The sequence below is a fragment of the Macaca fascicularis genome, chromosome 16 (genome assembly GCF_037993035.2).
Source record: "Macaca fascicularis isolate 582-1 chromosome 16, T2T-MFA8v1.1".
NCBI classification, from domain to species: Eukaryota; Metazoa; Chordata; class Mammalia; order Primates; family Cercopithecidae; genus Macaca; species Macaca fascicularis.
Window position 1 is genome coordinate 15,948,089 of NC_088390.1, and position 123,147 is coordinate 16,071,235.

General features: G+C 43.1%; 2 protein-coding genes, 1 long non-coding RNA gene and 1 pseudogene across 9 annotated transcripts; 3 read left to right on the plus strand and 1 right to left on the minus strand.

The window, feature by feature from the left end:
- Nucleotides 1-24,869: 24,869 nt before the first annotated feature.
- LOC102115679 (coatomer subunit gamma-1 pseudogene) lies at nucleotides 24,870-27,500 on the plus strand (annotated as a pseudogene).
- Nucleotides 27,501-33,102: 5,602 nt separating this feature from the next.
- LOC102146965 (tumor necrosis factor receptor superfamily member 13B-like) lies at nucleotides 33,103-40,045 on the minus strand. 3 transcript variants are annotated; one of them, XR_010582299.2, is made up of 4 exons: nucleotides 39,945-40,045; nucleotides 34,633-34,744; nucleotides 34,133-34,318; nucleotides 33,103-33,596 (listed from the first exon to the last, which is right to left on the minus strand). XR_010582299.2 is itself a non-coding variant. In XM_065532814.2 (4 exons), exons 2-4 carry the CDS (start codon nucleotides 34,698-34,700, stop codon nucleotides 33,439-33,441), a joined length of 381 nt encoding a protein of 126 aa, XP_065388886.1. In that variant the 5' UTR covers nucleotides 34,701-34,744; nucleotides 39,945-40,045; the 3' UTR covers nucleotides 33,103-33,438. The 3 variants fall into 3 exon arrangements, 1 of the variants encoding a protein (XP_065388886.1); XM_065532814.2 differs by having other exon boundaries at nucleotides 34,664-34,744; XR_012425302.1 differs by lacking the exon at nucleotides 34,633-34,744.
- A 2,610-nt stretch (nucleotides 40,046-42,655) lies between these two features.
- On the plus strand, nucleotides 42,656-85,500 carry ZNF624 (zinc finger protein 624). 3 transcript variants are annotated; one of them, XM_065532815.1, is made up of 7 exons: nucleotides 42,656-42,743; nucleotides 46,789-46,877; nucleotides 49,154-49,219; nucleotides 50,671-50,769; nucleotides 70,168-70,294; nucleotides 71,296-71,391; nucleotides 81,742-85,500. In XM_065532815.1, exons 2-7 carry the CDS (start codon nucleotides 46,791-46,793, stop codon nucleotides 83,961-83,963), a joined length of 2,697 nt encoding a protein of 898 aa, XP_065388887.1. In that variant the 5' UTR covers nucleotides 42,656-42,743; nucleotides 46,789-46,790; the 3' UTR covers nucleotides 83,964-85,500. The 3 variants fall into 3 exon arrangements, with proteins under 3 accessions (XP_065388887.1, XP_065388888.1, XP_073874733.1); XM_074018632.1 differs by lacking the exon at nucleotides 42,656-42,743 and adding an exon at nucleotides 51,072-51,267 and having other exon boundaries at nucleotides 46,824-46,877; XM_065532816.1 differs by lacking the exon at nucleotides 50,671-50,769.
- Nucleotides 85,501-103,687: 18,187 nt separating this feature from the next.
- Nucleotides 103,688-113,106, plus strand: LOC135967954 (uncharacterized). Of its 3 annotated transcripts, none has more exons than XR_010582300.2 (3): nucleotides 103,688-104,027; nucleotides 105,107-105,228; nucleotides 107,930-113,106. It is a non-coding gene; the product is annotated as an uncharacterized lncRNA (long non-coding RNA). The 3 variants fall into 3 exon arrangements; XR_010582301.1 differs by lacking the exon at nucleotides 107,930-113,106 and adding an exon at nucleotides 107,161-107,327; XR_012425303.1 differs by lacking the exon at nucleotides 107,930-113,106 and having other exon boundaries at nucleotides 105,107-106,835.
- The last annotated feature ends 10,041 nt before the right edge of the window (nucleotides 113,107-123,147 follow it).

The following is a 123,147-nucleotide window of genomic DNA, read 5'->3' on the forward strand; positions in this document are numbered from 1 at the left end:
GAGAGCTGCTGTAACCAGTTACCACAAACTTGGCAGCTTAAAACAACACGGTTCTATTATCTCACAGATCTGGAAGTCAGAATTCTGAAGTGGGTCTCGCAAGGCTACAGTCAAGGTGTGCAGAGCTGCCCACCTTAGAGAGGCTCTCAAGAGAATTTGTTTCCTCACCTGTCCCAGCTTCTAGGAGTTAGTTGCCTGAATTCCATGGCTCATGGCCCCTTCCAGCAATCACATCACTCTGGCCTGTTTTTGTTCTTATCTTTCTCTCCCTGATCCTCCTGCCCCCGTCTTATAAGGACCTTTGTGATTCCAGTAGGCCCATGCAGATATTCTTGTACAATGTTCCCATCTCAAGATCCTTAATACAATCGTATCTGCAATGTCCCTCTTGCCATGTAGGGTAACATATTCAGCAGTTTGGGGGATACGGTTGTGAGTCTCCTTGGGGAGAGGGGCATTGTTCTGCCTACCATAGTTGTGCTTTTGCCTTTTTTCATGGGTCAGTATAAGAGGAGCCTCCTAACAGAAAATAAAAAGTGTTAGCCGGGATGTGGAGAAATTAGAACGCTTGTGCCCTGCTGGTGGGAATGTAGAATGGCGCGGCAGCTATGGAAAACAATATGGCAGTGCCTCAAAAAATTAAAGATAGGATTTCTATATGATCTGGCAATTCCACCTCTGGGTATACACCCAAATGAGACGGAAGCAGGGACTTAGTCAGATGACCTGTAACCCCATGTTCACAGCAGCGTTCTTCACAATAGCCGAAAGGAGGAATCAACCCAAGTGTCTATCAACAGATGATGGATAAACAAATGTGGAATACACAGACAGTGGAATGCTTGAAAAGAAGGAAATCCTGACAAATGCTACAACATGGCTAAACCTTGAGGACATTATGCTGAATGAAATAAGGCAGACACAAAAGAAGAGCTATTGTAAGATTCTACTTATATGAGATTCCTAGAGCAGTTAATTTCATAGAGACAGAAAGTAGAATGGTGGGCCTAGGGTAGTGGCTCGTGCCTATAATCTCAGCGCTTTGAGAGGCCAAGGGAAGAGGATTGCTTGAGGCTGAGAGTTTGAGGCCAGCCTGGGCAACATAGTGAGAACCTCTCTCTACAAAAAATAAATTAAATTTAAAAAAAAGAAGTAGAATGGTGGTTGCCAGAGGCTAGGATAAGAGGAGAATAATCCTCTCCTCTTATCTCTATTTAGATAATAGTCAAATCTCTAAAGTTACTGTTTAATGGGTAGAGTTTTTGTTTCCCAAGATGGAGGTAGAGTTCTGTAGATAGATGGAGAGTCTGGGTTTCCCAATATGGGGAGAATTCTGTAGATAGATGATGGTGATGGTTGCATAGTAATGTGAATGTGGCCAGGCGTGGTGGCTTATGTCTGTAATCCCAGCACTTTGGGAGGCCGAGGCAGGTGGATCACCTGAGGTCAAGGGTTTGAGACCAACATGGAGAAACCCCGTGTCTACAAAAAATACAAAAATTAGCCAGGCATGGTGGCACACGCCTGTAATCCCAGCTATTCAGGAGGCTGAGGCGGGAGAATCGCTTGAACCCAGGAGGCAGAGGTTACAGTGAGCCAAGATCACATCACTGCACTCCAGCCTGGGCGACAGAGTGAGACTCTGTCTCAAAAAAAAAAAAAAAAAGTGAATGTACTTAACGCTGCTGAACTGTACACTCAAAAGTGGTTGAGATAGTAAATTTTATGTTATGTATATTTTTTACCGCAATTAAAAAATGAAGAGTGACATATCAGCATTTGCATGTGCAGTATTGTTCATTTTTTTTGTTCGGTAAACTCTTTTTTAAAACAATTATTGATTTATTATCATTTTTTAAGAGCTGGGGTCTTGCTTGGTTGCCCAGGCTGCAGTGTGGTGGCATGATCATAGTTCACGCTAGTCTAAAACTCCTGGACTCAAGTGATTCTCCTGCCTCAACCTCTCAAGTAGCTAGGACTACAGGCGTGCCACCATGCCCAGCACATTTTTCCTTTTTCAGTAGAGACAGAGACTCATTATGTTGCCCAGGGTGGTCTGCAAACTCTGGGGCTGAAGCAATTGTCCCACCTCAGCCTCCCAGAGTGCTGAGACTACAGGCGTGAGCTGCCATACCTGGCCTCAATAAACTCTTATTAGTGAATAAACATTCTCCAGATCCTGTGTCAGGCACTGGGGCTCCCAAGAAGAATAAGACACTGTCCCTGTCCTCAGAGCTCATGGTTTCAGAGAGATGAGGCGCACAGCTAAGCAATGTGTGCAACAGAGTGCTCTAGAGTATTCTGGGTGATAAAAGCCTATAGGTGACCCGAGGAATACAGGGGAGGGAGTGGCTGGTTCTTCTAGCGGGCTACAGGGCAAGTCCGAAGCCTTTCTGGAAAGTGTAACATGTGACCTGATTTCTCAAGCCTGAACAAGTAGTCACCAAGCTTTGGGGGTTGGGGAGGGAGAAATTTGAGCAATGCAGGGGCCTGACATGTCGTGGTGTGTTCATGGCTCTGCACTTGGTTCTTTGGGGCTCGAGGTGACAGAGGAAGCCTGGGCCAGCAGCGGATAGTGTAGAGAAGGAAGCAGAGGCCAGACCACAGGCGTCTCTGGCTGGATGAGGTGCTGGACACTCCCTGTAGGCCATGGGAATGGCCTGTAGGACAGATTCTGAGCAGGAGGGTGACAGGATCGCCTTGAAGTTAGAACCATCAATCGGCAACGCAAGACTACTTATCCGATTTATTCATTCTTGCTTCTAGACTATGTAGAAACTAGCAGAAAGCCTAAAAGTCTAGTGTTTTCAGGCCTATTTGGAGAGAATGATGGACATGGGTTTGTGAAATATCAAATGCTTATTCTGACCCAAATTGCTCATAATCAGAAGGGGTACTTTTTTATTTGTTTATTTTTTGTTTTGCGATAGGGTCTTACTCTGTTGCCCAGGCTGAGGTGCAGTGGCATGATCATAGCTCACTGCAGCCTTGAACTCCTGGGTTCAAGGGATCCTCCCAACTCAGCCTACTGAGCAGCTGGGACTACACTGCATGCCACCACACTTGGCTAATTTTGTATTTTTTAGTAGAGAGAGAGTCTCGCTATGTTGCCCAGACTGGTCTTGAACTCCCTGCCCCAAAGGATCCTCCCACCTTGGCCTCCCAGTGTGTTAGGATTTATAGGCACAAGCCACTGCACTCAGTCAGAGGAGTATGAGTACTTAGATATTTGCACACAAATCTCAGTCTGACGTAAGTCTGTAACTCCAGCAGCAAAAAAAAAGTCTCATTCTCTTTTCTTAGCAGTGTTTCAAATTGAGCCTTATTGATTATGACCTTGTAGTTTATCTCTCACAAGTAGCTTTCTAATAAAAAATACTTATGTAACTGTCTTTACTTAATGTTCAAGAGTCTAGCATATTCTCCGTGAATCAGGAGACTAATATTTTATGCTGGCAGTGACGCAGAAACCTAGAGTTCATTGTCTGAGACTACAGCTTGTCCCAAAGATCTCCATGGAACACGAAGTAATCCCCATCAGCTACAACCAGAAAATCAGTTTCCTATGAAGTTAGAACAATACGGCTGGTTCCAGGAGGTAAAGCATCCTGCAGCTTTGCTGGATGGTATTATTTCTGGTTTTCATCAGGCTGTAATGAATTTTCACTTGTTATAATAGGGAAGTCCATTTCCTGCAAAGAAATATGTTTCCTAGGGATCTGTCTACTCTCTAGCTCACCACATTCAGAAAGAACAAGAACTTTACAAGTGTTTAGAAACATCGTCTTGTGTTAAGCAAGTATCAAAAAATCTTGTCTCTCACAGACATTTCGGGGAATGCACACAAATAACTCAGAAAGTCTGTTCATGCAGAAAAGCCAGTATGAGTTTGCCTTTTTTTTTTTTTTTTTGAAACAAGGTCTTGCTCTGTCACCCAGGCTGGAGCTGGAGTGCAATGGCGCGATCACGGCTCACTGCAGCCTCGAATTCCTGGGCTCAAGTGATTCTCCCTCCTCAGCCTCCTGAGTAGCTGAGACTACAGGGACATGCCACCACATCCAGGTAATTTTTTTTTTAATTTATTTTTATTTTTATTTTTTGAGACAGAGTCTCGCTCTATTGCCCAGGCTGGAGTTCAGTGGTGTGATCTCAGCCCACTGCAACCTTTGCCTCCTGGGTTCAAGCAATTCTCCTGCCTCAGCCTCTCGAGTAGCTGGGACTACAGGCGCATGCCACCTCGCCCAGCTAATCTTTGTACTTTTAGTAGAGACGAGGTTTCACCATGTTGGCCAGGCTGGTCTCGAACTCCTGACCTCAGGTGATCAACCTGCCTCGGCCTCCCAAAATGATGGGATTACAGGTGTGAGCCACCACGCCTGGCGAATACCCAGCTAATTTTTTAAAGTTTTTGTAGAGACCGGGTCTCACCACATTGCCCAGGCTAGTCTTGAACTCCTGCGCTCAAGCCATCCTCCTGTCTTGGCTTCTCAAAGTGTTGGGATTACAGGTATAAGCCACTGCACCTGACCTATTCTGACTTTTGTGTGGCAGGAAGTGAAAAAGCTTAACAGGGCATTTCCTTTAGTGCTGCTCTGGCTGTGATGAGCATTTGCAGAATCCCTGGGCATTATTCTCATGGCGTTACTCTCTCACTAAAGAGCCTGAGGGCTCGAAGTCATTATCACTCAGTTCTCCCTGAAACTTCAAGTCAGCATCTCAGCTATTCTGTCAATATTGTGAGCAAAAACTGGTAGCCACACTTTCCAAGTGACAGAGAGGAAGTGTGAGCATGCCACTTCATTACATTTCGTCTCCGGTTGACAGAAGATTCTGACCATTCCTCTTGTTGTCTAGAACACCGGAGGGTGATTTTGTGTCTAAGGGACATGTGGCAATGTTTGGAGACATTTTCCATTGTCATGACTGGGGTTGAGGGAGCTACTGGCATCAAGTGAGTAGAAGCCAGAGATGTTGCTAAACATCCTACAATGCCCGGACAGCCTCCTTTCTGCAACAAAAAATTTTCCAGTCTAAAATGCCAGTGGTGTGAAGATTAAGAAATCCTGGTCTAGAACTAGAATCCAAATGCCCCAGTGCCGGCCATTTAGTTCTCTCAGAAAGCAGACTTTTCTGTCCACCCCAATCGTGTTCTCCTTTGTAGTGATGGAAGTTACAACAAGATGCAAGACCAGACTACATTTTCCAGCCTTCTTTGCAGTTTAGTATGGCCATTTCACTAGTTGCCACCAGTGGAACAAGACCTAAAGTGATGTGCGACACTCTGGCCAAGGCTTCTGAAAATTCCCTTTCTCCTTCTGCTGGCAAGATGTAGATGACAACTAGGCTTTATAGGAGAGCCATGATGGGAGCCTGGATCCCTGCATCACCTTATGGCAGAGAGCTGCCCACCAGCTGAAAACACATACTGCAGTCTCTTATGTGAGTGAGAAGTAAACTCCCGTGTTTGAGCCAATATACATCTTTAGGTCTACTTGTCACAGCAGCTTAGCTCACCCTAGCCAGTAAACAGCCAATCCCCAAAAGCCTATTTTGATGCTAGGAGCCTCAGGAAGCAGAGAGAGCTCTGAATGAGGCAAACATGGCAGGAATCTTTGCCCCTGAGGTTAGCTTGGGTCCCCTCTGCTAACTGGTAGGAGTAGTGCAAGCTCAAGCCTGCCATCGAGGGGCTCTTGCTTTGTTGAGTACAGCCTTGACTGCAGGAGTAGGTGGTGATGTGATCCCCACTCTGTGTGATTTCAGCTACGTCATCACAATTAGACACTTAGGCTACTCTGATGGTCCATTTTATGTGTCAGCTCAACTGGGCCACTAAAGGCCCAGATATCTGGTCAAACATTATTCTGCTGTGTCTGTGAAGGTGTTTCTGGATGAGGTTAGAATTTGAATCTGTAGACTGAGTGAGGCCAATTGTTCTCTCTGATGAGGATGGGCTGCATCCCGTCAGTTGAAGGCCTGGGTAGTACATAAAGGCTGAGTAATAGGAAACCCCTTCCTGCCTGACTGTGGGGACCAGGACATTGGTCTTTTTCTGTCTTTGGTCTCAAACAGAAACATCTGCTCTTCTTGGGTTTTGAGCCTGTGGCTTTCAGACTGGAATGTACACTCCTGAGTCTTCAACTTGCTGACTGCAGATCTGGGGAAGTTTCAGCCTCCATAATTGCACAGGCGAATTCCTTATAATAAATCTCTCTCTGTCTCTGGCTCTTTCTTTCTCTGCACACACACACACACACACACACACACACACACGCACACGTACACGTACCCTGTTGGTTCTTTTCCTCTGGAGAACCCTAATATAGTTGCAAATTGCAGAAACTCACCTGAAAGCAGTTTAGGCAGAAAAGGAAGAGGCTCAGAGAACCAAAGCATAGGAAGTGATGGGGTGCAGCTGGCCACAGGGACAGCCGGACCAGCAGGGCACATTTTCTCCACCTCTTATCCCTACTGCTTTGGGTGTGTTGGCTTCATTCTCTCTTTCTGCAGTTAAGCCTCTTCACATAGCAGGGAAAAAGCATCGTCATCTCTGAGCTCGTATCCTCACAGCTGCTGGGTCAAAGAGGAAGCGTCCTCCCTGTCTCCCATTTGAAAATCCTGGGAGGGACTCGGGTTGAGCTTCCCTGCTGTGGTTGGAGCAGGCTGTGTTATCAGGAGAAATAAGGAATGGGCAAAAACAATGGCTGTACATTGTTTCTTGTGTGTGCTCTGTGACATTGGGATATGGTCACTGTCCCCTTCCACTTCTGCTGGCTCATCTTTGCCTCCCATCCCTGCTACTTTGACCCAGGGACTCAAAGTGTAGCCTCAGGGAGCAAATCGCAGAATTTTTTCCCAACAACCCCTCCCCCCACCACTCCTACAGTGGCAGTGGTGGCTGTCCAAAACGTGACAGGAGAAAATTCTAACTGCAAAATGTGACAGATCCTACAACACGATGATACATGAGATCTATCATTTAACTCAAGCTGGAAAATTTCAGAAGATAAACTGACTGCCATACATCTTAACTAGTCCCTGTCCAGTTTCTATTGGCTACTGCTAGTTTATTTCTTTTATGTTTTTGAGACAGAGTCTCACTCTGTCACCCAGGCTGGAGTGCAGTGGCACAATCTCAGCTCATTGCAACCCCCGCCTCATGGGTTCAAGGGGTCCTGCTCCCTCAGCCTCCTGAGTAGCTGGGATTACAAGTGTGTGCCACCATGTCCAGCTAATTTTTGTATATTTTTAGTAGAGACGGGGTTTCACCATGTTGGCCAGACTGGTCTTGAACTCCTGACCTCAGGTCATCCACCTGCCTCAGCCTCCCAAAGTGTTGGGATTACAGGCGTGAGCCACCGTGCCCGGCCCATACTAGTTTATTTCATTCATCATACTTATCATATTCTGTGATTCCCTGCTTGATGTGTTTACTTGTTTACTGTCCACCTCTCCTACCAGAATTAAGCTTCCTGAGGGCCAGGTTCCATCTGTCTTGGTTCTTGCAGTGTTTCCACACCTGGCACAGTGGTTGGCGTACCCCTACTTGTGATGTGTGCAACAGAATATGCCTTTTGCCAATGCTCGGGATGTTGCTGGGGTTTTGCTGTTTTCCACTTTTCTCTGCGCATGGTGACTTAAAGGTCTGCAGGCACTTCCTGGAATCTACTCTTACTTCCGCCATGCCTTGCAGAAGTTCCTTGAGGTGTCTGAGGCCTGAGCAGCTGTTTTCTTCTTATGTCTAGTGTAATCGTCCTCTACTTTCATACTCTTTTAGTCATTTCAGTGACAACTTGGAAGAGGGGATTCCTGGTACAATATCGGAAAGTCATAAAATGATACAGCAGTGATCGCTCTTTGGAGATGGTGCTCATAGTCTCAACTTCCAGGGATTTTTCATTCATTCTGCAAATATTTATTTATTGGCAGGGGCTCAGTTCACTCTCTTGAGCCACTGTCTTGGGCAAGTTCCAAGTCCTCATGTTGACCTGTCTACCGCATTTGCCATTGCGACTGCTCTTTCCTGTCTGGGGTTTTCTCCACCCTCTTGTTTCTCAATGCAGTAGGGGTCAAGACCCTGTTCCTTCCTAGTTTGCCTTCTTCCTCTTTGGCATCACCTCTCTGTCTTCCTCAGAGATTCCCCGCCTTCCTTCAGTATACCACATGGCACATTGGCCCACTGATCTGCCCTTGTCCAGCTTCTTGTCCCAAGTGGTCTCCTTCAAGGCCTTTGGTTCAGTTTCCTTCCTCAGGGGCTGGTTCTCAATTGCGCGTGTGGAGTCAGAGCACACCCCTGTGCTTTAGCAATCACACCTCAAACTCAACACGTGCAGAGTGGAGGTTGCTTCCTCCCCACACCCTTGCTCCTCTCGCTTCTCTTTTCCTCAGCATTTCCCTGCTCCTCATCCAACTTGCAGCCAACTCTTGTGGATTCTACATTCCCAGCATCACTGTGGGACCCTACCTCTCCATCCTGGCTACTCTTGCCTTAGTCTCAGTCAGAATCATGTTTTTTTTTTTTTTTTTTTTCCCAAGACAAAGTCTTGCTCTGTCACCCAGGCTGGAATGCAGTGGCGTGATCTTGGCTCACTACAACTTCCGCCTCCTGGGTTCAAGCGATTCTCCTGCCCCAGCCTCCCGAGTAGCTGGGATTACAGGCGCGTGCCACCATGCCTGGCTAATTTTTGTATTTTTAGTAGAGACAGGGTTTCATCATGTTGGCCAGGCTGGTCTTGAACTCCTGACCTCGTGATCCATCCACCTCGGCCTCCCATTAGTGTTGGGATTACGGGCATGAGCCACCGTGTCTGACCCATGTTTAATGTCTGTCAGTGTGACCCCTATCTTCTTGCCTCCAGTTCTTCTCTCCTTTTAGCTCCTCCTTGCCTCCTTTAAATGATCTCTCTATAATACAGCATTGTATTATATCTGCAATACAGCATTGTTTCTGACTTCATCCTTTATTTATTTATTATTTGAGATAGAGTCTTGCTTTTGTTGCCCAGGCTGGAATGCAATGGCATACTCTCGGCTCACTGCAACCTCTGCCTCCCGAGTTCAAGTGATTCACCTCCCTCAGTCTCCTGATGGCTGGGATTACAGGTGTCTGCCACCACCCCAGGCTAATTTTCATATTTTTAGTAGAGATGGTGTTTCGCCATGTTGGCCAGGCTGGTCTCGAACTCCTGACCTCGTGGCCTGCCTGCCTCGGCTTCCCAAAGTGCTGGGATTACAGGTATGAGCCGCTGCGCCCAGCCTGACTTCATTCTTTCAACACCTCAATACCTTGAACGCTGGATTAAGTTCCAAATCCTTGTCACCAGAGGCCCTTCATGCCGGGCTGCTGCCCGTCTCTCCAGCCTGCCCTCCATCCCTTGCACCCTATACTCCAAGTCTGCAGAACTGTTCGAATGTGCCCAGTGTGCACTACTCTACCCTACCACACTGTGCTGCTTCCTTTTCACAAACACCTCTGTATTCGTTTGCTAGAACTGTCATAACAAAGTACCACAGCCCGGGTGGTTTAAACAACAGAAAGTTGTTTCTTCCCAATTCCAGAGGCTAGAAGTTCAACATCAAGGTGTTGGCAGGGTTGGTTCCTTCAGAGGCCTCTCTCCTTGCTTGTGGATGGCATCTTCTCCCTGAGTCTTTTCATGGTCATCTTTTTGTGGGTGTCTCTGTGGGTGTCTGTGTCCTAATCGCGTCTTATAAGGACACCAGTCCTACTGGACTAGGGCCCACCCTAATGACCTCATTTTGACTTAGTTACTTCTTTAAAGACCTATCTCCAAATACGGTCCTATTCTGAGGTTGTGGGTATTAGATTTCAATGAATAATATTGGAGGGACCATAAGTCAGCCCATAACGCTTCTCCCTCTGGCTAAAAATGAATGTCATCCTCACATGCAAAATACACTCACCCCATCCCAACAGTATCCAAATCTTAACTCTTTGCAGCACCAACTTTTAAGTTCAAAATCTCATCTAAATCTCATCTTAACCCAGTATGGGTGAGACTCCAAGTATACTTCCTGAGGCAAAGTTTCTCTCCAGCTGTGAAACTGAAACCGGACAATAAGCTACGTACCTCCAAGACCTAGGGTTGGGGCCAGCATAGAAAGAAATTGGAAAGGAGAAAGGGGTCATATGTTAGGATACTTCAATGTATGCATTTTTGGGGTCAACTCAATGGAGAACAATCTCCCTTGAATGAACCTGGAAGACACCGCTCACCATTTAATGTCCACTTATCAGGCTGCCCATTTGGGAGCCTCCTTCTCCCCTGTGCTCCTCCATATGCCACCCAATATATCTCTCCATCTCAGTGCCATAACACTCACCGCATCCATTTGATGGCTGACTCTCTTCCCTGCCAGACTACACATCTCACGACTTTCGGTACACGCTCCACGAGTGACTATTACGCACATAAACCCCATGACAGGCGCTTTGTTGTTTTGTACATGCTGTGTCCTCAGAGTCTAAAACAAGTCTGATAGATGGCAGGTATTCAACAAATATTTGTTGAATCTGCGAGTGAATACAAATAAACACACACACCAAATGTGTATCATGCACACATTCTGGATTCTGATTTTCCAGGAGTCTGTGAATCTATGCAGTTTCTTCAAGGAGAGTCCAAGGGGACACCAACACACTCCTCCTTCCCCTCAATGGCCGGATACCAGCTGAGCAACCGTCAGATGTCTCCGGGTCTCCCGATGACTCACCGAGTGCTTTCTTTGGGAGGAGTGGGAGGAGAGGATGGCTGACAAAAATAACTGCGGGCACTTGAAGCGGCATCAAGCCTCTGTCGGCGGGGGAACAACGGGGGCGCATCTGAAGGTTTCTCCCAGGCAGGGCGGGCAGCTCTCTATTCTCCAGCACCAGAGGTTCTCCTATGTGTTTAGAGAATTAGACAAACGTAGAGTGAATGGAATAAAACAGGCATTGCTCCCAAGCAGTCAGCTGCTCGTGTCATATGTGAAATTCTGTACCAGCTGTGAAGGAAGCACACAGGAAGGGGGCTTAGTGAACACCGTTAAGGTGATCATTCTGTGTGTCTGTCTTTTTTGTTCTTTAAAAAGGGCTTTATGCTTTGTACTTTATCTCATCTAATGATTACATCAATCAGGTCAGAAGGGCACTTTCACAGAAGAAAAAGGCTCAGAGAGAATCACTGAAAAAGGCTCAGAGAGAATCACTGACTTGCTGGAGAGGATCATTACAGCATGGTTCTCAACATGTGGTCCAAGGACCAGCGTGTCACCACCACCTGTGAACTTGGTAGACATGCAAACTCTGGGCCCTTTCCAGGTTAGAAACTCTGGGGTGGGGCCCAGGAGCCCATTGTACAAGATCTCCAGGTGACTCAAATGCATACCTGAGTTTGAGAACCCCTGGCTTAGAGTCACACAGGCAGCAATTACAGATCCTGGGTGAGAACCCAAGGACATCCTTGGGTACTATCCTTCAGCAAGTGACTTGCATGTTAGTAGCTGACAATATCTCTCAGCACAATCTATTGCAATATTAATTTACATTTTGCTTTTGCTTCTACTTCAGTTTATGAAGCCCTGCACAATCCGGTGCTGGTTGCATCTCCAGTTTCCCTCTCGCTCACTGTGCTGGGGCCACACTGGCCTTCTCTCTGTTCTTTAGACACGGCATGCCCTTTTCTGTCAGGACCTTATCCTTGCTGGCTTGATTCTTCTCACTTTAAGTCTCAAGGCAGTCATCCCCTCTTCAGAGAGAACTTTAGGACATGCCTTAGTCGCATCATAGCACTCGACACCTCCCAAAGTTAACTTGTTTATTTTATTTTATTTTACTTTATTTTTGGAGACAGTCTCACTCTGTTGCCCAGGCTGGAGTGCAGTGGCTCAATCTCGGCTCACTGCAACCTCTGCCTCCCGAGTTCAAGCAGTTCTCCTGCCTCAGCCTGCCCAGTAGCTGAGACTACAGGCACACGCCTCTATGCCTGGCTAATTTTTTTTTTTTTTTTTTTTTTTGTATTTTAGTAGAGACAGGGTTTCACCGTGTTGCCCAGGCTGGTCTCAAACTCCTGAACTCAGGCAATCCGCTAGCCTCCCAAAGTCTTAGGATTACAGTCATGAGCCACCACGCCCGGCCACCTTGTTTGTTTATTAGAAAGTAAATTCCCCAAGAGCAGGGTCCTGCTGGTCCTATCCAATATTGTGTTTCCAAAGTCTACCACAGTGCTTGGCATATAGTAGACACTCAACAAATACTTCCTGAAAAAATAAACCATGAACTAGAGACAACTTGAAAGAAGGAAAAAGCCCTTTCCTCCATTCTTGAATCCTGTAAGAATGGCCAGTCTAGGCTAGCTCTCCTTCGGGGAAGGGGGCAGGAAGAAAAATTAACAGTTTCTTGGTTATCAGGGATGCCTAATGGAAGCTGCAGTTGCCACAGATGGCAAGGGAGGGAAGTTGGGCTTAGATGGGAAGAGTGTGGCTTCCTTAAGACTTGCAAATGGACAGCTCTCTCTCGGTTTTATTTGTTTGTTTGTTTGTTTGTTTGTTTTTTGGAGACGGAGTCTTGCTCTGTCACTCAGGCTAGAGTACAATGGCATGATCTCGGCTCACCACAACCTCTGCCTCCTGGGTTCAAGCGATTCTCCTGCCTCAGCCTCCCGAGTAGCTGGGATTACAGGCATGAGCCACCACACTTGGCTAATTTTGTATTTTTAGTAGAGACGGGGTTTCTCCATGTTGGTCAGGCTGGTCTTGAACTCCTGATCTCAGGTGATCCGCCCGCCTCGGCCTCCCAAAGTGCTAGGATTACAGGCGTGAGCCACCACACATGGCCTCGGTCTTTTTTTCATTGTGGTGAAAAACATGTAAGATAAAATCTACCCTCTTAACAAATTTGTAAGTGTAGAGTACAGGCTTGTTAACTTTAGAACTTTCTTATCTTGTGTGACTGAAACTCCACATGCATTGAGCAGCAGCTCCCCATCTCTCCTCCCCAAGCCCTGGTAACCGCCATTCACCTTTCAGCTTCTATGAGTTTTGTTTGTTTGTTTTGCTTTAGATACCTCATATAAATGGAATCATGCAGTATTTGTCCTTGTGTGACTGGCTTATTTGACAACATAATGTCTTCAAGGTCCATCCATGCTATAGTATGTGTCAGAATTTATTTCCTTTTTAAGGCTGAATTATAGTCCTTTGAATGCATGAACCACACTTTCTTTGCCCATTCATCTATTAATGGACACGTGGGTTGCTTCTGGCTTTTGTCTACTGTGAATGATCCTATTACGAATGTGGATATACAAATGTTTCATTGAGGCTTTGCTTTCTATTTTTTTGGGTATATACTCAGAAGTGGGAATGCTAGATCTTTTGGTAATTCTATTTTTAATTTTTTGAAGAACCTCTGCTTATTTATTTATGAGACAAGGTCTCACTCTGTTGCCCAATGACTTGATCATAGCTCAGTGTGGCCTTAAATTCCCAGGCTCAAGCCATCCTCCTACCTCAGATCCCCAAGTAGCTGGGACTACAGGTGTGTGCCACTACAACTGGCTAATTTTTTATTTTTTGTAAAGATAGGGTCTCACTGTGTTCTCCAAGCTGGTCCTGAACTCCTGGGCTCAAGCAATCCTCCCACTTCAGCCTCCCAAAGTGCTAGGATTATAGACTGAGCCACTGTGCCCAGTCCATACTGTTTTTATAGTGGCTAGGCCATATTGCCGTCTTTTTTTTTTTTTTTTTTTTTTTTTGAGACGGAGTCTCGCTCTGTCGCCCAGGCTGGAGTGCAGTGGCCGGATCTCAGCTCACTGCAAGCTCTGCCTCCCGGGTTCACACCATTCTCCTGCCTCAGCATCCCGAGTAACTGGGACTACAGGCGCCCACCACCTCGCCTGGCTAGATTTTTGTATTTTTTAGTAGAGACGGGGTTTCACCATATTACCCAGGATGGTCTTGATCTCCTGACCTTGTGATCCGCCCTTCTCGGCCTCCCAAAGTGCTGGGATTACAGGCTTGAGCCACCGCGCCCGGCCATTGCAGTCTTACCAATGGTGCACAAGGGCTTCGATTTCTCCACATCCTCATTAACACTCGTTTTATGATTTTTGTTTTGTTTTTCAATAATGGCTATCCTAAGAGGTATGAGGTGATTTCTCATTGTCGTCTTGATTTGCATTTCCCTGCTGATTAGTGATGTTGAGTATCTTTGGAGAAATGTCTGTTAAAGGTCTTTCCTCTTTTTTTTTTTTTTGAGATGAAATTTCACTCTTGTTGCCCAGGCTGGAGTGCAGTGGTGCGATCTCAGCTCACTGGAAGCCCCACCTCCTGGGTTCAAGCGATTCCTCTGCCTCAGTCTCCTGAGTAGCTGGGACTACAAGCACGTGCCACCATGCCTGGCTAATTTTTTTGCATTTTAGTGGAGACTGGGTTTCACCATGTTGGCCAGGATGGTCTTGATCTCCTGACCTCGTGATCTGCCCGCCTGGGCCTCCCAAAGTGCTGGGATTCTAGGCGTGAGCCACCACGCCCAGCCAGGTCTTTCCTCATTTTTAAGTTGGGTTGTTTGTTTTTGTGGCTATCTATTAAATTTTCTATCTGGCTTTCGATTCTGCCATTTACAGAGCACTGTACCTCAGGTATTATGGGAAGCCCTTAACACACACAATCTCATTTTATCCTTACAACAGCCTTGAAACATAGATACAATAAAAATTCACATTTTACAGATGAGGTATCAAAGCACAGATAGGTTAAACTACATGCCCAAGGTCACATGGCTAGTAAGTGTCCGAGAGGGTCCTCAGATCAGACCTATCTGATCCTAGGCGGGTCATAATGTAGAAACCGTGACCGCATCTCACCACTGTGCACATTGATAGGAAGGCTGGGGCAGGGCCCTGTGGCAAGCCACAAGAGTCTCTTCTCTACAATCCAGTGTGCTGGGAAGACAACAGGTTGGAGGGTAGGATCCTGGGATCTGCTGATCTCAGTGCTGCTCCAACTAGCTGGGGAGCTTCTGGCATAGTCGTCTCGTGGCGCGTGGCCTTAGTGACAGCATTGAGTCAAGGGATGAGAAGATGTTTTGAAAAATTAGTGTGTCAGAAAGGAAGTACTGCTAGGAGTCCCAAGGCTGGTGCATACATCATGCCTGCATCTTCCCCCATCTCAGAACCCAGAGCCTGTCTCCTGGCTGGGGGCTGACAGAGGGTCCTGGCTGGCCAAAGTCTTGCTTTCTGGTGTCTCAAACACCCACAGGGTTGGAGCAGAGAGGATGGGGAGCCCGGTGCTGGCCTCCTGGTTGGGACTGGCCTCTGCTGTTCAGGGGTCTTCAGGAGGCAGAGGGATGGGGTGGAGGGGTTATGTGGATATAGGGAGTTGATGCTTCCAGGCCCCACTTTGCCATGGTAACCCATGAGACCACAGGCAAGTTAAGCTCCAGGACATCTGATTAGCAGCAATTCTTTCCCTTCCCTGGATCCCTCTCCGCTTTGCCCCGTCTCACTCCACATGAGTGCAACCCTTATCGCACCTCAGGAGAACACCTGTCTGCCTTGGAGGAGGCTCAACCTGAATCTGAGCCTGTCTGCTCGCTGAGTCCAAACTCTGAGTCCAAACTAATGTTTAACCAGGAAGTACATTTCAGTTAGGAAGACTCTTTACTTCACTGAAGATGTGGACATCGAAGTTCAGGGAGGGGAGAGAGATTTGCCAGACTTGACTGTTCTGCCATCTAGTGGTAGGATAAGAGGATTAGCTAGTGTCCCTTTCAGCGGTGGCTGCCCTGGAGAGAACAGCAATTTTTTGGAGGATAAAAGAGGGAAGAGTGGTTTGGTAAATGCACCGTCATTATTTTAAGGCAGAACGCATGGCAGTACACTGTCAGTTGCTTGAAATATCTAACCAATTGTTGGACAAAAAGCAGTATAATGTTGGCACTTGTGAGAACGCTATAAGTTTTCTCTAAGGGGTCACCTTCAAATGCCATCAGAAGCGGGACTTTGGAAATGTTTGGAATTTCCAAACATTTGGAATTCATATCCTCATAAGTCACTGGTTCTTGCTAACTTATGTTGATGCATCACAGTAGAGGTGGATTCTAACAATTCACTCTAGGCCAGGCGTGGTAATTCACACCTGTAATCCTAGCAGTCTGGGAGGCCAAAGTGGGAGGATAACGTGACCCCGGGAGTTTGAGACCAGCCTGAGCAACATAGTGAGACCTCCTCTGTACTATTAAATAAAATTAGCTTGACATGGTGGCATGCACCTGTAGTCCCAGCTACTCAGAAACCTGGGTGCTTGAGCCCAGGAGTTCAAGGTTGTGGTGAGCTGTGATTGCGCCACTGCACTCCAGCTGGGGCGACAGTGAGGGACCATGTCTTAAAAAAAAATTAATTCTAGAGATGTGCTTTCTCTGATTTGATTTATTTGGGGGAAACGAGTAGCTCTGAAACTAAAAAACAGTTACAGTGAGGACTCTAGAAATTCCGAAAATGATTACCGAGATTGTCCTACTGTTTCCATTTATTGGGAGCTGTATTCCTGAAATGGATGCAATACGGAGATGTAGTGGAGAAGGGAAGCTGGGAGAGGGGGAAAGAGAAAGAGCTCAGGCTCCTCCAGAAATAATATTAATAATAATATTATCCTTCAGAGATGATAATAAAAACAGTAAGAATGACAGCTAACTATCAGTCAGGAGAGGTTAGGTTTTGTTATGACGCTATCCAAGATAAACGATGCTGACCGACACTGGTCAAAGTGGTGAGGACAGGTTTTATTCAGCAATACTATGGCAGCAAGGAATAGAGACCAGTGTGGATTGAACTCAACTTCTCCAAAACAAAAGGCTGGAAACTTTTAATCGTGGGGTGTGCTCAGGGAAAGCTACTAAAGGTGTGAATGGGGTTAGGCCATGTCAGGCTACCTGGGTTTGTTGGCTGCTGTCTATCTGAAGGACACACACACTTCTCATGTCTTCGTGACCGGGGCAGTGGTGCAGGTTGAAGTGAGGTACCCACAATTAGGCCCTCAGCCTCCCCTAGAGACTACGAGAGACAGAATTATCCCCCTGAAGCCTCGCATTTTAAAGAGAAGACTCTCAGGTCCTGGAGGAAACAGTTTTGGGTGGTAGTTTTACATCCCAAAGAGCAGAGAAAGGCTTTATAATTGCAAGCTTTCTAGAGTGACGGCTCTACAGGCAGTTGAGGGGTGGTGGTGTAGAGCTCTTGTTGCCTATTTCTTGGTACTGGCTAGATCAAACAGTCAATTCTCCTGGCAGCCTTGAGCTTTCTCAGGAAGGCCTTTCTTTTAATTAAAAAAAATTTTGTTTGAGACAAGGTCTCACTCTGTTACCCAGCCTGAAGTGCAGTGGCATGATCATAGCTCACTGAAACCTTGACCTCCTGGGCTCAAGTGATCCTCCCTCCTCAGTCTCCCAAGTAGCTGAGACTAAAGGTGTGCATCACCACATCCGTCTAATTAAATATTTTTGGGTAGAGATAGGCTCTCCCTAGGTTGCCCAGGCTGGTCTTGAACTCCTGGGCTCAATGGCTCCTCCCATCTCGGCCTCACAAAGTGCTGGAATTAGAGGTGTGAGCCACCATGCCCGGCCATAGGCAGGCCTTTAGCTGGGGTTAGGGTCATCCTAGAGACAGGGCCTTATGCTTCTAGAAGCCATGCTAGAGTTCAGTCGTCTATTAGGGCAGACGTTAGGATGGAGCCATTATATGCTGGGAGTTCCGCAGTTTTTGTTTGTTTCAGGGAAAACTTTTTAAAATTGTTACAAAATATACATGTCATAAAATTGATCATTTTAACCATTTTTAAACGCACAGTTCAGTGGCATTAAATGCATTCACATTGTTGGGCAACCAACACCATCCTCCACCTTCAGAATGTTTTCATCTTCTCCAACTGAAACTACCCCTCAAATAATAACTCCCCATTCCTCTCTCCTGCCAGCTCCTGGTAAACAACATTTTATTTTTTGTTTTTATGAATTTCATTCCTCTATCTACCTTGTCTAAGTGGAATTACACAATATTTATCCTTTTGCAACTGGTTTATTGAACTCAGAATAATGTCCTCAAGTTTCATCCTTGTAGCACTTTCTTCAGTAGGCTAAGATTCCGCTGTATGGGCTGGGCTCACGCCTGTAATCCCAGCACTTTGGGAGGCTGAGGTGGGCGAACTGCCTGTGGTCAGGAGTTTGAGACCAACCTGGCCAACATGGTGAAACCCCATCTCTATTAAAAATACAAAAATTAGCCAGATGTGGTGGCAGGTGCCTGTAGTCTCAGCTACTCAGGAGGCTGAGGCAGGAGAATTGCTTGAAACCGGAAGGTGGAGATTGTGCCACTGCAAGGAGATGTGACAGTTTCAGATTTGACCATGTTGGGATGATTCACCAAAGTGACTGGTTGTAGAGAACCAATCTCAAGACTGCAGGGGGCCGGGCGCGGTGGCTCAAGCCTGTAATCCCAGCACTTTGGGAGGCCGAGGCGGGCGGATCACGAGGTCAGGAGATCGAGACCATCCTGGCTAACACGGTGAAACCCCGTCTCTACTAAAAATACAAAAAAAAAAAACTAGCCGGGCGCGGTGGCGGGCGCCTGTAGTCCCAGCTACTCGGGAGGCTGAGGCAGGAGAATGGCGTAAACCCGGGAGGCGGAGCTTGCAGTGAGCTGAGATCCGGCCACTGCACTCCAGCCTGGGTGACAGAGCAAGACTCCGTCTCAAAAAAAAAAAAAAAAAAATTCTGCAGGGAACCCACACCGGAAGATTAGATGATAAAAATGGCCAACAAGGTAATGAGTAGAGGGACAGTGTTATAAGGAAATACAGACTAGGTAGAATAACAGAGTAGGAAAAGGTACAGAATTAGAGCAGAGAACAAACTCTCATCACTCTAAGCTTTGATTAGTGGGGTTAGGGTCATCCTAGAGACAGGGCCTTATGCTTCTAGAAGCCATGCTAGAGTTCAGTCGTCTATTAGTGTAGAAGTTAGGATGGAACCATTATATGCTAGGAGTTCTGCAGTTTTTGTTTGAAACCTTAATGAGCATCTTGCCTTTCAGTTGCTTTCCTGATTCATTTGTGCATTGCACACTGCTATAAAACTATTCTTTCTAGAGTACCAATTTCATTCCCAGGCACAGGGGATCATGCCTGTAATCCCAGCTACTTGGGAGGCCAAGGCAGGAGGATCGTTTGAGGCCAGGGATTAAAGACCAGTGTTGGTAACATAATGAGACTCTGTCTTAAAAAAAAAAAAGTGAAAAAAAAAGTTGCCATGTCTTTAGCTAAAACTTAAAGATTTTTAGGATAAAGAGTACTATATGTTGCACAAAGAAACAGTCATGGCTGGGCGCAGTGGCTCATGCCTGTAATGCCAGCATTTTGGGAGGCTAAGGCGAGTGGATCACCTGAGGTTAGGAGTTTGAGACCATCCTGGCCAACATGGTGAAACCCTGTCTCTACTAAAAAATACAAAAATTAGCCAGGCATGGTGGCACGCTCCTGTAGTCCCAGCTACTCGGGAGGCTGAGGCAGGAGAATCACTTGAATCCGAGAGGTGGGGTTTGCAGTGAGCCGAGATTGCACCACTGCATTCCAGCCTGGGCAACAGAGTGAGACTCCATCAAAAAAAAGAAAAAAGAAAGAAAGAAGGAGTCATAATACTTGAGTAGACATCTCTCCAAGGCATACAAATGGCCAAGAAACACATGAAAAGATGCCCAACATCATTAGTCATTAGAGAAAATGCAAATCAAAACCACAATGAGGAACCATTTCACACCCACAAGGATGGCTATAATAATTTTTTTTTAAACAGTGCGAAATAACAAGTGTTGGCAAGGTTGTTGAGAAATTGGAACCAAAAATGCATTGCTGGTGAGAATGTAAAATGGTGCAGCCACTGTGGAAATCGGTTTGGCATTTCCCCAGTAAGTTAAGCATAGTTATATGTCCCAGCAATTCTACTTGTAGGTATGTACCCAACAGAATTGAAAACACGTATCCAAACTAATTTTTTTTTTTTTTTAGGTAGAATCTCGCTCTGTCTACCAGGCTGGAGTACAGTGGCATGATCACTGTTCACTGCAGTCTTGAACTCCTAGTCTTCTTCTTTTTTTTTTTTTTGAGATGGGGTTTTGCTCTTGTTGCCCAGACTGGAGTGCAATGGCGCAATCTCAGCTCACTACAACCTCCGCCTCCTGGGTTCAAGCTATTCTCCTGCCTCAGCCCCCAAGTAGCCTGGGTTTACAGGCATGCACCACCACTCCCGGCTAATTTTGTATTTTTAGTAGAGATGGGGTTTCTCCATGTTGGTCAGGCTGGTCTCCAACTCCCGACCTCAGGTGATCTGCCCACCTTGGCCTCCCAAAGTGCTGGGATTACAGGTGGGACCTCCTAGTCTTAAGCTATCCTTCCATCTCAGTCTCCCAAGTACTTGGGACTACAGACAGATGCCACCCTGCCTGGACAATTAATTTTTTTTTTTTTTTTTTGTAGATACAAGATCTTGCTATATTGCCAGGACTGGTCTCAAACTCCTGGGCTCAAGCAATCCTCCTGCCTCAGCCTCCTAGAGTACTGAGATTACAGACATGAGCCACCATGCCCAGCCTGAACAAAAATTTGAATGTGAATTTTCATAGCAACGTTATTCATGATAGCCAAAAGGTGGAAAAACCCAAATGCTCACAAACTGATGGATAGATATAAGTAAAACATGGCATGTTCATACAATGGAATATTACTCAACAATAAAAAGGAATGAAGTGCTGATACATGTCACAACATGGATGAAGCTAAAAAATGTGCTAAGAGAATTAAGCTGGTCACAAAAAGCTACATATAATATGATTCCATTTATATGAGATTCCCAGAATAGGTAAATCCATAGCGACAGAAAGCAGATTAGTGGTTGCCAGGGTCTGGGGGAGGGGAGACTAGGTAGTGACTCTCTAGTGTGTATGAGGCTTCTTTATGGGGTAATGAAAATGCTGTGGAACTAGGTAGTGGCAATGGTTGTTCAATATTGTGACTACACCAAAAACCACTTCATGGTATACCATTAAAATGGTTAAAGTGGTGCATTTTATGGTAGATGTATATAAAAACACACACACACACACACACACACACACACAAAGAAACAGTCATAACAGGTTTTTTTGGGCAGTTGTCACCCGATAGATGATATCAGAAGAAATTAACATCACAGTATGATGGAAACTGGGACAGTTTCCTATTCTGGTTGATTGATTTCTGAGCACAGTTTTGATTACAAAACATTTCAAACATACAGAAACCTACAGAAAATAAGACACCCACACATCTGTCACATAGATGTAGCAGAGGTTAACACTCTGTCAGATTTGTTTTTGGTTAAAAAAATCGAACATTACAAATACAAGTTTAACCTGACACAGATACACACACATATAATAGATGCTAACAGCAGGATTATTTATCATAGTAAACTAAACAGTTGGCGACAAGCTAAGCAACCACTGGTAGGAGACGGGAATCTGTGATCCAAGTTGTTAAATAGGTTTCCTTAAGTGGGGGTGACAAGAAGCTGTGATGGTGAAATCACCGAGGGACTTTTATCTCTGGTTGGTTTGTTTGTTTGTTTGTTTTGAGACAGAGTCTTACTGTCACCCAGGCTGGAGTGCAGTGGCGTGATCTCGGCTCACTGCAACCTCTGCCTCTTGGTTTCAAGCTATTCTCCTGCCTCAGCCTCCTGAGTAGCTGGGATTACAGGTGCCCGCCACCACTCCTGGCTAATTTTTTGTATTTTTAGTAGAGATGGGGTTTCACCATGTTGTCCAGACTGTTCTCGAACTCCTGACCTTTGGTAATCTGCCTGCCTCAGCCTCCCAAAGTGCTGGGATTACAGGCGTGAGCCACCATGCCCGGCCTGTCACTGTTTTGCTTTAAAAATTTCAATGATCATCCTTGACTACAAACTCCCACTTGTGTTGGTTTTCTAGGGCTGCAGTAACAAAGTACCATAAACTGGGTGACTTAAAACAATAGAAATTTCTTCTCCCACCGTTTGGAAGCCAGAAGTCTGAAATCGAGGTATCAGCAGGGTTGGTTCTTCTGAAGGCTCCAAGGGAGAGGCTGCTTCATGCCTCCCTTCCAGCTTCTTGGGCTGCTAGCAACCCTTGGTGTGCCCAGGCTTGCTCCCCGGTCTTTGATCTCTGCTTCCATCCTTGCCTGGCCTTCTTTCTGCATGTCTTCATAGGGTGTTCTCATCTCTGTGCGTCTCTGTCCAAGTTCCCCTCATCTTACATGAACACTAGCCATTGGATTAGAGCCCACCCTAATTCAGCAAGACCTCATCTTAACTAGATTACGTCTCAAAGACCTGATTTCCAAGTAAGATCTGATTCACAGGTAAGGGGATCAGGACTGCAACATCATGTATCTTTTTGGGAGGACACAATTCAACCCACAGCAATCAGGTACAAACAGAAACAATAAAGATACTTCTGCGGATTAAATGTTAAAAAAGTCATTAGAAAATAGAGAGAAAAGAGAATGCAAGCAAAGCCAATTCAAAGAAAGAAATAAAAACGGAGAGGAGATGCAACGGGGAGATGTCGGTCACAGGGTGCAAACTGAGTCACAAAAGGAACCAGCTCTGGATCTCAGGTACAGCAAGGGCAGTGAGGGGTGTGTTCCTTAATTGGATTCTGGTAATCATGATACAATGTATATTGATCATCACATTGTACACTTTGAATATATACAATCTTCATTTGACAATGAAATATTTTAAAATTAAAAAATTAAAAAAAACAAGGCACATTCTGGACACTAAAATCCTGTTCCAGTAGGTACCATTCTTCCTGAATCCAGCTTCTTGATTATCCAGGAACGCCAGGATCACAAGGTAGATTTTCCCGCAAATTTCTGTTTTCTGTTAAACTGACATGTGCCGTTTAAAGTTTCTCAAACTAGTCCTTCCTTGCTGGAAAGTCTCTTGTGCTTAAAACACTGGGAGGAGAGGAGCTATGGGAAATGAGAAAGGGGAGGGGACAATATATTAATGGTGAGACAGTTCTCTCTACATTGGGTGGACTATCAAGTGACGTCATCCCCTAGGCAGGTGGGAAGGACGGGAGTAGAGCCTAGAAGAGGCCACAGGACAAACACTGGGAGCTGCCTGCAGAGAACTGAGGACCGAAGCAGCCGTAAACGCTGAGTTCTGCAAGGGAGCGACCACAGAGTGAAAAGCGCAGAGGGTGCACCACGAAATCCTCAGGAGAACCTCGGAAAGGGGAACAGGGAAGAACTGACGTGAAGATGCCATACAAGGGGTGGGGATCAGAACTGGGCAGGTCTCCAAAGTGAGTGAAGGCAGGAGTGTCAGGGGAAGGGAAGTCCACACCGCATCCTACACACACGATGTCAACAAAGTCAGAGGGGAGGTGAGGAGGCAAAAACCCTAAAATGCCACTGGCTTCATCGGGAAGTTGGTGTTGATTAGAAGAGAGTACTTGGGTGGACTGAAGGAATTAGTGTTGAAAAGTAGAAAGAACTCCTATAATTTGATAAAGACTCTCTGCTTGACCAAACTTTAGTCAGGCTCCTGAACCTTGTCCCGGGCTCATCTGTGTGCTTCCTTGTAAATCTAGTTTTAGCAAAGAACCCGGTCAAGTCAGTTTAGCCAGTGCTGCCGGCCTCTATGCTCTGATCACCTGGATGTCTGATCAGATTCCTCACTCTGCACCATCTCCCAGGTAATGTTGGGTCACCCTGGCCTGTCTTTGCAAGAGTCCCGTTAGGTGCGGTTAGCCAGAATTCTCATTACCTGTAATGTTTCCTTTTAGTAATTTTCCACCCACTGACTGCCACCGTGCTCCTTGGTTATAAACTCCCGCTTGCCCAGGCAGTATTCAGAGTTGAGCCCAATCTCTCTCTCTCACCCACTCCAAGACCCCATCGAGTAGTCCCTATGCTCATCCAGATGGTCCTGAATAAAGTCTTCCTTACTGTGCGTTAACAAGTGTCATTGAATTATTTTTCCTTAACAAATTCAATATGAAAAAGACGACTCAATAGAAAGATGGGCAAAGTATATAAAACAACACCTACAATAGACTGCTTTACAGAAGTTACAGTGAATAAACAGGAGCTATAGGAATCCACATGGATAAATCTGAAAAAGACAAGATAGGACAAATTGCAGAAAGAAATGTACAATCTGGTACTTAAAATGTTTTAATTTTCATTTTTTACTTAGGTGAAATTTCACATATTATATGTATATACATACACATGTAGTAAAAGTATAAATACATTTTTAAAAATGGTTATACATACAGTAGAAGACAAGGGAATGAGATTCAGGAGAGGTTCACAGGGGATTTTAATTGTATCTACCATGTTTCAAAAACATTTGACATTTTATTAAGGATATTAGACATCATAAAATAAGCCAGCCTGCTATTGTTGGTATCTAATGAAAATCTCTTTCTTGGTCAGGCACAATGGCTCATGCCTATAATCCCAGCACTTTGGGAGGCCGAGGGGGGCCGATCACTTGAGGCCAGGAGTTGGAGACCAGCCTGGCCAACATGACGAAACCCTGTCTCTACTAAAAATACAAAACTTAGCCAGGCAGCCGGGCATGGTGGTGCAGGCCTGTAAATCCCAGCTACTTGGAAGGCTGAGGGACAAGAATCGCTCGAACCTGGGAGGCAGACGTTGCGGTGAGCTGATATTGCACCACTGCACTTCAGCCTGGGCAGCAGAGAGAGACTCTGTCTCAAACAACAAACAAACAAACTAAAGAACTCTGTGCCGTGCCCCTTGAGCATTGCGTTGCTGCATTGCACCCCACCGACTCCACTATGTTGAAGAAATTCGACAAGAAGGACGAAGAGTCGGGTGGAGGCTCCAACCCATTCGAGCACCTTGAGAAGAGTGCCGTACTCCAGGAGGCCGGTGTATTTAATGAAACTCCCATCAACCCTTGGAAATGTGTCCACATCCTCACCAAGATTCTTTATCCTATAAACCAGGGGGAGCACCTGGGGACCACGGAAGCGACCGAGGCCTTCTTTGCCATGACCAAGCTCTTTCAGTCCAATGATCCCACACTCCATCGGATGTGCTACTTGACCATCAAGGAGATGTCTTGCATCACAGAGGATGTCATCATTGTCGCCAGCAGCCTAACAAAATACATGACTGGGAAAGAGGACAACGACCGGGGCCCCGCTGTGTGAGGCCTCTGCCAGATCACTGATAGCACCATGCTGCAGGCTATTGAGTGCTACATGAAACAAGCCATTGTGGACAAGGTGCCCAGTGTCTCCAGCTCTGCCCTCATGTCTTCCCTGCACCTGCTGAAGTGCAGCTTTGATGTGGTCAAGCACTGGGTGAATGAGGCTCAGGAGGCGGCATCCGGTGATAAGATCATGGTCCAGTACCACGCCCTAGGGCTCCTGTACCGTGTGCGTAAGAATGACCACCTGGCCATCAATAAGATGATCATCAAGGTCACCTGGCACGGCCTTAAGTCTCCCTTTGCCTACTGCATGATGATCTGGGTGGCCAGCAAGCAGCTGGAAGAGGAGGATGGCAGCCGTGACAGCCCACTGTTTGACTTCATCGACAGCTGCTTGAGAAACAAGCACAAGATGGTGGTGTACAAAGCCGCCTTGGTCACTGTCAATCTGCCAGGCTGCAGTGCCAAAGAGCTGCCCCTTGCTGTGTCAGTGCTCCAGTTTTTCTGCAGCTCACCCAAGGCTGCTCTCCACTATGCTGCTGTTCCCACCCTCAGTAAGGTTGCCATGAAGCATCTGTCAGCTGTGACAGCTTGTAATCTGGATCTGGAGAACCTGGTCACAGACTGAAACCGCAGCCGTGCCATGCTGGCCATCACCACCCTCCTTAAGGGGGCAGCGACAGCAGCATCGACCACCTCATGAAGCAGTTCTCCTCCTTCATGTCAGAGATCTTGGATGAATTCAAGGTGGTTGTTGTCCAGGCTATCAGTGCCCTGTGTCAGAAGTATCCTCACAAACATGCCATCCTCATGAACTTCCTGTTCACCATGCTGTGGGAAGAGGGTGGTTTTGAGTACAAGCACACCACCGTGGACTGCATCATCAGCATCATTGAGGAGAACTCAGACAGCAAGGAGACAGGGCTGTCACATCTGTGCGAGTTCATCGAGGACTGCGAGTTCATAGTGCTGGCCACCCGTATTCTACATCTCCTGGGCCAGGAGGGGTCCAAGACCACCAATCCCTCAAAGTACATCCACTTCATCTATAAGCGAGTGGTTTTGGAGCATGAGGAGGTCTGGGCAGGTGCTGTGAGGGCTCTGGCCAAGATTGGAGCCCAGAATGAAGAGATGTTACCCAGTATCTTGGTGTTGCTGAAGAGGTGTGTGATGGATGATGGCAATGAAGTAAGGGACCGAGCCACATTCTACCTAAATGTCCTGGAGCAGAAGTAGAAAGCCCTCAATGCAGGCTATATCCTAAATGGTCTGACTGTGTCCATCCTGGTCTGGAGAGGGCTCTGCAGCAGTACACTCTAGAACCATCAGAAAAACCTTTTGACCTCAAGTCTGTGCCCCTGGCCATGGCACCCACGGCAGAGCAGAGAACAGAAAGTACTCCCATCACAGATGTCAAACAGCCTGAGAAAGTGGCAGCTACCAGGCAGGAGATCTTTCAGGAGCAGTTGGTGGCGGTGCCAGAGTTCCAGGGACTTGGGCCCTTCTTCAAGTCCTCACCTGAGCCCGTGGCCCTCACTGAGTCAGAGACGGGGGTATGTCATCGGCTGCACCAAACAAACCTTCACCAACTACATGGTGTTTCAGTTTGACTGCACAAACACAGTCAATGACCAGACCTTGGAGAATGTCACAGTGCAGATGGAGCCCACTGAGGCCTATGAGGTGCTCTGTTACGTGCCTACCCAGAGCCTGCCCTACAACCAGCCTGGGACCTGCTACACACTGGTGGCACTGCCCAAAGAAGATGCCACAACCTGCACATTCAGCTGCATGATGAAGCTCACTGTCAAGGACTGTGATCCCACCACTGGGGAGACGGATGATGAAGGCTATGAGGATGAGTATGTGCTGGAAGATCTGGAAGTTACTGTAGCTGATCACATTCAAAAGTCAGGAAACTGAACTTTGAAGCAGCCTGGGATGAGGTAAGGGATGAATTTGAGAAGGAAGAAACATTCAGCTTGTCTACCATCAAGGCACTTGAAGAGGCTGTGGGTAATATTATGAAGTTCTTGGGAATGAACCCTTGTGAGGGGTCAAAGTGCCGGGTAACAAGAACACCCACATGTTGCTCCTGGCTGGTGTGTTCCGGGGTGGTCATGACATCCTAGTGCACTCTCGGCTGCCGCTTTTGGACACAGTGACAATGCAGTTGACACCCAGAAGTTTGGAGGAGCTGCCAGTAGACATCATCTTGGCATCTGTGGGCTAAGGAGCCAGCCTGCATAGGACCTTATACCCTTCCCCAACACTATCTGGAAGTTGTGCCTTCCTCATGAAACCAGCAGAAACCCTTTCCCAAGCTTCTGTATTCAAAAACAGTTAGGAATCATTGCATGCATATATATATATTTTATTCTGCATGCATCTATATATATTTTATTCTGCCCCCTACCCGGGACTACTTGGGGGTGACTTTTTTTTTAAAAAAAATAGGGGATAATTTTAGCTTGTCCTAAATCCTGCTATCCTCCCTTCCAGGAAAGTGACATCATGAATAAAACATTCTCAACTCCTCTTGAATTTATCCCCCAAGAAGCCATCTTATCCCTATAATAAATCAACATGTATTTATTGGAAAAAAAAAAAAAATTCCTGGCCAGGTGTGGTGGCTCACGCCTGTAATCCCAGCACTTTGGGAGGCCGAGGTGGGCGGATCACAAGGTCAGGAGATCGAGACCATCCTGGCTAACACGGTGAAACTGTCTCTACTAAAACTACAAAAAATCAGCCGGGCGTGGTGGCGGGCGCCTGTGGTCCCAGCTACTCGGGAGGCTGAAGCAGGAGAATGGTGTGAACTGCGGGGGGCAGCTCTTACAAGTTTAAATATCTGAAACATGAAAACCTGCAAATATCTACAGTAAGCCGAGATTGTGCCACTGCACTCCAGCCTGGGTGACAGAGCGTTTCTCCGTTTCAAGAAAAAAGAAAAAGAAAAAAAAAATCCCTTTCTTACAGGCATAAAACTGGTAAAGCAGGGCTGGTGAGAGGCTACCTCCCAGCCCTGCCAGGAAATCCAAATACTTGCAATCCCATTTCTTGGTGTTTCTTAGAGTCAGTCCAAGGTCATCACATGTACTTCACCACCCCACCCCCTGCCATATACATTGAAATTAACAAAAAAGTTTTCATTTTGTTAATAAAGCCATGATTTTGAGTTTAAAAGTGAAAATTAGGCCAGGTGCAGTGGCTCGCACCTGTAATCCTAGCACTTTGGGAGACCAAGGCAGGAGAATCGCTTGAGCCCAGGAGTTCGAGACCAGCTTGGGCAACATGGCAAGACCCGGTATCTACAAAAAATACCAAAATTAGCCAGGCATGGTCGTGTGTGTTTGTAGTCTCGGCTGCTTGGGAGGCTAAGGTGGGAGGATCACTTGAGCCTGGGGAGTTTGAGGCTGCAGTGAGCTGTGATTGTGTCACTGAACTCCAGCCTGGGCAAAAGAGCAAGACTCTGTCTCAAAAAAAAAAAAAAAAAAAAAAAAAAGTGAAAATTGTATTTTTTCTCTTCTTGGGCACCTTCAGCTATAACAGAAGAGAGAAGAGCTGACTTCTGGAATTAACTGAATGTGACAGGTCCAGGTTTAGATGCGTCTGGGCAGGTGTGGGGCTGTGCAGAGGCACACTGTGTTTAAATTTGTCTTGTTACATCTGGCTGACAGCCTGGCCAAAGCTACAACATTCTTGCTCACACAGGTCAAAAGTGACTGCATTACAGTCTCATTGCAATTTCTGCAGCCCTGAGGGCAGGCTGGAATATCCACCAGGGATGTTAGAGAAACTAGAAGGTGCTTTGTTCCTGGGGCTGGACTTTTCTACTGGCGTTAATATTCACAAACTCTGGAAATGAGACTGAATCAAATTTCCACATCCAAATCAAGTTAATTGTACTCCCTATTCTCTCTTACAATTTATCAGCAGCAAGCATTAGAGCTGTCAAATCTTTATCCACTTGATGGAAAAGACCAACAAAGCTGCTCTTTTTGAACATTGCTGATTTTTATTTGCTTTTACTTTTTCTAGTCATAACAAGACATTTTCTCAGAACGTCTTATACTTGATCAAAAGACTTGTACTGACTTACAGATGTGCTTTTCTCTTAGATGAAGTGAGATTGGATAAACAGTGTACTACTCCATTTTCTTTCAATTCTCCAGCATGAAGCCATTGAAAAATATGAAAATTGCATTTTTTTTTTTAAGATGGAGTCTTGCTCTGTTGCCCAGGCTGGAGTGCAGTGGTGCTATCTCGGCTCACTGCAAGCTCTGCCTCCCAGGTTCACGCCATTCTCCTGCCTCAGCCTCCCGAGTAGCTGGGACTACAAGCGCCCGCCACCACGCCTGGCTAGTTTTTTGTATTTTTAGTAGAGATGGGATTTCACCGTGTTAGCCAGGATGGTCTCGATCTCTTGACCTCGTGATCCGCCTGCCTTGGCCTCCCAAAGTGCTCGGATTAGAGGTGTGAGCCACTGCACCTGGCTGAAAATTGCATTTTGAACATTCCCTTAATTTTCTTACAAGATTAACTATCTGAAACATGAAAAGCTGCAAGTATCTACATTCATTGTACATCATAAATATTTTGTTACCCTTCAAGCTGCCATTTCTATGATGTTCATAAGAGGAATTCTCAGAGGATAGAAAATGATTAGAAAGTTTAAGCCAAGTTCAACATGAAAATGATTTGGCTTATTTTCCTTTAAACCTCGTGGCACCCAGGATACAGCTTCATGCTCACCTTGTTATTGTTCCTCACAAACCCACTGGTCACTCTGCTTCCCGCTCATTTTCTAGAGGCTTTTGTTCACAAACCCCAAGCCTTAGCTTCATGCTCCATGAAGTCAATGTCCACTGGATGATCAGTTCCACTTGCCCTGCTGTTCTTTGAATCTCTCATCTCCACCCCCCCGCCCCACCCCCTCCACACACTGGCATCCCCATGCCTCACCAGCACCAGAACCTCTACCTCTAGAACATTCACCCTAGACATCTCTCACCACCACCAGTATGTCAGCTATTTGCTGGAGAACTCAGAATGTTCAAATCCTTTTACCCCTGGGAGAGCTCTGTCCTGAGTGCACATGTTCCTGTTGCCAGAAAAAAGAGTCCCAATCCAGACCCCAAGAGCAGGTTCTTGGATTTCACGTAGAAAAGAATTCAGAGGGAGTCACAGAGCACGGTCGGTGAAAGAAGCAAGTTTATTGGAAACTACTTTGTTACAGAGTACGGCATCCTCAGAAAGCAGGAGAAGGAATGCATCGTCCTTTGTTAGTGCTTCTGCTTGTAAGAAACTTCAAGGAGGCCAGGTGCAGTGGCTCATGCCTGTAATCCCAGCACTTTGGGAGACCAACACGGGTGGATCACCTGAGGTCAGGAGTTCAAGACCAGGCTGGGCAACATGGTAAAATTCCGTCTCTACTAAAAATACAACAATTTAGCCGGGCATGGTGGCGTGCTCCTGTAGTCCCAGTTACTCCGGAGGCTGAGGCAGTTGAATCGCTTGAACCTGGGAGGCGGAGGTTGCAGTAAGCCAAGGTCACGCGCCACTGCACTCCAGCCTGGGTGACTGAGCGAGACTCTGTCTCAAGAAAGAAAGAAAGAACGAAAGAAAGAAAGGAAAGAAAGGAAAGAAAGGAAGAAAGAAAGAAAGAGAGAGAAAAGAAAGAAAGAAACTACAAGGAGCTATGACTAAACTTGGAACGTGCCTATGTACTCACTAAAGGTAGGGACTATAGGCATTATCAATTTTACATGACCACTATAATCCTTCAGCCTAAGCCTGTTCATTGGCATTATCTCCAAGTAAAGAGTGCTGCATTCTGGCCAGGCGGGTTGGCTCAGGCCTGTAATCCCAGCACTTTGGGAGGCCGAGTCAGGCAGATCACGAGGTCAGGAAGTCGAAACACGGTGAAACCCCGTCTCTACTAAAAGTACAAAAAATTAGCTGGGCGTGGTGGCGCACACCTGTAGTCCCAGCTACTGGGGAGGCTGAGGCAGGAGAATCGCTGGAATCCAGGAGACAGAGGTTGTAGTGAGCTGAGATCGCACCACTGCACTCCAGTCTGGGTGACAGAGAAAGACTCTGCCTCAAAAAACAAATAAAAAAAGAGTGCTGCATTCTGAGGACATCTGGCAAGCTTGTCCAACCCATTTGATTTTGTTGTTGTGTTGTTCTGTTTTGTTTAGTTTCAGGCTTTTAGCAGCCTGAAGCCATGGTTTTTAGTTTCTGTCTCTGGTGATAAGTGGAAAATAAGAATGAGGAAGGGGCTTTACCGGCCCAATCAGAAACAGAAACTAAGAACCCATGACTGGGCCGGGACTAATGGCTCACGCCTAAAATCCCAGCGCTTTGGGAGGCCAAGGCGGGCAGATCATGAGGTCAGGAGATCGAGACCAGCCTGGCCAATATGGTGAAACCCATCTCTACCAAAAATACAAAAATCAGTCCTGAGACGGGATGGGTGCTGCCCAGAGTGGGTGACCAAGCCCTGACTGACAGCAGTGCCTCGGGAGTGACCACATCACCCACCAGAGTCCAGGGAGCCTGGCCTGAGAGCTGCCCAGCGCCCTGAGGACGCATCTGGAGCCCATCCCAGCTGACACTCCCCATGGGCCTTGCAGGATGTGACCTCCTGCCTCTGCCTGTGCCCTGGCCGCTGACCCTGCCTGTTCCCTTCTTCCCTCATCCTGCCCGATCCAGAGACTGTGACCCTACCTCTGACCACCCTGGCCCTTCTCTGACCCTTTTCCTGTCAGAGCCGAATGAGACCTCCCTCCCTGATCCATCCATACCCCTGCCTTGGCCACTTTCTTACGGGGCTGCCCAATGCTGCTGGGGAGAAGCCTGGGGTGACAAGGATGACCAAGGGCCCTGCAGGCAGTGGGGATGGCTCTACCACCCCACCTCAAGCCTCAGCCAGCTCTCAGAGGAGTCGGCCTTCAGCCCTCAGCCTCCTCCCAGCCACTGCAAAAACCAGGACATGAGGTGCCTGACTGTCCTCCCCCACTGTCCTGCCTGCCCCAACTCCATCTCCGTCCTCCACCCTCTATGGTGCTGACTGAGCCAGCGGGAAGCAGAGTCTCTGGAGGGCCACGCAGAGCCTTGGGGACTGACCAAGGGCCCCCACTGAAGGGTCCCAGGTGGGCCACAGTTCCCTGCCCACCCCATCTCCCATGGGATACTTTAGTGGGTGTAGGTATGCAAGATATTGTTGGGGGGTGCAGGGTGAATAATTTCAATGTACATTATCATGTATTATCTTACTGTGTAAATGCTTCTAAGAATAGTTAAGTAACTTAAGGTTTGCATGCTACTCAAAATATAGCTTTAAATGCTAATAAAAAAAATGTAGGCAAACGAAAAGTCTCTTGCTGTGGTCCAGGGAATCTCGATCTTTCTTGCAGCTTTGAGCTGGAGCTGCCCTCTCCTTCCTGTCCACTGCACACCCCCACAACACACACACATATGCACGCACACACCTGCACACACACACACACACTGTGCGTCATGCCCTCACTAAGGAGGCATGGAAGGGAATGTGTGTCTGTAAGGAAATGAAGACGGCTCAAGCCCCTGGTTCCCTGGGTGTTTGCACAGGCGCCCTCCCTGCAGACCATTCTTTGGTCTCTTTCTCTCTCTTAGTGAGAGAGAAGCAGAGCCCCAGCAGGTACCCGGCTGCTTAGGGCCCAACCCAAGGTCACAAGCTTCCTTGGGAGCCTGGTGAGATGGCGGCACCACAGAGCCTCCCAAACCGAGGGGCAGCATTCGGTGGAGCCTTGAGCCCAGGAAGGTGATAGACAGGACGTCTCGGTTCATTAGACACAACCACAATGCAGTGAGGAAGGGCAGCCGCCTAAGGTTTTATTCTCCAGGAGGAGGGGCTCTCGGGGGCTGTGAGCAGGAGGCACGAGGACTTTATTGCACATGTGGTTAGGTGATGGCAACCTACAGCTGCACTGGGAACTGGGACCCAGAGTGCCACGACCTCCTGCTCTGTCTCTCTCTTCCTCTCTGCCTCCTCTGTCTTTCTCTTCATCTCTCTTTTTTTCCTCTCTCTCTCTCCATCTCTTTCCCTCCTCCTCTTCCTCCTTGCCCCTGTTCCGGCACTTAGGACCCTCTCTTGGGTGTGTCCGCACACAATGCCAAGGCTGCCATCTATCAGGGCACCCTCACAGGATGCCTCCACCTTCCATCACCCACAGGGTTGAGGGTCCCAGGTATGACCGCGCTCTCCTGGGTGGGCGTGCTGTGCTCAGGGAAGCAGAAGCTGCAGGTCTCCCCTGGCTCAGGAGACGTGCCCCAGGGCTGCTGGCTTTCATCTCGTGATCTGCAGAGGCGAGAGTGGAGGGTGTGGGCTAGGCCTGGCCCTGGACTGGGGTATGGGAGACGGTGTGAGCAGCCATACTCTACCCTGACCCAGGAACTAAGGGCAATCACCAGGCTAGGGTCATCAGGGGGACCCAGGCGGGTGTCAGTGTCCCTCACTTGCTGACCAGAACCTGCGCTGTGGCAGGGGTGGGCAGGCAAATCTTGGCTCTCACTTCTGCCCAGTCCCAAGCCTGCCATGCCCACCAAGGAGACACTTCCTCCAGGGCTTAGCTCTGATGGCCCCGCATCCTGAGAACCCCTGACCCAGGCAAGCCCGAAGGCTGGCACCCCACACCCACCCTTCCCAGGTGCCACTCTGCTAGGTATCTGCCTGCCAAGATGTCTTAATCTGATTTTATCAAGCCACAGCGAATAACAGGGATGAGCCCCGTGCCTCTCCACCTAGAAGCAGCGGCAGTGACAGGACCGAGGGATGGCACGAGTCTTGTCACCCAAGCAGCGAGAAGGGCAAGGACCCCAGTTTCATGCACTCACCATGGGAAGACTTGGCCAGACTTTGACAGGGACTTGAGTGGGACTGGCAGGAGCAGGGATCCCCCCTCTTCTTGAGGAAGCAGGCCACTGTCACCAGGAAGCGGCAAAGGACGGTGCACAGGCAGAGCCCCAGCGTGCTGTAGACCAGATCCAGCTGATCTGAACTCAACATCAGCCCTGGAAGAGCTGCAAGACAGCGTGAGACCCCTCCCTGCAGTGCCTTCTCCTCTTCCCCTCCTTAGGCTCAAGCAATCCACATCCCCCCAACCCACCCTGCTGCGGGCCCGTCTGGCTCCTGGAGAGGCTGGGCTCCTTCCTGACCCTGAGGCTGGCTGGGATGCTGTCTGGGTCCTAGAGGAAGTTGATCCCTCCCCCATCCTGGTGGCAACTTCCCAAGGCCTCGAAGCTGGACAACGTGAGCTGGTCCAGGATTAATAGGTCCAGGATTAATCTGTTACAAATCTGATGAATCTCTCACTGGCCCTGGGTTTTGAACTCACATTGCAAGCAGAAGGCTCACATTGCAGTTACCAGAGAGTGGGTTCGTTCCACGATGGGGGTCACCCATGCTTGCAGCAGATGCTTAAGATCTGAGCACTGGAGACACAGGCCCTAGAAAGACAGAGAGACTTCCTGCATGGAGCTTACTGTCTGGGGGAGCCGACCACCTGACCACCCCATGGGGAAACAGACCGTCACAGTGGGACAATAGCCTGCAGGAGGGGTGCACAGAACCCTGGCAGCTCATCCCGGGGAAGGTGCTCTAGTCTGGGAAAACACTTCTTAGAGAAAGGGGCCTGTTTTGTTTTTACTTTTTCATCATAGGAAGAGCACACAGTTTAAGTGTTCAACTTGATGAACTTTTACCCATGGGTGCACTCAGGCTCAGCCCCCAGACCAGGCTGGACAAGACCAAGTTCATGCCCAGACCCTAGGGGCCTCCCTTGTCCGCTCCCATCCAATACTTCCCCCGAGACGTAACCACTCTTCTCAGCCCTTTTACTATAGATTATTTCTGCTTCTTTTTGCCTTTTATAGAGGCACGCAGAAGGTGCTCTTTTGAGTCTGGTTTCTTCACTCAACAATGACATCTGTGAGATCCTCTCATATTGTTGCATGTGTTCGGAGGTCATTCTTTTTCATTGCTGAATACACTGTCATTTGTTGACATGTTCTGTTTATGAATATTTAGGTTGTGCTAGGCAGTGATAGTTTTGACTGAGTAGAAGTTACCTTGCTATGCAGAGGCAGAGAGGATAGGGAGGAACATTTGAGAAGGCAGGAACAACATGCACAAAGGCTTTTGGCAGGAGGGAGCCTGCCCAGGGCCCTGAGGGCTGGTGTGGCTTCCTGGTACCCCGCTTCTAGGCAGCTGTGTTCTGAGCACCTGCTGCCCTGGCCTAGTGTGTGGCCCTCCACACCCATTTATCGGGGGAAATTCAGCCCCTGATATTTAAACATTGGTTCTTTTCTATTTCCCTAAGTGTTGGCCTTAGGGCCAACTGAGAAATAAAGGGAAAGAGTACAAAAGAGAGAAATTTTAAGCTGAGTGTCTGGGGGAGACATCACATGTCGGCAGGTTCCCTGATGCCCCCTAAGCTGCAAAACGAGCAAGTTTTTATTAGTGATTTTCAAAGGGGAGGGAGTGTACGAACAGGATGTGGGTCACAGAGATCACATGCTTCACAAGGTAATAAAATATTACAAGGCAAATGGAGGCAGGGCGAGATCACAGGACCAGGGTGAAATTAAAATTGCTGATAAAGTTTTGGGCACGCATTGTCATTGATAACATCTCATCAGGAGACAAGGTTTGAGAGCAGACAACCAGTCTGACTAAAATTTACTAGGCGGGAATTTCCTCATCCTAATAGACTTGGGAGCACTACGGGAGACCAGGGCTTATTTCATCACTTATCTGAAACTGTAAAAGACAGACATTCCCAGAGCGATCATTTTAGAGACCTTCCCCTAGGAATGCATTCCCTTTCTCAGGGCTGTTCCTTGCTGAGAAAAAGAATTCAGTGATATTTCTCCTATTTGCTTTTGAAAGAAGAGAAATATGGTGCTGTTCCACCTGGCTCTCAGGCAGCCAGACCTAATGGTTATCTCCCTTGTTCCTTGAACATCACTGTTATGCTGTTCTTTTTTCAAGGTGCCCAGATTTCGTATTGTTTAAACACACATGCTTTACGAACAATTTGTGCAGTTAACGCAATCATCATGGGGTCCTGAGGCGAAATACATCCTCAATTTACGAAGATGATGGGATTAAGAGATTAAAGTAAAGACAGGCATAGGAAATCACAAGCGTAATGATTGGGGAAGTGACAGATGTCCATGAAACCTTCACAATTTATGTTCAGAGACTGCAGTAAAGACAGGTGTAAGAAATTATAAAAGTATTAATTTGGGGCCAGGTGCGGTGGCTCAAGCCTGTAATTCCAGCACTTTGGGAGGCCAAGATGGGCAGATCACGAGGTCAGGAGATCGAGACCATCCTGGCTAACACGGTGAAACCCCATCTCTGCTAAAAAATACAAAAAACTAGCCGGGCGAGGTGGCGGGCGCCTGTAGTCCCAGCTACTCGGGAGGCTGAGGCAGGAGAATGGCGTAAACCCAGGAGGCGGAGCTTGCAGTGAGCTGAGATCCAGCCATTGCACTCCAGCCTGGGCGACAGAGAGAGACACCGTCTCAAAAACAAAAACAAACAAACAAAAAAAAGTATTAATTTGGGGAACTAGTAAATGTCCATGAAATCTTCACAAATTATGTTATTCTGCCATGGCTTCAGCCGGTCCCTCCATTCAGGGTCCCTGACTTCCCACAACACCCATTCCCACCTCCTCCTCCTGTGCCTTCCTGTCCTGCAGGGGCTGGGAAACTGAAGGGGAGTGATGTGGCCACAGAAGAAACACAGGAAACCACCGGCAGCTGGAAGCAGTGAGAAATGGAATTCCCCCTAGGCCCTTTGTAGGAAGTGGGGCCCTGCCAACACCCTGATTGCAGATTTTTCACCTCTAGAACTGTGAGAAAATTAATTTCTATCGTTTTAAGCCACCAAGTTTTTGGTCATTTGTCACAGATCCACAGTAAACTCATATGTGTCTCACGCATTAGTAAGCAGCATGGTATTCTGGATCTACTGGAACGGTCTTGCAATGAGTTCATATAAGAATTACTAAAGGCAGCCGGGCGCGGTGGCTCAAGCCTGTAATCCCAGCACTTTGGGAGGCCGAGACGGGCGGATCATGAGGTCAGGAGATCGAGACCATCCTGGCTAACACGGTGAAACCCCGTCTCTACTAAAAATACAAGAAAATTAGCCAGGCGAGGTGGCGGGCGCCTGTAGTCCCAGCTACTCGGGAGGCTGAGGCAGGAGAATGGCGTGAACCCGGGGGAGCGGAGCTTGCAGTGAGCCGAGATTGCGCCACTGCACTCCAGCCTGGGGCACAGAGCAAGACTCCGCGTCAAAAAAAAAAAAAAAAAAAAAAAAAAAGAATTACTAAAGGCAATTGGTGAAATTAAACATCTTTCCAGCCTGCTGGCCACGGTGAGGAGAGACAGCTTTTTACTGGTGTTTGCCAGTCCTTGTTCAAATTTCTGCCCTTAACCTCTAAATTCACAGAGCACAGAGAAGCATTTGCTTGTCTATTTCACTCATGAAGCCAGCGTTCCAGCTTGAAGGCCTGTTAGACTGCAGACAGATTGGCACTGGGATACAAAAAGGAAACATCCACATTTCCGGTGGTAGACAGTTCAAAGCGTAGTTGGGATGTAGAGAATCAAAGCAGAGAGTACAATGCAGTGATAAAGAATATCAGCTGCGGTTGGGCGCGGTGGCTCAAGCCTGTAATCCCAGCACTTTGGGAGGCCGAGACGGGCGGATCACGAGGTCAGGAGATCAAGACCATCCTGCCTAACCTGGTGAAACCCTGTCTCTACTAAAAAATACAAAAAACTAGCCAGGCGAGGTGGCGGGTGCCTGTAGTCCCAGCTACTCGGGAGGCTGACGCAGGAGAATGGCATAAACCTGCGAGGCAGAGCTTGCACTGAGCTGAGATCCGGCCACCGCACTCCAGCCTGGGGGACAGAGCAAGACTCCGTCTCAAAAAAAAAAAAAAAAAAAAAAAGAATATCAGCCGGGCAGAGTGGCTCACACCTGTAATCCCAGGACTTCGGGAGGCTGAAGTGGGCAGAGGTCAGGAGTTCAAGACCAGCCTGGCCAACATGGCAAAACCCCATCTCTACTAAAAATACAAAAATTATCTGGGAGTGGTGGCAGGTGCCTGTAATCCCAGCTACTTGGAAGGCTGAGGCAGGAGAATCAGTTGAACCTGGGAGGCAGAGGTTGCAGTGAACTGAAAAGATCATGCCACTACACTTCAGCCTGGGTGACACAATGGGACTCCATTAAGAAAGAGAGAAAGAAAGAAAGAGAAAGAAGGAAGGAAGGAACGAAGGAAGGAAGGAAGGAATGAAGGAAGGAAGGAAGGAAGGGAGGAAATCATAGAGTTATGCCCAGAGTCTAGTCTAGTGCAAAGCAGAATATCTAGTATAATACAGGAGTAGTACAGGAGGTCTTCCTGGAAGAAGTGGCAGCTGAGCTGAGTTCTGAAGATTGAGTAGGCGTTTGCCAGGTCTATTGGCATGCTTTTAGCTGCTAGTAACAGACAATTACAATCACTCCCAATGTTCCCTCCAAATCATTGCCACTATTTTGGAGTTTTCTTCCAGATACATGTGTGTGTATGTGTATCTCATAAGTTTAAAAAGTTTTAGAATAGGCCGGGTGCAGTGGCTCACGCCTGTAATCCCAGTAATCTGGGAGGCCGTGGAGGTTGGATCACCTGAGGTCAGGAGTTCGAGACCAGCCTGACCAACATGGTGAAATCCTGTGTCTACTAAAAATGCAAAAATTAGCCAGGCATGGTGGCAGGTGCCTGTAATCTCAGCTACTCGGGAGGCTGAGGCAGGAGAATTGCTGGAACCTGGGAGGTTGCAGTGAGCCAAGATCACTCCATTGCACTACAAGCCCAGGTGACAACAGTTTGACACTCCATCTCAAAAAAAAAAAAATTAGAATAATCTTGTACATGTTATTAACTTTCATTTTACATTTAACTTTTTAAAAATGATTAAACTTTTCTCAGCATATTCTCATCATTAAATATTATTTAAAATATTATTTTAAGGTTAGATAGTATTTTATCATATAAATAATTCATATTTACTAGTCCCCTGTTGTTGAACATATATGTATTGTTGAACATTTATGTTCTTTCCAGTCTTTCAATATTGTAAATACTTTTTTTATCTCTCTCTTATTACTTATTTAGGAAAAATTCATAGATGTTGAATTACTGAGTCAGAGCATAAACATTTTAAAGACTTCTAATATATTCAGCCAGAATGCCCTTCAGAAATATTACACCAATTTGTTCCAGCAGTCATGAGAACATGCACTTGCATGAGCTCTTGCCAACACTTGATATTACACCGTTATTGCATTCCAATCTGTTAATCATTTCTTTTTCTTTCTTTTTACTCTTTTTGCTTGGAAATATCTTCCCTAGCCCAAGATCAAATAAACAATAACTTTTCTCATTTAAAAAAATAATTATTTAATCAGTCTAGAATTTTGGTTTTTGATATAAGAATCATGATGATTTTATGATATTCTGCCCGCCAACCAGAGCAGTGCTGGAGAGGTGCAGAGATGGCTTCCTGTTTCCTGTTTCCTGTTTCCTCCAAGTTCTGGGTCTGTGATTTAGGGATCTGCTGGTGAGAGAGGTTCAAAACATCTTCCTACCTTATTTCATGGACTGTCATTGTTTCAAGAAGCAAATTACACCATCAGCTCCAGGAAGATTTTTGTCCACTGCTTCATCTGTCTTAAGATCAGTCCATTGCAACCTGATTCTGCATTCTGCCATCCGATGGGCTTAGTGCTGGGTCATGTGAGAAGTTTCTATCTTTGTCTGTGTTCTAAATTTGCAGGTATTTTATTTAAAGTATGGAAGCAATTTGATTAGAAGTTACTAGCCAGGCTTTGCATTAGGTTTTAATATCTTGTAGAATAGGATTACTTTCTCTTTTTTTGCTTTAAAATTCCTCATTACTCTTTTGCATAATGTTTAATCTCCCTTGTGGCCCTTTTTGAAGTTCTTCCCCAGTCCCTCATCTGTCTCTCTGGTATTTTGATTGGCATTTGCATTATATGTATTAATGAGAGGTAATTTGGCATTTAAGAAATGTCTTATTTTTTCCTGATCATAAAATTATTTGTTCTTTATAGAAGATTTAGAATATACAGAAAAGTATAAAAAAGAAAAGTATTACCTTTAATCTCACCACTTAAAGGAAAAAAAGTGCAAACATTTTGCTGTATTTCCTTTCAGACTTTTTCTTAGTTTATACATGTTTGAGCATGCATAAAACTTGCATTGATATGATTATGATATTTCATCTTCCTATCCAGAAGAATAGAGTATGTCTTTCCACATTCCATTACAAAGAACCAGTTGGACACATTCATTTATTCCACTGTTAATCTGTTTTTATTAATTCTTGTATCCTACATTTTGTACATTTCTTTGATTTCTCACTAGTTTCTTGAGTAAAATTCTTTGTTCATTTCACTTTCTTGATTGATAATGAAAGCATTTAAAGATACGAATTTGACCTTTCTTGTAGCTTTGGCTAAATAGAGACAATAAAATCTAGAAACTTCTGAAATAAATTAAACCTAATTTAGAGAAAAAAGGAAAGTGCGCATTTTCTGTAGAGTACAAGGCACAACATATATATTTAAAATTAGGCTGTTATTAATATTATAAAATCAAGTTATTATTCATATATTCCATATCTTATTGCATGCTACCTAGAATGATCAAATATTAACAGCAGGACAAAAAAGTCCTCACTAGTAATTTTAGGTGAGAGTTTGAGGTAAAGATGAGGGCATGATATCACATAGGGTTTCTTTCATATCTATCAAGACCCTAGGTCTGTGATTTTGTGCTTCCTTATATGCACAGAGACTGATTTGTAATTGCACTGAATCTGTAACATACTGATATTCCTGCCCTTTTACATTACCATAGAAAAAGCAAAACCCAGACCTCCTAATCAAACTGATAGATTATTGTATCTCTACCTCAGAATATCGACGAATCCACCAGCAACCATGATGATATGCTTTGACTCTGTGTTCCCACCCAAATCTCATCTCAAATTGTAATCCCCATGTGTCAAAGGAGGAAACTGGTGGGAAGTGACTGCATCATGGGGGCAGTTTCGCCTATGCTGTTCTTGTGACAGTGAGCGACTTCTCACAAGATCTGTTGGTTTTACAAGTGGCAGTTTCCCCGGCTTTTCCCTCTCCTCACGCCTTGTGAAGAAGTTGCTGCTTCCCGATTGCCTTCCACCATGATTGTAAGTTTCCTGAGGCCTCCCCAGCCATGTGGAACTGTAAGTCAATTAAACCTCTTTTGTTTATAAATTACCCAGTCTCAGTTATTCTTTATAGCAGTGTGAAAATGGACCAATACAGGAAATTGGTACCAAGAGTTTGGGGCACTGCTATAAAGATACTGGAAAATGTGGAAGCAACTTTGGAACTGGGTAATGGGCAGAGGTTGGAACAGTTTGGAGGGCTCAGAAAAAGACAGGAAGATGTGGGAACATTTGGAGCTTCCTAGAGACTTGTTGAATGGTTTTGACCAAAATGCTGATAGTGATGTGGACAATTCCGTGTGCATTTTGTTGGGAGGTAGGGTCCTAAATTATTCATTCATTCTTCCTTCGTTTCATTCATTATGCGAGCAGTCTCCTAAGTAGGCACTCTGAGTAATAAACTCCATCAGACGTAGTTTCTATCATCAAAAAATATCGTCTTTGGTAGGGAAGAAAGTAAATAAACCTTAATATAGCTCTTGGACAAGCAGCCCTTGAATAAGTGGTCAAATAAATTTGTTGCAAATAAATACTTTCAGTCATTGTGTTTTAAGAATTATCATTTGTATGCATCGAGGAGAACTTCTACAGCTATTTGTGTTCAAAAAGATTTTTTCTTTGTATTTCGAATAATTTTGGCCTAAAATTTGTATTTTCAGGCATTCATATCCATTCTACTTAATTGGCATTGTTGTCATCAATTGCCGTCTCTTCCAACTCTGAGGAAATTGTCGTAAAGGGAATTGTTCAGAAATAGTGTTTCCGAGCACTTGTTCACATATTTGTCTGGATCACATCTATCTGTTCTCTCAATGGCTTTCTTTCGTCCCACCTAAATGTTCCAAGGCAAGGGTTGTGTCATTATTTGTATCTCTAGTGCTACTGCTTTTGACACATAGTCAAGGCTTCTCAACAGAAGTGTATCCAATTGGAATTTTTTCGCACCCCGAAAGAGCCAATTCCTTCACTAACGCAGACAAAAGGGGCGGGGGTGCTCAGGCGCTGAGGATTCTGGGCACTGTAGTTCCGACGCTCCGGCTGCGCAGGCGCAATGCCCTGCCTGGAGGCCGGCCCCGCCGAACCGCCGCCATTGCTGGAAGCGTTCCCGCCCTGCTCTGCGAGTGCCCTCAGTTGTCCTCAGTTCTGCCGCCAGGTACTCGTTGTCCCGGGCGCCTGGCCTCGGTTGCCCGCCGCCCCTCCCTTGGCGCTTGGCTCCCGGCGGCGTCTGGGGCGTGGCCGTTCCCTCTATAGCCCCAGACCCTGAGCGGACCCGCCCACCCCTGAGAGGCGATTGGGGCTGGGCCTCCTTCTCGAGTGTGGGTTCAGTCACCAGCCGGCCCCCTTCATAGGTCGGGCCCCGTGCCCTCTGAGGCCTGTTAACCCGGGTCCGAACCCGGGAACCTCCTCCCTGGCGGGCCTGGCGGCGCTGGGGTTAAAAAGAACCGGGTGCGGGGCGTGAGCTGGGATTCGAGTAGGACGGGCGGGCCCCTGACCCGACCTTTCCTGTCTTCCCAGCCCCGCGCCTTGCTGGCCCTGAGGAGGGCATACCCAGAGTGGGTAGAGGAGAGCAGTTAGAGAAAGAGGGCGAGGTTGGCAGGAGCATGTCCATGCCGGGTCTGGCTTCTGAACTGGCAGGGATGAAACTAGGTTTCACATCGGGGGACCAGCGCTACTCAGTAACCGAGGCAGCTTTTCCTGAAATGTAGCATTTCAAATACTGTAATCACCTTTTAATCACTTATCACTCCCTGTCATGACAATGGTGTTATTGCATTGATTGGGAAATGCTGGACTGGTGCATGGCACTGAGATTCTTAGCAAAAACATGGACCCTTCATTATTTCTAAATAACTACACTGGCCAAGGAAGCAAAACAAGTAAAGTTTCTCCTTCAGTCTCTGGATACTTTTGCAATAGCTGAAAAGACAGAGCTTGTAAATATCTAGGGAAATTATAACTGGGGAATATTGGCCTAGATATCTTCTGCATAGTGACAAAGGGGATAGTAGAAATATATAATGTGGTTACTCTCATGTACTAATAGCTGATTCATTGTGCTCAAGTGACTTGCCTGTAGTCACAGTTCTACAGTAGCCAAACCAGGGTTAGAACCTGGGGCTGTGACCAGCCGCTCTGGGATTTTATTCCTATTCCAGACTCCTATGTATATGTAGATACTTCTTCTTGTCTACTTGGAAAGTACAGAAAAGCAGAAAGAAGGGTAAACATCACAGCCCCAGGTGTCAGAGGTCTCAGTAGAGTTTTGGCTTACTCGCAGTCTTTTTTTCTATGCATTATATTTACACAATTGAGATCAAGCTGAATATATTAAATGTTAAATATTGTTCATTCTGATTATAAAATAAAACAAGGTGTTTATTGCAGTTTGGTTGTTAAACATATGTTACTAGCATAATTTATATGAAGTATTGTCACGGAGGTTATTAATATTTACAAGTATTTTTTAAATGACTCAGCTCACTCTTGATAAATGTTAAAGATGCAGAAAACTGTTACTCTAGACCTGAGGAATTGCAAATGCCTTATGTTGCTCTTCGTACGTCTGCTTTAGTGTTCGGGGGCTTGGGGGTGTGCAGTATTCTTGGCTCGTTTTTTTCTTTGCAACCTTGTAAAACTTGGAGGTCAGTGTATGGGCTGGTGAGGGAGGGTCAGTTTCCAAGCTCTCTGAAGTAATATGCAACATCATATATGCATGTGTATTATTCTGTGAACAAGGTCAGATTCTCAGATGGGTCCATACCCCCAAAAAAGTTAAGGTTTACTGGTATGCATAGACTGTGTAGTGGTGAGATCAGGGCTTTCAGGGTATCCATCCCCAGAATAATGTACATTATACCCATTAAGTAATTCCTTATTCTCCACCCACCTCCCACTCCTTCACCCTTCAGAATCCCTATTGTGTATCAGGACAGTATTTCTTAAAATACTACACTAAAACTAAAACATTATATAATTTAACATATTACATATTATATAATTAACATGTTAACATATTATATTAAACTAAATATTTCTTGAGGTGTACTTGTTCAAGTGATGTGTATTTCTGTGCCTCACATCTGGAGATCCTGATTTTGATCTTGGATGGAGCCAAATAATTTCTTTTTTAATAAGCATATCCAGTGAGTTTTTTGCATTCTCAGATTTGAGACCCCTCTAATTATACAGGGAGTGTTTTCATTAGAAAATGGGAGAGGAGTCATAATTTTCATTAGATTTGCAAAAGGCTCTATGACAGAAAAATCTAGAGAAACACTGGTATAAGGCAAAACCACTTACTGGTTTGTTACCTTGAGGCTTCAATACAGGAATCCCCTCAGACTATTCTTTCTTTACCTCTTTTATCTCCACACTGCACTGCTTTCCTCCCTCACCTTCTCATTGTTTCTCTTCCACCAAAACCTTTTCATTTTGCTTAAGAAAGCCCCAGTGTCATGAAAGAAACCACTCTACATTTTTAAGATACTCACTTTTTTTTTTTTTTTTTGAGACGGAGTCTCACTGTGTTGCCCAGGCTGGAGTACAGTGATGTAATCTCTGCTCACAGCAACCTCCATCCCAAGTTCAAGCAATTCTTGTGCCTCAGCCTCCCGAGTAGCTGGGACTACAGGTGTGCGCCACCACACCTGGCTGATTGTTTTGTATTTTTAGTAGGGACGGAGATTCACCATGTCAGCCAGGCTGGTCTCGAACTCCTGACCTCAGGTGCTCTGCCTGCCTCAACCTTCCAAAGTGCTGGGATGACAGGTGTGAACCACCATGCCCAGCCAAGATATTTACGTATTTTCTTGATTTAGCTAAACCCTAGTATCCTCCTTGAGTTAGTACATTAATCTGACAGTATAAGTTTTAGTATACCCATATCTATTTTATTATTTAATTTTTGTATCTCTAATATTCTTTGCATTCATGATAACCTTGCTTTATATATTAATATTGTTTTTCAAAGAATAATGGTTAAGTACTTCAAATACCTTTTTAGATGAGCTTCTGATTGTTAGACACTGTAAGGTTAGATTGAGTTCTGCTATGTTTATTGAGCAAAGCTACTGAACCTTATGAGAAGCAAGGTGCACATTCAGGGAAGGAGCAGATTCCACATGTTTAAGCATAACAAAGGCCCTAGCTGCAGGACCATATAATTGCTTATAACACTTTTTGCACAAGGTAGAGTTTCTCAAAAACTCAATACTTACTATGTCACTGCCCTTTTATTCATGAGGCTAATATTACCATCCTAGAAGAATTTATATTAACAATCTGTACTGTTTGATATCCTACATCAGGCACTCCTGGTTCATGAACCAAACTCAGCCTCAGCAAGGCCATACATACCATTAGCCAAAGGTAGAAAAGCAGTGCCCAAGCATCCCTGGAATAGATCTCTGTCACCCTGTTCCTCCATAGTATAAAACTTTTTTTAGGTATATACTTTTTTCAGCATAGAAAGACTACAGCTTAATGCTTTGTGCACTGAATTTCATGTCTCTTCTATTATTATTATTATTATACCTGCTTCCTTTTTATTTAAGTTTGCCTGATATAGAAAGGATAAAGATCTATTTGAATATCAGATTGGGAGGGGGTAAGTGAAGACTTCCAATATCATTTAAATTTTGAAGTTGTAGTGTTCTCTTTACACAAAACAGATCTCTGAAAATGTTAAGAAATTGACTCTTCGTGGGAAAGGCAAGAAAAGGAGATTCTTAGAATATGTAATTGTTAGATGAGTGAGTAATTATGGCAAAGAAAGATTGAAGTATTATTTTGTTGTACTTCACACAGCATGTTCATTCAGTGGAAAAGGTATGGGCTTTGGAATTAGATTGATTTGGAGTCATGTATTTGCATGGCCTTGGGTAGTTTAACTTTTCTAGACTCAGTTTCCTCATCTATGGAATGGGAATATTATTCCTATTAGGTTGATGTGAAAATAACATGAGAAAATATTTTAAAACCTCCTTGTACAATGGCTAGCCTGTTAGTTGTGACTATAGTTAACAGTGCTAAAATCTCGAACTCTACAGGAGCAAGGGTCTTTGTCCTTCACTGATCTTAAGGGTTACTCTTGTGCTTCCTTAGGGAGGCCATGCTCACTTCTATGTCAGGATTCCAACTTGGTAAGTCTGAAATTCCCCAGGCAGGATTGGTTTTCATGGCTTATTTCTCTTCCTTAGATATGTCTCTGCAAGACTCCACTCTTTCCAGAGAGGGGAAACCAGAGGCAGAGATTATGGCTGCTGTGTTTTTTTCAGTTGGACCTCTGGTAAGTTGGGATTCCCTGTTTTTGACCTACTCTCTTGGTTTGAGAGCATGTTTACTTTTCCCGAAGGCTTGTGACTTCTCTACTTCCCCGACACCGCTTCTGGGAACTCAACTAAATAGACCCATGAAAATTGAGTTCACAGTAAAGGCAGTAAACTATGGGAGGATTCACTATACTTACTTAACCAAATATCAGGACACATGATCTTTCAGAAAATATCTGAGCTGTCATTAGTTATGACAGGCATCTTTAATTTTGATATTAAATTTGTATTGTTCCCAGGAAACTTCAGTTATTTATGGGACAGCAGAATGGAATATTTTTCAATTGGAAAATTTTATTTAGGAAATTTTGGGGAAAATATATGTACACAAACACATACCCCAGCCCTGATTTATAGGAGCCATTGCCCTTGTGCCACGTCAGTGATCTCTTTTCTACCCATTAAGAAGTGATCAGATTTAATAGATTACATTGAGAGAATATGTTTAAGACAGTGCTTGGCTGTAGGGAATTTACAGTTTCATTGAGGTAAAATGTACAAAAGTAATAATTATATTATTTAGGTGAATAGTAGTTGCTTATCAGTATGATAAAGATGATAAGTACTATGAAAAGAAAGAAATGGGACGATAGTGTGGGCTAAACTGGTCATAGAAAGTTCATGAGGATAGTTAGATTTAAGCTGGTACTGAATTACAAATGGGATTTTAATTGTCATAAAGTATTTGTGAAGATAGTTCAGGTGAGAAAGGGGTTGAAGGGCAAGGCTTCAGAGGCAGAGAACAGGGGGTGAGCTTGTGATTCAAGTTGGAAAGTTGTGACAGATAGGGCTGGAAATTAGATAGTTGAGATGAATCTTTTAATGTTTCCCTGAAGGCATTGAAATGTGTGTGTGTGTTTGAGTGTCCTTGGGATTAGTATTAATGTGATAAAAGCTGTGCTTTAGCAGTGACTTTTTAAAATAGATTCCGAAGAAAGAGAATACCAACAAAAATAATTTGTTACAGTAATGATCTGTAATAACCTGTGATTCTGGTCTTTTATTCTTTGTAGCCAGAACATGTGACATGTAAATAGTCCTTAAAATATACCCTTGAAAAGATAAATAAAACCAAAATGTTGCCCTTGATCACTGGGTACAACCGTATTTGTCTAGTCATGTATGACTGGATCAACCCGTCTCTATCAGAGATTGAAGATTCACATCATCATTAATTTTCTGGAATCTGAATATTTGTGCATTTTTAGGCAAGAAGTTGTTGAGGGAGAGTTAGTCTGACATTTTTTCATAATGATCTTTAAATATGTAGTTTTATTATCCATAATTTTTTAAAATGGCACAAAATCTGAAATGGATAACTATTACTAGAAGATAAAGTAAAATATCATTTCATTTATAAAATCAGGCCCTCATGGGCTGGGTGTGGTGGCTCATGCCTGCAATCCTAGCACTTTGGGAGGCTGAGGTCGGCAGAGTGTCTGAGCCCAGGAGTTCAAGACCAGCCTGGGCAACATGGCGAAACTCTGTCTCTACAAAAAAGAGTACAAAAAATTAGCCTGCATGGTGGTGCATGCCTGTAGTCCCAGCTACTCAGGGGGCTGAGACAGGAGAATCACTTGAACCTGGGAGACAGAGGTTGCAGTGAGCCAAGATCGCCCCACTGCACTCCAGCCTAGGTAGTGACAGAGTGAGACTCTGTCTCAAAAATAAATAAATAAATAAATAAATAAATAAATAAATAAATAAATAAAATAAAATAAATTAGGCCCTCATGGAGATACAGTTTCTAAGTTTTGGAAGGAAACAATGTTATGAGAGGTTGCTGAAATATTTCCTGAGTGACTGCTGAGCCATATCCCCCCACCAAACACTATAATGATTTTTCAGTTGTAGAAAACAGATAGTAGGTTTTGAATATTATTCTTGAGCAAGATAAATACTTTCTGAGAAATAGATTTCATCCCAATATGAAAAAGCAGACTTACATAGTGTCTGAAGGCCCTTTATTGTAAGTTTATTTTTGTTTCGATAGGTTCTTTGTTAAAAGCAGTTATATCTTTGTCAATCTTACATGTGTTTGTCATTGTCCCAAACAAAGTGAAAGATTATGATTGCATGTTACAATGGGACTTTGATTTCAGCCCTAAGTTAAACAGCAGACGAGGTCATCCCATATACACTGCATCCACAGTGGATTGGTGGTGCTCGTTGAGGCTCTGCTGTGGGTCATAGGCAGCCTATCACTGAGTGATCTTATCCTGTATCCCATCAGAACCCTGAAGTTACCCAGCCAGATGAAGATCTTCACCTTCAGGCAGAAGAAACAAAATTGGTAAAGGTAATACCTACCGTTGTACATATAATGAATACAGAGAAAATGCCTATTTTACTGCCTCTGATTCTCAATGTTACCAGTTAATTGCGAGTTCACAATGATTATTTGATTGGTATGGTAGCCCCAGGGCTAGTGGCATCAATTTAACAGATTTCATTTCTCTCAGAGGTGACAGCCCTAATCTAGCCAGACAGTCACATCATGATTACTAATGGTAAAATATTCTATCACCACATAGTCTGATGCTTGTGCTGCATTGTAAGACCCAATGCTGTGCCAGTAAAAAATACCAAGAGTACATCAACATTGTGGAAATAGTGTTAAGATGAGTTTAAATTGGTTTAGATATTTTATTTCATTTTATTGATTAAGGCTTTCTTATTTGTGAATACTGAATCCACTTGATTTTTCCAGAAAAAGTAAAAATCAGAAATTTGTTGTGATGAGAAAAATATCCAAAACTTAGAAATAAATAAAAGATAAATGTAGGCCGTTTCAGAGTCATATTAGACCATTGTATTAACAAGCCTGTCTAAGGGTTATCTGACATAGCAGGGGAGGGTTATGTTGTTTGACTTACCATTTACTGTTAATTAATATTTAGATCCTAAAAGATACTAACTTGTACAAGATTGAAACGTTGCAATTATTTTTGCTAGGATAAAAGATAATCCCCAAAGTTATGGTATTACTGTCCTGTAGGACATTAATCGGGTTTGTATCTAATTTTGCAGTCTTATTCCAGCATTCTTTTTTCTATTATCTGTATATCGGTTTCTTGCATCTCCTTTAAACTTGTCTTGTCTAGCTGCTGATCCCTCATTAATGACTTAAGTAAATCTTTGACAAGTATTCACTATGCTTTTAGAAGAATTATGTTTTTAAATTTTTTAAGATTATCCTTTGAAGGTTGGTTTTATTCCAGAGATGTTTTATGTAAAATGTGGTTTTTACTTTTGCTTCTCTGAGAAAATACATTCTGAGATTCAGTTTTATACATAATATTTTTGAAATGATTTTTCAATTTTTTTAACATGATAACTTAGATTCTTAAAAACTTAAGGTAGAAATATTCATAGTTTTAGACTTTGAACCATGAACCTTAGGAAAATGCCATACTTTTTGGCATGGTGTACAATTCGTATGATTTATTTTTGTTCTGACAGGGCGTCCCTGGTAGAAGATTAATTCTGTCTGGCTCTTCCCTAAATTCTGCATCCTTTTTTTTTAATACATACTGAACATAGCTTAGTTTAATTTTACTTTGAATAGAACCAATGATTAGAACCAATGAATCAATAGAATCAATGAATCAATAGAATCAATAATTTTACTTTGAATAGAACCAATGAACTATCAATAAGTTATTAATTTAATTTAATTGGTTTTTTATTTGCTTGATTTTCTTATAACTATTGTTGACATTTTCTTTTTTTTTTTTTTTCCCCCTTGAGATGAAGTCTCGCTCTGTCACCCAGGCTGGAGTGCAGTGGTACAATCTCAGCTGGAGTGCAGTGGCACAATCTCAGCTCACTGCAACCTTTGCCTCCCAGGTACAAGCGATTCTCCTGCCTCAGCCTCCCAAGTAGCCGGGATTATAGGCACCTACTACCACGCCCAGCTAATTTTTTTATTTTCAGTAGAGATGGAGTTTCACCATGTTGGCCAGGCTGGTCTTGAACTCCTGACCTCAGGTGACCTGCCTGCCTCAGCCTCCCACAGTGCTGGGTTACAGACATGAGCCACCATGCCCGGCTGACATTTTCAATTAGTGTTTTTGTTTGTTTGTTTGTTTATTTGTAGCATGGTCCTTTAAAAGAAGAACTTTCAGTGCTAAATGTCTTTTATTTTACAGGTACATGTTTTTTAGTGCAAACGTCTAACAAAGAAACTATAGAAGATTGATGAAGAACTCTTATTGCATGATTATTATAATCAGACCCAAAAGGAACACATCAAGACAAAGAGTCTTGATATTTTCTGACATACGTAAGATTAAGACACTTACATGCTAGTGAAGTCACAAACTAAAACCAGTGAGGTCATGGACAGTGAGTATCATAGTGCCAGTGTGCATGTTGTAACTTTTGGTGAACAACTTAATTTCCCAACAACAAACAACTAGATAAGCATAACCTCAAGATGAACAGGAGATAATAAGAAGCCTTTAAAAACCTCCCAGTAGCTGGGACTAGGCACCCACCACCATGTCCGGCTAATTTTTGTATTTTTAGTATAGACAGGGTTTCACCATGTTGGCCAAGCTGGTCTTCCAACTCCTGACCTCAAGTGATCCACCCACCTCAGCCTCCCAAAGTGCTGGGATTACGGGCATGAGCCATGGCACCTGACTGGGTTATCATATAATCTTGATGAAGGAGGGAATTCTGATGAAATTTCAGTGAGATCAGGGATGTGATAGACTTAAAGCAAAACAGGCTCTGTATAAAAGAGTCAATGCCATGTCCAGACTGCATAATGGACCTGGGATCCTATTTCCTTGGAAAATACAAAGTTAAATGTAAAATTACATATTCAGAAACCGCTCATGTGAAAGTCTGCATCTGAGTTGCAGATAACTGCTTCTCAGCATCAAAGTCACTTTCGTTCTTTCTGATATGATTTCAGACTACACAATTTCTGACAGCCTATGACTTTAAAAGACGAGGTGTAATAATGAGTAAGAAAGCAGTAGTTGCTCAAAACGGGTAATTATGACATTTTACAGCTGCAGAATGACCTTAGAAGAAATATTGTTTGCTGTTAACTTTTCAATGGGTTTTATCTGTGTCTATTCTAGCTTGAGGTGTGGAAGGGCAGAATTTTGCTTTCTCAGTATAAGCTAATTTTTACTTTCTCGAGCTCCATCAAAAAGAAACTTTTACATCAGTCTGGCTTAATGTTATTTTCTCAGTGTCTTTGAGGTAAAGAATATGAGGCTTATGATTTCTGGTTTCCATTGTATGCATCAGTGTGTTATCTTAGAATCAACAATTTCCGGGTATTATGTATTAGGTTTCCAATTTTGTCTAAATTATGAATAGAGTTGGTCTGGGATGGTGCAATTGAAATAAATGGGTATTCTTTTAGCTCCCTAGGAACTTTTTGCAATAAAAATAAAACTTTAGTTATAGTAATAGTTTCTTCAGTTTAACAAAGTTCAGTTTCTGAATAAAGGATACTTAAGTGAATTTACTTTCACCAAGATCAGAATGCCCTCAACATTCTTAGAAGTTGTTTTAGTCTGTTTGTTGCCATATAAAAGAATACCCAAGGGTGGGTAATTTATAAAGAAAAGGGTTTATTTGGCTCACAGTCCTGCAGTTTGTATAAGAAGCATACTGCCAGTATCTGCATCTTGTGAGGGCCTCAGGCTGCTTGCATTCACAGTGAAAAGGAAAGAGCGCCAGAGTGTGTAGAGACCACATAGCAAGAGTGGGAGAGAGAAGGGGCCATGCTCTTTTTTTTTGTTTTTCTGAGACAGAGTCTCACTTTGTCGCCCAGGCTGAAGTGCAGTGGTGCGATCTTGGCTCACTGCAAGCTCCCCCTCCTGGGTTCACGCCATTCTCCTGCCTCAGCCTCCCGAGTAGCTGGGACTACAGGTGCCCGCCACCATGCCCGGCTAATTTTTTTGTATTTTTAGTAGAGACAGGGTTTCACTGTGTTAGCCAGGATGGTCTTGATCTCCTGACCGCGTGATCTGCCCACCTCAGCCTCCCAAAGTGCTGGGATTATAGACGTGAGCCACAGTGCCCGGCCCATGCTCTTTTTAACAGCCAGCTCTCATGGGAACTATTAATCATAGAGGGAGAACTCACTCATTACCATGAGGATGGCACCAAGCCATTCATGAGGGACCCAGCCCCATGACACAGACACCTCCCATTAGGCCCCATCTCCAACATGGGGATCAGTTTTGAACATGAGGTTTGGGGGGAATGCATCAAAACTATTGCAGCAGTTTTATGTTTCAAAGCTTAATTCACACTTCCACATTCTACAATCAATATTTCATTCGTTCTTCATGCCACACAAACCTCTGATTTTTTATGATTATTTATTTACCTGATTTTCCCCTGGGAGAGAAGAAAAAGATTGTCTTTCTGGCAGTATTTTTTTTTCCTGTGCACCATTTAATAAGAAAAGAGAGGAATGTACATTTTCTGGGATACTTTGGACTTCAATAAAACACCTACGATAGTCACTACAATCCTATCAAACTAAGCAGATAGCATTTAGAACACTGAATAGAAACTTTCTCTCTCTCACAGTTTGAAAGGAGGCAAGGAGCCTCAATGTTGTTCTTTTAAAAATACACAGTGCCAATTGGTAGGTGCTGGAAATGGAGCCTAGCAATGGAGCCACTCCAGGCATATATACTCCTTTGTGAGGGGAACGTGCAGTGAACCTGGTTTAGCAAATTTACCATCCCACCCAAGAGCCAATGGGAGCAGCCCTTCTGGAAGACCAGTAAGGTCAGTAGCACAAGACCAGGCCCCCGAAGGGTGCTTGGCATTGCTGTATTCTGAGGCCTTACAAGAGATAACACATACCTGTCAATTCTCTGTGAATTTCCACCTCCATCTCATAAGTGAATTATTTTTTTTAAAGAGTGGCAGAAATAACTCCCCATGACATGCTTTTCAAATACTGGTGGGTCAGTGGAATTGGCATCTGTACAGAGGGCCCTTATTATTATTTGGGGAACACGGCAGCAGGGAAAGATCTGATTCAACACTTGCATTATCCAGACCGCTGTACTTTAGGGCACTCTTGATCTTGAAGCTATTTTCTTTCTTTCTTTTTTTTTCTTTGTTATAGTTTAAGTTCCAGGGTACATGTGCACAACGTGCAGGTTTGTTACATATGTATACTTGTGCCATGTTGGTGTACTGTATCCATTAACTCGTCATTTACATTAGTTATATCTCCTAATGCTATCCCTCCCCCACCCCACCTCCCCCAACTCCATGACAGGCCCCAGTGTGTGATGTTCCCCACCCTGTGTCCATGTGTTCTCATTGTTCAATTCCCACCTATGAGTGAGAACATGGAGTTTTTTTTTTTTTTTTTTTTTTTTTGTCCTTGCGATAGTTTGCTGAGAATGATGCTTTCCAGCTTCATACATGTCCCTACAAAGGACATGAACTCATCCTTTTTTATGGCTGCATAGTATTCCATGGTGTATATGTGCCACATTTTCTTAATCCAATCTATCATTGATGGACATTTGGGTTGGTTCCAAGTCTTTACTATTGTGAATAGTGCTGCAATAAACATACGTGTGCATGTGTCTTTATAGCAGCATGATTTATAATCCTTTGGGTATATACCCAGTCATGGGATGGCTGGGTCAAATGGTATTTCTAGTTCTAGATGCTTGAGGAATCGCCACACAGTCTTCCATAATGGTTGAACTAGTTTACAGTCCCACCAACAGTGTAAAAGTGTTCCTGTTTTTCCACATCCTCCCCAGCACCCGTTGTTTCCTGACTTTTTAATGATTGCCATTCTAACTGGTGTTAGATGGTATCTCATTGTGGTTTTGATTTGCATTTCTCTGATGGCCAGTGATGATGAGCATTTTTTCACGTGTCTCTTTGCTGCATAAATGTCTTCTTTTGAGAAGTGTCTGTTCATATCCTTTGCCCACTTTTTGATGGGGTTGTTTTTTGGGGCTTTTTTTCTGTTTGTTTTTTTGAGACGGAATCTCGCTTTGTTGCCCAGGCTGGAGTACAGTGACACCATCTCAGCTTACTGCAAGCTCCGCCTCCTGGGTTCACGCCGTTCTCCTGTCTCAGCCTCCCGAGTAGCTGGGAGTACAGGCGCCCGCCACCACACCTGGCTAAATTTTTTGTATTTTTAGTAGAGACGGAGTTTCACCGTGTTAGCCAGGATGGTCTCGATCTCCTGACCTCGTGATCCGCCCGCCTTGGCCTCCCAAACTGCTGGGATTACAGGTGTGAGCCACTGTGCCCGGCCGTTTGTTTTTTTCTTGTAAGTTTGAGTTCTTTGTAGATTCTGGATATTAGCCCTTTGTCAGATGAATAGATTGCAAAAATTTTCTCCCATTCTGTAGGTTGTCTGTTCACTCTGATGGTAGTTTCTTTTGCTGTGCAGAAGCTCTTTAGTTTAATTAGATCCCAATTGTCTATTTTGGCTTTTGTTGCCATTGCTTTTCGTGTTTGAGACATGAAGTCCTTGCCCATGCCTGTGTCCTGAATGGTATTGCCTAGGTTTTCTTCTAGGGTCTTTATGGTTTTAGTTCTAACATTTAAGTCTTTAATCCATCTTGAATTAATTTTTGTGTAAGATGTAAGGAAGGGATCCAGTTTCAGCTTTCTACATATGGCTAGCCAGTTTTCCCAGCACCGTTTATTTATTTATTTATTTATTTATTTATTTATTTATTTTTGAGACGAAGTCTCGCTCTGTCGCCCAGGCTGGAGTGCAGTGGCCAGATCTCAGCTCACTGCAAGCTCTGCCTCCCGGGTTTACGCCATTCTCCTGCCTCAGCCTCCCGAGTAGCTGGGACTACAGGCGCCCGCCACCTCGCCTGGCTAGTTTTTTGTATTTTTTTTTTAGTAGAGATGGGGTTTCTTCGCCCAGCACCATTTATTAAATAGGGAATCCTTTCCCCATTTTTTGTCAGGTTTGTCAAAGATCAGATGGCTGTAGATGTGTGGTATTATTTCCGAGGGCTCTGTTCTGTTCTCTTGGTCTATATATCTGTTTTGGTACCAGTACCATGCTGTTTTGGTTACTGTAGCCTTGTAGTATAGTTTGAAGTCAGGTAGCGTGATGCCTCCAGCTTTGTTCTTTTTGCTTAGGATTGTCTTGGCAATGCGGGCTCTTTTTGGGTTCTGTATGAACTTTAAAGTATTTTAAAGTTTTTTCCAATTCTGTGAAGAAAGTCATTGGTAGCTTAACGGGGATGGCATTGAATCTATAAGTTGCCTTGGGCAGTATGACCATTTTCATGATATTGGTTCTTCCTATCCATGAGCATGGAATGTTCTTCCATTTGTTTGTGTCCTCTTTTATTTCACTGAGCAGTGGTTTGTAGTTCTCCTTGAAGAGGTCCTTCACATCCCTTGTAAGTTAGATTCCTAGGTATTTTATTCCTTTGAAGCAATTGTGAATGGGAATTCACTCATGATTTGGCTCTCTGTTTGTCTATTATTGGTGTATAAGAATGCTTGTGATTTTTGCACATTGATTTTGTATCCTGAGACTGCTGAAGCTGCTTATCAGCTTAAGGAGATTTTGGGCTGAGATGATGGGGTTTTCTAAATATACAATCATGTAATCTGCAAACAGGGACAATTTGACTTCCTCTTTTCCTGTTTGAATACCCTTTATTTCTTTCTCTTGCCTGATTGCCCTGGCCAGAACTTCCAACACTATGTTGAATAGGAGTGGTGAGAGAGGACATCCTTGTCTTGTGCCAGTTTTCAAAGGGAGTGCTTCTAGTTTTTGCCCATTCAGAATGATATTGACTGTGGGTTTGTCATAAATAGGTCTTATTATTTTGAGATATGTCCCATCAATACCTAATTTATTGAGAGTTTTTAGCATGAAGGGCTGTTGAATTTTGTCAGAGGCCTTTTCTGCATCTATTGAGACAATCATGTGGTCATGTGGTTTTTGTCTTTGGTTCTGTTTTTATTATGGATTACATGTATTGATTTGCATATGTTGAACCAGCCTTGCATCCCAGGGATGAAGCCCACTTGATCATTCTGGATAAGCTTTTTGATGTGCTGCTGGATTCGGTTTGCCAGTATTTTATTGAGGATTTTTGCATCGATGTTCATCAGGGATATTGGTCTAAAATTCTCTTTTTTTGTTGTGTCTCTGCCAGGCTTTAGTATCAGGATGATGTTGGCCTCATAAAATGACTTAGGGAGGATTCCCTCTTTTTCTATTGATTGGAATAGTTTCAGAAGGAATGGTACCAGCTCCTCCTTGTACCTCTGGTAGAATTTGGCTGTGAATCTGTCTGGTCCTGTACTTTTTTTGGTTGGTAGGCTATTATTGCCTCAATTTCAGAGCCTGTTATTAGTCTATTCAGGGATTCAGCTTCTTCCTGGTTTAGTCTTGGGAGGGTGTATATGTCCAGGAGTTTATCCATTTATTCTCAATTTTCTAGTTTATTTGCATAGAGGTGCTTATAGTATTCTCTGATGGCAGTTTGTATTTCTGTGGGATCGGTGGTGATATCCCCTCTATCAGTTTTTATTGCATCTATTTGATTCTCCTCTCTTTTCTTCTTTATTAATCTTGCTAGCAGTCTATCAATTTTGTTGATCTTTTCAAAAAACCAGCTCCTGGATTCATTGATCTTTTGAAGGGTTTTTTGTATCTCTATCTCCTTCAGTTCTGCTCTGATCTTCATCATTTCTTGCCTTCTGCTAGCTTTTGAATGTATTTGCTCTTGCTTATCTAGTTGTTTTAATTGTGATGTTAGGGTGTCAATTTTAGATCTTTTCTGCTTTCTCTTGTGGGTATATTGTGCTATAAATTTCCCTCTACACACTGTTTTAAATGTGTCCCAGAGATTCTGGTATGTTGTGTCTTTGTTCTCATTGGTTTCAAAGAACGTCTTTATTTCTGCCTTCATTTCGTTATGTACCCAGTAGTCATTCAGGAGCAGGTTGTTCAGTTTCCATGTAGTTGAGCGGTTTTGAGTGAGTTTCTTAATCCTGCATTCTAGTTTGATTGCACTGTGGTCTGAGAGACAGTTTGTTATAATTTCTATTCTTTTACATTTGCTGAGGAGTGTTTTACTTCCAACTATGTGGTCAATTTTGGAATAAGTGCGATGTGGTGCTAAGAAGAATGTATATTCTGTTGATTTGGGGTGGAGAGTTCTGTAGATGTCTATTGGGTCTGCTTGGTGCAGAGCTGAGTTCAACTCCTGAATATCCTTTTTAACTTTCTGTCTCATTGATCTGTCTAATGTTGACAGTGGGGTGTTAAAGTCTCCCATTATTATTGTGTGGGAGTCTAAGTCTCTTTGTAGGTCTCTAAGGACTTGCTTTATGAATCTGGGTGCTCCTGTATTGGGTGCATATATATTTCGGATAATTAGCTCTTCTTATTGAATTGATCCCTTTACCATTATGTAATGGCCTTCTTTGTCTCTTTTGATCTTTGTTGGTTTAAAGTCTGTTTTATCAGAAACTAGGATTGCAACCCCTGCCTTTTTTTGTTTTCCATTTGCTTGGTAGATCTTCTTCCATCCCTTTATTTTGAGCCTATGTGTGTCTCTGCACGTGAGATGGGTCTCCTGAATACAGCACACTGATGGGTCTTGATCTTTATCAATTTGCCAGTCTGTGTCTTTTAATTGGAGCATTTAGCCCATTTACATTTGAGGTTAATATTGTTATGTGTGAATTTGATCCTGTCATTATGATGTTAGTTGGTTGTTTTGCTCGTTAGTTGATGCAGTTTCTTCCTAGCATCTATAGTCTTTACAGTTTGGCATCTTTTTCAGTGGCTGGTACCAGTTGTTCCTTTCCATGTTTAGTACTTTCTTCAGGAGCTCTTGTAGAGCAGGCCTGGTGCTGACAAAATCTTTCAGCATTTGCTTGTCTGTAATGGATTTTATTTCTCCTTCATTTACGAAGCTTAGTTTGGCTGGATATGAAATTCTGGGTTGAAAATTCTTTTCTTTAAGAATGTCGAATATTGGCCCCCACTCTCTTCTGGCTTGTAGAGTTTCTGCCGAGAGATCCGCTGTTAATCTGATGGGCTTCCCTTTGTGGGTAACCTGACCTTTCTCTCTGACTGCCCTTAACATTTTTTAGTTCATTTCAACTTTGGTGAATCTGACAATTATGTGTCTTGGAGTTGCTCTTCTCGAGGAGTATCTTTGTGACGTTCTCTGTATTTCCTGAATTTGAATGTTGGCCTTCCTTGCTAGGTTGGGGAAATTCTCCTAGATAATATCCTGCAGAATGTTTTCCAATTTGGTTAAATTCTCCCCATTACTTTCAGGTACACCAATCAGACGTAGATTTGATCTTTTCACATAGTCCCATATTTCTTAGAGGCTTTGTTCATTTCTTTTTACTCTTTTTTCTCTAAACTTCTTGCTTCATTTCATTCATTTCATCATCAATCACTGATATCCTTTCTTCCACTTGATCGAATCGGCAAGTGAAGCTTGTGCATTCGTCACATAGTTCTCGTGCCATGGTTTTCAGCTCCATCAGGTCATTTAAGGACTTCTCTACACTAGTTATTCTAGTTAGCCTTTCGTCTAATCTTTTTTCAAGGTTTTTAGCTTCTTTGCGATGGGTTCAAACTTCCTTCTTTAGCTTGGAGAAGCTTGATCTTCTGAAGCCTTCTTGCAGCTCGTCAAAGTCATTCTCTATCCAGCTTTGTTCCGTTGCTGGCAAGGAGCTGTGTTCCTTTGGAGGGGGAGAGGCGCTCTGATTTTTAGAATTTTCAACTTTTCTGCTTTGTTTTTTTCCCCATCTTTGTGGTTTTATCTACCTTTGGTCTTTGATGATGGTGATGTACAGATGGGATTTTGGTGTGGATGTCCTTTCTGTTTGTTAGTTTTCCTTCCAACAGTCAGGACCCTCAGCTGCAGGTCTATTGGAGTTTGCTGGAAGTGCACTCCAGACCCTGTTTGCATGGGTATCAGGCAGCGGAGGCTGCAGAACAGCAAATATGCTAAACAGCAGATGTTGCTGCGTGATCATTCCTCTGGAAGCTTCATCTCAGAGGGGTACCCGGCCGTGGGGGGTGTCAGTCTGCCCCTACTGGGGGTTGCCTCCCAGTTAGGCTACTCGGGGGTCAGGGACCCACTTGAGGAGGCAGTCTGTCCGTTCTCAGATCTCAAACTCCGTGCTGGGAGAACCACTACTCTCTTCAAACCTGTCAGACAGGGACATTTAAGTCTGCAGAGGTTTCTGCAGCCTTTTGTTCAGCTATGCCCTGCCACCAGAGGTGGAGTCTACAGAAGCAGGCAGGCCTCCTTGAGCTGTGGTGGGCTCCACCCAGTTCAAGCTTCCTGGCCACTTTGTTTACCTACTCAAGCCTCAGCAATGGCGGGCACCCCTCCCCCATCCTTGCTACCGCCTTGCAGTTCAGTCTCAGACTGCTGTGCTAGCAATGAGCGAGGCTCCGTGGGTGTGGGACCCTCCAAGCCAGGTGTGGGATATAATCTCCTGGTGTGCCATTTGCTAAGACCGTTGGAAAAGCACAGTATTAAGGTGAGAATGACTTGATTTTCCAGGTGCCGTCTGTCACAGCTTCCCTTGGGTAGGAAAGGGTATTCCCTGACCCCTTGCGCTTCCCAAGTGAGGTGATGCCTCGCCCTGCTTCGGCTTACACTTGTTGGGCTGCACCCACTGACCCTCACCCACTGTCTGACAAGCCCTAGTGAGATGAACCCAGTACCTCAGTTGGAAATGCACAAGTCACCCGTCTTCTGCGTTGCTGATGCTGAGAGCTGTAGACTGGAACTGTTCCTATTTGGCCATCTTGAAACTGCCCTTCTGGCAGTATTTTTTTTTTTTTTTTTTTTTGAGACGGAGTCTTGCTCTGTCACTAGGCTGGAGTGCAGTGGCCGGATCTCAGCTCACTGCAAGTTCCGCCTCCCGGGTTTATGCCATTCTCCTGCCTCAACCTCCCGAGTAGCTGGGGCTACAGGCGCCCGCCACCTCGCCCGGCTAGTTTTTTGTATTTTTTGGTAGAAACGGGGTTTCACCGTGTTAGCCAGGATGGTCTTGATCTCCTGACCTCGTGATCTGCCCATCTCGGCCTCCCAAAGTGCCGGTATTACAGGCTTGAGCCACCGCGCCCAGCTCTGGCAGTATTTTTAATGACAGTTTTACTAAGGTGTAATTCATATATCATAAAATTCATAAAGTATTCATTTCAGTGGTTTTTAAATATATTCACAGATAACCATCCCTGTGTGGAATTCCAGAACATTCCATCACCCTCAAAAAGAAACCCCATACCCACTAGCAGTACTCAATTCCCCCTCCTTACAGCCTCTGACAACCACTAATCTTTTCATCTCTATAGATTTGCCTATTCTGGACATTTCATATAAATGGAATGATATAATATGTGCTCCTTTGAGACTATCTTCTTTCATTTTAGCATAATATTTTCAAGGCTTATGTGTGTTGTAGCTTGTGTCAGTACTGTATTCCTTTTTGTGGCCAAATAATATTCCAGTTGTATGGATATAGCACGTACTGCTTATCCATTTGTCAGTTGATGAGTATTTGAGTTGTTTCCACTTTGGGGCAATTAATAATGATGCTAATACATTTGTGTATATGTTTTTGTGTGAGCATATGTTTTCATTTCTCTTGGTATATACCTAAGATTGGAATTTTCCTGGATCATATGATAATTCTATGTTAAACCATTTGGGGAACTGTCAGATTGCTTTCCAAAGCAGCTGCCCCATATTACATTCCACCAGCAATGTATGAGTGTTGCAATTGCTCTACTTCTTCAACAACACTTAATACTGTCTGGCTTTTTTTATTATACACATCTCATTGGGAGTGAAGTGGTATCTTACTGTATCTTATGGATTTTATTTTCCGAATTACTAAGGACTTTGAGCATCTTCTCTTGAGCATACTTATTGGCCATTTGTATATCTCCTTTGGAGAAATATCTATTCAAATCCTTTGACCATTTTTTAATTGGGTTATTTGTTTATATGTAAACACAAATCCCTTTTCAGATAAATGGTTTGTAAATATTTTCTCACATTCTTTGGTTGCCTTTTTGAGTTTTTAATGATGTCCCTTGAAGCACAGAAGTTTTTAATTTTGATGAAGTCCAAATGATCTGTTCTTGTCTTTTGTCTATTGTGCTTTTAGTGTTATATCTAATAATTCATTGCCAAATCAAAGGTCATGAAGATGTTCCTCTTTCCTTCTTACAGTTTTATAGTTTTACTACTTACATTTAGGTTTATAATCCATTTTGAGTTAAGTTTTGTTTATGGTCTGAGGTAGAGATTCAACTTCATTCTTTGGCATGTGAATATTCAGTTGTCTGAGCACTGTTTGTTGAAAAGACTATTCTCTACTCATTGTCTTAGTACCCTTATTGAAAACCAACTGACCATTATAGTAGGGATTTATTCCTAGACTGTCAGTCCTATTCCATTGATGGAAGTGTCTGTCCTAATGTCAGTACCATACTGTCTTGAGCACTGTAGCTTTGAAGTAAGTTTTGAAAGTACCTTTGAAGTAAGTTTTGAAAGTACCTTTGAAGTAAGTTTTGAAATTAGAAGGTATGAGTGCCTCAGCTCTCTTCTTTTTCAATATTGTTTTGAAAAACAAATTCATTTCCAAATGAATTTTAGGATCAGCTTTTCCATTTCAGAAAAAAAAAGCCAGATGGAATTTGCGTAAGTCTTGTGTTGAATCTGTTGATCAATTTGGAGAGTAATGCTGTATTAGCAAGATTAAGTCTTCCATACTTCAACATGGGTTGTCTTCCCATTTATTTATGTATTCTTTAATTTCTTTCAGTTTTGTAGTTTTATAGTTTTCAGTGTGCATGTTTTACGCATCTTTTGTTAACTTCATTCCTGTGTTTTCTTATTTTTGCTGTTATAAATGATTTTTTTTCTTAATTTCTTTTCGAAATAGTTATTGGTAGTGTATACAAGTAATTGATTTATACACACACATCTTGTATCCTGAACCTTGCTGAACTAGCTTATTAGTTCTAATAGAACTAAATTATGTGTGTGTATGCCTGGGTTTCTTAGGGTTTTTTATATGCAAGATAACATTAACTGTATAGAGAGATTATATCATTTGCAAATAGAAATTTGCTTTGTCCTTTCCTATCTGGATACTTTGTATTTCTTTTTATACATTTTTGCTTCCTATATTATGGGACTGTTTTGTTAGGTGAGTATATGTTTAAATTTGTTATGTTTTACTGATACAGTTATTTCAATTATTATACTTTTCAACTCCAAAATTTCCATTTAGTGAAATATCATTCTCACAATTTATTTTAAATCTTTATACATGGTTTTATTTAGGCCTTTGAACATACTTATAATAGCAGGCTTAATGTCTGTGTTTAATAAGTGCAACATCTTGACTTCCTTGGAGGTAGTTTCCATTGATGCTTTATTTTTTACTGTGTGTGGGTCCATGCTTTCATGTTTCTTTGTGTGTTTTAATAATTTTTTGTTGAAAACCAGTTAGTTATTTTAAATAATATAATGTGGCAACTCTGGAAATCAGATTCTCTCCTCTCTAGGGTTTGTTGTTGCAGTTGTTGGTGGCACTGCTGCTATTTTTGTTTAGAAACTTTCCTGAACCAATCTGTAAAGTCTGTATTCTTTATCATGTATAGCCACTAAAATATCTGCTTGGTTAACATGGTGATTAGTTAATGATTAGACAGATTTCTTTATGCCTTAAACCAGTAAGTCTTCAGCAACTGCCAGAGGGATCTTTGTATGTGTTGGGCATACATTTTCCTCTTAGGCAGGCAGGTTACAACTCTGACTTAGTCACTTCTTGCTTGTACAGAGCCTCAAGGTAAACCATAGATGAGAAATGAGGGCCTTTTCAGATTTTTCCTGGGGCTGAGTTCTTGGTGGAAAAAGAAAACAAAACCCAGTACATTGGTTACAGTTTGAATTACACACATGTCAAGTGATTAACAATAAAGTTTATGAACTCATCATCTCCTACATTTGCCATGTTTTTTTATTAGCAGTATTATCTAAAACATGCTTCAAAAACCTAAAGGTTGAAAACGCCAAAGGGATATGTATACATAAGACATGTATGACAAGCATACATATCTAAGTGGTAGAAAAACACCCCAGAGGAAATCTTTCTTCTGATCTAGAACAGACCTTAGCCAGATATGATCTAAGTTGACTTCTTTGCCTGAGTAGTCAGCTACTCAGGGCTCTAAGAGCCCTGGATCAGAATGATAACAAGGTTACAAGCTGGAGTTCTCAATACAGACTGCTTGGATTTGAATCTAGACTCTTCTGCTTCTTTGACCTTGGGCAAGACACCTAACATCTCTGTGCCTCACTCTCCTTATTTGTAAATAGCACCTTCCTTATTGTGATGATTCATTCAATACATTATAAGCCCCTAGAGCAGTCTCTGATACTTGATAAGCATTATAGTCACAGAAGTGGAGAGTAGTTTGAATCCCTTTAACCTATTGCCCTCTTAACCAGTTAACCCATGAACAATCACATTTCATCTGTAACCCTTCTCTCACTAATTATTTTGATATAAATACAAAGCATTATATTATTTAATCTATTTTATTATATATCTCTGATTGACAATTTTTAAAACTGTTAGTGTTATATAATATTACTATTATTACAGCTAAAAAATGAACACCGAGCCTTTGTTTCATCAAATACTCATTTGGTATTTGTCTTCCCAGTTGATTCATATGGTGTAATTGGTTAATGCCGAGACCAGTTCAGTTGGGGAGACCCTAACCCAGTGGCTGCCATATCCTAATCTTTGGCAGGAACTTTTTAAACCTTGCAATTTTTTTTTCTAGTCCCGTACCAGGGACATACCCCATTTCATGCATCATATGTTGATTTTGAGGGCTATATAATTGTTCTGGAATTAGAACTTGTGCTCCCCATTGGTGTAATAAATCTCTTCTCCATAAATTTATAGGTACAGAAGTTATAATTGGTTGAATAGTCCCTGTGAAGGTTGTCCATCAGTCCCTTCACAATGCAAAATATAATCACTTTGATATACTTCGGCGGCTTTACCAACTCCAACTATGTTAAATTGAGCAGGTTGAATTGGCCATGTGGACGGCCAGTGCTGTAGAGAAATGATTGAAATGTCCACTCCTGTATCTACCAAACCTTTAAATTTCTTTCCCTGAATAGTTCTTTCACAGGTAGGGCGTTTATCAGTAATTTGATTTACCCAATGAGCTGCTTTGCCTTGTTTATTTGTGCTTCCAAATCCTCCTATCTGTTTAATTTTACTTTTTCTCATTCTCACATATGGCACAATCAGGAGCTGTGCTATATGCTCTCCTGGCTCTGCTTTCCAGGGAACAGAAGTAGATATAACAATTTGAATTTTCCCCATTGTAATCTGAATCAATGACTCCTGTATGTATTTGTACCCCTTTTAAACTTAAACTGGACCTTCCTAAAAGTAATCCTCTTGTCCCCCCGGCAAGGGTCCACAGACTCCTGTTGAGACCTTTTGCGGGGGTTCCCCAGGCAGAAGGCTTACAGCTTTTGTGCAGCGTAAATCTACTGTGGCACCACCGGCTGTGGCAGAGGACAGACATTGTACAAGGGTGAGGGAATGACCTGAGCTGGAAATGCCCCGGTTTATAAGGGGGCCCAGGACAGGCCCCTCATGGCATTTCCCAAAATCGGGTTTCCTTCTTTATCAAACTTAGAGTGACATTGATTAGCCCAGTGTTTTCCTTTTTCACATTTTGGACATATTTCAGGATCAGCAGTTTTCTTTTTTCCCCTATCTGGCAGCCTGACTTGCTGATTTTTTCTACATTCTTTTTTAGTATGACCATGCTTCCCACAGTTAAAACAAGCTCCAGGAAATGGAGTTATTTCCTTTATCCACTCTCGGTCCTGCCATTGCCTGTGCCAACAAAGTGGCTTTATGCAGATTACCTCTGATACCATCACAGTCCTTGATATAATCAATTACATGTGCTTTCCCTCTGGTAGGTCGCAGAGCAGCCTGGCAATCGGGATTAGCATTGTCGAAAGCTAGTAACTGCAACACTATATCCTGAGCAGCCAAATCTGCAATCATCTTTTTAAGAGACTCCTGTAACTGAGCTGTGAAATCAATGTATAGTTCTCTTGGTCCCTGTTTTATAGCACTAAAGGAAGGGTATTGTTCTCCACCTGAAGTGATTTTTTCCCAAGCTCTAATGCACACTCTGCTAAGCTGTTCTATGGCATCATCCTGCATGACCACTTGTGCACCTCAGCCAGCCCAGCCGCCAACCCCCAAAAGTTGGTCTGCAGTTATATTAATTTGAGGTTGGGCCTGGGCATTGTGAGCGGGCTGAATGTAAGCTTCATTTGCATACCAAGTTTTACATTTTAAGAATTGAGCAGGAGTTAGACAAGCTCGAGTAAGAGCGTCCCAGTCAGTAGGTATCATCTGACTAGAAACAGCAACATTCTTTAACAGTCCCAATACAAAAGGAGAACCTGGTCCATATTGATTTATAGCTTATTGAAATTCTTTGAGTAATTTAAAAGGGAAAGGCTCAAATGTAACTGTAATATTTCCCTGTTGATCTGGGGGGTGTATTCGAACAGGGAATTGCCAAGCCTCTAAATCACCCTCTCGTCTAGCTTGCTGAATTCCTGCCTGAATAGAACTAAGAGCAGTTGCTCAAGGTGCTGCTCAAACAGTCACTGGGGCAACTACTTTTTACCCAGTGTCCTCCAGAAAAGAAAGATCTGGAGGGTCTTTTTCTTCAAAATAATGTTGAAGGGGTGCAGAAGGGTAGGGATGAACCTCTCCCTCCTTTGCCGCTTTAGCTTTAACTGCAAATAAACATGCTCTGTAACCTCTTCTGTTACTTTGCCATGCTCTCCTTCCTCCTCCTCATCAGTGTGAAAAAGTTCCCAGGTGAAACGAACCAGAACCCACACTTGTCCTATTGTTACCCTGACGCTTCTGAGCTCCCTTCTCACTCACCACGGGGATTGCTTTAAGAGTACTCGGGTGTCCTCCAGCTTAGTTTTTCCATTCCAACCATCGCTCCAGCGACCCTTCGACCTGGATTCGAGCCCCCACGAATGGACGCCACTTGCGGAGACCAGCTCGGTCAGGGAGACCCTAACCCAGCAGTGCTGGAGGAATTAAAGACACACACACAGAAATATAGAGGTGTGAAGTGGGAAATCAGGGGTCTCACGGCCTTCAGAGCTGAGACCCCCGAACAGAGATTTACCCACATATTTATTAACAGCAAACCAGTCATTAGCATTGTTTCTATAGATATTAAATTAACTAAAAGTATCCCTTATGGGAAACGAAGGGATGGTCTGAATTAAAGGAATAGGTTGGATTAGTTAACTGCAGCAGGAGCTTGTCGTTAAGGCACAGATCGCTCATGCTGTTGTTTGTGACTTAAGAACGCCTTTATATGTTTTTCCACCCTGGGCAGGCCAGGTGTTCCTTGCCCTCATTCCAGTAAACCCACAACCTTCCAGCGTGGGCGTTAGGGCCATTATGAACATGTTACAGTGCTGCAGAGATTTTGTTTATGGCCAGTTTTGGGGCCAGTTTATGGCCAGATTTTGGGGGACTTGCTCCCAACAGGTTAATATGCCTCTTAGGTCACTTTTAATGTAGAAGTTTCCCCCTCTTTCTTTTACCACTTTGTAACTGTTTATTAAAGAAACCAGGTTATTGGTACTTTAGAGCTATGTTGTCTAATACAGAAGCCACTAGCCACATGTGACACTGGACCACCTGAAACATGACTAGTCCGAATTGAGATGGTCTGTCAATTTAAAACACACACCAGATTTCAAAGACAGTATGATAAGATAACGTAAACTATCTCATTAAGAGTTTTTGTATTGATGCATTTTGAAATAACATTTTATATATTTGGATTAAATAAAACATTATTAAAACTAATTTTACTTGTTTCTTTTTGTTTTTAATGTGGCTACTAGAAATATAAAATCACCTATATGGCTTGCTTTATATTTTTATTGGACAGCATTAATTTAGAATTTCACAAGGTATGGATTTTACTGATTACATCCGCATGGAATTATTTAACATGCCGCTCTGCCCCTATCTGTATTGCCTTTAAATTGTTTATTAGATCCTTGATCAGATTCAGAGTTTGACGTTGTTTGTTTGTTTGTTTGTTTTTAAACAGGGTCTCACTTTGTTGACCTCCTGGGCTCAAGGGATCCTCCCACATAAGCCTCCCAAGTAGTTGGGACCACAGGCACACACCACCATGTCCAGCTAATTTATTCTATTTTATTTTTTGTAGAGATGGGGTCTTCCTATGTTGCCTAGACTGGTCTTGAACTCCTGGGCTCAAATGACCCTCCTGTCTTGGCCTCACAAAGTGCTGGGATTACAGACGTGAGTTACTGCACCCAGCTGAGATTTTGATTTTTTTAAATATTTTCAGCAATGTCATTTCATATTGCTGGTATATACCACAAGAAGACGTACACCATCAAACTGAGGCCTTTCTTTTATGTTAGCAGCTGCTGATGATTCTTTAATTCATTAGAAGTTGCAAATTGTGATGTTCTAATTCTTTTGTTCCTTCTTCATTTATTAGCTACAGTACTTCCATAAAGGGAAACCTTCCCTCATCAACTACTTAATTATGTTTGATTATAATACAAACTATGTATACTTTGCATAGGTAAGAAAGGATGAAAGTTTGATTCTTTCTCTTTACTTACCAGTTTCCAGGTATTCTCCAAAAATGATAGATGAGATTTTTAAAATAATATATCATGAATATAACTGTATTAGATATTTTTTAAATCCATTACAATTATTATCCTTATTGATGCTCAAATTGTCACATCATTCACCAGTGGAAGCCTCTTCAAGTTGTTTCCTGTGTCTTATATATGATCCTAGTAGTCTTTGTTAGCTTCCTTGCTTTTTGATGTGTCAGGGTGTTCTAGGCCCTGGTTCCTTTTAGGGGGAAGTAATATTTAGAGCCTACAGTATGGTTTGCATAATGCCACCTTATTAGTTATGGTTTCTGCGCCTTTTCAGTGGCTGAAGGTAGGAAATATTTTTTCCCCCTTAAAATGCTTCATGAATCTATAGTGATACTTCCTATTCAAATTCAGAACTATGGAGTTTTTAACCTAATCTTATCAATAGTACATTTCTGTCTTCTTTCTCCCATACCAAATGTATTAGTTCTCAATGGCATCAGTATGCTGATTTGCTTTATCCAGCACTACACACACAACAGTTACATAATAGCATGTCTGTCACTATAATTAATATGATTATTTACTGAAAATATTTTGGTTTTGTTTTTATTTTGCAGTTATTTTTCTCAGGGTGTATCTTGTGAGGTATATACAGAAAAATTACTCTATTAAAATCACTCAAAATAGTTCCTTTCTAGTGAATGAGTATGCTACCACCTGGTTTCATGTTACTCTTAATTTTTAGGGATTTTTTTAAAATTTGTATTTCATTTATAATATAAAGTATTTAAATGGTCCAAAAGTCCAGTCTACAAAACAAACAGCCAAAGGAGTCTAGCCTTCATTCCAGTCCTCTCTGCTCCCTCTTTTCTCCAGTAGGTAACCATTAAAAATGTTTATGGCCTAGTCTTCCATTTTTTAATATGTGTACATATCCTGACGAAAGAACTTCCCCAAAGTTCCTTGACTTTTTATTTTTCTTTTTCAAAGAGAAAGCTTATAGTATTCTATATCCATAATACAAATGATAAAATATATCTTTTAGTAAGTCATAGTCTATAGATTAGAACTGAAAGAAAATTGATATTTTAGATAAGCCAGGGTTTTAAGGAAGAAAGATGATTTGGGTAGAAACTGCTCGCTGTTATCAAATATTTTAAATACTTTCTAGGGAAGGAGGAAACCATGCTGTTTGACTCCAGATAATATAGTGGAGCCAATATTTATAATTGATAGGAAGCCAGACTTGGTCTGAAAAGAAATTCTGCTATCAGATGAAACTCTGAAGATTATATAGGCAGCATATTATGGCTTCAAGTTCTTGTCACTGGAGAGATTGATACATCCTATAAGGGATGAACTGGTTGACCTACATAATCATTTGGTGATTCTGGTTTCTGGGGCTCTTCCCCAGTTTTTTATGTATAATTCTGCCTAACAAGTCTAATTGTATAGTCTCTAAATGATCACAGTGTAATTGTTTTAGGAATCAGTGACATTTAAGGATGTGGCTATAGACTTCACATTGGAGGAGTGGAGATTGATGGACCCTACACAGAGGAACCTGCACAAGGATGTGATGCTAGAGAATTACAGGAATCTGGTCTCCCTGGGTAAGGATAACTTCTCTTCTGTGTTGATTGATCTGCCCATTTGACCGGGTTTGCCAAAGATAAAAGGCCTCTAAAGTATTTAACTGAAGTACTTGATCTTAGGGGCACATTGTTGGGTTATGCTATTCCTCACTTTTAACTACATGATCTGCCCATTGTAGAGTAAGAAACATTCTTCTCTGGAATCTTGGAGATTGTTGACAACCCCACAGATTTTGGACCGAAGTATTTTCTAGTCACTTCCTTAAATGGAAGTTATCAGTACCTCTAGAAGAAAGAAACAAATGTATTCAATTTCTTTCTAAACTCACTAGATTATTCCCATAATCTGTTATCCCACCAAACCAGAATCATAGTGTTGAGCTCCTTTGGGATGTCTTTTTAATTGTCTAAAACATCACTGTACAATATGGCAGGTACTAGTCACTTGTGCCTATTTTTTTTTTTTTTTTTTTTTTTTTTTGTGAGACGGAGTCTCGCTCAGTTGCCCAGGCTGGAGTGCATTGGCGCGATCTCAGCTTACTATAAGCTCCGCCTCCGGGGTTCATGCCATTCTCCTGCCTCAGCCTCCCAAGTAGCTGGGACTACAGGCGCCCGCCGCCACGCCTGGCTAATTTTTTGCATTTTTAGTAGAGATGGGATTTCACCGTGTTAGCCAGGATGGTCTTGATCTCCTGACCTCGTGATCCGCCTGCCTCGGCCTCCCAAAGTGCTGGGATTGCAGACATGAGCCACCGCACCCAGCCTCACTTGTGCCCTTTGAGCACTTGAAATTTGGCTAGTCCGTCTGAAGAACTGAATTTTAGATTTTACTTAATTTTATTTAATTTAAATTCAAATTTAAATAGCCATATGTGACAACTGGCAACTGTATTGGACAGTGCGGCTCTAGAGCTTCCTGTAATGGTCATTCTGCATGGAAGATTAAGAACTGAGACTGAATTTGGCAGGAGTTCTTGCTCATGGCTCCAATCAAATCCTGTTTATTTTTCTCTGGACAGGGCTTGCAGTTTCCAAACCAGACATGATATCTCATTTGGAGAATGGGAAAGGACCATGGGTGACAATGAGAGAAATTTCAAGAATTCCCTATCCTGGTGAGTTAAACAGAACCACGAAGATGGGATTTATTTGAAGTAACAGACTATAGGGGGATGTTCAACACAACATCTGAAAAACTTTTAAAGATATATTTGTTCAAAGCTGTCTCAGAGGAAGAGATCCCCCATCTCGCTGCCTGTCTCTCTCACCCCCATCTTCTCTTATCCTCTCTCTCTGTCCTCCACTTTTGGGAACCATCTCATCCTATTCTGCTTTCCTGGGGACATGCTTTTCATAATTATTATTTTGTTCTGCATTCAAACATACACAAAATATCCCTTTCAGGTCTATCTTCTCCAGTTAACTTTATGTTTCTCATTTGTTTCACCATTATCTGACATTTCTTCCTTCATTTGCCTGAAAATGCTTTCATAAGGGTCCCCACTGATTTCTCTTAAGGCAAACTTATTTACTCATTATTTAGTTTTCTTCACCTGCAAGGCTGCAGAAACTTTGGAGGAACCCACCACCTGTCCTCCAGGTTCTTAACTAATTGAGAATACAAACAAGAAATCAGTTGAGAATCAAAATATAGTATTGATGTATTTAATCAATATTATACATCTATATGCTGTGAACTGGCTTAGGTACAAGGGCTACAGCACCTAATAAAATGGACCAGGTCCCCGCCTTCATGAAGATTAAATTTTGAGAAACAGAAATTTGGCAAATAAATAAAAACAAACTAAATGGTGGTTGCCAAACCTCCCAGCTATGAGATAAATTGGAAGATAGGAAAGAGTAACTGGGGTGGGATGAGGACACCTTCAAAGAGCGTGGTCAGGGGAGCTTCTGAAGAGGTGACATTTGAGCTGAGACCTGAAGGGTCAGAAGAAGAAGCAGGGAGGGGAAGAGGAAAAGGGAAGTATTCCAGGCTAAGGGAACAACAATGCAAAGGATCTGATACAGCAAAGAAGGCCATGTATTCTGGAAATCAAAAGGAAGCTGCTGTGACTAAAGTGAGCGGAAACTGGTACAGAATAAGATTAGAGATGTAGGAGCCTGCCTGTGCAGGGCTTTGTAGATGATCTAAATGAGTTCCAAAGCATAGAGAGATTTTACTGCAGGGTTTTTAGAAAATAACCCTGTTTATAGAGATTAAACTTGAGGCATAAAGCAGGCAGTAAGTTAAAAGGTTGTTACAATAGTCTATCCAGGAGATGAGAGGAACTTTGATTAGGGTGATGGTAGTGGAGATGGAAAGAAATAAATAGATTCTGATTCATTTTATTATGATGCCATGAACAACCCACACATGCATTACATATTTTTATATATCAGATATTATTTATGCTTAAAAGATTGAGTGAAAAGTAGACATTAGAGATAGTTTTAGATAACTTTTTAGAGAGGGACTTTTTTTTCCCCTGTGAAGAGGGAAAGAGAAATGGAGCAGTGGCTAAAGGAAAGAATGGAGTCAAGAAAAAACACTTGTTTTATTTTTGAGATGGGAGCTGCTATGACATGTTTGAGTGCTGATAGGATCGCCTTAATGGAGAGAGCGACATTGATGTTGCAAGACAAAGATGAAGGACTAAAGTGTTTGACAGGGTTAAAGGAGATAAAATCTAGAATGGAAAGGGGGATTTACCTTTAATAGGTGGAGAGGTCACCTCCTGTGTTGTAATACTGAGAAAGGTGGAGAAGATGGGTGCACCTGCAGGTCAGTTGAGGGCAGGAAGATTGAGGCCGCTATTATGATAGCTGCCATATTTTCTAAAATGTGAGGCAAGATCATCAGCTTATGGTGAGGGAAGAAAAAGTTGTGAGAGAGGGAAAGTTATTTTTTATGGTAGTGGAATTCACCAGGGAAGCCATCTTGGCCTGAAGCTTTTATTGGGAAAAGTGTTTAATTATAGCTTGTATACCTTCAGTACTTAGGACTTTTCATATTTCCTATTTCTTTTTGTTTTAGTTTAGCAAATTATGTTTAGGGATTGCTCTGTTTAATTTTTAAATTTATTGGCATACTATCTTCTGCTTATCATTTAAATGTTTATACGGATCTGAAGTGATGTGCCACTTCTTATTCCTGATACTGGTTTTTTATGTTTTCTTTATTTTATCTTACTCAGTCTTGCTAGAGTTTATCAATCTTACTCAACTGTTTTTTTTTCTTTGAGACAGGGTCTCATTCTGTCACCCAGGCTGGAATGCAGTGGCATGATCATAGCTCACTGCAGCCTCGAACTTCTGGGCTCAAGTGATCCTCCTGCCTCATCCTCCTACATAGCTGGGATTAGAGGCACACACCACCACCTAAGATTTTTATGTTTTGTAGAGGGGTCTCACTATGTTGACCTAGATGTTCTCGAACTCCTGGGCTCAAGCTATCCTCCCACCTTGGCCTCCCAAATTGCTGGGATTTCAGATGTGAGCCACCATGCATGACATTACTTGGCTTTTAAAAACATTACTGTTTTTAGTCCTTTTTCTTGTATGTTTGAGTTTTATTACTTTCTGTTCTTTATTATTTTATTCCATTCTTAGAGCTTAATTTGTGGATCTTTTCTAACCTCTTGAATTAGATAACTTATATCATTGATTTTCAGCTGTTCTTTTCTAATTGTTTAGTGCTATCAGAACTGTATCACACTTTTTTATGTAGCATCTTCATAATTTTTGAGTGGAAAATATGTTATATTTCTATTGTGATATCTTTTATCCTTCAGTTATTTTTAAATGTTTTTCTTAATTTTGTGCCATTTGGGAATTTTCTAGCAATCTTATTAACTTTAATTCTATTATGGTCAGACAAGATGCTCTGAACTATGTCAGTCTTTGCAGAATTTTGTAAGCATTTTGTGCTCTTGAAAAAAATTTATAGCCTATACGTATTAAGTATAATTTCTAGATGTGTCAGGAGATTAAGTTTGTTAATTACGTTGTTAAAATCTGTGTACTTACAGCTTATTCTATCAGTTGAGAAAGATTTTTTAAAGTCTGCTAGTGAGACTATACATTTGTTTCCTTTTTAGTTCATTTAATTTTTTTCTTTCTGTATTTGAAGCTATGTTATTATGTAAATACAAAGTTATAATTGTTATCTTTATGGTAAATTGGCTTTTGTCATTATGAAGTATCTCATTTCTTAATGGTTTTTGCCTTAAAGTCTGTTTTGTCTAATGTTAATATCACTACAGCATCTTTCTTTTGGTTGTTGTTTGTATGGTATATCTTTTTTCATCTGCTCACTTTCACCTTCTGTGTATTCTTGTACTTTTTGTCTTTATTTTATAAGTAGTATGTTGTTAATTTTTTTTTTTTTTTTTTTTTTTTTTTTTGAGGCTGAGTTTCGCTCTTGTCGCCCAGGTTGGAGTGCAATGACGCAATCTCGGCTCACCACAAACTCTGCCTCCTGGGTTCAAGTGATTCTCCTGCCTCAGCCTCCCAAGTAGCTGGGATTACAGGCATCTGCTACCATGTCCAGCTAATTTTCTATTTTTAGTAGAGACAGGATTTTACCATGCTGGCCAGGTTGGTCTCGATCTCTTGACCTCAAGTGATCCACCCGCCTTGGCCTCCCAAAGTACTGGGATTACAGGCGTGAGCCACTGCGCCTGGCCTATTGTTAATATTTTAACCAATCTGACAGTTCCTGTCTTTTGGAGTGTTCAGTCTATTTATACATAGTACATTTACATTTAACTGTGAAAGCATTTTGCCCATTCTGTATTCTTTTTCTTTCCATTCATGCCTTTCTTTAGATTTATCACTTTTTATTGTTCTATTTGCCCTCTCTGATCACTTGGTAATCATAACATTTTAAATTATTTGTTCAGTGATTAACCCTTAGATGAAAGTCTGCATCCGTGATTCAATAGTTATATATAGGTTTTTCCCTAAGAATCTTAGAACAGCTTATTCCATTTAACCTCACATACATTATTGAAATTATATATTTTAATTCTATATATGTCAAATCACGTAAAATATTATTATTATGCTTTATGCAGTCAATGTTCATTTAAACTTACCCACATTTTTGCCTTTCCTTTCTCTTTGTTTTTTTCTTTTTTTTTTTTTTTTTGAGACGGAGTCTCGCTCTGTCGCCCAGGCTGGAGTGCAGTGGCGCGATCTCGGCTCACTGCAAGCTCCGCCTCCCGGGTTCACACCATTCTCCTACCTCAGCCTCCCGAGTAGCTGGGACTACAGGCGCCCACAACCGCGCCCGGCTAATTTTTTGTATTTTTAGTAGAGACGGGGTTTCACCGTGGTCTCGATCTCCTGACCTTGTGATCCGCCCGCCTCGGCCTCCCAAAGTGCTGGGATTACAGGCGTGAGCCACCGCGCCCGGCTCTCTTTGTTTTTTTCAATGCTGAGCTTGTATCTGAGATTATTTTTCTTCTGCCTAAAAAACACTCTTTAATATTTCCTTTTACTCAGATATACTTGTGCCATACTCTCTTTTGTTTTTCTTTTTTATTTTTTTCTTTTGAGATGGAGTTTTGCTCTTGTTGCCCAGGCTGGAGTGCAATGCACGATCTTGGCTCACTACAACCTCCATCTCCCAGGTTCAAGCGATTCTCCTTCCTCCGCCTCCCGAGTAGCTGGGATTGCAAGCATATGCCACCATGCCAGGCTAATTTTGTATTTTTAGGAGAGACGGGGTTTCTCCATGTTGGTCAGGCCAGTCTCGAACTCCTAGCCTCATGAGATCTGCCCGCCTCGACCTCCCAAAGTGCTGGGATTACAGGCGTGAGCCACCATGCCTAGCCTCTTCTCTTTTTTTTTCTAAAAATATTTTCATTTGACCTTCATTTTGGGAGGATATTTTTGGTAAGCTTGGAATTTTAGATTTGCGGTTACATTTTTTCAGCATTTCAAAGGTATCATTTGTTGTTTTCTGTCTTATGTAGAACCTGTTGAGAAGTGAACCATCTGTCTAAACTTTTATATAAAAGGCAAGGCAGCAACATTTTCGGCTTTGTTGGATCATAAGGACTCTCTGCTGCAACTACTCCACTCTGACATTTTAGCACCAAGGAATCCATAGGCAACACATTAACTAAGTAGTGCGGTTGTGCTCCACTAAAACTTCACTTATGGACTCTGAAATTTGAATTTCATACATTTTTAATGTGTCACAGAATCATTCTTTTCATATATTTTTCAACCACTTTAAATGTGAAATTTGGCCAGGCGTGGTGGCTCGTGCTTGTAATCCCAGCACTTTGGGAGGCCAAGGCAGGCAGATCACTTGAGGCCAGGAGTTTGAGACCAGCCTGGGCAACATGGTGAAACCCCGTCTCTACTAAAAATACAAATTTTAGCTAGGCATGGTGGCACTGGCCTGTAATCCCAGCTACTCAGAAGGCAGAGGCACAAGAATCACTTGAACCCAGGAGGCGGAGGTTGCAGTGAGCTGAGATTGCCCACTGCACGCCAGCCTGGGTGACAGAGTAAGACTCGGTCTCAAAATAAGTAAGAAAGTAAATAAATTAATTAATAAAATATAAAAAATCATTCTTATCTTGCTGGCTATACAGAAACAGACAGTGGGCCAAATTGGTTATAATTTGTAACCTCTGATCTAATTGTTGCTCGTTAAAGGACATCTGTCTTTGACTAGGTGTTGGGAGGCCGAAGTGGGTGGATCACTTGGGGTCAGGCGTTCAAGACAAGCCTGGGAAACATGGCAAAATCCCATCTCTACTAAAAATACAAAAATTAGCCGCGCATTGTGGCACCCACCTGTAATCCTATCCACTGCACTCCAACCTGGGCAACAGAGCAAGACTCTCTTTTTTTTAAAAAACAAAAAACAAAACCGGGTATCTGTCTCTTTTTTTTTTTTTTTTGAGATGGAGTCTTGCTCTGTCGCCCAGGCTGGAGTACAGTGGCGTGATCTCAGCTCACTGCAAACTCTGCCTCCCGGGTTCAAGTGATTCTCCTGCCTCAGCCTCCTGAGTAGCTGGGACTACAGGCACCCACCACCATGCTCAGCTAATTTTTATATTTTTGGTAGAGACGGGGTCTCACTGTATTGGCCAAGGCTGATCTCGAAGTCCTGACCTCAGGTGATCCACCCACCTTGGCCTCCAAAAGTGCTGGGATTACAGGCGTAAGCCACCGTTCCTGGCCCTGTCTCTCTTTTTTTGGCTGCTTTTAAGAGTTTAGTTTTCAGTGGTTTTACTACTGTATACTTTAGTATAGTTTTCTTCATCTTTCTCATGCTGAAGATTCATTTGGCTTCTATGATTTGTGACTTGTTTTTTTTTTTATCTGTTGTGAAAAAATTCTAATACATTGTTTCTTTGACTTATCTTCTGTCCATTCTCTCTCACTTCTCTTTTTAACCTTCTAGGACTCTGGTTACATCTGTGATAGACCTTTTCACCCTATCCTGGATGTCTCCTTTTCTAATGTTTGCAAGTTTTTCATTATTTTTCTGCTTTCCAACTTCATGTTCTTTTGGCCTTTTACATTTATTATTAGTTTCTGAATTCCAAATTGGTGCTACACATGTTTTCTATAGCTTTTCTTCTTCTTTTATTTTATTTATTTATTTATTTATTTGAGATGGAGTGTTGCTCTGTCGCCCAGGCTGGAGTGCAGTGGTGCAATCCCGGCTCCCTACAGTCTCCGCCTCCTGACCTCCTGACCGGGTTCAAGCAATTTTCCTTCCTCAGCCTCCTGAGTAGCTGGGATTACAAGCGTGTCCACCACACCCAGCTAATTTTTGTGTTGAGGTGGGGTTTCACCATGTTGGCCAGGCTGGTCTCAAACTCCTGAGCCCAGGTGATCCGCCCACCTCGGCCTCCCAAAGTGCTGGGATTACAGGCATGAGCCACCATGCCCGGCCTTCTTTTATTTATTTATTTATTTATTTATTTGAGACAGGGTTTCACTTTGTCACCCAGGCTGTAGTGCAGTGTAGATCATAGCTCACTGTAGCTTCAACCTCCTGGGCTTCAGGGATCCTCCAGCTTTAGCCTTCCAAATATTTAGGACTACAAGTGTGTGCCACCATGCCAAGCTCATTTTTAACTTTTTGTAGAGATAGGGTCTCACTGTGTTGCCCAAGCTGGTCTTAAACTCCTGGGCTCAAGCAGTCTTCCTGCCTCAGCCTCCCAAAGTGCTAGGATTACAGGCATGAGCCACCACACCCAGCCTTATAGCTTTTTTTCTGACAGCAAAAGTTTTGTTTTCTTTTATCAGATATTGGCAATATAATATCCTATGACAGCAAAAAATATGCTCAAACTAATTAAAACTATTTAAAAGTAAGAGTGATAAATAGCAACAACATGACAAAATATTAATTTAAATGTTATAAAGTAAAATAACGTAGACAAATCATACTGTTTAAAAATGAGTTTTAAAATCATCAAATTGGCTGGGCACAGTGGCTCACATCTGTAACCCCAGCACTTTGGAAGGCCGAGGAGGGTGGATCACTTGAGGCCAGGAGTTGGAGACCATCCTGGCCAACATAGCAAAATACTTTCTCTACTAAAAATAAGAAAAATTAGCTGGGTGTGGTGGTGCATGCCTGTAATTCCAACTACTTCAGAAGCTGAAGCACAGGAATCGCTTGAACCCAGGAGGTGGAGGTTGCAGTGAACTGAGATCGTGCCACTGCATTCCAGCCTGGGCAACACAGTGAGACACTGCCTCGAAAAAAAAAAAAATCATAAAACCATTCTACCATCAACAAGAGTTTTTATTGAACTTATATTTAAACATTGAGGCATAATTACCTGAAAATGAATTAGAAGTTTTAAAAAGCATTAAAGTGTCTTAAAAATAAAATATTAAATTGCATACACAAACACATTGTAAGACCAGTATCCCACAGTGTAATTTGTAATGAATTTTTTTTTTTTTTTTTTTTTTTTTTTGAGACGGAGTCTCACTCTGCCGCCCAGGCTGGAGTGCAGTGGCAGGATCTCAGCTCACTGCAAGCTCCGCCTCCCGGGTTTACGCCATTCTCCTGCCTCAGCCTCCCGAGTAGCTGGGACTACAGGCGCCCGCCACCTCGCCCGGCTAGTTTTTTGTATTTTTTAGTAGAGACGAGGTTTCACTGTGTTAGCCAGGATGGTCTCGATCTCCTGACCTCGTGATCCGCCCGTCTCGGCCTCCCAAAGTGCTGGGATTACAGGCTTGAGCCACCGCGCCCGGCCTGTAATGAATTTTTAACAAACTGGCAGAAAAGTTCTTAGGGCCATAAAAAAGTTGTTAAATCTACCCTTAATTAAATAATAATTATCACTATATGAAATAGTAAGTATAAATATTAACTTTTGATTATTGTTTAGCTCTTTTTGAAAATCAAAGTGTTTTTTTCCATAAAAGTTTTATTAAAAGGTATATACAAAGACTTGAATAAACTATTCTGCCAGTGAAATTTGAGAAAGCCCTCACAACAAAGCTAGTCAATCAAGAATGAGAACAAATAGAGGCCAAGCATGGTGGCTCATGCCTGTAATCCCAGCACTTTGGGAGGCTGAGGTGGGTGGATCACCTGAGGTCAGGAGTTCAAGACCAGCCTGGCCAACATGGCAAAACCCCATCTTTACTAAAAATACAAAAATTAGCTGGGCGTGGTGGCACATGCCTGTTGTCCCACCTACTCAGGAGGCTGAGACAGGAGAATTGCTTGAACCCAGGAGGCGGAGGTTGCAGTGAGCCGAGATCGCACCATTGAACTCTAGCCTGGGTGTCACAGCAAGACTCTGTCTCAAAAAAAAAAAAAAAAAAGACAAATAGAAAGTATGGTTGGGGACTAATGTCTGGTTTGTGGAGTAAATAGCAGGAGAGTATGACAGTGTTTGAGCTTGTCAAAAGTTGAAGAATACCATCTAAAATAGTTGGGTCTAAACCACAAATGGACTTTTTTATTGGGGGAACCTGCCCCCGATAATTTGACATGGGTTCTTTTCTATTTCTTTAAGTGTTGGCCAGTCTGAGAAATAAAGGGAAAGAGTACAAAAGAGAGAAATTTTAAAGCTGGGTGTCTGGGGGAGACATCACATGTCAGCAGGTTCCGTGATGCCCCCTAAGCTGCAAAATGAGCAAGTTTTTATTAGTGATTTTCAAAAGGGGAGGGAGTGTACGAATAGGGTGTGGGTCACAGAGATCACATGCTTAAGGGCAACAAAAGATCACAAGGCAGGAAGTCAGGGTGAGATCACAAGGTCAGGGCGAAACTAGAATCACTAATGAACTTCTGTGTCCCGCTGTGTACACATTGTCATTGATAAACATTTTGACAGGGTTCAAGAGTAGAGAACTGGTCTGACTAGAATTTGCCAGGCTGGAATTTCCTCATCCTAGCAAGCCAGGGGTGCTGCAGGAGACTAGGGCATGTTTCATCCCTATCTACATCTGCATAAAGGCAGACACTCCCAGGGAGGCCATTTCAGAGGCCTTCCCTGGGAATGTATTCTTTTCCCAGGGCTGTTAATTATTAATATTCCTTACTGGGGAAAGAATTCAGCGATACTTCTCTTACCTGTTTTCAGTAATAAGAGAAATATGGCTCTGTCCTGCCCAGCCTACAGGCAGCCAGACTTTAAGGTTCTCTCCCCTGTTCCTTGAAAATCGCTGTTATCCTGTTCTTAAGGTGCCTAGATTTGATATTGTTCAAACACACATGCTCTGTAAACAATTTGTGCAGTTAACACAATCATCACAAGGTCCTGAGGCAACATTCATCATCAGTTTACGAAGATGGTGGGATTAAGAGATTAAAGTAAAGACAGGCATAGGAAATCACAGAAGTATTGGTTGGGGAAGTGATAAATGTCCATGAAATCTTCACATTCTGCCAGGGCTTCAGTCAGTCCCTCCATTAGAGGTCCCTGACTTCCTGCAACACTGTTTTTTTTTTTTTTGAGTCAGTCTTGCTCTGTCACCCAGGGTAGAGTGTAGTGACACAATCTTGGCTCACTGCAACCTCCACCTCCTGTAATCAAGCAATCCTCCCACCTCAGCGTCACAAGTAACTGGGACTACAGGTGCACACCATCATGCCTGGCTAATTTTTGTATTTTTTTTGTAGAGACAGTGTTTTGCTATATTGCCCAGACTGGTCTCGAACTCCTAAGCTCAAGCAATTCTCTCACCTTGGCCTCCCAAAGTGCTGAGATTATAGGCATGAGCCACTGTGCCCAGCTGAATGGACTTTTTTAACAGGAAAGTTTCAGTGAATTTGCTACTTTAGTTTTTGCTAAACCAGCCTCCCTTAACCCTACCTTCTTCTCACTAGAAAACAAGTCTGTGTGAAAGCAATTAAAACCATATATTCATTATCCATGTATTTATTACTTTTATTGTTCTGTTTAGTGAGATTGCTCCAGCTTAGGAAAGGAATTACTTGATTTATCTCTTTTTTATTCCAGACATGGAGCCCAAACCTGCAACCAAGAATGCTACACAAACAAAGGATATTTCTGAAGATTTATCACAGGATGCCGTACTAGAGAAACTTACAGAGAATGGTCTGTGGGATTCCAGAGTGGAAGGGTTATGGAAATGGAATGATAGGATATTGAGATTACAAAATAATCAGGAGAATCATTTGAGTCAAAGAATAATTCCACTCAAGAAGACTCCCACTAGTCAAAGAGGCTTTAGATTTGAATCTATTCTTATTCCAGAACCAGGCGTTGCCACCGAAGAGCTTCACAGCAGATGCCAAACACAAGAGGAAAATTTCACAGAGAATTTAAATTTGGTTACAGATACCCGTTTGGGGAAGATAATTTGCAAGGAGATGAAAGGCAGCAAAGCCATAAGGCAGACTTCAGAACTTACTTTGGGGAAAAAATCCAATAATAAGGAAAAACCCTACAAATGTGGTACATGCGGAAAGGCCTTTCGTTATAGGTCATTGCTCATTCAACATCAAAGAACTCATACTAAAGAAAAACCTTATGAATGTAATGAATGTGGGAAAACATTCAGCCAGCCTTCATATCTCAGTCAGCACAAAAAAATCCACACTGGAGAAAAACCCTATAAATGTAATGAATGTGGAAAGGCCTTCATTGCTTCCTCATCACTTATGGTACATCAGAGAATTCACACTAAAGAGAAACCTTATCAGTGTAATGTGTGTGGGAAATCTTTTAGCCAGTGTGCCCGTCTTAATCAGCACCAGAGAATTCAAACTGGAGAGAAACCCTATAAATGTAATGAATGCGGGAAAGCTTTTAGTGATAAATCAAAACTTGCAAGACATCAGGAAACTCACAATGGTGAGAAACCCTACAAATGTGATGATTGTGGGAAAGCCTTTAGGAACAAGTCATATCTTAGTGTACATCAGAAGACCCACACTGAAGAGAAACCGTATCAGTGCAATGAGTGTGGGAAGTCTTTTAAGAACACCACAATTTTTAATGTGCATCAGAGGATTCATACTGGAGAGAAACCTTTTAGATGTAATGAATGTGGAAAAGCCTATAGAAGTAATTCAAGCCTTATCGTACATATAAGAACTCACACTGGGGAAAAACCCTATGAATGTAATGAATGTGGGAAAGCATTCAACCGCATTGCAAATTTCACAGAACATCAGCGAATTCACACAGGAGAAAAACCCTATAAATGTAATGAATGTGGGAAAGCATTCATTAATTATTCATGCCTTACTGTACACCACAGAATGCATACAGGAGAGAAACCTTATAAATGTAATGAATGTGGAAAGGCCTTCATGCGTTCTTCTTCTCTAATTATACATCAGCGTATTCATACTGAAGAGAAACCTTACCTGTGCAATGAATGTGGGGAGTCTTTCAGAATAAAATCACACTTAACTGTACATCAGAGAATTCACACTGGAGAGAAACCATATAAATGTACTGACTGTGAGAGGGCCTTCACCAAAATGGTAAATCTCAAGGAGCATCAGAAAATTCATACTGGAGTGAAACCCTATAAATGTTATGACTGTGGAAAGTCCTTTAGGACTAAATCATACCTTATTGTACATCAGAGGACCCATACTGGGGAAAAACCATATAAATGTAATGAATGTGAGAAAGCCTTCACTAATACATCACAGCTTACTGTGCACCAACGAAGGCATACTGGAGAGAAGCCCTATAAATGTAATGAATGTGGAAAGGTTTTCACGAGTAACTCAGGCTTTAATACACATCAAAGAACACATACTGGAGAGAAACCATTTAAATGTAATGACTGTGGGAAAGCATTTAGCCAGATGGTACATGTCACAGAACATCAGAAAATCCATAGTGGAGAGAAGCCCTATAAGTGTGATGTCTGTGGAAAAGCCTTCAGGAGGGGTTCTTACCTTACAGTGCATTGGAGAACACACACTGGAGAAAAACCCTACACCTGTAAGGAATGTGGAAAGGGTTGTATTACTCTATCACAGCTAACCCTACATCAGAGAATTCATACTGGGGAGAGGCCCTATAAATGTGAAGAATGTGGAAAAGCCTTCAGAACTAACTCAGACTTTACTGTACACTTGAGGATGCATACTGGAGAAAAACCCTATAAATGTATTCAATGTGGAAAAGCCTTCAGGAGTAGTTCAAGCCTTACTGTACATCAAAGAATACATCGGAGAGAAAGTAAATTAATATAAAGAACAATAAGTCATTCACCTAGATGTCAACTCCACAAGATGAATCTTATAAACTGTATTTTATGAATATAGGAAAATCATTAGGAATTCATCAGAAAGTATATAGAGAAACTATAAACAATTATGTGGGAAATCATTTAATAACATTAAATCTTAGAAGTTCTAAGGAAACTCTCACTAGAGGAAAATAATGAACAAATGAAAGCCTTCATCCAGATTTCATACTTTACTCATTTAACAAATTATCATTAGTTAATTGCCTATATATGTATTCGCCTATTTTTCTATTCATTTATCTGTCTTATAAACCTGGAGGTGCTTTTTATATATTTTAGATATTAATGCTTTGTCATTATGTAGCAGATGTTTTTCTTAATCTAGCATTTGTCTTTATACTTTATAGTAATGGCACAACATTTTTATAGGAAAATATTTATATCATTTCCTTTTTAGATTTTTTATTTAGTCATTTTACTTAAAAGAGATCTCCTTAATCCCAGGTTATACATAGTATCCTAAATTTATTTTTAAGATTTTTATGATTTTATTTTTTACACTTAAGTCTTTAATTCCTCTGGACTGGATGGTTCTTCATAGGAGAGCAACTGTAGGTGATCATTATCCTATGAAAAGATTTTGAACCTCAAAATTACTCAGGGAAATGCAAATTGAAATGCTCAGTGAGATGAAACTTCCCCTTCATGGATTTGGCAGAAATTAAGAGATCTTTTGCCATTGGGGTTTGGGAAACCATGTACTATTACCTAAAGGTTATATAACATACTTCCACCAGCAGTCCAATAATATATATTGAAAAGTTTAAAACATATATACTCTTAGACCCAGCAGTCTCACTTTTGGGATCTGTCCCATAGAAGTAAAAGCAGCATCAATGCATAAGAATATAAATAAACATGTTTGTTGAAGTATTGTTTGTAGAGGGGGGCAAAGCCCCAACTGCAAACAAATGAATGCCTATTAATAGAAAAATGGTTAGATAAATTCTGACATATCCTTATTATGGAACAGTGTGAGAGTAATTTTAAAAATGAACTATATCTATACTAGCTGATTTCACTGTATTTCCACAATGTATTGATAAATAATTGCTTTATAACAGAAATGTATATATACAATATATCATTTTTGTTAAAATAATCACACCCATTTATTTTGTATTTATGTGTGTGTGGTTAGATGCACATGGAGACAGGTATGGAAGAATATACACCAGGCTGTTAATATTGATTACCTTCAGGGGAGTGAGAAAAGGAGAATTAGCAATAAGGGGAGGGGAGACTATAAAAACAGAAAAATGTAAATGCTGCATGTATGGTATGAAACTATATATGTAATATTATGTATTTATGTGAACTTTTGAGAGAGATGAATGAAAGGATGGTCTCCAAAAAATTTATGATGGTTATTTCTGTTTTAGTGGAGTATCAGATTTTTTTGTTTTTTATTTTCTTTTCTGTGTTCTTAATTTTTTTCTTTGCAATGAACCTGTAATATTTACATAAAAAGGAAAAATCTTTTTGTTGTGCATTTTATTTATTGGACACCTTCAATGTGCCAGGACCTACCCTCAGTGCCGGATGTACAATGAGGGGGAGAGGTGCTCATGCATCTGAGAGCATGGAAGTTGGTTCTGATGTTACCTGAATTCCAAAAAAAGTTACTTAGCACCTTATTCCTACCACCCACTGAGTTTCCTTTGTAGGAGGTAATAGAAATTCCAGATAGATGAAAAATATGTCCAAGAATATCTGGAACTTCTGCCCAGGCTGTAGACCAGAAGACCACAAGCCTCAGAAAGAAGTTCCACTTTCAACATGCCACCAAAGAAAAGGTCATAATGGCAACAGCAGGTGTCTTTATGGAAGAGGCTATGTAAAGCCTCTGAACTTTTCATGATGAAGTGTAGGGAGAGAAAATAGCCAATAACTCCCAAGTCTATAAATGAGGGCTTGGAAGTTCTGGGAACACTATGAAATACTTCTTTTTTTTTTTTTTTTTTTTTTTTTTTTTTTGAGACGGAGTCTCGCTGTGTCTCCCAGGCTGGAGTGCAGTGGCGTGATCTCGGCTCACTGCAAGCTCCGCCTCCCGGGTTCACGCCATTCTCCCGCCTCAGCCTCCCAAGTAGCTGAGACTACAGGCGCCCGCCACCACGCCCGGCTATTTTTTTTTTTTTGTATTTTTAGTAGAGACGGTGTTTCACCATGTTAGCCAGGATAGTCTCGATCTCCTGACCTCGTGATCCACCCACCTCGGCCTCCCAAAGTGCTGGGATTACAGGCTTGAGCCACCGCGCCCGGCCCACTATGAAATACTTTTGCTAGGAGGGGCCTAGGGTAACAATGGGAACCCAGAAGCTGTGTCCCTAATACCAGAAAGCCCTTAACAGACCAAAGACCTGACATCCAAAAAGAGCAAGGCATGATGAGTTACACTTCAGGGAGGCTAAGAAAATCAAATACCTATTTCACGATGCCAGGATAAATATGTATTTAACATTGGAAAGGAGGTAAAGGATGAATGATGTGAATTATCTTCCATCATGAATGAACAGTTTGACATTCTGGTTAAAATGACCATTTTTGATTGAGGTTTAATAGTGAAACCTATTAACTGTTACTAAGAGACCCATCCTCATTGAGGATAGTTAATGTGCTACTTTCTGAGTGAAAAGTTTGAGAGACCTTTAAGAAGCTCTGCTGTCACAGAGTTGACATGGCATAATGCAACTCTGTTGGTCCCTCCATTCTGCCTCCAAATCCTCACTACATCTAAACACTTCCTCCCATTCCTGCCTTAGAGGGAAGCGCTTCAAGAAGAGGAACATGGTCAGCAGATTCAAATGACAAAAGAACTGAAAAGCATCCATTGGGTAAGGGGCTGGGGATAACCCACACCAACCTGACGAGAGCAGTTTCAGTGGCACTGTGAGCTCCCAGGGCCTGGCTCTTGTGCATGCCGCTATTCCATTATGGCTTTAATTTGCATTTCCTCAGTGGATAATGCTGTTGAGCCCCCCTTTCGATACGTGTTGGCTTTTTAAATATCTTCTTTGAGAAGTACCTCAAGACTTTTGCCATTTTTTAGTGGGAACTGATATTTGCTCATTTGTAGGAGTCTTTATATATTCTGGAGACGGGTGTTTTTTAGATGTCTGTATTACAAATATCTCAATTCGGGGATTAGGGGAACTGAGCCCTCACACAATCAAGTATCATTGTACAACTTTTGACCTCAAAAACTTAACTACTAATAACCTACATTTTACTAGGAGCCTTACCAATAACATAAACAGTCAATTAACATATTTTGTATATGTATTATGTACTGTATTCTTACATAAGCTAGAGAAAAAATATGATTAAGAAAATCATCAGGAAGAGAAAATAATATTTACTATTCATTAGGTAGAAGTGGATCATCATGAAGATCTTTATCCTCATCGTCTTCACGTTGAGCAGGCTGAGGTGGAGGAAGAAGAGGAGGGGTTGGTCTTGCTGTCTCAGGTGGCAGAGGTAGAAGTAAACCCATGTATAAGTGGTCCCACACAGTTAAAACCTGTGCTCATGGGTCAACTGTATGTTTTCTAATTTTGTTCTTGTTCAAAATTGTCACTATTTTAGGTCCTTGGCATTTTCATATACATTGTTGAATGATTTTTTTTTCAATTACCCCATACCAAAAAGCTAGAATTTTGTTGGCATTACATCAGATACATAGATTAATTCTGGAAAAAATGAATGTATGAACATTAATACTGAGACATTTATGAGTATTCCAAAACATTTCATTTATATAGATACTTTAAACATTTGGGGGTTTTGTGTTTTGTTTTTGTTTTTGTTTTTTTGAGATGGAGCCTTGCTTTTGTCACCCAGGCTGGAGTGCAGTGGCACAATCTCGGCTCACTGCAACCTCAGACTCCTGAGTAGCTGGGATTACAGGTGCCTGCCACCACGCCTGGCTAATTTTTTGTATTTTTTTTAGTAGAGATGGGATTTCCCCATGTTGGCTAGGCTGATCTTGAACTCCTGACTTCAAGTGATCCACCCGCCTCCGGAACTGACCTCAAAATTGCACCAATTTTTATATTTTTACAATGTTTTGCAATTTTTTCAATTATAGAAGTTACTGTATTTTTTCAATTGTAGAAGTTTTGTTAGATTAGTACTATGTATTTGATGTTGATGCTATAAACGCTATTATTTTAATTTCATTTTCTGATTGTTGCCACAGTATAGGTATACGGTATATCATATATATATATATGGAATAGATTTTTAAAGTTGATCTTATATCCAATGACCTTGCTAAATTCACTTATTTATAATCGTTCATTCTTTTTGACATTCTGTGTACACAGTATGTCATCTGTGGTAAAGTCAGTTTTACATCATTCTTTATAATCTTTATACCACTTTTTTCTTGCTTTATTGCACTGGCTAGGACCTCCAGAAATAGGATTTGTAGACATCCTTGCCTTTTTCCCAGAATCTAAAGGAAAACAAAACATTTTACCATTTGGTATCACTTGAAGTGTAAATTTTAGATAGTCTCTATCACTCAAATTACTTTTCTGAGGTTTGTTATCACGATGGGTGTAGAATTTCATCAAATACATTTTTTGCCACTATTGAGATGCTTATAGTTTTTCATTCTGTTAATGTGTTTAAATGATGTGGTTTGATTTTAAACATTTAAAAATTGTCATAAAATACACATAAAATTTATAATCCTAGCCATTATTATGTGTACAGTTCAGTGCTATTAAGTCATATTGTGCAACTATCCATCTCCAGAATCTGTTTCATCTTAGAAAGCTGAAACTGAATACCCATTAAACAATGACTCTCCATTCCCCACTTCACCCCCTAAACCCTGGAAACCACCATCCTACTTTCTGTCTCTATGAATTTGACTGCTCTAGATACCTCGTATAAGTAGAATCATACAGTATTTGTCCTTTGGTAACTGGCTTATTTCCCTTAGTATAATGTCCTCAAGATTCATCTATACAAATTGATTTTTAGATATTAAAGCAATTTGCATTCCTGGAATAGATTTCATTTGGTCATTGTGGGTAATATTTTTAATATGTTATTGAATTAAATTTGTCAAAATTTTGTATAGGATTTTGTGTCTATATCCATATTTTCTGTGTTTTCTTTCTTGTAATAACCTTGTTTGACTTTGTATCAAAATTATGGACTCATAACATGAGTTGAGGATTCCCTTTATTTTGTTTTTGGTTTTTTGTTTGTTTGTTTTTGGTCCTCTGGAAGAGTGTGGGTAAGATGTGTAAGATTGGTATTATTGGTTTTGGTGTTATTTGCTATAATTTTGTGTGTAAAAATTACCAGAGTAATTTTTGTTGGAAAATTTTTGTTGGAAAAATTTTAACTATGTATTCAATGATTTGATAGACATAGGATTAATCAGATTTTTTATCTCATGTACATTTTGGTAAATTCTTTTAAAAATTATGTCCATATAATTTCACCAAAATATCTAATTACTGGCTTTAAATGGTTTATAGTATCTGTTTTGTTTTTAATATCTTTAGGATCTAAAGTGATGTTCCCTTCTTCAGTCCTGGTGTTGGTAATTTATGTACTCTCTTTTTGTTTTCTTGATTAGGTTTTCTAGGACTTAACATTTAATTTTTTTAAAAAAAACCCACCTACTTTTATAGAGCTAATTTCTTTTTTACTAATTTATGCTCCTTTATTTTCTTCTATGTATTTTATTTGGGTGTGATTTACTGGGGTTTTTTTCTAGCTTCTTGGAATGAAATCTTAGATAAGCAATGTTCAATTCTTTTTTGCTAATATTTGTGTTTAACACTATACATTTCTTTAAAGTACCTATTTAGCTGTTTCAAATAGATTTTATCACCTTTATTGAGACATAAATTATATAAAATAATTTGTACCCAGTTTAACTTTACATTTTGATAAATTTTGGCAAACTTATACACCTGTATAGCCACCACCACAATCAAACAACATTTTCATCAACCCCAAAATTTCCTGTATTCTTTCCCAGACAATACTTCCCACCTCTGACTCCAAGAAACCATAAATCTACTTTTTGTCAGTATAGATTAGAATTATCTTTTCTAGACTTTCATATAAATGGAATGATACAGCATACTCTCCTGTGTCTGCCTTCTTTCTCTCAGCATAAAGTTTTGAGATCTATTAATTTGGTGTGTGTCAGTGTTTCATTCTCTTATTGCCGAGTAGCATACCATTATATTAATATATGACCACAGTTGATTAACTTACTCGATGATGGACAGTTGTTTCCAGTTTGGGGTTATGATGAATAAATCTGCTATGAACAGTCATATATAACTTTTTGTGTAGACATATTTTTTTCATTTATATTGCATCAATTTCTAGGTTTGGAGTTGCTAGTTCCTATGATAAATATATGTAAAACTTTATAAGAAACTGCTGGTTGTTTTCCAAAGTATTTGTACCATTTTACAACCCACCAACAATGTATGATTGTTTCAGGTACTTTCAGCCTTGCCAACTGAATTGTCAGGTTTTGTTGTTGTTGTTGTTGTTGTTGTTGTTGTTGTTATTGTTGTTTGAGACAGAGTCTCACTCTTTCGCCCAGGCTGGAGTGGAGTGCAGTGGCGAAATCTTGGCTCACTGCAACCTCTGCCTCCTGGGCTCAAGCAATTCTTCTGCCTCAGCCTCCCAAGTAGCTGGGACTACAGGTGTGTGCCACCACACCCTGCTAATTTTTTGTATTTTTAGTAGAGACGGGGTTTCACCATGTTAGCCAGGATGGTCTCGATCTCCTGACCTCATGATCCGCCCGCCTTGACTTCCCAAAAAGTGCTGGGATTACAGGCGTGAGCCACCAAGCCCGACCAGGTTTTTTTTTATTTTGTAACTTTTCTAATATGTGCAGCAGTGATTCAAGGTGATTTTGCTTTGCATTTCCCTGAAGATTGTGTTGAACATTTTTCATGTGCTTAATGGCCTTTATATCTCTCCATTGTGAAGTATCTGTTTAAGTATTTTGCTCATTTTAAGAATTAGGTTATTGGTCTTGTTATTAAGTTGTAGTGCTCTTTATTTAGATACAAGTCCTTTATCATATATACATATTGTGAATATCTTCTCTCAGTCTTTAGCTTCCTTTTAAATTTTCCTAGTGGTGTCTTTTGAAGAGCAGATGTTTTGGATTTGGATGGATATCAATTTGGCATTTCTTTTTTTTTGTTACACATTTTTGGTTCTATTTAAGCAATCTTTACCTACCCTAGGATCCTGAAGTTTTTTTCTCCTGTTTTCTTTTGGAAATTGTATGGATTTGTATTTTATGTTTAGTCCTACATGCAATTTTGAGTTAATTTTTCTGTCCATGGATTATGTCGTATTTTATTCAGTTAAAAATATTTTCTAATCTTCATTGTAATTTCTACCTTGACCCTTGACTATTTAGAAGTATGTTAATTGGTTGTAAAGCATTTGTGGATTTTCTATTTATCTATTATAGATATCTAGTTTAATTCCACTGTGACCAAAGAACACACTGTATTATTATTATTATTATTATTATTATTATTATTTTGAGACAGAGTCTCACTCTGTCGCCCAGGCTGCAGTGCAGTGGCACAATCTCAGTTCACGGCAACCTCTGCTACCAAGGTTCAAGTGATTCTTGTGTCTCAGCCTCTGGATAGCTGGGATTACGGGCGTGTGCCACCATGACCAGCTAATTGTTTTGTATTTTTAGTAGAGATGGGGTTTCACCATGTTAGCCAGGATGGTCTCGAACTCCTGACCTCAAGTGATCCACGTGCCTCGGCCTCCCAATGTGCTGGGATTACAGGTGATCAGCTGCCATGCCCAGCTTCACACTATATTATTTTAATCCTTAGAAGTTTGTTGAGACTTATTTTATGACCCAGCCTCTGGTATATTTTGGTTAATGCTCCATATTCACTTGAAAATAACACAAAAGTATGAATTTTCACTTAAAAATTCTGCAATCAGATGTTAATAGTCTATAAATATTAATTAGATCAAGCTGGTTAATAGTTTTCTTCAAATTTTCCACATTCCTAGTGATTTTTTTTTTTCTTTGAGATGGAGTTTCTCTCTTGTGGTCCAGGCTGGAGTGCAATGGTGCGATCTCGGTTCACTGCAACTTCTGCCTCCCAGGTTCAAGGAATTCTCCTGCCTTAGCCTCCCGAGTAGCTGGGAGGTGCATCCCACCACACCCGGCTAATTTTTTGTATTTTTAGTAGAGATGGGGTTTCACTGTGTTAGCCAGGATAGTCTCCATCTCCTGGCCTCGTGATTCACCTGCCTTGGCCTCCCAACGTGCTGGGATTACAGGCATGAGCCACTGTGCCCGCCCAGTTTTTAAAATAAATATTTTTAATTTTTCCCGTTTTAATTTCAAGTACAGTACGTATCAATAGATATAACCTATATAAAAAAGCTCTTTGGGTTCCTCAATAATTTTTAAAAGTGTAAAGCAGGCCGGGCATGGTGGCTCACGCCTGTAATCCCAGCACTTTGGGAGGCTGAGGTGGGCGGATCACCCAAGGTCGGAAGTTCGACACCAGCCTGACCAACATGGAGAAACCCCACCTCTACTAAAAATACAAAATTAGCCAGGCATGGTGGCGCATGCCTGTAATCCCAGCTACTTGGGAGGCTGAGGCAGAAGAATCACTTGAACCCAGGAGGCAGAGGTTGCAGCGAGCTGAGATCATGGCATTGCACTCAAGCCTGGGCAACAAGAGCAAAGCTCTGCTTCAAAAAAAAAAGGGGGTAAAGCAGTCCTGAGACTGAAATGCTTGAAAATAATCGCTCTTTAAATTCTCTATGTATCTTTGACTCATTGGAACACTCTTGAAATTAATATTTTGCCATTTCAAAGCAATGAAAAAAACTAAGTTTAATTTCATTTACTCCTTGCCTTTTGTTCCATTGTTGTCATAGATCTTTATTTCTATATTTATTTTAAACTCCCAAAGATATTATTACTATTATTGTTTTTGAGCAATGTCTGCTTGTATTTACTCACATATTTAGCTATTCTTGTGCTCTTAATTCTTTCCTGAAGCTCCTTGTTTCAGTTGCTGTCATTTTCCTTCCACCTGATTAACTCTTCTGGCATTTTATCATAGTCTTCCAGTGGATTCTGTCAACTTTTCAGATACATATTACATTCATTTAGGAGGATAATTTCTCTTGAAATAGAGTTCTAGGCTGCCATTTGGGGTTTTGTTTTTGGTTTTTGGTTTTTGGTTTTTTCTTCTGTTTTTTTGTTTGTTTGTTTGTTTGTTTGTTTGTTTTGAGACGGAGTCTCGGGGTCTCGCTCTGTCGCCCAAGCTGCAGGGCAGTGGCGCGATCTCGGCTCAATGCAAGCTCTGCCTCCCGGGTTCACGACATTCTCCTGCCTCAGCCTCCCCAATAGCTGGGACCACAGGCGCCCGCCACTACACTCGGCTAATTTTTTGTGTTTTTAGCAGAGAGGGGGTTTCACCGTGTTAGCCAGGATCTTCTCAATCTCCTGATCTCATGATCCGCCCGCCTCAGCCTCCCAAAGTGCTGAGATTACAGGCGTGAGCCACCGCGCCCGGCTGGTTTTTTTTTTTTTTTTAAGCATCTAAAATAAAATGACATCCCATTGTCTTCAGTTTCCAGCGTTTGTACTAAAAAGGCTGTTGTGAATTGTGAGTCCCATTGTTTTCTTTTTCTGTAGCTGCTTGTCAGATTTTCTCTTTGCTGTTAGCTGTCATAGGTTTTACTGCAATGTGCCTGGGTGTGCAGTGGTTTTCTTTGCTTTTGACTCATACTGAGGGTTTGTAGAGCTTTTTGCGATTGTGTCATGATGTCTTTCATCAGTGTGGGGAAATTCTCACCCGGGTTTCTTCAAATATTGCTTTACCTCGTTTTCTCTCTCTAATTCTAGGTTTCCAGTTATAGATAGCTTAGGACTTTTCCTCATGTTCCAGATGGCTCTTGCAGTTTTCTGTATCTCCCGTTCTTCTTTATCTATCTGTGCATCAACCTGGGTACTTTCCACTTACCTGTATTTCTGCTATTATATTGTTTTTAATCTATTAAAACCATATTTTTAATTATTCATTTTAATCAGATGTTTTATTTCTGGAATCTTAGTACTCTTTTTATATGGATTCTATTTATTTGCTAAAATTCTTCCTTCTTTTTTCTTTTTTGAATATATTATTTATTTTAAATAATATTTATTTTAAAATCCTTGGGTGTTAACTGCAATAAATGAATTGCTTTTGGGTATGTTGCTATCTGGCCAGTTGATTATTTCTTTTCCCCTGCATGACTTCTAATATTTCATTTGATGACAAACATTATAGTTGAAAAAATTATAGATATTCCTGACTTATCTTCCTCTAAATAGAGCTAAGTCTTATTTTAGCAGACAGCTAAAATACCAGTAGATCACGCTGATCAACTACAGATGGTCCCCAACTAATGATGGTTTGACTCACAATTTTGCAGCCTTACGATGGTTTATTGGGGTACTAAATGTATTTTTGACTTATTTTCGACTTAAGGCGGGTTTATTGGAATGTAATTGCATTGTAAGTCGAAGGACATCGTGCCTTTACATGGTTGTGTTCCTGATAAGCAGCATCCGCGGCCTGGGAACCAAGGAATGTAAACAGGAGAGTCCTTGCCCACCATCACTCCCGGCCGCCCAGCTGAGGGTTATGTACTTCCCTATCCCACAAACCTCCATTCTGTAGGTTTAGAGGGTGAAACAATTCCCTTGGGAAACACATCAAGAGTTCTTTTGAGCTGTAAACTACAGCTGCTGCCAAGGAACCAGCCAGCAAGCAGAGGAGTCACCATCCCAACGAGGGTATTTGATCCTGATTATTAGAAGGAAGTAGGGTGATTAACACACAGTGGGGGGAGAGAGAAATATGTTTGGCACCCAGGTAATGCACTTTAATACTGGAAAGCTCCTTGGACTACCTTGCCCCATTTTGATAGTAACATTTGATAAATAGATAAGTGCAGCAGCCATGGCCTGAGAGGCACATGGTGACCAGGGGCTCAGGGATGAATGTCTGGATCATGCCACCGGGAAGCCACCAAGACCAGCAGAGGTGCCAGCGGAGGTTGAGGGGCACCTGGAATGGATAGCAGAGGAGAGCGGCAATCAATGTCAACTGCAGGGGGCCGGGAGGCTGCAGTCCATCCCTCGGCCTCTTAAAGTTTCTCCCTGGAAAAAGAGACCCACCAGAATCCTAGAATTGTTTCTCCCAAAACTTATATGAAGAAGTGAATCCAAGTGGTGGAAGGTGTGGCCTGCAGCGGCTGTCAGCTGGTGCCACCCAGGACCCCCTTTCAGAACAGAGGAATTTGTTCTCCAGCTGCTGGGAGTGCGGCTGGCAGACAGCCCTCAGCCGAAGAGCACCCCCTCGCCCTGGAACACATCTTGTTCCTGGGACAGCCACAGCCAATGACTAGTTGACATGGGGCAAAGTTCTGGCCCTTCCACTCAAAGTTGGGGTAATTTTGAAGGGCAGTCTCAGTTCTGCAGCTCTTCCTGGGGTCAACTAGTGCCCTTACTGAGACTGCATAGCAGCCTAACTTCTCCCTCTACCCAATCCCACCTCCTTCTCTTCTGCAGGTTGTGATATGAAAGCCTCCATACAAATCCCATCTCACAACTTTCTGGGGAACCCAACCTGAGTGTTCTTCCCCACCTGTCATACCTCAAAAATCTAGACTTTATTTATGGAACCAAGAGCTAAAATTGCTTCTAATTTTTCACTATTATAAATACAATTTTGATAACCCTGCAGGAAAGTCTTTGCAGACAACCTAATTGTTTCCATGGGATCATAAAAAATGGAATTTCTTAGGCAAAGTAACACATATTGATAAGGCTTTTTCATTCACATGCCCAAAGCCTTCCAAAACCTTTGCACACTCACCAGCTGCATGTGGGAGTGCCTCCTGCTCCCGCATCTGTTGCCTGCCTTGGGCAATCACATCCTTGCGATTTTGACATTGCCTTCTCTATATTTGAGAATTTTTGCACCCCATAGAAATCAGAGGAGGCTTATTCTTTCCATATAAAATCCCTAGAAGAAGAAAATGAGCTTTTACCTCATGATAATTGAGGTAAGCAGGATTCAAAACTTTCCAACTCTGTCATCCCATCTGCACCAGCAGTTTCTCCTAATCTTTTCACAGGAGCAGTGTACTACTCTGTCCCTTACGGCCATATTATTGCCATAGAAAATCCTGATGCTCCACTTCCCTGGGTTGTGGGAGTCCCAGGACAATCCAGGTCTATCTGGAAATGTGAGCAGAGGATCAGTGTAGCAGGATCACTATTCTTGTCCGATGCTGAGAAACAGCTTCTGGGCAGATTCTAGATTTATGTTTTCTGAGGAAAAAGCTGCTATCTTCCTCCTGGTAGCTTTTCTGTGTGGCCGTGCTCACAGCGATACAAGTCAGAGGGAAGGACGTTAGAGTATAAATCAGGCTGAAGCTGGATCCAGCCCACAGAGTTGGGGTTCTTGATTCCTTCCACACTCTCTGGGAACGCTGTGTCCATTGGGGATATGTGACCAGTGAAACCAGAGTAGCACAGAGAAAAGTGGTGAGAAAATGCCCCGCCCTTGGCTAGCTCTGTCCAATTTCCCAAGAGCTTGCTCCCAGAAATTCCGCAGGATATCCTGGAATTCCCACGGTTTTTAAACTCCTCTACAGTGAATGGTGACAGGACTGAGTGGGGAGGGACTGCCCTGAATGTAGGAAGGCAACATCCAATGGCTTGGGGCCTGGATAAAACAAAAAGGAAAGAAAATGATTTGGGACACTCTGTCTCCTGCCCCTGGACATTAGAACTCCAGGCTCCCTAGCCTTGGGACACTAGGACTTATACCAATAGCCTCCTGGGTTCTCAAAACTTTTAACTTTGGGCTGAGAATTACACCATTAGCTTCCCTGGTTTTGAGGCTTTTAGCCTTTGACTGAACCATGCTTCTGGCATCCCAGGGGCTCCGCTTGAAGACAGCCTGTAGTGGGATTTCTCAGCCCTTATAATCACGTGAGCCAATTCCCCTAATAAATCCCCTTTCATGTATCTATATCTATACCTATTATCTGTATCTCTCTATCCTATGAGTTCTGTCTCTCTGCAGAACCCTAATATAGTAGCTGATAATTGTAAGGTGGTTGTGTAGTAGGATATCTCCATTGTTAGTAAAAACATGCTGAAGTATTTAAATAGCCTCAAATGGTTGGGAGAAAATATATCATGTGCACATATATGTTTGTACGTGTGTGTTTGTGTACAGACAGAAAAAAAGGAAAAGAGACCTTAAGTGTGCACAGATAATAAATCAGTCTAGATGAATCTGGTTATAGAGTATATTAGTGTCCACTGTCATATTCTTATGCTTGAAAACTTTGCATTGCATAATATCCTATTGTTCATGCATCCTTAGGTGCTGTCATCTTAAAATTTCTTTATATTTTTCTCTTGAGGTACTTTCAGTCTTATTCTCAAAGAAAATTAAAAATGAAAACAAAAATGGATACCAAAGAATGCATTAACAGTTATGGGCAAATGGCTTTATGGAGGAAATGAGACAAGAATTTTGGTGAACATTAGAGCACCTAAATAATGGCCAGTAAAAACCATAGGTAAAAATTTTGAGTCCCCCAGTTCACAAAAACAAAACAAGGAAAAACTTTCAAAAACTCTCTGCAACCCCATACATGATCTGTGTGTGCTCAGTGCAGCACACCTTGCTTCTGTCTCGCACCCTCCAGAGGCAGCAGCTGGAGCTCAGAGGAGAAGTGCCTTGTCGCTGGGCACACACTTCTGTCCAGCCCAGTACCAGATCATTGTGCTTCACCGCCGTTCCCCCAGTTGCCTCTAAACAGGGCACACTGCTGAGTCTCAGCGCTCCCTTGGCCTTCCCTCTCAGTGCCCTCCCCAAGTCGAGGAACACCCTCATCTTGACCTTGACCACCAGGGATGCAGTGTGGAAGCACTTGGATCCCAAGCAGGGAGCCATGGAGGCTGGGCTCATGGCTGAGCTTGCTCTGGTCCAGGCAGGTGCTGCCTCCAGAGTACCTGGATGATGGTTTCAACAAGGTCGGCATGATTCTTCTGTGGAGACAGAGAGAGGCAGTCAGCCAGAGAGATGGGAGGCTCTCAATCGGCCGCCATACCCCAGAGGCTCAAAGAGGAGATGGGCCAGTTGCCGAGTCCCCAGAGCAACTCTGGTCCTCAGATCACTACCACACTCCTCCCTTCCCCACCATGCTCAGCAAGGATCAGGCACTGCTGGGTGCTCCTTTGGAAAGGTCCGAACTGCTCTAATTGCCCTGGGACTCGCCAAAGATGGGTCCAGGCTCTCAGAAACTGGGGTTCAGAAGAAGGCACCTGTGATTGGAGAACCGAGACTCCTCCCTTGACTGGCCTCATAGCAAGGGCAGCAGAAGACCAACTTCTGATGAGAAGCACCCAGAACCCGGGGTTGGGGGCAGAACCCAGGGTGAGAGGACTTGAGGACGCCCGTGGGCTCACATTGCCCGCCCTTCCCCAGCTGCGCCCTCAGGAAATGCCTTACAAAGAGGTGATTCAGCATCTCATGGCGGTAGTCATTGCAGAGTTGTGCCAAGATGGTGGCACAGATGGTAAAGCCGTGGGCGTGGAACAGGCCTGGCAAAATCAGGAAGCCAAAGCACAACCATAGGGGGCTGGCAGAAGAGGTTTCCCCAAAGCCCAGGGTGATAACATTCCTGCCAAATCCAATGAACAGCAGCCTGCGGTCCTTGCATGACCCATGTGAGCCAGAAGAAACCGAAACCCCCAGGCGCCTGGGGGTGAACATGGCGCTGGATGGACGCAGAGCAAGGCCGCCCCCCTGCAACACACCCGGTGGGCCTCGTCCTTCTTCCTGCGCTCTTTGTGAGTCCACACAAGCGGAAAGGCCAACTGAGAGGAGAGGTGCAGCCCAGGGCACAAATTCTACTGTAGAAGGCGAAAGCCTGAAGCACGGATAGTGGAGACTCCCTTTCAGGAGGGGACAGCACTCCTTGGATGCAGGAAGAGTCCTTCCCACAGTCAGGCACTTTGGGAAAGGGCGGGGGCAGGCCTGTGAGGGTTTTACACAGAATTAGTTCACCAGAATCCTCTGACCCCTCCTAGGAGGTCAGAGGTCAAGGCTCTCCCCAACACGATTAGGATCAAGTGGACCCCGAGTCGAGTCCCTGATAACAGTAGTGGCTTCCTCCGCTCTACCACCACCCTCACCCCAGGCAGATGAGTTACTGCACAGCATGACAGCACAGAGAACCCCATAAAAGGGGCTCTTCCTCAAAATGTTCCTTTCTTGAAAAGTACTAATCTGCACATTTTAGGAATCAATAAATGCATTTGCCTTGCACCAAGGGGCTTTAAGACATCCCTGGATGCTAAAAGAACCTATTGAGACGGTGACCCGATGGTTCCTGAGGTCTACATGCTTGATATTGAGAAACTCAGCACCGGTTGTGATCTTCAGCCTTTATTTATGCGCTCATCTTGCAGTGACCTGCAGGCAAAGAGTGAAAATCCTGTGTTGCCCTAAAATCACTTTCCAGGCAACAAGAACCTGCCCTCTTGATGAAGCGAGGTCAGTCAGCCCAGCCCCAGGACTGTCTCCAACTCAGAGTCCTGCCCCTTTTATCTTTTATCCTCTGTCCCTTTGGGCTCTGTCCAAATGTGTGCCTGGGTTCCCCTGGCCACACTTGCTGGCCCATGATGTCAGAGCATTCTGGGTGCTTAGTAGTTCGGCTGTCTTAGTCTGTTTTCTGTTGCTTGTAACAGAATACCTGAAGCTGGGTAATTTATAAACAAAAGGCTTTTGTTTCTTAAAATTATGGAGTCTGAGAAGCCCAAGGCCAAGGGGCTGCTGGTGGGGACTTCTTGCTGGTGGGGACTCTGCGGCATCCTGAGACAGCACAGGGCATCACGTGGCAAGGGGGCCGATGGTGCCAGCTCAGGTCTCTCTTCCTCCTCATAAAGTCACTAATGCCACTCCCATGATGACCCATTGATCCATTAACCCACTAATCCCTTAATTCATAAGCAGAGCCCTCATGACCCAAATCACCTCTTAAAGGCCCACCTCTCAACACTGCCGCATTAGGGATTAAATTTCAATATGAGTGTTAAGTCTCTTGAAGGGCTGAAACCTCATGGGGGAAACCCCTGATGGGTTTGATACTGGTTTAATGCCTGCCAAGACGCCTGGCCTAAATACCCACGGCTGCAGAGGGGAGGAGCCCAAGTCCCTCTTTAGAAAGCTGGGGAGGGCTGAGCACAGTGGCTCACGCCTATAATCCCAGCACTTTGAGAGGCTGAGGCAGGTGGATTATGAGGTCAGGCATTCAAGGCCAGCCTGGCCAACTTGGTGAAACCCCGTCTCTACTAAAAATACAAAAAATTAGCCAGGCATGGCAGCAGGCGCCTGTAATCTCAGCTACTCGGGAGGCTGAGGCAGAGAATTGCTTGAACCCCAGAGGTGGAGGTTGCAGTGAGCCAAGATCACACCACTGCACTCCAGCCTGGGTGACAGAGCAAGACTCTGTCTCAAAAACAAAGAAAGAAAGAAAGAAAGCTGGGGAGAAGCCTGGATGTGTGGCTGGGTCACTCTCCCCCCGCAGTCCGTCTGTGTTGCTAAAAAGGAATGCCTGAAGCAGGTAATTTATAAAGAAAAGAGACTTATTTGGCCCATGGCTCTGCAGGCTTTCCAAGGACCATGGAGCCAGCACCTGCTTCTGGTGAGGGCCTCAGGCTGCTTCCACTCATGACAGAAGGAGACGGGGAGCTGGCACCACATGGCTAGCGAGGAGGTCCAGGCTCTTTCCAACAGTCAGTTCTCATGAGAACCAAGAGTGTGAGAACTCACTTATCACCAGACGGAGAGCACCAAGCCATTCACAAAGAATCAATACAGAGCTGAGCTCTGTCCCTATCACCTTCTGTCACAAGCCCTAAAGTGGAGCATCTGTAGGGCCCTGCATGCTCTCCTCCCCTGAGGCTATGGAGAAGGTTGGCTCCCGTGGGTTTTTTTGTTTGTTTGTTTGTTTTTTTGAGACGGAGTCTTGCTCTGTCGCCCAGGCTGGAGTGCAGTGGCTGGATCTCAGCTCACTGCAAGCTCCGCCTCCCAGGTTCACGCCATTCTCCTGCCTCAGCCTCCTGTGTAGCTGGGACTACAGGTGCCCGCCACCTCGCCCAGCTAGGTTTTTTTTGTATTTTTTAGTAGAGACAGGGTTTCACCGTGTTAGCCAGGATGGTCTCGATCTCCTGACCTCGTGATCCGCCCACCTCGGCCTCCCAAAGTGCTGGGATTACAGGCTTGAGCCACCGTGCCCGGCATGGCTCCTGTGTTTTAAGAAACTGACCGTGGCTGGGAATGTGGGGACATTGCCACTTATGCGGCTGAGGAATGGCGTCTTTGCTGTAGAGGTGGAGGGTATAGAATGGAAAGGAAGGGCCTCTTGGTGGGGCAGTCTCCACACCAGGGCAGGTGTTGGGTCTGACTCTGGCCTTTCATACCCTAGGTCTGGGAAGGACTTGAGAGTGGGGACCCAGAGTAGGTGAGGGGCTCCATCCAAGGTAGACCAGTTTGGCCAGACATTCTGTGTTGGAGCTAAGGAGTCTCAGGAGCAGGGTTTCAGGAACACCTGCTGCTGCCCGCCTGACCAGATGAACCTGATTGGCTCTTGTCTCCAGCTATGTGGCTTCAGGGAGCTGTGGCATCCATACATGTGTGCACAACGCCCTGGAAGGCCCTAGCCACAGGTAGCATTTTACTCTATAAATCAACCTGATTTTGCAATCCCAATTTGTTAAACACATTTTCATTTAACAAGATCAACAAGCCTGTGCTGAAAGCTTTTGAGGGCTGACGCAGAGGTGGGACGGCCTGTGTTGGAGTCCGGGTGGATATCGTTGGGCTGAGACACAGTGGCAGTTGTATATGTGTTGGGGGAAGGGTGTGTGGGGTGAGAAGAGAGCTTGCCCTTTTCAAAGGACCAGCCTTGGGTTTTGTTGATTTTTCCCTATTTTTCTATCCCCTATTTTGTTTAACTATGCTCTAATCTTTATTATTTCCTTCTGTCTTAGTCCATTTGTGCTTCTACAACAAAATACCACAGACTGCATAATTTATTTTTCAAAAATCAGAAATTTATCTTCTTATAGTTCTGGAGGCTGGGAAGTCCAAGATCAAGGTGCCAACATCTTGTGAGGGCCTTCTTGCTATGTTATCCCATGGCAGAAAGCAGAAGGGTCAAGAAAAGGGAAGAGAGAGAGCAAGAGAGTGCTGCACTTGTCCTTTTGTAACGAATACACTCCCTTAATAATGGCATTAATCCACTCATGAGGACAGAGTCCTCATGGCCTAATCACCTCTTAAAGGTCTTACCTCTTACCCCTGTTACACTGGAGATTAAGTTTCCCACACATGGACATTGGAGGACACATTTAAACTATGGCATTTCTTTCTCCTAACTTTGGGTTTTGTTTTCTCTTCTTTATCTAGCTCCTTAAGGTGTAAAGTTAGGTTATTTACCTGATATCTTTTTTTTTTTTTTTGAGACGGAGTCTTGCTCTGTCTGCCAGGCTAGAGTGTGAGTGGCCCGATCTTGGCTCACTGCAAGCTTCGCCTCCTGGGTTCACACCATTCTCCTGCCTCAGCCTGCCGAGTAGCTGGAACTACAGGCGCCCACCACCACGCCCAGCTAATTTTTTGTATTTTTAGTAGAGACGGGGTTTCCCTACGTTAGCCAGGATGGTCTTGATCTCCTGACCTCGTGATCCGCCCACCTCGGCCTCCCAAAGTGCTGGGATTACAGGCGTGAGCCACCGCACCTGGCGGGTATCTCTGGTTTTTAAAGGTAAATGTTTACTCGTAAAATTTTCCCTTTGAAACTGCTTTCACTGATTCTCATAGTTTTGGTATGTTATGTTTCATTTTCATTTGTCTCATAGTATTTTCCAATTTCCCATGTTATTTTTTCTTTGACCATTGGTTGTTTAAGAGTGTTGTTTAATTCTCACATATTTGTGAATGTTCCAGTTTTCCTTCTGTTAATGTTTCCTTATATTGTGGTTATAGAAAATATTGTATTACTTCAGTCTTTTAAAACTGATTGAGACTTGCTTTGTGACCTAATTTACGGTCTAATCTGGAGAGTGTTCCGTGTGTGTTGGAGAATACTAGAGGATATTCTGAAGCTGTTGAGTGGAGTATGATGGCTTTGAATAATCTGAAGTTCAGTAACTAAAGAGAATGGCCAGGGCCAGGCATGGTGGCTCATACCTGTAATCCCAGCACTTTGGGAGACCGAGGCGGGTGGATCGCCTGAGGTCAGGAGTTCCAAACCAGCCTGGCCAGCGTGGCTACTAAAAATACCAAACACAGTAGAGGATGGCCAGAGGGAGCGCAAGTCCCTAAAACGCAAAGCTCCCTGCACTGCGCCGAGAGGGCCGCAAGAGGGCGCGCGAACCCTCCCTGGCGGACTTGCCGGCGCGCAAGCGTGTTTCGCCTGCGGACTGCCTTGTGTGCAGTGAGGCAGAGCGCTGGGTTCCCTCAGGACTCGGGGGAGGCGTGGTGGCGGCTTCGTGACAACCTGGGGCGGAGACCTCCGTGAGGAAACAGCCTGTTCGGGCCCTGACAGCTGTGGAGGGAGCTGTTCCCCGGCTTCTCCAGGGACATTTTTCTGGGCTTTCTGCATGGTGCGTGGGTTTCTGCCTCACTCGCGCGCGGTGCCCGGCAGGGCCCCAAGCCAGTTCCCTCCCGCAGGGAGCGGCGAACGCCCGGTGTCCTCGCGCGAGGTGGCGGCTTCTGGGAGAAGTCCCCAGACCCTCCCAGGAGGAGGAAGCGCTGCTGGCGGGAAGGGGTGGCCGGAATCCCAGGCCGCTCCGTCCGTGTGAGCCCGGCGGGACCGCGAGACGGGCGTTCCCCTCCCGTGGACCGGCCTCTGTGAAGCCTTTAAGGTTCGTTTTTGCTGCAACGTGAAAGTAGTTTAAAAACATAAGAAACTGCAAAGTGAGTGTGTTAAAACTCACATCATTTTAACTTTAAATAGTTTGTACCAAAGGAAAGTTTTAATACATTTGCCTTCCTGGCTTTAATGAAAGCAAACTTACCAATAACATCGTTAAAATATACTTCTTAGCTTATCTCATTTTCATTTGAACATGTCCAACAATTCCTCATGGCACAGTGACAGTCTTAAATAGCTGTCAATTAATTTCAGCTTACAAAACCTTCTTTTGCGGGACCCCCGTTATGACTGGTATCGCTAAAAATTATGTATCAGAACATGTTGGGAAGCAGAGGGAGAAAATATATATCAGATCCACTTCCACATTTGGGAAAGAACTAAGCAAAATGTGTTCGTCAGTTTTGGACATTGAGACATTATTGTTTGGTTTGGTTTTTTAAATGCCAACTATTGTATCATCTGAAAAATTGACATTTAAACTGGCACTGAGCAGTGTGAGTGGGGGGTGGGAATACTGTCTGGGTGCTGGTGTGGAAGTGAATGACGATTGTGGCGCTCCGTGTGGAGATCACAGCTATGCTTGACAGTGGTTTTGAGAGGCCATGTCAGAGATTCATGACTGGGTACTAGTGGAGCCATTATCTGAAGTTGGAGATAAGAGGACATGTAACTTTTTATTCGGGGAGGAAGTTGAGGGCCTCTGTTTGAAATGTATTACATCTTAAGTGCCTATTACACCTTAAGGCACGCAGAGACTGTGCCTCAAATGAAATCTAGATGGCGCTTTCAGATGCCATCATCATCAAGATAATGATAGGAGAAATTGCTGCAGCAACTGAAGACAGGCAGGAGGTTTCCAAGGCAGCTATAGTGAAAGGGGCACACGGGGACGGGGACTGGGTCTCAGAATGTTCCCTGATACTCTTCAGGGGGGCTTTGCACAGGACACCAGCAAGGAGTGTTCGTAGACAGGTTTGAAGACAGCCTGAGATGTCAGAGGAGTCTGGCAAAAGAATGATCTCAAAAGGAGGCCGTGGTCAAATTAGTCTTTTTTTGTTTGTTTTTGAGATGGGCTCTTGCTCTGTCGCCCGGGCTGGAGTATGGTGGCGGGATCTCGGCTCACTGCAACCTCCACCTCCCAGGTTCAAGCGATTCTTCTGCCTCAGCCTCCCGAGTAACTGGGACTACAGGTATGCACCACCACACCCGGCTAATTTTTGTATTTTTAGTAGAGACTCTATTTCACCCTATTGGCCAGGCTGGTCTCAAACTTCTGACCTCGTGATCCCCCCGCCTTGGCCTCCCAAAGTGCTGGGACTACATGCGTGAGCCACTGCGTCCAGCCTAGTCTTCGTTTCTAATTAAGATGAAGCAAGAGAAACAGTGAGTGGATTTATTTTTCACACTCAGGGACAGTTCAATAACTAAGCAGATGAAGCTGAGGAAAACAAAAAACAAAAAACCATGCAATACCATCTTTTTTCAGGTACACCAGTCATGAACCCCCAGACATTCACCTGAGAGTGACCCTATCCCATCTCCACCCATGTGCACATGCAGAGCGATCTCACACGCACAGTGGGGGTGAGGGAGGGGGCTCCCTTCCCAGGGTCAAAGGTGAGAAGGCTCCCGCCACTGCTGCTCACATGGAGATAGTCACATAGTCAGTTTACAGATAATGAAATGAAAGTCAGAGGGTTTGTACTCTCATTAGACCTTGTGTCCAGAGGTATTAATTTCATTCCTCCTCTGACACCAAATCCTAGGAACCCCTCAGAGTGGTCACATGGGGATTCCTGACTCCACAACTGCAGATACCATCTGGAATTTCTCATTTGCTTATTCTTGTTTAGGTGCATGAGCACTGGTTCTCCAACACCCATCCAGTCCTTTAGAGTCTCCCACCCTCCCTGCAGTACCCACGCCCCACCCTCTGTGTAACCTGCCTTCAGTCATCTTAGCCCCTCCACCTCTGGGATTCAGGCAGCATCAGCACCTCCATCCTAGCTATGCCCCATATGGCCTTGGACACTTGGCCAGGCAACACTGGAATCTGTTATTGGTGGAATGGAACAGTGTCATGACTCATTCCATGTTGCACATTCAGCAATTCTCATGACATAAATCTATCACATAAGAGAAGCAGGGGCACCTATGTCATTATGCTGCTGTTGTGACCCACAAGGCCCATAGGGGAGACAGGCTTATAAAATCAGAGTTTAGGGAAGGTTGGTTGACTCACTATGTTCTGGTGAGATGGTAGCTGGACTTCTGCATAGTAACAAGCAGTCACAGCAATATCCCTGTATCTCATAACACACACATATGAAAGTGTGTGAACTGTAGAGGACCACCTAAAATAATAAAGACACTGCATGGACAAATAATGACAATGTGTCATGAACAGAGGCAGCATTATGACCGTTTCACCCTCAAGTCCTGAAAAGAGAAAAAAGTCTAGTAGTATTCATTGAGACCCTACCTAAGGTCTCAATGTAATAAACAATGTATATAAAATGAGATTTACATGCATTTGCTTACTTAATCCTACCCAGTTGTTTATGGATTGGTTCCTCATGACAAGTAATGTGACCAAACTAGCTCTGTAATAATGTATGATCCAGGATGTTAAGAAGAGATTATAGACATCCTAATTTCACCATTGGATTGGAGATAGACACAATTTTCTTTCTTTTCCAAAGAGATGGGGTCTTTCTATGTTGCCCAGGCTAGTCTGGAACTCTGGGCTCAATAACAAAATTAAATGCCTAAAAAATAAACAAGGTTGAAACTGAAACTAGCTCTGTTCTCTCTGAATCTCAGATTCCTAACCATGCTCATCTTGAGGGGTGGGTGCCAGAGCCAGCTCTTACTGGGATATTTCCCCTCTCAGATGAATGATTATAGACACTGCCTCTTCCCACAGCCCCACTTCTTTCAGCCTGTTCACACAATTACTCCCCAAGCCCACTTTCTCCCACCACAGGGGGACCTCCAGTGTTTTGACCCCACATCCCGAACACCAGTCCCCACCTCTCCTTATTTTCAGTGCACAGCTTCACTGACACTCATTTCAGCACATACACAGCAGAGCCAACAATTCTAATGTTCTTCCTTCACAGGGAAAGGTCAAGCTGTTCAAACCCAACCCCAGATGACTCCAAATATCTCCCGTCCCCAAGGCTGCATCTGTCAGAGTACATGATTAGGTTGCTGACCCAGTCTAATTACAGTGTCAACTAAATTCCCAATGGCTGTTTCTAAATAAATATAAATATGTGGCATCCTACTATGCCTTGATAATGGAACCATCTTTCCATGATTCATAAATATTTTAGACTGTCCCCATGCTTTTTAAATCTCACAAATTCTCTCCTTTACCCCTCATTTTCCACAATTGGGTTCATCTCATACTTCCCAGATATTTTATTTATTTATTTATTTATTTATTCATTCATTTATTTTTGGAGACAGAGTCTCACTCTGTTGCCCAAGCTGGAGTGCAGTGGTGCGATCTCAGCTCACTGCAACCTTCATCTCCCGGGTTCAAGCGATTCTCCTGCTACATTTGCTTACTCAATCCTACCCAGTAACCCTGGGTTGGTACTCAGCCTGCCGAGTAGCTAGGATTACAGACATGCACCACCACACCCGGCTACTTTTGTATTTTTAGTAGAGACAGGGTTTCACCATGTTGGCCAGGCTGGTCTCAAACTCCCGAACTCAAGTGATCCACCTACCTCAACCTCCCAAAGTGCTGAGATTACAGGTGTGAGCTGCCACGCCTGACACTATCCAGATGTTTTAATCCAACGAGTATTTTAAGTCATTTTCTTGGGACTAAAACACAACTGGAACATGACCTCTTTGGGGGAATTTTGTTTTTCCTAGGCTTCTCTGACATCTCAGCTGTGGAAACATGGAGTTGTTTGACTTTCACTTTTCTACATAAACCACTTCCTCTACTGAGTACCGTGAAACTGTCTGCCCTTTTCTGCCCCATGTCAAACTCCATGGAAAAGTGCACTTACTTGTACAACTTCCTCTTGCAAATAAGCGGCATGCTGCCCTGGAATCTCTGCTTCAGTTCACTTATAACCCCAGAAGATGGCTGTGATTTTCTCTCTTTGTACTAATTGGAGTCTGTCCACACTTGTGTTCTTCAGAAGTCAGGCAAAGAGATGCTGAGACATTGTGCGTGTCCCCTCTCTGACTCTTGCCCTCTGGGATCCTATTGGGATGTTTTAGTGTCTATAGGGGCACAAGGGACTCACCTGATTGTGGCAGGGACATACAGGGTAGAGAGTGCTCAGGAATTATGAGCCGGGATTTTCCCATCTGTGTGGCGCTGACAGGCAGAGCAACTGCAATTAGGGCGTTTCCAGCCCAAACTAACAACACTGATCATATACCCATAGATAAGTAATGCATTTATATTTATATCTTAATGTATGTATAATACAATGTGTATCATATTGAATGAGGAGATACACTAGGCCAAAATCAAAAGCATCTTCGTGCAAATAGTTTAGAAATTTCTATGCAACTCATCAGTATGGGATGATATTTTGAAACAAGTGGAAAATTAAGCTGTCCAACAAAAAATTCTGACAAAAAAGACCTGCATTGCCCTTGCTTACAACAAACAAAAACAAAAATAAAATATTTTTTTCTTTCTCTTGCAAAATATAATTTGCAAGTATGTTTAAAGACAAACTTTTACAAGTGAATGTATTTTCCAATTTTGAAAATGAACAAAAAAGAAATGTAAAGAAAGTAATAATGTATAATCCAGGATGTTAAGAGAAGATTACAGACATCCCAATTTCACCATTGGATTGGAGATAGACACATTTTTCTTTCTTTTTTGTAGAGATGGGGTCTGGCTGTGTTGCCCAGGCTTGTCTGGAACTCCTGGGCTCAAGCGAGCTTCCTCGGCTTCCCCAGGTGCAGGGGTCCCAGGCGTCAGCCCGCGCCCCGCCAGCGATAGACAAAATCAAACTGAACCTCCTCAGATGCTGAATATTCCGAAGGGGAAAGCTTGCTCAATGAATACACCTGATTTACAAAACTCAGCCACTGGCTCTGCACCATCTGTAACAACTTAAGCAATCGGTTAGAGCTGGCCCCTCCTTCCTCAGCCGTCACAGCTGTTTCCTCACAGAGGACGTGGCCCTGGGTTGTCCGAAGCCGTGCGGGGCATCCGGGTTGGGCTCTGAGGGAACGAAGCTGGTGTCGGCTCCCAGGCCACGCGTCCGCGTCTACGGACGGAACACCCATACGCCTCACGCGGGGCAGAAAAGGCGGGATCGGGCGCCCTCCTGCGGCGTCGGGGCGCAGCACAGGCACTTTGTACAGCATTCACTGTGCACGGTGTCCCTGTGCACCTGGCGGCGCCAGTTCTCTGAAATTGACTCTGCCCCTTTCATGTGGGTTATCTGATTTGCTGGCGTACATTATTCACAGTATTCTATTATCTCTTTTCTTTCCGTAACACCTATAGTAATGTTCCCACTCTCAACTCTAATTTCATTATTTTGAAACTCTTCCCTCTTTTTCTCTTGGTCAGTCTAGGTAAATGTTTGCCAATTTTATCATTTCAGAAAAAGGACTTTTGATTTTATGAAATCCGTCTACTGTTTTTCAATTCTCTGTTTCGTTTATCTACACTTTATTCTTTCCTTCCTTCTAACTCCCGCAGTGGAGGGCGGGAGGCGAAGCCTCGGAGGCCACAGAGAAGGAGCAGGACTTGAGCTGGGACAAGTGAGGCCCTGCCTCTGCTGGGGAGTGGAGAACCCCCACTTCTACACCACCTTCCGGTTCCATTCTTTCCATATTTCACCGTTACAAAGGGAATTTTCCAGAAGCCCCTTTGAATTTTGAAATCTGCTAAGCATCTAACATTTCCTCTGACCCGTTTTTTATTGTTTTTTGTTTTTTGTTTTTTTGTTTTTTTCTTTTTTAAAGACAGAGTTTCGCTCTTGTTGCCCAGCTGGAGTACAATGGTCGCAATCACGGCCCACTACAACCTCCGCTTTCCAGGTTCAAGCAATTCTCCTGCCTCATTCTCCCGAGTAGCTGGGATTACAGGCGCTCGCCGCCACACCCGGCTTATTTTTGTATTTTTAGTAGAAACGGGGTTTTGCCATGTTGGCCAGGCTGGTCTCGAATTGCTGACCTCAGGTGATCCACCTTCCTTGGCCTCCCAAAGTGCTGGGATTACAGGCGTGAGCCACGGCGCCCAGCAGGACCCTTCTTTTAATTAGTCCTATTAATTTACCTCCCTTTCCAACTGAAGAAATTATTGCCAGCCGAGAAACAGGTTCCAAGACCACCATGTTTGCTTTAAGTGTGAGTAACCAAAACATAAAAACAGGGTTACCTTGGAGGTAGATCTCCAGAGTTCAGGTCCTGACTGTGCCTCGGCTCACTGACTTAGGCTAAGTCACGACATCTCTCTGAGCCTCCATTTCCTCGTCTATAAACAAGACTAATGTCCTCAACCTATAACATAGAAGAATATGCATTGATTGAATCATGACTTCGGGGACCTCACACCTCAGCATAGGCTGGAGAATATTTTGAACCCATGTATCCTCACCTCTCAGTTATCTCACTTTTCTTCTGGAAGGTAGCCTTGAGCTCTGGTGCTCTCGAGAGCTAGGCTAAGGCTACATCTGTCCCTTCTTGGGCCTCCATCCAATTTTATCATATGAAGTCCCCCGTAGAGTACATGCACATTGTCTTAGCCAGCTCCGGCTGCTTTAGGAAATTACCGAAGACTGGCTAGCTTAGACAACAAACATTTACTTCTCACAATCTGGAGGCTGAGAAGTCCAAGGTCAAAGTGCCAGCAGATTAGGTGTCAGGTAAATATATTCTTCCTGATTTGCAGGCAGCCATTTTCTCCTTGTATCTTCAATGGCAGGGAGGAAGGGAGGGAAAAAGAAAGAGGAGGCTCCCCTGTCCCTTCCTATAAGAGCACTAATCCCATTCATAAGGGTGTCATCTCCTCAAGACCTAATCACCTCCCTAACATCATCACGTTGGGGTTTAGGATTTCAACATATGAATTTAGAGGGACACACATATTCAGTTCACAGCATACATAGTCCCTGAAGACAAGAACTACAGAGTGAAGGGACTGAATGACATCCTTCTTACTGGAGAAACATTGCCCTGTCCTACCCTAAAACCTTCTATTCACAGCCTTTGTGTGAGCATGAGATGATTTTGATTATCACACCTTTGTGCTGTTTTTATGAACTAAGAGTCTCATCAAAATTTTTCTCATATAGGCTCTGCTGTCCATTACTTAAGAAATGTTTAATGTTTTGCAAAATCGTCTAATTTCCTTAATAAAATATTTGCATATACAATATCTCATTAATGTATCTTTAGGTGCTTATTTTTGTTTTCATTCTTTTTTTTTTTTTTTTGTGATGGGTCTCGCTCTGTCACCAAGGCTGGAGTACAGTGGCGCAATCTCGGCTCACTGTAACCTCCGCCTCCTGGGTTCAAGCGATTTTCCTGCCTCAGCCTCCAAGTAGCTGGGACTACAGGCGTGTACCCCTACGCCCAGCTAATTTTTGTATTTTTAGTAGAGACGGGATTTCACCATGTTGGCTAGGATGGTCTTGATCTCTTGACCTCGTGATCTGCCTGCCTCAGCCTCCCAGAGTGCTGGGATTACAGGTGTGAGCCACTGTGCCTGGTCTGTTTTCATTGCTTAACTTTTCCTTTTTGAATATAAGATTGAAATTATTTCCCAGGAAAATTTAAAGAAGGAAAAAATTAAGGCACCTAAGAATGCATTATAAAGATATTATGCAGTGTAGACTTTGCAAGAATCAGAACAGTACAAAGAATATCAATATACTCCTTGCCTAGATTCACATATATTTAATATTTTCTCCATTTTCATGGCCACTTAATAGCTTGTGCGCTGTCACTCACTCATGCTCTTGCTCTGTCTTCCTGTCTCCTTTCTTAGGAGATACACACACACACACACACATATATATATACACACATAATACTTTCCCCTGAATTATTTGAGTTACATATGTTATGACCACTTACCCCTAAATACATAATACATCTGAGGGGTTTTCCTAAGAATTGAAATATTCTCAGGAGGCTGAGGCAGGAGAATGGCGTGAACCCGGGAGGTGGAGCTTGCAGTAAGCCAAGATCGTGCCACTGCACTCCAGCCTGGGTGACAGAGCGAGACTCCGTCTCAGAAAAAAAAAAAAAAAAAAAAAAAAAGAATTGAAATATTCTCTTACATAACCACAGTACTGTTATCAACATCCATAACTTTAATCTTGATATGATACTTTCAACTATTCTACTGCTCTTTTGTAATTTTCCAAATGACTCAAAATGTCCTTTTTAACCCCCTCAATTATAGGATCTAGCCTAAAGGGAGTTATGACATTTAATTACAAAGTATCTTTACCTCCTTTTGTCTGGAATATTTTCAGTCTTTCCATTTACTGTCTGATACTTGCATTTTGTTAGTATACAGTTTCCTCATTCTCCCCATATTTTAAAAGCACATTCCACAGTTATGTAATGCTTTGTCAAGATTAGATTCAGGTTATTCTTTCTTGGTTTAAATACCAGGTAATCTTGTATCCTATTCAGGGTTTCACACTTGGAGGCACAGAATGTCTGTCTGTAGCTGCTATGATTTGAATATTTGATGCCTTCAAATGTCATGTTGAAATTTGATCCCCAGTGTTGAAGGTGGGGAGCAGTGGGAGGTGGAGCCCTTAAGTGTCGATTAGTCCCTTCTCTGAGCAGGGGATGGGGAGTGAGTTCTGGCTTTATTAGTTTTCATGACAGCTGGTTTTTAGGAGAGCCTGACACCTCCTCTCTCTCTCACTTCCTCTCTGGCCATATGATCTCTGCACATGTTAGCTTCCTTTCCCTTCTGCCATTTGTGGAATCAGCCTGAGGTCCTCACCAGAAGCAGATGCTGGCGCCATGCTTATTGTACAGCCTACAGAACTGTGAGCCAAATAAATCTCTTTTCTTTATAAATTACTTTTTAACAATACAAAGACAGTCTCATACTGGTAATATCAATTTTGACCAACCAACCAAGGTTTTCTCTGATTTCTAGGTTATTTCTAGGTTATTTCTGTTTCCCTCCCTGTAACTAATAAGCTGTCTGTGGAGAAACACTTTAAGTCCATGAAAACATTCTGCTCTGCAACAAAATTTCCTCCTACCTCACCAATGTTTCACATCCATGGATGATTATTGCCTGATCTGTCTTTACTATAATGGTGGCAGAATGATGGTTTTACAACTCTGTCACTCTCTGAAACATAACTGCTTGATTTCAGAATCCCATTTGGTCTTCCTAAGACACCTGTGAGGTTAGGCAGCATGGACAATATTCTCTCCTCATTTACAGTTTAGAAAATGGGGGTCTCCTTATCTTACACCATATACAAAAATCAACTCAAAGTGGATTAAAGACTTAAATGTAAGACCTAAAACTGTAAAGCTATTAGAAGAAAAGTTCCATGACATTGGCCTGGCAATGATTTTTTTGGCTATGACCCAGAAGGTACAGACAACAAAAGCAAAAATAGACAAATTGGGTTACATCAAACTATAAAGCTCGGCACAGCAAAGGAAAAAATTAACAGAGTGAAGAGACAACCCACCGAGTGGGAGAAAGTATTTGCAAATGATATATCTGATAAGGGGTTAGTATCCAAAATGTATAAGGAACTCAAACAACTCAACAGCAAGAAAACAATAACAACAACAAAACTTAAAAATGGGCAAAGAATGTGAACAGACATTTCTCAAAAGAAGATGTACCAGTGACCAACAGATTGGGGAAAATATGCTCAACATCATTAATCATCAAGAAAATGCAAATTAAATTCACAATGAGATATCACCTCATACCTGTTAGAATGGCGATGATAAAAAAGACAAAACATAGCAAATGTTGGGGAGGATGTGAAGAAAAGGAAATGCTTGTACACTGTTGGTGGGAATGTAAATTAGCACAGCCAAGATATTATAGAAAACAGTATGGAGGTTCCTCAAAAAACCAAAACTAGAATTAGCATATGATCCAGCAATCTCACATCTGGGTATACATACAAAAGAATTGAAATTAGCAGGTTGAAGAGATACCTGCATTCCCATGGTCATTGAAGCATTATTCATTATAGTCAAGATAGAGAATCAACCTTAGTGTTTATCAACAAATAAATGGATAAAGAAAATGTGCCAGGCGCGGTTACTCACACCTGTAATCCCAACACTTTGGGAGGCCAAGGCAGGTGAATCAGGAGGTCAAGAGATTGAGACCATACCGTCCAACATGGTGAAACCCCACCTGTACTAAAAATACAAAAATTAGCTGGGCGTGGTGGCATGCACCTGTAGTCCCAGCTACCTGGGAGGCTGAGACAGAAGAATCACTTGAACCTGGGTGGTGGAGGTTGCAGTGAGCTGAGATCATGCCACTGCACTCCAGCCTGGCGACAGAGTGAGACTCTGTAAAAAAAAAAAAAAAAAAAAAAAAAAAAAAAAAAAAAAAAAAAGTGGTATATATACACAATAGAATACTATTCATCCATTTGAAAGGGGGAAATTATGTCCTTTGCAACGACATGGATGAACCTGGAGGACATTACATTAAGTGAAATAAGGCAGGCACAGAAAGACAAATACTGCATGATCTCGCTTATTTGTGGAATATAAAAAAGCCAAACATATAGAAGTAGAGAGTAGAATGGTGGCTTCCAGTTGCTGGCGGTGGGGGTGTGTGGAGAATGGGGAAATGTTGACTAAAGGGTACAAAGTTTCAGTTAGGAGAAATAAGTTTTCAAGATCTATTGTGCAACACAGTGACCATAGACAATAATAACATCTTATATATTTCAAGTTGTTAAAAGAATATATTTTAAATATTTCCACCACACACAAAAAAAGGATAAATATGTGAGATAAGGTATATGTTAATGAGCTTGATATAATCATTTCACAATGTATACATATATCAAAGCATCATTTTGTACCCCATAAAATTTTACAATTACGATTTGTCAATTAAAAATAAAAATTTTAAATTAAAAAAGGGAAGAAAACAGAGGTGGGACAGTGATTAAATGATTCCTTTGAGAATGTATGAGGAGCATGTAGCAGAACTGGAACTCAAATCATGGTCTTTCTCTTGTTTAGGGATCTCCATTGCTGGACTCTTGAAACCCTCCAGATAACAGGAATGTTACCTGGAACCCTGGGTTGGAACTCTTAGAGAGTTCTGCTGTCCAAGACTTTGCAGATAGGACAGATAAACTCGAATCCCAAACATGTGTCTTTTCCAGTCAAGATCTATCTCTGATCCTTCCAGAGTGGAAAGTGTCCTATATAATTAACTTGCTACCGAGCTTGATGGGCTCCTCCAGTGATTATACTGCACCAGGCATTCAGCATTGTTCTCTTGCTAGTAGGTTGGGTGTTCAAAGCATCAGTAGTTAGATCAGCCTTGGAGAATGGGAGCATATGGACATCTACCCATGCACAGCCTCCATGCCTGTGCATGGAAGCCCATGGGTACTCTATCATGCATTGTACCAGCACTGGAGTAGCTAATGGCAGAGATTGACTGATGACAACTGGACAGTTCTTTCTGTCTACTTGGTAGTTTCATGCTTCTTCTATAGTGGATCCTCTCTGATGAACATTAACATATAATACAAAGATTGTCACACCCTGCCATGGTTTGAATGTGTCCCCCAAAAAGCATGATGTTGGGAAATTAATCCCCAATATCAACAATGTTGGGAGGTAAGGCCTAATGAGAAGTGATTAGGTTTGAGAGCAGAGTGAATGGATTAATGCCATTATCATGAATGTGGGTTTGTTATCAAAAGGGAAGTTCAGCCCCTTTTACTCCCTCTCTCCCCCTTTGTGCTTCTGACATGGGATGATGCAGCAAGAAGTCCCTCACAAGATACTGGCTTCTTGATATTGGACTTCCAAGCCTCTAGAACCATGAGTCAATAAAGTTCTGTTCATTATAAATTAGGCACTCTGTGATTTTCAGTTATAGCATTAAAAACCGACTAAGATACACTTCATGCGCCCTAGTATGGCTCTATCCACTCGCATTTTCCCCCAGACCTCTTTGCCTCCAGTCCTTCAATCTTCTCAGTCCCTTGACCAACCATCCAAGCCAGCCATCTTTGTTAATGTGTATCCTTACTTCTGTCCACTTCTCTTCCTACATAAAATAAATGCCCAGGTGTTCACCAGAAGCTCCGTCCATTGGAAGGATATTCTTTCATCAGTTTCTTTCAAGGCCACTCCTAAATACGGCTATGATGTAGGAGCAGTCCATTTTCAGCCGGTACCCACATATTGGGCCAACTCATCCATGAACCAAGGTTGGACTTTTTCTTCCTCCATTAGCTGGTTCCCCCACCATCACAGGTGAGCACTGAGGGAAAGCGTCATGTCATCATGCCATAAAAGGCTGGGCCATCTGCCTGTGCAGCTTACTTATGCACTTTGGTCCTGCTTGCGCCCTGTGTTAACCATGTCTTTTATTTTCTGTATTCTGATGCTTTGACATCTGAAGCCTTGCTGACTGTGGAGGGACTGCCCTGACCACGGTTAGCTGATTCCTGGAGATAATTAACAATTTGCCTGTGAGTGCAGTTTTCAAATGCAAACCAATCAGTCCAGAGCCCATACCCCCAGCCAACTTCTTTATCTCTGGGCCACTATCCCCCTGCTCTAATCACTTCAGCACCAAAAAAAATAAAAAGAATTACTCCTCTCTCCCACTTTTTCTTCCCTCCATCCACACTGCACCTAAGTAACAGACAATTGTGCACAGACCTATGCCCCAGAGAGCACTAAAATTATTCAAACTGGCCAGGCGCGGTGTATCACACCTGTAATCCCAATACTTTGGGAGACCAGCCTGTTTGAGACCAGCCTGGCCAACATGGTGAAACCCTGTCTCTACTAAAAATATAAAAATTAGCTGGGCATGGTGGTGGGTGCCTGTAATCCCAGCTACTGGGGAGGCTGAGGCAGGAGAATGGCTTGAACCCAGGAGACGGAGGTTGCAGTGAGCTGAGATCGTGCCACTGTACTCCAGCCTGGGTGACAGAGCAAGACTCGGTCTCAAAAAAAAAAAAAAAGTCAAACTAGTCAATTCTGAATCCACTTACCATGCCTCATCATTCCTTCTGATGGAAACCACAGTAAATGCTCTTGACCACAGTTCCCCACCCTCTGCCTCCTGACCAACCCAGTGCTTCTTCACGGGTATCCCCATGGCATGGAATACCCCCTTCTCTTGGGATCTGTATTACAAACTATCTTTTCAATGCCAGTCATCTTCTGATCTATTGGACTTACTATACTTAAATAATAGTAACACCTGTATTAAAACATGTCCAAACTCACATACACCACTTCCATTCTATTTATGAATTACTGCTAGACTTGCTTGACCTCAGGACTTAAAGCATCTGGTGGAACCTAGCTCATGATAAACAGGTCTGGTCAAGGTTACATGATGTTCCATGGTCAAGTGCTTTACCCAGTGTCATGCCGGGAGCTGATTTTTGAATGGCATATCATTCTCTGCTGAAGATGACAAGACCTATTCTATAATCCAAGGGGTCTATATTGTGATTCACATGATGGGACTCGCCATAAACTCCACATGGTGTCTTTTCCGGCCCAGTTACCTCTACTGCTATAATGGCTGCTGGGTCATATGGCCCAGGTGGAAGTGCTACTTGAACTACAGCCTGGACCTGCTGCCTAGCCTTTTCCTGCTCTATGCCCCACTCAGAGCTGACAGCATTCCATGTCACGATTCTTGCTCAAATTAAAATGTTCCGCCTTAGAAACCCAAAGGTCTTACCCAGATTGTGCTTCCTTCTTAAGAGGTAGGAGTGTGGGCCAGACACGGTGGCTCATGCCTGTAGTCCCAGGACTTTGGGAGTCCGAAGCAGGCGGATCACAAGGTCAGGAGTTCGAGCCCATCTTGGCTAACACAGTGAAACTACGTCTCTACTAAAAATACAAAAAATTAGCTAGGCGTGGTGGCACACACCTGTAGTCCCAGCTACTCGGGAGGCTGAGACAGGAGAATCGCTTGAACTCGGGAGGTGGAGGTTGCAGTGAGCTGAGATTACACCATTGCACTCCAGCCTGGGTAACAGAGTGAGACTTGGTCTCAAAAAAAAAACAAAAAGAAAAGAGAGGTAGGAGTGTGAAACAATAATCCACCCTCTATATTGGAGAGCATTGCTGGCATGCCTCTAAAATGTTACTGCTGTAGCAGGCCCCTGAAATTGTGTAGGATCCATCTCCGCCCTCTGTAGTGCTGGTATTTTACCAAGGCCTCCAACTTGCCTGCCATGTCTTGCTCACCCGGCAGATGAACACACTTGCCAGAGCAAAGCCATGTAATTGAGGATGTCCCAGTCTGTTCTAACAAAGCAATTGGAGAAAATTCTTGTTTGATCTTTTACAATAATCCACTGTCATCCTCATAATCCATATGGGTTTGGGAAGGGTCTGACTGTTGAATCAAATGGGGATATAATGAGGACTGCCACCTTGTACCTTTTAGGTCATTAAGAGAGGCATGAATCTCTGCCATTCCCTTTGGAAGTGATACTTTTTGACTTAGGTCTTGGCCAGGAAAGGGGTAGGGAAGTAGTTTCAGAGTATTCCATTTGGCCTTTTTGGTAGCTCTTACCCTATAGGCCAAGGAACTAATTTGGTTTGCCAACAATAAGTACATCCATTCCAGTTATACATTCAGGGTCTTGGGAAATTACCACTGAATGGGGCAATGAATCCTGTGAGTCTGCCATGAGACAGACTTTCATGGACCACCTGGCTCCCACACTCCTCCATTCTAATATAGAGGTCATCATGATGTTGCCTCACGTCCCGAAATATCAACGTCAACTCAGAACCTTTTTTTTTTTTTTTTGAGACAGAGTCTCACTCTATCGCCCAGGCTGGAGTGCAGTGGTGCGATCTCGGCTCACTACAAGTTCTGCCTCCCAGCATCATGCCATTCTCCTGCCTCAGCCTCCTGAGTAGCTGGGACTACAGGCGCCCGCCCCCACGCCCGGCTAATTTTTTGTATTTTTAGTAGAGACAGGGTTTCACCATGTTAGGCAGGATGGTCTTGATCTCCTGACCTCGTGATCCGCCTGCCTCAGCCTCTCAAAGTGCTGGGATTACAGGTGTGAGCCACGGCACCCGAACCTTTATCCAGCAGCCTTGAAACTTCTGGATACTCCCTTTTTCCCTGTGTACCTGAGTAAATGGCCATAGGTCCCTTTGGGTGGGAGGGGGCTGGGAAAATCATTACCACATATATTAATGGTGATGAGAGAGGGTCCTGACTTCTGAAGATCTGGCTTCTTCAGTCATGGGTTCTGGGTCTGAAAATGGCAGTGATCATTACATTTTATCAGGTTCAGTTTCTTGATTCTCTATCCTTTATTTCACTTGACTGTACAGACTGATTACTTCCCCTGTTGTTTGCCCATATTTCTTGTCTTTAGAGACACCATGTTCTATTAATCTCCTTGAAAGATCTCTGAAGCACCTCTTCCCTTTCCCTCTCCCCATCTTCCACTTTAATCTTATTGCTCATTATGTGAATTGAGCTCACCTTGTTTCTGGAGCCATCCTCAGGGAGCCCCAGTCTTGTAAAAATCCTCTACCGTCAGCCTCAGCCTACAGAGGACAGCTACCACAGAGTTTCTCGATGATGCTGGTGCCTCTTTCTAGCACATTCCTTATCGCAGCAGATGATCTTCCAGACTTTCCAATGAAACATAGACAGCTGGTAAGTATTGCAGCCTTACATACTCTACCTATTCTGGTATGCCCAGTTCCCTTAGCCTTTTAACTTCTTATTTTACCTTTTGTCAAGCAATTCTGACATTTTCTGCTTAACATGAGCCATGTATTTCTCTAATCCCCATCTCCGGGCATCCTTGTCAGAGTGGTTAAATCCTGTATCACAAGAGTGTGCTTTCTTTCTTTTCTTTTCTTTTTTCTTTTTTCTTAAGACAGAATTTCGCTCTTGTTACCCAGGCTGGAGTGCAACGGTGTGATCTCGGCTCATGCAACCTGCACCTGCTGGGTTCAAGTGATTCTCCTACTTCAGCCTCCTGAGTCGCTGGGATTACAGGTGCCCGCCGCTACACCTGGCTAATTTTTTGTATTTCTAGGAGAGATGGGGTTTCAACATGCTGGCCAGGCTGGCCTCGAACTCCTGACCTCAGGTGAGCCACCTGCCTCAGTCTCCCAAAGTGCTTGGATTATAGGCATGAGCCACTGTGCCCAGCCAGGAGTGTGCTCCTTTTCAATAAACTCTCTGGTACTCAAATATATGTTCTACCTTCTTGATCCAGCATCCTCAGGGTCTAGTCTCATACATACTGTCCTGGTTCCTACATATACATATAAACTAGGGCCTGTAGTAACTTCAGCGGATGGTTCTTTTCTTCTGTTATCATGCCCAGAATTTCCCCTGTTGGGTTTTTTGGTGACTTATTTCTAGTTATCGGTTTAGTGGATGGGGTAGGGAGAGGAAAAGGTAGGTAGATCCCAAGGCAGAGTCCTAGCTTTAGACTTGGAGGAGTGGGCCACTTTAGCAAGCCCAAGAAATTCAGAGTGATTGGTGTTTGAAGGTGTTTGCGTGCATAAATCAAAATGTTCCCATCCCAAATCTCAGAGTTCTTCTTTCCCAGCAGGATCCTGACCTTGGCATAGCAAACTTGCTGGGATTTAGAATTCAGTCTTAGCTGAAGTTAGGGCCTGATTCTCAGCTGTTTTGCTATAAGGCTTCGAGAAATCTTCTGATGCTCACATTTTCCCTCAAATTTGTCACTAATCACCATCAGCCTTTCATTGTCAATAGCTCCCGGTAATAGCCATTCAATTCCATCATCTCTAGAATTACCACTTCCCCCAGCGTTATAAATATCTGAGATATAGCACCCACCAGTGCATTCCCTTCTGTCAATATTCCACCCCAGTTCAACACCACTGACAATTTTAACAATCATATTGCTACAACCTGACATATGCTATCATTACTCTGCCAATCACAAGTCATAGGGCCCTCCCTCATTATCAGCAAGGTGGCAGGTAACTCAGTTTCAAAACTCCATTATATGGCTCATGCCTCTAATCCCAGCACTTTGGGAGGCCAAGGTGGGCAGATCACCTGAGGTCAGGAGTTCAAGACCAGCCTGGACAGCATGGTGAAACCCAGTGTCTACTAAAAAATACAAAAATTAGCCGGGTGTGGTGGCGGGTGACTGTAATCCCAGCCACTTGGAAGGCTGAGGCAGGGAGAATTGCTTGAACCCAGGAGGCGAAGGTTGCAGTAAGCCAAGATTGCACCACTACACTCCAGCCTGGACAACAGAGCAAGACTCCGCCTCAAAAAGAAAAAGATTCCATTTTAGAGTTTGTGTTCTTGGAACAACTGCTGGTACCCACTGGTGCAGGGCAGATTCCCTAAAAATAGATTCTGAGATGGAGAATTGTATACAAGGTAATTACTGGGTAGTGTTCTCTAGAAAAATGCCTGCACAGGAGTGTATAAGGAGAATTGGACAGAGTAATAGGTTTAAATGCTTGTGATTGCAACAGAGACCTCAGTTGGTCTCACAGGGAACTCTTAAGCCAAGATGGCCCTTTATAGAGGCTGCAAGTTGAAGACAGGGGGCCAGGTCTTTGAGGCCTGCACTGAGCAGTCTTTGGATATGGACTTCCCCCAGGGAGAAGATGTGACTTGTGAGAGGCAGCCCCCTGCAGTTAGGACAACTCCCAAGGAAGTATTTAGCTGTGAGCCATCAGCAGCCACTCACCCAGCAGCTGCGGGGATGGATGCCTCCACCCTGAAGGAGGATCCCGGCAGCACCACAGTGTGCACTACAGGGTGTATTAAATTTCCAGCTTCAGTTGTTGGTTATGTTTTCCTCCCAACATCATGATTTTGAGGCCTATTGTTAGGGACATACTGTATATTTATTATAAATATGTCTTTTCCATCAAACACTCTTATTTATTCCCTTGTGATCTTCTCAAGTTCTAGCTTATCAGATATTAGAATCATTATGTGTATCAGTCAGGGTTCAACCAGAAAAGCGGAACCAGTAGATATTTAAGATACTTGTGGCAAGGAGTTGGCTTACTCGATTGAGGGGGTGACTAGACGAGTCCAAAGTCCATAAGAGCACCCCATCAGGAAGGGCAGGCTGGAAGCTGGGGTATGCTGATGGAGTTTCTTCTGCATCAGGGAAACCTCAGTTCTTTTTTGAAGGCCTTTTAACTGATTGAATCAGGCCCACCCAAATTATCGAGGATAATCTCCCATACTACTTAGTCCAACTGGGTTCATGGGCTTCAATCTCATCTACAAAATGCCTTTACAGCAACACCTAGATTCGTGTTTACTTGAATAGCAAGAGACTTGTAGCCTAGTCAAGTTGACACATCAAAAGACCATCACACTCCCCAAGTTTCTTTTTTTCTTTTTTTTTTTTTTTTTGAGATGGAGTCGGGCTCTTGTCACCCAGGCTGGAGGACATGGAGTGCAGTGGCACAATGTCGGCTCACTGCAACCTCCGCTTCCCGAGTTCAAGCGATTCTCCTGCCTCAGCCTCCTGGGTAGCTGGGATTACAGGCGTGTGCCACCATGCCAGGTTAATTTTTGTACTTTTAGTAGAGACGGGGTTTCACCACGTTGGCCAGGCTGGTCTCAAACTCCTGACTTCAGGTGATCCACCCGCCTCGGCCTCCCAAAGTGCTGGGATTACAGGCGTGAGCCACCGTGCCCGGCCCAACGTTCTTTTTGTTAAAATTTTCCTGGTGTGGTGATATTAAGACTCTTTGACAGTCCTCCCCCAGCCCCACAGGATTCTGCTTCCATTTGGTTCTGTGTAGGTTTGTGACTGCTTTGACCAAGAGTCTGACAGAATTGGTGCTAGGTGACTTCCAAGGCCATGTTATAATTGGCCATGGCGCTTCTCTCTTGTTTACTGGAATGCTCACTCTTA

Bases quoted from the DNA above. Each gene is read 5' to 3' on its own strand.
- LOC102146965 (XM_065532814.2), bottom strand. From the start codon at position 34,700: ATGGGTGACCCCCATCGTGGAACGAACCCACTCTCTG. The intron at 34,319-34,663 runs GTAACTGCAATG...GCTGTCTTGCAG, and splicing joins TGGAACGAACCCACTCTCTG to CTCTTCCAGGGCTGATGTTG. The intron at 33,597-34,132 runs GTGAGTGCATGA...TCGCCTCTGCAG, and splicing joins TCTGGCCAAGTCTTCCCATG to ATCACGAGATGAAAGCCAGC.
- ZNF624 (XM_065532815.1), top strand. From the start codon at position 46,791: ATGTCTCTGCAAGACTCCACTCTTTCCAGAGAGGGGAAACCAGAGGCA. The intron at 46,878-49,153 runs GTAAGTTGGGAT...GTATCCCATCAG, and splicing joins TTTTTTCAGTTGGACCTCTG to AACCCTGAAGTTACCCAGCC. The intron at 71,392-81,741 runs GTGAGTTAAACA...TTTTTATTCCAG, and splicing joins TTCAAGAATTCCCTATCCTG to ACATGGAGCCCAAACCTGCA.